This window comes from Diplotaxodon limnothrissa, linkage group LG4 (assembly GCF_057381915.1).
Source record: "Diplotaxodon limnothrissa isolate DT_005_m linkage group LG4, D_limnothrissa_male_GT1.1, whole genome shotgun sequence".
NCBI classification, from domain to species: Eukaryota; Metazoa; Chordata; class Actinopteri; order Cichliformes; family Cichlidae; genus Diplotaxodon; species Diplotaxodon limnothrissa.
Genome location: NC_140599.1, coordinates 24,612,108 through 24,754,245, shown reverse-complemented (window position 1 = coordinate 24,754,245; position 142,138 = coordinate 24,612,108). Strand labels below are relative to the sequence as shown.

Here is a 142,138-nt window from a genome sequence, read left to right as displayed (position 1 = left end):
CACAATAGACACTAGTGCTTAGCAGTGATGGATAAAATCAGAACACCTGTATTCACACTAAAGATATCTACAATATATGTGTAGTACTTGTTATCACTGTTTTCTTTGTGTCAGAACAAACCAAAGAATAGTGCAACTACTTCTAAATACATTTGCATTCATTACACCATATACATGCAGACAAATAGCACGCGGGTGTGTGTGAAAACCATGTTTATATGTTATTGGGAATCTTGCAATTCTTGTGATGCAATCACATTGTTTGCTGTTTGCCTGTAGAGCTGTTCTTCCCTGGAGAATAGAGACAAAGGAAGGAGGCAGGACAGGGAGGGCAGCTCAGCCTATCTCAGACAACACTCACTCTGTCTCTCCATCACACACAAACACACCACTTTTAACAATGCACTGGACTGGACTATCTGTCACAGAAGTGCTCATGTGTTCCTATAAACACAAAAATGAGAACGTGTCTATTGCTTTTACAGCCAATTAGATCCCGCTCTGCACCACTAACTCAAAATGTTCTGAAAGTAGACCAACAGAAAACCATAAGGGATATAAACACAGATGTATTAGAAAATGACCATGCACTAATTAAGTCACTGGTGATTTCAGGAAAATATATCAACTAAGGCTGATTTTTTTTTAAGTACAAAACAAAGCTGACACTCGGTGTGGGTAACGGTTACGGCCATTATAGCATGTCTGCAATGCTCTCATTATAACTCTGATTAAGTCCACAGACACCAAACAGACAACTGGGTCTGTAAATGTTAAACAAGGCAAAATCGCAACAATTTTTTTGGAAACTCAGTCTAGTTTTAGCTAACATGTGCCTCCAGTCAAAGTGACGGTTCTTCTTTTTTCTGCTATAAATTGTTCCAAACAAAAAACAAACAAAACACAGTGATTATGTTATATTGTGTGTTATAGGTATCGTATGCCCGGCCTAGTTCGGCTTCCATTCGCGATGCCAACCTTTATGTTAGTGGACTCCCTAAAACAATGAGCCAGAAGGACATGGAACAGCTGTTCTCCCAATATGGTCGGATCATCACCTCACGGATCTTAGTGGACCAAGTTACAGGTACTGTCAGTCAGTTTTTTGGGATAAACTATATATCAATACAGCCTGTGTCAGACCAGTCACGCTTGCAGGAAGCAACACTGATGCCAAGGTAGTAACACTGTCCTGCTTTGCTATTCGGAGCAGGCATATCACGAGGAGTGGGCTTCATCCGGTTTGACAAGAGAAATGAAGCAGAGGAGGCCATCAAAGGACTGAACGGACAGAAGCCTTTGGGTGCTGCCGAGCCCATCACTGTCAAGTTCGCCAACAACCCCAGCCAGAAGACAGGCCAGGCCTTACTCACTCAGCTGTACCAGACTGCTGCTCGTCGCTACACGGGACCCCTCCACCACCAGACTCAGCGTTTCAGGTACTGAACCTTTACCAACCTCATACCACCCGATGTATGAGTCCCTTACTAACCAACAGATAGTCTGTAAATAAATATAATTTCAAGGTCAAGTCACAGGTTATCCTGCTCTGTCGTTGAGCTTAAGCAAACTCAATAATAGCAAATCCAACTCGTAATATTGCAAGTGTGTCAGCGTTGCATTGTTTTAGTAAGACATGGAATATCATTACTGTGTCAGTAGCCAAGTCAGCAAGTTTTTCTAAACTACATCAGAGAATGGCTAAGAGTAAATGCATCTGAATATTTTTGAAGTGGCACATTCACAAATTAGTAAATGTGATCTAGTTTAACAATACAGAGAATGATTAAAGAATAAATAACAGATTGTCTGTCACTATAATACATATTAAGCTATTTTTTTTACGTTCTAGTAAAGAAGGAAATGGCAATATGGTGTCCCTCCTTCTCAATTTCTTTCTCTGACTTTCTTTTACACTGCAGTGTGATCCCTTCACTGGGAAAGGGACCCGATCCAAATAACAGCTCAAAACCAATGTAAGAAACCAGATTTTTCCCAAATACAACAAAAAAAGCAAAGTTAAATGAATGTCGCCTATACTTAATAGGCATTTAGGCATCATAATGATAGATGTTATCCACATCTATGTGGATAATTATGAATAAAAAGTTTTCCAAGGCTTCCAGCATGAAATATTTTTAAGGGACTTCACAAACTGTAGACACCCCCAGATTTGGAATGCTCACTTGCTCAGTATGAATACTTAATTTGAATAAGTAGATGTAAAATAACATATTACTCTGGAGCTTAAATAAAAACCAGCAGGCCAATTTGACACATCATCAGTTTGTGGTTGGATGGTTTGGGACTACGCTGCAGTGAAGGATGCCCTCTGGAGGCCAGCTGGTGAAGGAGCAACATGTTAACATGAAAGCCCCCCCTTCTTTGTAGATCTCATAACTAACTTCTGCATCCCCTTCATTCTCCCTCTTGCGTTGCAGACTCGACAATTTACTAAACGCCAGCTACGGAGTCAAGAGGTAAATGCCAAAGGTGTACTTTCAAAAGCATCCATGCCAAAATAAAACCTCAAACAAAGTGCCCGGAATACCACCTGCTGACTTCATCTCAAAATCAGATACTAGCCATAATTCTTAATGCCCACAACCCATTTAACCATGCTACAGAAGCAGCTGAGCCAACAAAAGACTATCTGTAATTGCATTAGGCAATGATGCAGCATTCCGACAGCAGGGTATTCTGGCATGGCTTTGTTTAACCTTTTGTTCTTTTGTTTTGATTAATAGAAATAATTTCTATGTATTTATTTATGAACTAACATTGTCAGTTTCAGTTGCTTTAATGTCCCCTTTTTTTCACCAGCATGGACATACCAGATTCCGTTTGCGTCTCCTCTGTTTGCTCCAGTTTTTGTATGATTTGATTCCAATTTGCTTTTCATCCCTCTCTAGGTTTCTGTGTTTTGTTCAATACTGTGATTTCCGTTGAACATCGTGATTCATGTGTTTAATTCTTCCAGAGGCTTTGGTCAGCAGAGAAAATGAGAAAATATGCAGATTGTGTGGGTGTCTTGTCTCAGGGCTCACAGTGTCATTTTGTATGAAAGCAGGTAGTTTGGAGCCACTGTGGTGCCCACACATATTTACCTACAAAACTGTGCAGGAGAGGGGAAGGAGATGGGGTCCCCTGACTCCATGCCTGACTACAAGCGTTAACATTTCTCAAAGATACACGCTCATTAGAGACAGTATAGAGCACTGAATGCTGTGTGGAACTTCAGAATGACACCCATGGTAGTTCTCCCACTCTCTTCCCCAGATTCTCACCCATCACCATTGACAGCATGACCAGTTTGGCCGGCGTCAACCTTACCGGTCCAACTGGAGCCGGCTGGTGCATCTTTGTGTACAACCTGTCCCCTGAGGCGGACGAAAGTGTCCTGTGGCAGCTCTTCGGGCCTTTCGGTGCAGTCACCAATGTCAAGGTCATCCGTGACTTCACCACCAACAAATGTAAGGGCTTTGGCTTTGTCACCATGACCAACTACGATGAAGCTGCCATGGCTATTGCTAGCCTTAACGGCTATCGCCTGGGTGACCGCGTGCTGCAGGTTTCCTTCAAGACCAGTAAGCAGCACAAGGCCTGAGAGAGAGAGAGAGGCTGTTGCCGCCAGCTCCTTCGACCTGCAGGGAGAGCAGCTCCCTGTGCCATCACTCTACATGGGCCTGGACTGAGTCTCTCTCACATAAATTCATAAAAACGGAATCACAGACACAGACACGCAGATACATGCACACATGCACACACACACACGACACAAACATATCCATATGCAAGCATACACAAGTCAGAGTTTCAAGTAAACACACACTAGTGGAGTTTTTCTTTTCTCTTTACACAACATGCTAGTCCTTCCCTGTATTTGCCTGGATTGAATTAGAAGGGGTACGTAGCTGGTTTGTTGGGTAGGGGCAAGAGCGATCTATTTAGGAGACAGTCTAACGAATGTGACGGAGAATGTGTACTGAGTGCTTTGATTGAATTCAGGCAAATAGCGACAACTGATGAACAAAACGATCAAACAATTTAAGCGAACGAAATATGTGCAATTTACCCAAACTCTTACCCCACCATCTCTCCCATTATCTCGCTGGAGAGAATGTAGTCACTTTTTTTACACTTGGGCATTTTGAATCAGCAAGTTTTTTTAGATCAAAGAAAATGAAATTAAAAAACAGTGTTCTCTTATATACGTCTATTAAAATATAACTATATATTCAATATTTAAGGTGGTTATAATAGCCGAGTATGTAAGCATTTTCTAGAAACTTTGACTACTGTTTCCTGACCTGCATTAGGTGGTGCCTAGCGTAAAGGCAGTTTCTCTACCCTATCTGGGCTTGTTCAGCTCAGACCCAATATGATTTAGGTTAACTAATGAATACTGGTCACAGAAAAGAGTAGTTCGAAGGCCATCAGAATCACTTTCCCTCACAGTCTCACAACAAACAACACAATAGTACACTTATGTATCACAGAAACACAGTTCAGTAACTAGAAGATTACACATATTTAGTCCAGTAAAGCTGTATTTTTTCTAATCGGTCCTTAAGATGGATCTAATACAAGCAGACTGTCTGTGAACTTAGAGCAGAGTGGCAGGGCTCCCATGGTGACAGTGTTCATTAGTAAGTCTCCGGTGGCCATGAGAGAGAAGAGCGCGAGATGAAAAGTGTTTCACCATAACACAGCCACGTCGAAGGGAAATACCGGTGTTGTTTTGCTTTTGCATCATTTTCAGATGATTGTATTTTGCTCTGTCAGCCATCATCCGGCATGAGATCCTTTGTCAAAAGGTCAAGAGAAGACAAAGACAATTTGTTTCGATTTTAAATGCTTTTGAAAAAAAAAAAGGGTTACTACTGAAAAATTGTGAACTCAACAACGGCCAAAGCAGGTCTGCTGTGAAACAACACAGATGAGCAAAAACTCAAGAGCACCGGTATTATTCTTGAGTGCATAGATAGAAGCTCCCTGAACAAATGAGGTCAAAGTTTTACATTTCAGTAGAATATATGGGTAAAAATATGAATAGAGCAGATTAAGTAAACTGCAGTTCCTAAAGACTGAGCACTTAAAGTTGACTTAGAGTCATGTCTGCGAGTGATGATATCCAGCAATGTAAAGATTATCACTGATCCAGTGAGGAGAAATATTAACAGCTCCTCCAACTTTGCTAAACGCTCCTCAGTTTTACTTTAAAACCCTTTGATTCTCACAAAAGCTTCACAGAAACTTTGAACTCCTGCCCTATCAAGAGATGACTGCACAAAATCAACCTTGCAGAAAAGAAAGTGTCATAATTATACTTCTGTTTACAACAGAAAAGTATTTATTTATTTGCTTCAGATCTGTTTGGCACAACCACTAAAATAGCATTTCTAAAATATCCCCAACCCAACTGCATGAAGATTATTTATGGCACCCTTGATGAAACATTAAGGCCAACCTGTCTAGTTGAAATGTCTGTTAGAGCCCAGACTGATGATTTACCATGGGGGAGAGCTAATGTCTTTCAATATCAAGACAACTGCACACATTAATAGATTAAATAAGGTCATCTATATTCAAGACATTTTTGCTTTTTGCTTTTCTAAATGACGCTGTGTTAGCCAAAGAGGACGATCTCTTTGAAAGGATTACATTAGAGATAAATCTATTTTTATACATACAAAGGAACAAGACCTTGTGCTGAATTTTTACAGATTCTTAAGCTTGGAAAAATTGGGACATCGCATGGCTTTATTTTAAACCCTCTGATCTTTGCAGAGCAAGGGGGAACAAGCATGCGGTGTATGGGTGGGGATTTGGGGAGGGGGCGAAGGAACAATGTATCTCATACAAACTTAACTGTCTAACCATATCAAGATGATTGAAACCGAACCTAACAAGAACAAATTTAATGGAGAAAAAAATAAAGTTACAGGTAAACAGTTGGGGGTATAGCCAGACAGACATATCTATACTTTTGACTGCTTAGACACACATACACACACATCTCTTGTCCTGAAGTTGTGTACAGTGTTGCTTCAATGATGGTGCAGTGAAATGAAGTTCTTTGACTTGAGAATCCCAGATAAAGCTCCAATGAGCCCAGCTCATCGCCCAGCTGGCAAATTCTATAAGCTGCTTGCAAAATTAAATAAAAAAGTAAAATGCAGATTGAAACAGTGACGCAGATTCACAACTGAGATTGAGCATGAGTCTTTACGATTAGATAGATTTGAGTTTTGCCAAAGAACTGCTTTGCAAGTCAGTACAAGAAGGTTCAATTAAGACCAACTATAATATTCCCTAAGTAATTGCTGTACAAATCGATGTTATTTATTGAATAAGGACCCTCTACAATTTCAGTTATCATTACTTTTTGAATGTTTAAGTTGCGCATATCAGTTTACATTTATAAATCTTTAAATCACTAAACCAAAAGTGACAGATGCAAGCAATCCCATTTGCACATCTTTCATGCAGACACCGAATGATAAGAGGCATATCAAAAATAAATGCGATGAATCAGTCTCTCGACGAAAGAAAAACGCATCCTCCTATAATATTTCCCCCGACATTTAAATCATCCGCTTTGTCTTGTGACTAATTTATCCTTCAAAACCGTTGCACCACTTCAAATACTTACACAGGCATCTTTCAATCTGACTCATGCTGTTTCATCCCCTGAAATACTCTGAATGATTGTTCGTGGCGTGTCCAGAGCTGACCACATAAAGGGACTAATCTAGCTATTTTTGGTCATGCAATTTGAAAGAGATAGCACAGTAGGACTGAGCACTTGGTGAGACCAGTGATAGACGTTAGGAACAACCGAGATAACAGGCCACGTTGAGCTGCAGCTGGAGTTGTTTACCCAGCCATGTCCGATGTAGAACAGTCAACCCAAGAAACCAAACCCACAGTCCAAAACGACCTTTCATACACAGTCTATACGAACACCTACATCTGATGTACAGCAAAGAGCCAAGGACAATGGCAGGAAACAGTACTACACTGCTTGAGCAACAACAATAATCATTTAAAAAGACAAAAAAACTTTCCTATGGAACAGTAAGTGCAATGTGCTTTGTTTTTATATTGACTGAGAACAAATGATATATATTTTTTAAAAAAGAAATTAAATGTCACACTGAAATGGTTTGCGGAATCGTGAAAGGAGCAAAAACGAACAGACTCGTTAAGAAATCAAACAAGCAATGAGAGCTCTGATCTCAAAATTGCCATAATCACTTCCTCAGCCCCTAATTTGTGCTCTGACCATGCTAGCTCAAACTGCATCATTTGGCTGTCTTAATAGAGCAATTCTCAATGACCTTGAAAGGAATACTGTCTAATATATCATCAGTTTTAGCCCATGTCAATTTCAAATATCATTTTTCCTGTAATTTATTGATTTCATTTACATATCAAGACTCACATGTTAAATTAGTGTATTTGTGTTGTTGATGTTTCCATAGAGAACACACATGGGTCAAAGATTATGTTTGGTTGCATTGATTGGGTAAAGTTTGTTATTTTTCTTCCATTATTTAATTAGTTGCAGTTTACAGTGTATGCAGATTTTAGACTTAGTTAGATTTTTTTCTTTCAATCAATCTGTGTTCAATTGTGTTTGTAAAGTCTGTGGTAGCTTTTGTTGCAACATAAAATAATTTAAACAGAAAAAATTCAAAATAGCGCCAACAAACTTGTATTATTTGGGCGACTTTAAGCTTGTAGTTTTAACTTATTGTTAACTTAAAAACTATTTATTATGATTATTATTATTGCCTCGTATAAAGTATGTTTTGTGTATATTTATGGTTTATTTCATTATATTTGCAAGTTTAAAAGATTTTAAGTTTGCCAAAATTGTGGTTACACCATTTCGTTTCTTAAAAGGGGGACAAATAGAAAAACAGCTTTAGAAGTACGATTTGGAAACGTTCTCCATAGTCAAAGAATGCACTGCTATATTTAACTAATTGAAGTGTATAAACATACATGCTTTGTGCTAGATGTTATGCCTTTACTGCCTGTGTTCTGTTTGTCTTGTTAAATGAAAATCTTTTAATTATTTAATCTTATCACAGTCTTGTTTTTTCAACCACTCGGTGAACCCCTGAGACACGGCGCAGCCCCTGTAGCCAGGCTTTGGCCCATCTGAGGGTCCTTCAGCTAGCCAGGAAGGGAGGGATTTGATTTGATATGCTCACAAGAAGCTTTCTTGTTCATGTTGATGGTTTGATTTACAAAATGGGATATCAGGGGTTCAGTTTACATAGCTGCATTGTATACTGAGATCACCTGTATCGATTTCAATATCAATTTGTGCTTCTTGAGCCTCATTACACAATTGGAAACCTAACCAGGAGCTCCAACAAAATAGTGCAGAGCTCAGAAAAGCTACAGGAAGGTTTCCTTGGGAGTCTTTAGGTACTGAAGGGGTGAGTGGTCCTTCTGTTTCTCAACCAACTGTATTTTGTGTCTATTTATTTAGAAGAGGGGACGCAGTAACTTAGTGATGTTTTTCTTACATTTTTCCTGGAATGGTAGAACAAATCAAAAGTGAAAATGATCAAAACATTTCCGTTGACACCAATGGTCTGCGGAAAAAAATATACAAAATCTCATACTTCCAAACATGACCAAATGAACAATGTCAAAATTTAACAAAGAAAAAAAAAAACCTTTCAGTTTAGACTAGGATATTTATTACTGGGATTTCAGCTGAAGACGCTTGAAGACTTTTTCATGGAATTGTTTAATTATTTGTACTTTACATGCCAGAAAAAAAAAAATAAAATAAAAGCTACAAATACAAGCGGCTCGATTTTTACTGATTGTCAAAACACTATTAAAATGTCATTTTACAATCGCATGCACATTCAGTAAGGCTGGTTTGTTGGCTTGAGTGTTTCGATAATTGCAACAATAACGCACACTGAATTATTTTTTTAAATGACACATTTCCACCAGCTCTTCAGTTAAATATTTAATAATCAATAGGATTGGATATATGTAATATATCCATATGTTTTGTGATCATAAGAAAAGTTATTTAGATTTAAAGTTTATTTCTGACAAAAAAAAAAGCACTGGTACACAAAATTTAACAGCACGATAAGAAGTTTATTTCAAAATAATGGAATGACACTACAGTGGATAGAAACAGGCTCAAATAAACAGGTAGCACTGGAAGTTGGAAATTTAGATGATGCTACAGAAGTGAAAGAGAAACTAATCATTGGAATTTATCGTTAATTGTTAACCAACACCAAGGTGATGCTGCTCACAGCATGGCAACTTCATACTGCTGTAGTGACTGTGGTCCCTTGAGAACAACCTGCAAGATGGAGCACATACATGTTTATTTCAATGGCTTGTTTGCCTAAGTCATGTCTTTGTTGTTATTTAAAAAAGGAAGAACAATTTAGTCACTGATCCCTAATGGTTTCATTCCTGAGGACTAAGCATCTGCAGCACAGATGCCTCCTAATTATTGCTTACATTCGAGATGGATGCCATGTTAATGTTAGAGGATGACACATTCAAGTTTTATTTTGCTGTACCAGATCAATTAGAGATGCACCGATGTAACTGGAAATCACCAGCGTTGGCAGATACTCACCTAATTTATAGCCACTAGACAGTCAGTAACATTTATCTATAAATACAAACCAAAACTATTTTAAAAAAACATGAGTATTGGTGCATCTCTAATAAGAATCCCTATTACCATACCATTTTAAAGCACTTTAACATCAGGTATGTAACTATCAACTGTGCATCACCCACAAAATCTAAGACAAATGGCTATAAGAAATCAATTTAATTTAAGATTAACCACGCTTCATAATTTGCAGCATTACATCACTTTGTATTTCAAGAAAAACTGTATTAGATATCTGTTTACCATTTACGACATCTGTGGGCGGCTTGCGGGCAAACTTATAATTTGATATCACTATATCGCTGTGGTATGAAATGTGTGACAGTAACTGCGATTCAACAACAAACCCTAAATTACTTTCTAAAAATAAGAACTCATTTTACAATCTGAGCTGGTAGCAATGTTTAGACCTGTGACATCATTCAAACAGCTGGAAGCTCTAAAGTTCCAACTGTGTGCAGTAAAGGATGTATGCACTATTGTAAGAGTGCTGATGTGGAATACTGTAGTACCGTTTGCATTCATCTTACCCTTACAGGACATCATTAAGTTCTGGCCTTCATTAATTCTAACCCTCTTAATCACTACGATGAATTATTATGAACTTGCCTTTACCTGGATCTTGCTGCTGGCCTGCTCTTCTTCTAAAATGAAGCTTTACCTAATTCTTCCAAAAATTCTGAAATGCTAAACCTTCAGATTGTACAACATTTTCATTTGGTTAAGCAAAGAAAATATGCCAGCTTTAAACAATGCTGGCCATAAGAAACATTTGATATATAAAAGGGATGGACAGGAAGACGTGAAAGGAGGATGATACTGGTTTGCTACAAATACTCAGAAGTTGGGAGTTACTTACTAATCAAAAAGATCTAGAGTTCTTGGTGCTCATGACTCGATATTTCCAGGCTTGGGGGCTCCTGACAGACTGCAGGGCTTGTAAACTCCATCAGGTACTCACAGCGACTAGGCTCTGAGGTAGACATCACAACAGTTTCCTTCCCACATGTTAACTTAACCTAAAAGGGAAAACAACAAATTATATTGTTTCTCTGTAAAATAACAGCAATTATTTAAAGTCAAATTAAGACAGAAAAGATTAAATGATGCCTGGCTGGGTGTCACTCACTGTGGTGGATCTGCTGGGGCCTTGCCAGCAACCTGTTCCATGTTCATACTTCATTACAGAATAGATGCTGTCCTCAGGACCGGCCCATTTCCCCCAGGATCTGCACAAAGAAAATGGTGGCAAACACGGATGAGCAAAGACTCAAGCAAAGCCATGCGAAATAGAAAGAACAGATATTGTCTTACCCTAAGTTAGTTTCTGATCCACCAAACTTGGATTTCTGGGTTACCCTGTTAAATGGACACAGTCTATAGATGTACCTGAAAGAAACAGACAAACTTAGACCTTCAGAAATATATAATATATATAATAAATATTATACAAAGCATTAAAAAAAAATATGTTTTGTTTTTTTTACAATACATACTCGCTTGTAGTCAACTCATAACACTGGCTATAGAAGTAGGCAAATTCAGAACTGGGTCCAAAGTCAAAAGAGATTTCCTTCTCAAGGTTCCTGAAACAAATACCCAATCCAAAATTAAACAGTATTTGTTTACAGGTTTCAATTACAATAACTCGCTGATTGTGTAAAAAAAAAAAAAAAAAAAAAAATACAAATCAATGCAGCTGTTGAAATTTAAACTCTCATTATGTTAACAAAAGCTGATTGCATTACTGGCAAAGAGGCTTCTTCACATTCAGGCTGAGCACTTACCTGATCTGATCATCTACTTCCCGGAGAGCTCTCTCAGCCTCATCAAACTCATCCCTGGCTTTCTGAGCAGCTGGGAATCAGATGCACAGACTTGAAATATACACGTACAACAAACTCACAAAAAACACACACAAACATACAAAAGGTCTGAGCAAATCATGACTTCCTCTTGATGCTTTCATATGTAATGAACTTCGTGTCATATAAAAGATACACAGCTGGGGAATTTAATTCCTTTTCTGTACAATTTATTGCAAAACATAATGAATAATTCATTTCAAATTAGAACATTAAAATGCAAACTGACATGCTTCTACATCTGTGATGAGTCAAATACTTATTGCTCAGGACAGGATGAGTCACTCAGTTTTAAACGCATTCTTACCATCAATGAGGTTCTGCGTTTCTTGGTCATAGGGAGGCATAGCTCCTTCATCATCATCCTTCTTTTCTTCAGTCCTCGCTGTAGGAGGGATCTGCAAATCAAACATAAGTTAACTCCAAAAATAACTCTGACTCATCCAGCAGAAGTTTGATGAAAAATTCAGTGAGCTGACCTTATAGTCATGCTCATCGCGGTCATCATCTTCATCCTCTTCATCATCATCATCTTCATCCTCTGGTATATCATCGTCAGGGTACTGATCAGATTCGTTGTCAGAGACGGGCTCGTTTATTTCCTCCCGTGAAGTTTCCTCTGGTGCTGGGGTGTCTGCGTTGGACTGATGCCAACAATATTTACATAAATTTCTCATGAAATTTACTATTTATTAAAAAAATTAAAAAAATAAAAAGTATAGCATCTTACCTCTGACATGTATTTTTCTTTGACATTACTCCAGATAGATTCAAATGCTACTGTGTCTACTTTATCCACTCCTCCCAATAGTCCCTATGCAAAACAAAGGAAAGGTTCAGATTTTGATGTGTCACAGTTTCTAAAACCCAGTAAACTTTACCAGAAGACAAACAGAATCCGTTTTACCTGCGCCTCTGCTTCTGTGAAGGAACCGTCTGCATCTGGGTCAAGCTCAGAATGAGACAAAAGCTCAGGCACTGACACACTGTGGCGTAAAAAAATATATAAATTACTTGGATAAAGACAAATGCTACAACAAATGCTAAATTACTTCAGGATAATGATCAGCCAAAGTGTATATATTAAATGGCATGTCAACCCTTTGTTTCAAAGAGTTACAATCAGTTCACGGTGTTGCTATTGTTACCAAAGTGGTCTCTATGGCATGTCACCAGCTGTTTAACTAGATATATTTTTCAGTTTGTTACGTGTCCCAACAATTCTGGAGGGTGCCAGTACTCACAAACCATCTGCATCATCATCAAGTTCAAGAAACACCTCAGCCATTCTAGCACTATCTTTTTCTTTTTGAATGAGAGCTTTTTGATCTGGGGAAAAAGAAAAAAAATTATATATGAAAATTTAATTAACAACCTTGCTATGCGTTGCGAATGAGCCATACTTGCAAAACAATCAGGATCAAACAATATTTAATATTTAGCTTAAATGACACTAGAGAACCTGTAATGTCATGCTCATTACAAACAGTAGATGGCGATATACTTTTAAATCTTAGTTTACCTTCCCAGGCCTTCAGATGGCGCTCTTTAGCTTCTCTCTCAGGCTGCTCTGCAGACTCCTTTACTGTTCTTAGAGCCTCCACCTTTGCTTCCATATCATTCTTACTCCCCTGAACATCTCCAAGTTTGGCCTATTGAGAGAAAATTATAAAATATAACAATTTAACCTATACACAATAGCTGTGGAAAATATAAACAAATCACTATAGAAAGCAAACGATACCCTAACATTAAAATCCAGAAAAATATAAGTACTGAATGCAGCCCCAAAACAGGTCACATAGAACGCTAGTCTATTGCACGTGTGGCACTAGTAACTTAGTTAAAACTTAAAAAACAAACAAAACAAAAAAACAACAACATTTTGATACTTGAAATTATTTTGGTTTTGGTTTTTTTGTGCAATTTGTCTAATATTTGGTTTCTGAATGTAAATGTGAGTTTCTAAGAGGTAACTGATGTAAACATTTGCAAGTGTATTTTGTTAGGCACCGGCATCTCTACATCAAAATGATTATGACTAAGGATTCATGTTTCAGAGGCATACTGCAAAAGGACCACAGGTTGTTTTGTCATTCACACCTTCTTATCCTCTAGACCCATTTTGGCTTCGTGGATGAGTTGTTGTTTTAGCAGAAAGCCTTCTTTTGCAATTTCAGCCATCTTCTGCAAGCTCTCTCTCTCTTTTCGCCCAAGCTCTCTGCAAGTTAAACATCATATAAAACATTCTGAATAATAAACATCTACCGAAAACACTGAATATGTATATGCAAGTATAAGCAGTGTTGGGGAGTAATGGAATACATGTATCGCCGTTACGTATTTAAAATACAAAATATGAGTAACTGTATTCCGTTACAGTTACCGTTTAAAAAGGTGGTATTCAGAATACAGTTACTTTGTTGAAATAAATGGATTACATTTCCTGTTTCATATTGTGGCGGGTCAGGACTGTTTGGGTTTGTTTTGACAGCTATGTTTTGTTGTTCCAGGCGGCAGCGTTACGGTTGCCATGGTTACAGGGTGATGCTCTCTCTCTGCGACTGTGTTTCCTGGGTGTTGTTGTTGTTGTGCTAAGCTAATAGGCAGAATGCTACAGGCATAGCCCTAAAGAATGTAGCATCATGGGCAGTGTAGTCCGTGCTGCAGGGAGAATGGACTGCCATACCCGTTATGTGTCTGTGAGCGCGAGGAGGGAGAAAAAGGAGAGTGGAAAAGTACGAGCTGTCATCGAGCAGAAATGGGAGCTGGAAGCATGTAAATATAATAACCACTGCAGCCAAGAATAGTAGGGATGGGTACCGGTGTCCAGTGCCATCTGACATAAACGGTAGTAACCAGACCGAAAAGCAGCGCACATTTCGGTGCTTTATTTCGGTGCTTTTTTTCCTGAGCTGTGATACACTTCTAGCCAATCATTTTACGTTTCCGAGGATAGTAGGCGGGTCCAGGTACGTACGTTCTTTTAGAGCAGAGCTACAGATTAAAAATGTCCAAGGCCAAGCGGTCAAAAGTCTGGCTGTACTTCACAGCAAAATATGCAAACTCAGCAGCCTGCAACAAGTGCTTTAAGCTGATACTGTGATACTGTCAAAGGAGGTAACACCTCAAATCCGATGAAACACCTGGCGACGCATAGCGTTTTTTTAAAAGCTGAGAAATGCGCCGTATTTGATAGCTTGCTGCGAGACCTCACACCGAGCACATCTACTCCGGGTGGGTTGCCTGTTATGCAACATCCCCCAAAAACACGAAGAGGAGAGTCCTGGCCCCTAGCCCTGCCAGTGTAGCAGAAATGATGACGGATGATGATGGCAGCAGCAGCCGTTCTTCTCTGCGTGAGTAGCTTAATGTTGTTCATGTGTAATTTATGTTGAGTAGGCTAACCACGTTATTACATTAATGCATGTAAGGTGAACTAGCAAACATCGTCATAGCTACATGCAGCTGTCCTCTTGTTTGATGGCAGATACTCCCTTCACCCTGGCCAAAAAGGCTAAAATGACCAAAGAAAAAGTGGAAAACAGTTAAACATGAGAGGTTTTGGACAAAGTTTGTGTTTTTTCCATTGTTTAAGCACTGCTTCCAGCCAAGAGTGATACCATATATGCCCCATAGCTGCAGAAAAGGCTAACATTGTTATCTTTTTACAAAAAACAGCTGAACATGAGAGGTTTTTGGACCAATTTTGTGTTCTCCATTCTTTAAGCACCGGTTTGAGCACCGTTTGAGCACCGGCACCGTTTCAAAAGTACCGATTTGGCACCGGTATCGGATAAAACCTAAACGATACCCATCCCTAAAGAAGAGTGCCTGACGAGCCCAGTTGTAAGTAAGCTATTAAGACTCGACTGTACACTGTGTTCATGTTTTCCTCCGAAACAATAAGTTCCGTTGGAGCAGCCTTTCAACGCCTCTCTCTGCCTCAAACTTGACCCAGACAACAAAGTAAAGCTATTTTTCGGCTACGAGCCCAACACGGAACCTGACGTATTAGCCAGAGGTCCCTTTACTACGGTTTGGAGCCGCGGACCTTCAGTAATAGTAATAAATCACACAGCAATAGTACATTCATGTAAAAAGTTGTAAAAAGCATGATAATATATTAAGTAATCCAAAGTATTCAGAATACGTTAGTCTCATTGAGTAACGTAACGGAATACATTACAAAGTACATTTTGCGGCATGTATTCTGTAATCTGTAGTGGAATACATTTTAAAAGCAACCTTCCCAACACTGAGTATAAGTGAAAGCAAAAATAGTTAAGAAAGTTGTATAAATCCCACCTGCATGTGTTCTGACACGTAGCACCACTGTTGTACTCATCAGTTGTGTCACAGCAGTCTGCAAAAAAAAGAATTCAAGGTGTAAACAAAATCATAGCCACACAAAAGAACAGAAATAAAAATGGTCAGCATGATTTAAAAAAATAAATAAATAACTAAATTACCGCAGATCCCATCATTGATGCGAGAAGAGGGGATGAAGGTTGGACGGAAACCTGCATTGGTGCAATGAAAGCTGCCGTTGGGACAAGCAGCAGTGCCTGAAAATAAACAGCACAGGTGCATTTAGCAGCAACTACCTAATTCAAACGTTCTATGAAAAGAGTAATCAGACTCCAGGATATACACACCTGGCTCATCAGATCCATCCTGGCAGTCACAGTAGTCATCATTTACTCTGTCAAACGGAATGGTCCGGGAGCCATCTAGGCACGTAAAGGGTTTGCCCTCTTCATAAAACTGCCGTTCTGTCGAGGTTTCAAGTTTATTTTATTAGTGCCATGAAAGCTCCGCATTACAAGTAGCTGACTACCAGAGGTTCGGTGAACTAATTGATGCGTTTTAGTCTTGTTTAAAGATATAAATGCTTACTTGACAAAGGGACACCGCGAGGACGTTGGACCTCCACCGCGGAGACTCCTACACTCAGCAACAGCAGGAGCAGGAACTGACAGGACATAATGACAGTCCACCGTGCAACGGCACCACGACCTATCGGTCATAAAAAATATACAGGTTAAACGCAGCTTCAATAGGAAGCACACCAGGAGCCATAACTTTATAAACTACAACGTGCCTGAGCTAACTGTATCAATTTTATATCCCGAGCTAACAAATCAATGCTAACTAGCACCTTTAGCTACCGCATTAACATATTACAAAATTAAAATGCTAATATAAAAACACCCTTCGAGTGTATTTCAATATCATAACGTCATATTACCTTTGCAATTCAACTAATGCGCTGAAGCCCAAACAGGACTTTATATTTTTATCTTGTTTTCAAAAGAGCTAATAGCTAAACTCTGCCACCGCCTAGCTCCGTATTGACAAAGCTCTTGCGCATGAACATGTACCCTCCCCTTCCTCTGTCATGTTTCACTCTGATTGGACGACGCTCTTATGTGGCTCCTGTGATTGGCGGAGAACGGGAAGACCCTTTGCGCTTGTCTGAAGTGTAGAGGACTCTGGGGACGCAGCCATCTCGTGTAAGAGAGGTAGTCATCACTGTTTGCACTTTTACCAATATTTAACTATGGGGTAAATAACATTTAAGCATTTATGCATTGATTTTAAACTTTCATAACACATTTATAAATCTATATCAAAAATGTCCCTACGCAATAGCCTCTCTTTAAAACCACAGTACCAGATTTAATACAAATAGGAAATCTTATTTAAATCTAGGTGTATGCATGTACCAACCTACCTGTACTAGACCAAACAGGTCCAAATAGAGGTGCATTCCAAGGTTACAATACTTACCTAAGAGTACGTGAGGGGAAAAGGAACTACTGTAAATCTTTTAAAAACCAAAATGTAAACAAGCTAAGCCACTCTGAAGTTTAACTGAAAATAAACCAAGCTGCAGGCTAAATTAAGTTAAGCACGCCTACTGGTTGACTATGGAAAATGTGAAGAAGTCCAGGGATTTTTAACTTTTAGCTGACCCCACCTCGATTGCCATTAATTGTAAACCAAATGAGTTAAGTAAAAGTTAAACAGTTGAAATTGCAAAAAGGTTCCTGTTCCACTATTAATATAGAAATGTCTATTTTTTTTTCAGTTAATCCACAGCAAACAACATTTTCTGTGGATTAACAAAAACTGCCAAGTCAAAATGGACACGATCAAAGCAAGTCGCAAACACTACTAAAATACTTGTCTCAAAAAGGATGCCACAGTCTGAAGAACAGGGGTGGAGTGGTTCAACAATGTTGGTACTGGCCTTGCTCCTTAAGGCTTTAATGGACCAAGATTATTAAACTGAAATATAAACAAGCCCGACAAGAAAACTTTAGAATTGGGGTGACAGTGAGTTAAAATCATTTTAAACAGATTGGAGGTGATTAATAGATAACAGTCATGAAAATAGTCAAATGCAAGTGAGAGGAGATAAAGACATGGACAAGCAGGTCCAATTCACAAGAAAAATAATGAATGAATCTCCTTATTTATTGTAATAGATGCAATAAATAAGAAATCTGGAGTTCTTAATTCTTTTTCTTTAGCTATATTTCTTAAATGAAAAAAAGCAAAACGAGTGAATCAGACTTGATATGAGCATCAAAAGTCAAAAATGTGATTAAAAAAAATGATGAAAAAATGATAGCTTTTACAATGGGTGAGAAACACCCCAAGCTCTGAGTTGGGCGGTAATGCTCACAAAAGCACAAGTTAGACACTTTTTTGTCCGTGTTAAGCTGCATAGAGTTATTAGAAACCATTAATGCGAAGAAGAAAAACGTAGCAAACAGGAGAGTGGAGTTTGCATTTAATAGAAAAATCTTTCTTTATTTGTATTTTAACACACTTTACAGTACTGAACAGTGAAATAAAAGAAAAATATACTGATATACTATAATATTGTTTTATATATAGATGTTTGCTTATTAAATGCATTTATTCACAAAATGACACCTCAGCTCTGTCAAGAGGAAAAACTCTCATAAAAATAATATAATAAAAAATAACTTGGACACATTTTACACATTACAGCAACATCATTTACAAATATTACAATCATTTCATGTTTTTTTTTTCCCTTGAATAACCTTTCTTACTCATGAACAAACACATGAATTAAAGCCCAGAGAAGTATTCTCAGAGGGAGTCAGTCTGTGACAACAATAACCTGACAGCAAACCCGATGGGAACCAGCTAAGTAAGCCACCACGGGATGGACATTTAGGCTATCAGGCTAGATAGTGATTAAAGTTACTAAGAAACCGAGGTGGTGACGGTGCTAGAAAGGGCCAAGTCACATAAGGACACATTTATCTCCTTTAACTGTATCCTATGTGACTACCTCAACTTCCATTTGATCGCATTGGTCAAATGGGTTCAGTCTCATCTGGACATTTAATCGAGAATGATTGGGTTGTTTGGTTATGCCTGCAGAGAGAGGTGAACGCTAACTGCTTCACAATGAGGGTTTGTGGTTTGGCCCAGTGGAATATAATCAATAAGTGACTGCGAATGACCAAACCAGCAGCACACACTACCTGAAACACACCGTCTGCCTCGAAACCTGATGAAATAAAGTGCTGGTACGAATATATTTGATTTGAACAATAAATGTGAACAACTAAAAAGTGAAAAAATAAAATAAAATAGGACAGCACGAGTGAGGAGAACATATGTTTAAAAAATGGAAATATGAGGATGTGGCCTGCAGTGGTTCACTTAACAACTTTAAGTGGTTATTTGTTAATCATGATGATGCGGATAAATTTATAATTTACAATCCAATATTACATTATATACAAGAGTGGTAATGCTTATAGCTATAGTCATCAACACGTGATTCATTTTCCAGACCATCCACCAGAATGATATAAAAATAAACTGTACACAAACTGTTCAAAGAAAACACTTCCCCTGGTTTTCTTCTCATCATTTAAAAAGAATGGCAGCAATCAATCACTTTAATAATTTCCTTAATAAGAAACAATTGCTACAGTATTGTGTTTGTATGGCAATTAAATATTGATGTTTTTATAGCTTATAACAGAACGAGAAGCCACAAAACAAAGCAACGTGTTGAAAAAAAAGGCCAGTGCATATGGGAATCTTTTATTTGAGTAACTTCCCATTCCACTGGATGAAACAGCCTGTGTGTGGGGGGCCTCGCAGCTGTGCCCATGGGGCTTTTCTTACACCAGTCTGTGGTGGTGTCTTCAGATAAGCTGAGTTACTGACCTGCAGGAACTTGGTCTTACCTTCAAAAGAACCCCACTCGTGTTCTTTTGTTTGTTTATGTATTTAATTCATTTATACCCTGTGAGAAACGAACACCTGGACAAACTGCGGCCGGTTTGAGCTGTTGTCGATCGAATCCTGAACATCCGCTCGACGAGATACGGCAATGCCAGTGAGTGAGCGACGATGAGTGTGACAACATCTTCCTCTTAAACCTACCAAAAACACACACACCTCAACTCCCCCTTTCAATTCTTATTTCCCCCTCAATGCCTTCAGATAGCTATAATAAGATAGTCGTTGTGATTAGAAAACAAAACATTCTTTACGTTGGTCCAAGCACAGCAACAACATAACAGCTAGTCAGCAGCAGTGTCTACCTTTTCCCTCCAAATGCAATGCTGGATACATTGTGTATAGACCCACTGATACTCACAGAAATAAGCATACAGACGTGATATAAATATACTAGGATATCTATTGTATATCTTATAAATCTACATACTAGCAGGCATATATCCTGCATCTGACATTAAGGCAAAAAAGCATCAAACATAACAAGGATGATTAGGGACCGCTAGACCTCCTATTTGGCCACGTCACGCTTCTTTCCCCTGACATTCTGCCTCCCTGATTTTCTTATTCATCTGTCTTCCCTTGAATCACTTCACCCACTGAAGTTTCTCATCCTTTACTTTGGTGAGATTGGTTGTGTATGAGGAGACATGACCACGCAGTGCAAGTGGGCGTGAGATGGCGTTTAAAAAAATTTGTTCTGCTGATGAAATAATCCCGTGTCCCTTCAACGTATTCGGCAACTGTCAAATATAAAATAGGCAAAACGTATGCTTCAAAGCATCACATGGCTTATTCTCAGAAAGTTTAAAAAAAATATTCTAAAAATTAAAAAAAGAAAAGAACATAAGCTGGAAAGAGTCTACTGGTGGTTGTGGTGGTGGTAGTGATTGCTCTGCATTTAGAGTTCTGAGTTATTATATTACCAGAAGAGCAACAAAGGAAGACTTACAGCTGAAAACATATCACCACAGAAACTGTACGTGTGAGATACACACCACGATACCATGAACAGTAAAGAGAGAGAGATCTTCAACAAGAGACAATCAAAAATGATGACAAATTCAGACACTCCTGTCCCACAATGCATTGCTTCACGACAGCTCCGTTCAAGAAGCTGGTGTTTCAGAAAGGCACAGAGCCATCTTGCACCAGTAGCACTCTCCGCGTAAAGGGAAAAAGGGGGATATGGGACCCGATGGCCCCTTCGTCGCAGCATCTTCCTTTCCTTCCGTAGTTTTTCCTTCACCTCCTCCAACTCCGATGGGATTATCTTATTTTTCTTTCCGACAGAAATGGAAAAAAAAAGAAGTTACTCGGACGTGTAGCTTTTCTGAGGAGAACAGTTTCTATTGAGATTCTAACGAACATGAATTACTAATACTGACTGAACACTAGTTAATACTCCATTAAGGGATGGCTTTTTCCAAAGAGATTCAATACTTATCAGTGTCCCTCTAATAAATGCACACATACAAACATACAGTCCAGCGTGTGTTTCTGCCTCCCGAAAAAAGAAAGGACAGGGAATATGCGGAGCACACTTTTACTGCATGACTGCTGCATGCTCGTACACACATTGCATTGGTGGATTTCCTGCTCCTGTTTTTCTTTCTTTCTATAAGTTGTGTGTTACTTCATGTGTGTTTATGTGTGTGCATTCTAGTCCCAGAGTGCTACGCTGTCTTCAGTCGCCCAACATTAATGCTCTCCTAGATTCCTCTTAGTCTAAAGTTCACTGTGGAATCAGTCGAAAGACTTGTTGCCACTCCAAATCTACAGTTGCTGTGTAATTAACTTCTCTTTAAGCAATTTGTATTTATTCCCTTTTTGAAAAATATATTTAAAGGTGTGTATTGTCATTGCAGTCTTATTTGTTCTTGGTTTGGCCATTGAAAGGATGAACAAGATAATGTGTGCAAGTGAGGAGGGAGATACAGGAGCAAAACTCATGTATCGTCAGCTTGTGAAGAAGAATCCTCCTCTTCTTCTACAGGACTTGTGTCAGAAAGTCTGTCCTTGTCAGGCCCCCCACCCAACTGAGATTTCAGCTCCTCCTCCAAGTTCTCTTCTTCCATTGCCACCTCATCTTCTTCTTCTATTATATCCTCATTTTCCTCCTCTGCCATTATGTCTTCTTCTTCATCCTTTTTGCACTCATCCTCCCCGTGACTGCAGTCCTGTGCCACATGGTTTGGCGTGGGCTTGCCATCCTCGTCTTCCTGTTCCCGCTGTAAACTCTCTTCCAGAGTGAGCTGAAACTGAAACTTGTCTATGCACACGTTTAGATCCTTGTCGTCGTCCACAGGAGGTGGTGAGGGGCTTTGGGGAATAGTGCTCTGGTACCAGTCTCTGTTGTCCTCCAGAGTGTCCAAGATTTCCTGGGCATCAGGGTGTACAAGATCCCCCCATGTCTCCCACAGCGGGTGGACAATGTAGTCAATAAAGCCCACCTACGTAAAGGAAAAAAAAGAAAAAGGCAATGACTGACATGACATAAGCTAGCACAGTGGTGTTTCTTCACTGCCTGCAAATCAGCATTAAAAATGTAGGAGGATGACTGCTGCGATCAGAGCTGATAAATCACTCTCTGCACTGTAGTTATCACTCCACCTACAGCATTAACAGTTATCCAGTTGCGTGCTGTTATATTCATACATGTGTGTATTTCACTGCTGCTCATTTACCTGACTTTTTTCCACAGATGCAGTGTGTTTATCGCACATGGGACTGATCTCCATCCCCCGCTCTCTCTCCTTGTCTCCCTGCCTGAAGAATTCCTGCATGATTCTCTCTGTCCATTGTCGATACACAGCCAGAGGCTTTGTGGGATTGCTCAGGTCAGCACAGTGCACCATGTTCCTCAATACCTGCACATATACAAAATCATTTACCTCACATTATATTGTGAACGTACAAAGCTAGAAATACTAGTGTTGGATGAAACTTGTTACTGTAATCACATGACATTTTTTAAGTAATGCAGTACTACTAAATTCAATAATTAAATGACAGTTAAAATTATGTTGTTACTTGTGTTAGAAATAAAAAACAAACAAACAAAGAAACAAGCTTTTTTCTTTCTGTGCACCACAATCAGCTACTTTCAGTTTATGTGCAGGGAGGAACAAACTGGTGTCATGGTCTACGGCTTTTGAAGTGTAGCGATACGGACATTACCTTTATTGTTATTGCATAAATGGACAAGAATGCGATAGTGAAATGAAGACTGCGTCCATGACAGAAACAGTTGCATTATACTGTTAACGCAGCTTCGGCCCTTTGCAAGCATCTGCGCAGACATCATGCAAACACAAAGCTAGGCAAGAACCCAGAATGACATAATAGCTGAGTGTATGCTGACCCCAGCCCTGCAGCCAGAGCCTTAACTTCAACAGGTAACAAAAGCAATAAGCTTGCTGGCCTCTATTTAAACCTATGCAGTTGAATTACGGTGACGATTCCTTTAAAGTCTTTTTGGGCTCTTTATATGCGTGTCCTTGTTAGGGTGGGGATTTCTATTGGTGTGTGGGACTGTAGCTTCAGGTTTATAAGTAATAGAAAAGTAAAGAGTAATGTGCAATACCTCACCTTTTTTGAGTAATGGCCGTAGCATTGATTAACACTATCCTGAAATCTGATAAACATGAAGATTGTTTGCCCATCGTCTACTTTTTCCCTTTAAGTTGTCTGACATTTTAAAGCATTTTAAATTGACAAAGCGACTGAAAAATGTGGTGCAAACCCAATGTTTTTATGACCTTTTTCACATTCATTCTCTTTTCCTTTCCTTTCCTCCACAAGTTGGTACAATTCTCCAAAGTCTCAGTAACTGCTCTTTCCTCCTTATTGATCTTGACAGCTACTAAGCAAAAATGTTCTTCATGTTTAAATCCTCAGAAAACATCCTCCACTGCTTGCAGCTGAATTTAATTAACCTCTGTATCTAACCTCCCAATGAAAGGGTTGTAAAGATGTTATCGCTTAATCCAGATGTCACCTGAGCTCTTCCTTTAACTCCCGCTGTTAATGTCACCTGTTCTTCTGTGACATCTGACTGGAGCAGTGCAAATCACTTAGTTTCTCCAGTGGTGAGAAATTCCAGATTAGCTGTCCTTTCCAAAACTCTTGACACATATAATAATACAATAAGTTGTTAGAATCTAGTCTTTCGTGGATTCAAATACTTTTCGAATCAACACCGTTGTTTCGTCTTTGTTCAAAGACAGCTGATCAGCTGCTTTAGAAACTGTCAGCAACCACCATCACCTTGGCTGAGATAACTGGGGATGTTTCATTTCTGTCCCATTCACCACACTGTCAGTCTGGATTTTAGATCTTGCAGGAGTTTGGTGTGTGAAGTATATTGTTCAACCAAGCAGCAGCTTACAGCTCTGAAAGATGAAGTAATCTTTCAAATGCCAAAAACTGCCACTTGAAAGGCTGGCTTCAAAACTGACAGGTTAAGGCCAATGCAAGCGGCTTTGCTTCTGCCATTTGAAAGTCACCAAACTAAAAGCCTCAACTGCGTCAACACTTTTAGGTGCTTCTTGAAATGGCTTGTTGGTTATTGTACTTAAGAGTCCATTCAGTGCTGTTTGTACCGATTAGTTGACATCTGCGTCTGTGCAATGCACTTTGGTAACCAAGCATGCTAGCATTACATGATGCCCTAGCACTCCACCATTACATTCAGATACTTCCCTTCTGTGCCAAAATAACAAGACTGCAACAGCCGTGGAGTCCAGCCTTGAAAACCAAAGCCCAGAAACGAATGGCTGTCTTTGTGGTGGCTACACCTGTCTTATACATGCACTCTAAGGGTTTAGTTTATTTAAAACAAAATGCCAGCTTCATATTTATTGTGTTTCCAACTTGTCTCCACCTTTAAAAAACATTGTGGTGAGCCACGTTCACGGTCTCATTATCTTTTATAACACTCCTATCTTTTATAAATATTCCTCTCATTGTTTGTTGACTGGAAGTACTTTTAAATTAACTGAATAACTGTAGCTTACCTGTATTCGATCAGTGTAGTGGTCAAGCATCAGCACTCCAGAACTTGTCACTTTCTTAGTTTCCACCATAGTTTTGAGGTCTGCCAGCAAACTCATGTGTTTAGACATGTCTGTTGCCAAAACCTGAGAACAAAGTAGGTATGAGTAGATTAGAGGAAAAAGAGACAAATAAAAAGTAGAAAGGGTCACATGACGACAAGTGAGAAAGGTAGCTATAATTCATAATGAATATGTTGACACTCACCATGTCAATAACAAGCTTCCTAAGGCTCTGTCTTTGCCTCTTGGTAAGGTTCTGGAAGATGTCACAGTTGTCCTCATGAAGCAGCTTAAAACCCACAGCCAAGTGATGGTTCTCCAGCACAGACTCATCATTATACATCAGGGCTAACTCTGAGTCTGAGGAAGGCATCAAGCAACAATCGATATCAGTAAAAGAACAACAAAAACTCCTTTGAGAATTACTATTTTTTAAGGGTAAACTGTTGCATTTACAAAACAAAATGAGAAGTCACACTCTATATATGTATGTATGTATATAAGTGCGTGTTGTATACTACACTATATACATCATAAATACAATTTATATACACAAAACAGTAAAGCATATATAAAAATCCCTGCTTAGTTTTTGCTATCTGAATTATCCCCATTCTTAAATCAGAGACTTTTACAAACACATTGTTATAGACATTATTGTACTGGTTTCTTTATAGCTACCCTCTCTTTGCTAGTAATTTGCTAGTGATGATTGCACATCACACATCAGGCATATTCAACCAATTCACCTTTTTTTTATCACCATTGTTTATGTTGTTTCGTTTTTATTAAAATTACCTGAGCGTGTTTGATGTTTCTCTAGTGCAAAGTAGTGACAGTAACACTGTGGGGGTTCCATGTGTCCTAAGCTACCCAGTTGGTACTCATGCCTAAACCCAATGTAATTCTGGAGTATTCCCATCTATGCACCTGTTTCCAGAACTTATTAAGGGATGCTGGAGCTTATGACAGCTGATTATGAGAGAAAAGTGAGGTCTGGCCTCTCTATTGTGGAGCTAATAAAAACAGACAGGCAACTTCAAATTCACCTCTTCCTGTTCCAAAGAGGAATTTCCCAACCTATCCACTTCTTTCTGACAGGGGACAGTCCTAACCAGTCCACCACCATGCTGCAGAACCCCAGGTTTTAGAGTATGTGAGTGAGTGAGAACATGTTGTACCCAGACTATCTCCTGCTGTGTGATACACTACCAGTCAAAAGTTTGGACACACCTTCTATTTTTTACTGCTTTCTACACTGTAGATACAAACCGAAGACATCAAATATATTACGCAAGATATACGGAATTTTGTAGCAAAGAAAAAAATGATAAATAACTTTTATATTATCTTATAGTTTAGATTCCTCAAAGTAGCCACCCTTTGCTTTGTTGACAGCGCTGCAAACCCTCATTCATTTAATTCATTTGTGGAATTTCTTGCCATCTTTATGCGGTTGGGACCATCAGTTGTGTTGGGCAGAAGTCTGGTTGGTACTCACTTGACAGCCCTATTTGACAACTTAGAATTCATATTATGTCAACAACCAATCAACTAAGGAAAGAGAAACGACAGTCCATTACTTTAAGAACTGAAGGTCAGTCACTCTGGAAAATTGCTAAAACTTTGAATGTGTCCCCAAAAATCATCAAGCACTACAAAGAAACTGGCACACATGAGGACCAGATTAGAGTCCAGATAAATGCCACACAGAGTTCTAGTAGCAGACACATCTCTACATCAACTGTTCAGAGGAGACTAGGCGAATTCAGGCCTTTATGGTCAAAAAGCTGCTAAGAAAACACTACTAAGGAAAAGCAACAAGCAGAAGATATTTGTTTGGGCCAAGAAACACAAGGAATGGACATTAGAACAGTGGAAATCTGTGCTTTGGTCTGATGGGTCCAAATTTGAGATCTTTGGTTCCACCCGCCGTGTCTTTGTGTGACGCAGAAAAGGTGAACGGATGGTCTCTACATGCATGGTTCCCATCGTGAAGCACTGAGGAGGAGGTGTGCTTTTCTGGTGACACTGTTGGGAGTTTTTTTTGTTTCCTTCAGTGAGAATCTACAATGTAAATAGTCACGTGTCCAAAGTTTTGACTGGTAATGTATGTGTGTACAAGTTTAATCTCATTTTGACTCACTGGTGTTTATGAGGAATTGGTTTGACACTCCTGGATGGTCCACATCATGGATGGCGGCAGCAAATAATGCAGCTAGTATCTCTAGATCAGTGAATACAGCCTGTAAGAGAGAAACAAAGAGGGGAACACATAGTTTGCAGTTTGGCTCTTAACTATTGTTTCGTTTTAGAAGCTGTGTGGACTTCTTGTCATTGGCAGTTAAATAGAGATACTTACATCTAAAGCTGGTGTGGACAGCAGTACATGAGTAGACTGAGTGACATCAGCAGCGTGGAGGCTGTTATGGTAGGCCACATTGGCATGGTAGTGGTCCTCCAGGGTCATCACATAGGTGACAAACGTATCCACAGGGATCCGAAAGGTCTTCAGTAGATCTCTTTCCTGCAACAGGCGGAGTCCACAAGAGTCATGATCACAGTCATTCTACATTCTATTAGTTGCTGCACATTCCATTAAGACCGGCCTCTCACCTGGAAGATGGCATACATTATGCAGCTGAGGGGTCGATTATTAGAGAACTCTGCCACACGAAAGATATTAAGGCCCCACTTGTTCAAGTCGTTCAGCTCCTGAGAGCAAAGAGAAACACACATGTCACCAAACTGTCAGTGCTGCCAGTTCTTTAGAAGTTCACAGTAGAAAAGTTTATTTTAACACAATCTACTACGGTCCAGTGTAGACATAATGTGATGATTGCTGTCAGTGTTTTGGAGTGAAATTCTCTTTACATGTTCTCACAGAAGACTACAGAATGCAAACAGGAATTTAGTATTAGAATTAGATAAATAAATACAATGTGCTGAGAAAGTAGGTTTCACTTCCGTTTACCCTGGCTAATGCATCCTCGTGTTCAGTCTTCACTCCGAAGCGAGGCAGGGCGGAGTTGGAAAGGCTGGAGCTGTGCGTGAGCTTCTTCACACCACTGATGTGACACATGGGCTTCTCCCTCTCCCTTATGGTGGGGGACGGGATCTCCACCTCGTTCTGCTTATCTGCAACAAGCAGAAGTCAGAGATCAGCTGCGGGTGAAGCTGCTATAAAAGTTGGCAACAAGTGGGCGGCAGGTTTTCTTTACCTAGAAAGGTAGTGGAGATGTATTCTGACACTTGGTTCCCTGAGCGACTCATCTCTGACAAATGGGACAGCTCCCTGTTCAACATCCTTTTAAACTGAGGGGAGGACAGACATTGACAGAAGTGAGTGACTTGAACAGTAGTTAGGACATAGAAGCATAAGACATGTGTTACTGACATATCCAACTATATATTAACACTGTAATTTAGATTCCATTTGCACTGATATATAACAACAAAACATTCCTGTGATTCAAATATGAAAAAATAAATTATCACCCTCATTTTGCGAGGGAATCAATTATGAATCATGCCTCCTCCTTTTCTCAGATGAGAACAGACTGTTCAATACCCCGACTCAGTGTGCTTGTACTCTGATTTCCAGAGATGTGCTGCAGTAATGTGGCATGTTTCTTTTATGTATTCTTTCCCATACAACTACAGTGTCAGCTGTGAACTACAGACACAAATATGATTAAATGAGTACATTATCCATGCAGACAGACTGAACACTGTTCCTGAATCTTCTCGCTGCGTTTATGTAACGTTTTATTGTCATAGCTCCACACGATGATTTGGGAGACTTAACAGTTCCCTGTCAGACAAGTTATGTGAAAGCACAATGCAAATCGGACAGACCCCTCAGTCTGTGTCCCACTGACTGATCTTTCACACATAACAATCTCCATGGCAACCCGAGCAGTTGCCATGGCAACTGCCTCCTCACAGTCAGTCCTTCAGCTTGATGTGAGAGCGGTGGCTTCTTGGGTGACAATCTGAGGGAGTAGGCAGGTGTCTCTGACCTTTACCAAGGTCAACCCTCTCCTCCTCTGCCTCTGCTCCTCGCTACAGCTCTCTGTTACTTAAAACTGCTCCTCCCTCCCCCTAGAGGTAAACAGCATTCTCCATTACCTCCCTTGAGCTCCCAAATCCTTCTCTGTCACAAGCTCCTCTTTGTTTTCCTTCCGTTTTATTTTGTGCAACACCCCCCCATCTCTCACTCTTATCCCCATAGTTATCTCCCATTTTCCCATCATTTCCTGGCCTGTCACCTCTTACATAATAAGCCAGGCAAATAGCTAATTGTAACAATAAATTGTAGGAGCAATCAGGCAGAATCAGCCATCAGCAGCCAGGAAGGCCAGTGAAGCCCAGTGGCACACTTAGGCAAGCAGGCTCAGCCCAAACCTCCTCTCTCCCGCTCTTTGGTTCTTTCCTTCCCTAATGCTGTAACGCTGAGTCATAGCTGCCAACCAACACTTCTACAGTGCCAGTCCGAGTGCCAGGACAAACAACACTCTTCCTCTGATACAGACTAATGAAGCAAACATGCAAACACTGTTCAGACATGACTGTGGGCTCACACACCTGCATATGTAAGGTATATATCAGGCATATATCTTGTCTAACCGTCATGAATAAAACACGTGGAAGTGCTCCAAAGTATAACCTGTACTTAGTGATACAGAGATATCAAGTAAATCCTATAATCCTTATTCTTTTTCTTTTTATTAAGTGTCGAGATATCCCATCACATACAAGTCTACAAATTTCATTTATTAATAAAAACCTGTGAAAATGTATAAATTTACATAGAGTCAGAGGGTTAAATAACCAAAAGGGGGATTAAGCATCTACACAGAACCAAGACAATAAGCTTCTCCTTCACTGACAGCATGCTTGCCTTCTTTTAGTCTGTATTGAGGCCAGCTTCGGGGTAGCAGGAGAGAGCCAGAGAGAGGGATGTGGGACGCAGGTGTGAAGGATAGAAATGGCCATTATGTGACACTGCATCGTACCTGCAGTAAAAACTGCTGGACTACTTCATAAAGTCCCAAGGCTATTTCTCAGATTATAAGCAGCTCGGTGTACTCTCACAGGACACGGATGTAGACAGGTTATAGGGGGATGAAGAATGAGACTGATATTATTGTCTTTTTGTTTACAGTTCTGCTGCAGTGTAGAAACACTGGGCAGAGTTAATAAATTCTGTTCCCCTATCACTGTTCCTGCTGAGTAGTTTCATGTAAATTATCTACAGGAATATACTGGCCAGCATTCTGACTTACTGTTTGAAATGAAGTCCCTGCCAGACCCAGAAAGTCTTCCAGCACCACATGGAGTCCACATAAAACAAATCTAATGTAGCACCTTTTAAGATTTTCCCTTATAAGCTCAATATATTCACAAGATGACGCAACAACTGGTGAATTTTTAAAAAAGACACATAATGAGGGCTAGCTAACAGATGAGTTGTTAATGCATGCATAACACTTGTAGAGTTCACAGCATCCATCCAAGATGGCCACCGCCAGGCCTTGTTTGTTTTCTGCAAGTTCCCCGAGCCCTACCTGGTCCCACCAACCGATGAGCCAGGGCTTGGAGCAGGTCTCACAGAAGAGGTCCACTAAGGGTGTCCTGCGCTCTGCTGCTGTCCCACCCCCCTCCAGAACTCCTCCAGCAGCTGCATCGAGGTCCAGCTCTGCCCCTGCCCTCCCCTGCAAGGGACTGTAGCTGGAGGAGCGGGGCAGCCTGTAGCCCCCTGGTACAGGCGAGGGGCAGGGGGACGGCGCTGGGTCAATGGCCTCCACCACACCCATGTTGAGGGTGACTGGGGGTTTTGGTCGATGGCACCGGCAGGAGGTTCGGTAGTGGAGTGGGGTAGAGGTGCTGCGAGTCCCCCAGTGGCATGAGGGCGTCGTCAGGGTGTGTGGGGAGAGGCCACAGCCAGTCAAGCCGGGACACTCCAGAGTGACGGCTGCCCCAAGAAGGGGTCAAAGGAACAGGGGAAGGGGGTGAGGGCAGGGGCTGCTGGTGCAGATTGTCCTTGCCTACATGCAATACCCCAAAGCAGGCCACCCAGTCACTCCTGAGTCAGGCTCCAGCCTCAGTGTGGTCCAAAGATGAGGGCAAACCAGGAGCCCCCTGGATCCGGCTGCTGTGGAGACTACATCTCATCCCATTTGCTGAGCAGGCTGACCCAAATATATAGTCAGTGCTGGGTAAAGGTGGATGGGAGCCGAAAGAGTAAAGATGGAGGCAGGGGAGGCGGGAGACAGGGAGCGATGGACCGTCTGAAGGGCAAAGACAGCAGCGAATGGTGGAAATGAGTGGCAATGTAAGAGAAATGTAAAGAAAAAAAAAAACAATGTCACGAGAGCTGGGCTGCTTCACAAACACTAATGAAAAAAAAAAAGGTGAGGGCAATGGAGAGATGATGACGGGAGGAGAGAAAGATGACTGAGGTTTCAAATAGTGGATGCAAAGGGAGCCTGGATAGCAGGAGGACCAGGGAAGGGAGAACGGGCAAACAACTGATGACAGCAAGAGAACAGCAAGACTGGAGAGAAAGAGAGGGGGACAGAATGGGATGCAGGCAGGCCTGTAGCAGACAGTCAGGTTGAAGAATCAAACCAGAGCTGTGGTCTGGAAAAACAGTCTCCCTCTCTGCGTCGGCTGCCCCTCCCCCACAGTACGGATCCAGAGGCCCGGCCCAATCCTACCGGTGCATCAGCCCGTCTGTGCCGTCTCACACCGATCCCAGTAACACACAGTCAGAGCAGAGGCAGTCCGGCTGCCTCCTGATACCTCCGCAGCACAGTCCTCTGCTCCCAGTCAATCCGTGCAGCAGCTGGCCAAAATGCCAGAGGTCTAATCCCGCTGCTTTAGGCTGCCGCTTCTCCTCAAATGCTCTGCCTCTTGCGCCATTTCCCTGGATGCTGTAGACAGCTCTCGCAAGCTAATCAGGCAGTGTGGCTGCAGGCGCGTGCATGTGTGTGAGTGTCTGCGCTCGCCTCTATTCAGATGCCGACAGCGCATGTGCAACAAGACAGCATGTACGTCTGTCGGAAATATGTGTGTGAGTGAGGGTGTGAGTGTGAGTGAGAGACTGTGTGGGAATATTCATGTGTGCACCTCCATGTTGGCAGCGTGGAGGATGTCTTATTTGCACCTTCTAAGACGCCGCGACATATTCACAGAGACTACGTTTTCACCAAGAGTCTTCCTCTCTCTCTCTGTGCATTGTATGTGCACTGACACATAAACTATGTCCCTTCATTCATCACTGTGTTCTTTTTTCCCTCGCTCTTTTCATCACAAGCCTGATTACAAGCACAAAGAACGCTGCTAATTATTAACACAGAGGTGAAGCATGGGAAGAATTTCTGGAATAAAATCAACAAGGCACAGGATGCTGTCTCTTTAAGACAGAGCACTATTAAAGGAGCATTGCCTGTGCTTCATTGGTTGTTGCCTAAGCCACATGGCTTGTGGTCAGAGTGGGAAGCCAATGACAAAAAAGGGAAGGGCAGACCCTGCTGCTGTTCGGTAGCAACCAAGGTTACAGCAGAGACATCAGCATCAGGACCTATCCACCCCCCCCCCCCACCCCCTTCCCTTGTCCTTCCCACCCACAAACCGTCACATCCCACCCTTCTCTACCGCTCTCTCTCTCTTCCTGTGCCCGCACAAACAAAAGTGCATGCATCTGTAAGAATCCTGCCCATGTGCACACATATGAATTATAAACATACTAATGCAAAAATGCACCAAAATTCAATACTGCTTACAACCACACCAACCACTAGAGTTGTTTCCCCCCCAGCTTTTCAGTATACCAACCAAAAAGGAAAGCACTAGCTGAACACAGGACTCCACATCAGTTATTTATGAATACCACAGGACTGCAAATAAACCCAGAATTACTGCAAATGATCACTTTTTTAAGTGGCACATGAATACTCCAGCTGATGAGTCATGTGCTGAGCAATATTGTGTGAATATGTGTGAAGGTCACATGTGACAGGCACTGGAGGAGGCTGGAAAAGCCTTGTGGATCAGTTTATATGTTGCTCATTATCTCAGCAGGGCGCTTACGCCGAGATAGGCGAACAGTGAAGGTGAAGCTGAACATATTTGTGTGCGAACAGGTGCCCACCTTATTGGACGCCATCTCGCTGACTGAGCGGTGGGTCTGAATGGTTTCCAGCTGGTCCAGACACCAGTCCAGCTCCTCCAGAGTTTCCCGAGCCATCTGCTGGTATGTCTCTTCTGGCAGGGGCACACACCACACATAGTCAAAGTATAAATGGGCAGGAAGTGTGAAAAGAGCATGTGTGCATGGAGATCTGGGTCACATTCTAGTGATCGCACTTTCTGTCTTCCACCTTGGCTCAAAGATGACATGCACTGCACAGTACTGAATCATAATTAACCTAAAAAGCTGAGATTAGTGAAAAATAGTCTAGTGAAGCAACATCACTGTGCTGATAATGTCATGTATCATTCTGACATTTTAAATCAGGATTAAGCTTTTTAATACAAAAAGAGAAAATACCAGTTTTATTAATAAAATAAAAACTGCAAAAATAGTATTTGTTGAACACTTATTTTTCATATCTATTTCACAACCCACGGCAATGGCGGTCTTGCAACCTCCTGGCTCCACATTTTTTTCAAAGAATCCTATAAAAACTAAAAGTTTCAGTTTAAATGAAGCTATTCTTACATGCACTTTGTACATCTGCATGCAAGAAGTGATTAAATTCAACATTTTATTAACCCATATAGCCATAATAGCTTAAGCCTTATAATTAAGATCCACCCAATTTCCTAAAGTCTGCGCAGTGCAGTTGATTAAACATTTCCTCAGTAATAGCCACATAATATTATGTGATGTTCTGCGGTCATTAGGGGAGAGTGGGAGCCTTGGCGTGTCCTTAAAGGAAACTCGCTGGACAGAGTTTTAATTAGCTAACAACATACCAGAGAGTGTAGCTTGGGGAACAGTGGGTTGGCTTGTTACTGGTGACCTCCTGTGGACAAAGACAGCATTACATCAGTCTGAGAACTGCCCTCTGCTGCCCCCTGCTGGGGTTCAACACTCATGCAACATGGCAATATATGGTTTTTAAAAAAGGGCTCAGACAGGAGATATAAGAATTTGTATTGATGTTTTTTCGTCTATATGCCCACAAACACTAGACAAGCGGAGGAGTGAATATTAACATTTCATCTGGTACTCAATAACACGGCAAGGTGCTTGTTTTAATAGTGCACACAAAGTCTCTTGTTTCACTTCAAAAATGAAAGAGTCTAAAAATGACTAAAGACAAAGCCTGAGTTCGGCTTTCTTCTCAAAAGGCTTTTGTGGTTTTTGTAATCGTACGGCAAGGGTACACCGCCGTGTAATTATAGATGCTGATAATTCAGTGGCGCATTGCTTTATATATCATATTGACGTGGAACTCAAAGCCTGCCAGCTCGAGCTCCTTCTGTCTACTGCATTACAAGGGAGAATAATTTTAGTGTTATTGACTGTCTCCATCGTCTGGGCACAGAGTCAGGGACATACACCTGAGGCACTGAGCTCTCTGCACTCAGTCTTCAGCTAAAGCTTGCTGGAAATATGCCAAATAATGCACATCACATATTCCTTGAGCATTGTCTGGTCATCATAAACTGGTTAATCATGATGACTAAAGTGTTTCCCCATGGGATCAAGGAAACCGAGACATTTGTGTACACACACTGCAAACGAAGCAGGCAGTCGTGACAAGTTAAGTGGGGGGGGGGAAGGGGTGTTTGACAGCATGATACTGACTTGTTAGTGGGTGTTGTGACATTGGCGAGGATGGTGAAGTTGCTTCTTACAGTTCGTAGGCTGGCCAACACCTGGGGGATGGATGGACAGTGTGGGAGGGAAAGGAGGAGGAGGGAGGAGGAAAGAGGAAGGGAGGAAGCAGGGAGGTGTGGGAGGGGGGGAGGACAAGTTCACTGCACTAATTAGCTGCCTTTTTGAGCCATTTACAGCAATTAAACATGTCAGATGAGGTGCACAGGGAATACGTACCTGAGCGAAAGGGGTGACGATCATGTCTTCTGTATGCCTGCAGGACCAAAGGTGAAAACAAAAAGCAGAGAATGAGAAGAATATGAGTGGTTGTGGCTGCTGCGGTGCTCTGTGTTTGTGTTTATATGAGAGGCTGTATCTGTGAGCTGGATGTTTACAAAGACCTGTGTGGATCTAAACAGGAAAAAAAATCCCTGAAACACATGAAAGGTTTGAGGTTTTTTAAGCTTACTGAAAAACAGACCAGGAAACAGAGCACAACAGTCAATATTATGAGGATTCATCATGATTTCATTAGCATAATGGATGCATAATTACAATCCCATTCCCAATGCTGTGTTGATTGGGATAATGTGTAGTTACTGTGATGTGCGTGAGTGGACACTGTGGGTTTAAAAAAAACATGTTTCCATCCTGTCCTCAACATGATGGATCCAAACGATGGCTCCGTGCTTACCCCTCACTGTTGATGGAGGAGTTGCGTGACATGGTTTTGGGGGACGTGTCGTAGTCTGAGTCTGAGCGGTACAGGAAGGATTCCCTGCGCTGGCTCTGGGGAAAAGAGGGGTGGAGCACCAACCCAGGACTCGCCTGCGAATCCATGGGACTGCGGCCTGGCGAGGGACCATTTTCTGAATCAAAGCTGCAGAGTGAGAGAGAAAAGAGAAAGTACAAGGGTTTTAGATGAGTTCCATTTTTGCAGGTTTCTGTTGCCGCCTTTCTTATTTCACAGTGTGGATAAACATTATCGAGATAACCCTGAATGCCCAGACACGAGTGATGATGCAGCTCAGCCTCTTGCAGTGTTTCTCTCCTTTTTTTTGGAGTGAAAGTTGAAGAAAGCGATGTGACACTTTGCGGCATGAATGCATGCAGCTGTAACTCTGTGGTTCAGCTGGACTGGCAGGCTGCCACAGGGTTTCTCCAAGAATTACACTTTACTGACATGTCACTTCTCAGAGAGCATTGTGTTTAAGTGAGGAAAACGAGCCACATCAACCGCACATTCTCTCTGGGCCAACGCTTTCTCTCTATCTGGAGGCATGACTGATTGAGAATGTTGATTTTGCTACAGATCTGACGTTAAAACAAACTACTGGTCGATTAAGGACACTCAAACTGAAGTCCCCCTGTGGCCTTTAGACATGTAGCAATGCTGGGAAGAAGTTTTTCTGTGACTTTTTCTGCCCCCCTTTTCTTGATTGTTGTGCAACACACATAAGGATGCACATGAGAAAATGCGGGTGAGGCAATACTCTATCCTAACAATGGAATGACCTATATCCACTGATCTGATAATATGTTGCAATAAGTAGAAATGTTCCAACAAAGGCAGGAAAGAAGAAGAAGAAGAGTGAAAGCCAGGAAAAAAATCCTAAATACTTTTTAAATGGGTTTGGAAAAAAAAAAATAGACACATGTGCCGCAACTTCACCTATGGTTTTGTGAAGCCCAATTTTGATGCCTCTGTGTTAGCGTTTTGCCGCTATGTTGGAATTTTTACAACCTGAAGTGCCCATACTCTATGTGGACAAAAGGGGTGGATTGCTAACTTTTTAGCTAATGCTAACAAGCTCCACTCTGACACTGCACCGGTGCACAGCTCAGACACTGCTGCTAATTAGAGCTAACACATAAAATATTGGATTTTGCTGACTAAAAGCACGAGCACAGATATCTTGGATGGTCTGTTGCTCAGTCAACCGCAGAGCAAGCCATAATGTATGACAGATAATTCCATTAAAAACGCTCCAAAAGGTACCAAAACACAAACCTGTTGAAGAGGGCTGGTTCGAATTAGCAGAGGAAAAGTGTGCTGCCAGATACCTCCTGCTGTGTTTCCATCAGCTTGTCAAGTTTAGTGATTAATATATATGAAAAAATCCTCCCCAGCATTCAAATAAAACGCATCAGGTGTGATGTACATAGCACCAATAATAATTGTCCTCAAGCTTTTAAGACACAGCATATCAATACAAATATAGACTCAAACAGTACACCAAATAGCAAAAACAATGGCAACTGCAAACTTGTAAGAGCAAGAGCTAAGAATTACAGGAGACCCATTTCATCAAAAAAAAAAAAAAAAGTTATTTTGTTTAAGCCATAGTTTTATCTTGTGCATTAAAATTTTCAAAGCACTCAATGTCTTTATTTCCAGAATATTCCAAATTTGAGGACCTTTAACTGTGAAAGACGACTGACCAAATGTTGTTTTACATTTCTATGCTGCTGAATTTTAAATCATACATTAACTAAATCGGGGGCGAGACCAATTACGCTTTCAAAAGTCAACCTTTAAAAGGAAAATATTATTAATAAAATTCTCTCTCAAGCTCAGCATTGCTTTCCTGAATTTTACAATGATGCTATTGCATTAGGCCTCTATGGTTGAGATCTTTAAAGCCTGTTTGTGTATTGACATTATAAGTTTTATTTATAGGTTGGTACTTGCTACAGAGAGCAAACCCATTTCATGCCAGGCAGTAAAGATGTTTGATATTTCAATACGGGACTCTGTGGGGATTTTCTCGCTCTAGGAGGCAGCTTTGAGGTGCCCATTGGATAAACTACAGCTTTCGCCATCTTTTGCCAAAGTACCAAATAAATTGATGATAACTTTGTTATTGCCTTTTACAGCTCTGCAAATCAACAATTAATTCCCTTCTCCTCAAAATTCAGAGCGTAACCCAGATGAGCTTAACCCAAGGGGGCACAACAACATACTGCTCAGATTACACTCCCCTCTTTTTCCCCCAAACCACCTTCAGTCACAAACCTTTAGTCTCCAGCAAACGTCAGCAAAATTCCTCTGGCATTTTTTTTTTCTTTTTGAGATGAAAGCAAGATTAGATCTTGCAACACAGAACCAAAGTCAGTATTGATTCAACAGGGTTTCAGAGTTTGGCATTATGTAACAAGAAAAAGATGGACAGGCAGCAGTGCAGACAGACACCAATTTATCTGACAGCATGTGCGAAAGGTATACTGCTGGATTTATTATGTTTGTTACACACCTAAACAGCCACAGGATTCCTCATATATATTTACCTGCGTTTAAATGTTGGGATGACAAGGACAGATATGTAGGCGCATTGCACTGCAGCAACAGCAGCAGACGCAGCATCTATTTTTGATATAGGATCACTTTTATCTCCTCAGCACCTCTCCACGTCTCCTAAACTTCCCAAACTTTTGTTGTCAACACAGTTGTGAACGCCCTTCAGTTCAATTTCTAAAATTAAGCATGAAGTGTGATATTTTTGGAATTTACTTATAAATTGGCCAATTAGGAGGCACTCCTTGCCCCAGAAGGCTTTGAGGATATGGCAGCAGATCAAATTATCATTAAACATGTTTCCTCAGTAATGAAGAAGACATAAGAAATGTCTGCCATGGGGACTCTCTGCAAGCTGCATGTGCTAATGCCTGTTTTTTTTTTTCCTGCAGACTTTCAGAGTAATTATGAGACTTCAGCATTCTGAATTCAGCACTTCTCCAAATCTAATCCATCTGACTAATGGTTTAACAGTGTGTGCATGGAATAATTTGCTCTGAAATCCACTTTAGTGAGCTGCATTACAGTCATATTGGACAAACGTTGAAATGGTCACGCCGCACCTGAACTAAGGCATAACTGTTACACATAACTTCTGCATATTTTTCTCTTTTTCTTTCTTTCTTTTTATTTTTAATGAACAAAGATTGCTTAGTCACGACCAGGACATTAAAAGATCAGTGTCTTGGTGCACAACTGTACCTGTAAACACAGTGAGATGAGCGTCTGCGCTCCTGAATACTGCGGTTTAGTTTCAAGCGCCGAAACAGAGCAGAGCCTCCTCCGTGTCCCCGAGACTGATCCCCTGGCGACACGGGTGAGGTGAGCGGGGGCACCGGAGGTGGACCCTCACTACTCTCCCACAATGTCAGCTGTCGTGTCAGCTTCTTCTGACTCATTGCTGGCCCTGCTGGAGCTGACAGGCGAAGGAAAACTCCCCCAGCCTCCACTTACAACTGGCTGTCTTGCTCTCTGTGGCCGTCTCCCTCCCACGCAGTCCCCCTCATCCACTTTTCAGTGAGTACTCAGGCAGAAAAAAACAAAGCACCTGACGTATGTGCTGCAAACTGTCCTCAATCCAGAGCGAGGTCTAATAACAAGGCCTGATCCTCCCTTTAGTCCTGCTCTTGCACACGTCTCACACTGGAGGAGTCAAATTTCATCAACATGCGTATCCTGTGATGTGCTCCTCATGCCCTGGATACCTTAAATCCAGTTCCCCCTTCTTGCATCCTCAGTTTGTTCCCTGGATTAATTTGGGTCTTTTTAATCCTTGCTTGAGCGGGTTTGTGTGTTCCTCACCCCTGACAGCCTCACAGAGAGCTCTTCTGATGTTTCACCACATCAACTCTGATTCCCATACAGGCTGACCCAAACCGGACCTCCGTCCCCTCCTGGTCTCCACGTTGCTGTTGCTCTCACGTTCACAACTCTTAAGACATCCCTGCCGCTAATGCACCAACTGCTAATTTCCTAATTAGCCAGCCTTTTGCCCTCTCGTCTAAGTTTTTCTCCCCCCTCCCACCTCCCTGATGAAAGCATGTGCTCTCACTATCCTTATCTCTCTGCTCACACTTCCTCTGCAGCAACAGGAAGGCTGATCAGTACGAGTAACAGACCACAGGCGAGAGAATAGAGAAACACGCAGAGCCTGTGTAATGAGGATTTGAAGAGGAGATACAAACAGCCCAAAAAAGAGAGGAGGAGAAAAGAGAGAGAGAGGGGGGGGAGAAAAAATCAGGGGAAAATGGGTTGACTCATACCCCTGTGTAAATGTTTACACGATCTACTAAAAGAGCGTGCAAGGTTTGCGCCCAAAACATTTTGTATTTTGACATCAACAACCTTCACCAGCAGCACTTTCTGTGGCCTTTAGATGGGAACAGACACGGTTCTAGCATAATATTCTCTATGAGCAACAATTAGACCATGAAATAGCTTTCAGACAAGGTGCATAGGTCAACCACATCTAATTCAGTGATGGCATTGTAGATAATAATAGTAGACAGCCCCAAGCTGAATTTTTGTGTGTGAAGAGTGCTGCTCTTTTTTTGTGGTTGTTGGGTTTTTTTTTAACACGCCACTAAAAATGATGAAACAAGTCTCTGTAGTGTTTATTAAAACTAAGTTGGAGCCACTGAAGCACTGCAGGTGTCAGGTTAGCTGTCAGCACTGTTCCTGAGGTGTTATTTGTTACTTTCATACCAGGAGGCATTGATTAATAGCATTGTGACTAACTGATTAACCCTGAAATTACCAAAATGGCATTTGGCAACAACACTGCTGGAAATTTAGCAATTTCCTTTGAATAGAGAAAGAGTGTGTGCAATTTATTTAGATACTGTACCAAAATGTCTTGGTAATAACCACAGTGTTTATTGTTTTACACTGACCAGCGCTGTGTAATACTCCATGATGGCATAGTTACTGAAGTTACAAAAATCAAACTGTGTAAATAACTTGTAGCCGTGTGAAAAAAGTGCACCCCAGGAATAACATGAAGTAATCATTTTCTGTATGACTTTATGAGTCACTCACGTCGTTGTGGAAGAATTTTTTTGCAACTCATCTTTCGCAATGTTGGGCCATATCATTGAGGTTTGTGCGCATTAGTTGGTGCAGAGCTCTCTTAAGGTCTCTCCACAGCTTTCTTAGCATGGTTAATGTCTGGACGTTGACTTGACTATTTCATCACCTTAACTTTTCATTTTTGTTGCCGATTTGCTGCCGTGCACGAGCTCACTGTCCCGCTGCACGATCTAGTTTCCATTAAACATTAGCTGGACAGATGGCCTCACATGGAATTCCAGAATGCTTTGGTGCACAAAGGAGTTTATGGTCGATTTGATGCAAGGTGCCGAGGTCGTGTGGCTGCAAAACAAACTCAGATCATCACCCCTCCACCACTGTGCTGACAGTTGGTACGTGGTGGTTATGCTGACGTACTGTGTTTGGCTTTCTCCAAACATGGTGCTGTGCATCACTTTGGTCTACTCTGTCCAAATGACGTTGCTCCAGAAGGGTTTGGGTTTGTCGAGATGCAGCTTTGCAAATTTAAGTTGCGTTCTTCTGTTCTTTTTTTACAGAAAACAGGATTTCTCCTGGATCCTCCCAATGAGTCATACTTGTTTCTGTCTTTTTCAAAGTGAACTGTCATTAACTTTAACGTTTAGGATGCTGCTGAAATTTGACTGTAGAGTCGTAGTTGTAGGTCTCGGGTGTTTTTGCATCTTCTCTGTGTCGTCTAACCTTGGAGGGAATTTTGTGTGAACTCCACTCCTGGAAGATTAACTACTGCCATGAATGTTTCCCACCAGTGACTTTATATTTTTTTTGGAATTAGTTTATTATATCAACTATCATAAAACAAGAAAAATATTTTAAAAGTCTGTCAAAAACTTAAGGTAACTTTCAGGAAGTTACCAAATTAACTTTTTTATACCCAAATTTGAGGCGGCACACTGTATTCACTGAGAAATTAATGAAGCATAACATTTAACCACTAAAATTAAGTTAAAAATGACAATTAATTTCTGTTCAGGAATGCAATTAATTAACTGTAATTTAGCATCTTAATTAAAAAAAATAGATTTTTTCTGCTTTTTTGCAAATTTGAAATGTCATGGATGACAACAATAATTATATTTAAGCATTAAAAATGACAATTTTAACTGGAAAAAGCTTGAACATCCTGGTGAATTAACCATTGTAGGAACAATTACTGATAAGGTAATTTAAGGCAGCTGTGATAAAACATTGCATTTTGTGGCGGTATATATATATATATTTGGGAACAGTTCACATATTCGTGCGACAGAAACGCCTGTTAATTTTTTATGTCTGTGCTGCAGGTTGTTCTGCTTCTGCAGTATAAAGAATCATTAATACAGTTGATGTTTTAGAGGCTCTCATACTGCTGATTGTTTACTAAATACAATTCTTAATTTCTGCTTGTCTAAGTGGAAAATGTAATCCAAACACTTCCTGTTTTTGGTTGTAGGACTAACCTTTTGTCCCTGTTTGGGATACAAATATTTCAAATTGTAGAAGTCTGTGTGCATGCTGATACAAACCTACATTTGTGTGTGTTTGTGGGTGTGTGTGTTTGATTTTGTGTGTGTCAGCAGTGAGAAGACAAAAAGAAGAAAGCTATTCAAACTCTGTGTCACAATTTGAATATACACTGCGCACATACCGAATGAGAGCATAAATGAGATGACTTGTGAATGGTATCTGTTTTTCCTTCAGCCTTTTTCTGCAACAGCAGCTTCGGGAAAAAAACAAAAAGAGCCCAAGCAAAACCTGCTGCATGAATTCAGTGTTCCACCTTTCAGCAGGCGGCTTAAAGCCTGAGCACGGCGAAAAACACGCCGAAGATAAGATGCCTCGTCGAGCCGTTTCCTTCTCGCCTCTTGCCTTCTGCGTTCATTGGTTTACTTTTTCCTCTGAATCTATCTTTTCCCTCACTTCTCTTCCTGGCGGAGAGAGCAACTACCGTTTGTTTGTGATGCACTCGGCATGGATGGTGGAGCTCATCTTGGAAAGTCACTTATGAAAAGGCCTTGCATACATCCTGTTTGAACAGTGCCTTTCACAGCCAGACTTTGGGAAAATGTCAAGAATTCAAATTCACTTGACAGTTACTGTTGTAATCTCTGGAGAGCTGATGAAGAGACAATTATTCTATCTCCTTTTAAATACCAAGTCCCAGCTCGATAATAGCTGGTGAAACCTCTCAAAGTGACTCATGCACACCCGTGGTTGTTACACACACGCGCGTGAGCACATACTGGCAAAAACACACCCTGATGATATGCTTAAGCACACACACAGAAGAGCGTTAATGCTGAAACTCTTTTGTTTTCAATCAACACTATAAAAAGGCGAACTAGTTGCACGCACATACACACACGGACACGCACACATATGGGTGATTATAAGCCGGGCTGTGGGCAGCTCTCTTGGTTTCATTATGTGAAAGCTGAGTCCCTGGAGTGTATTGCTGCAGACAATGACATGATGATCAGAGGTTTCAGGGGGAAGGGGGGATTTGTGCCAACAGAGTCCCTTCTAATGCCGATAGCAAACCATCTCTGTCGTGATTAAAGCTGCTGTCTCTCATATAGCTACCTGAATGCTTCCCTCTGTGAATGACTGGGGCTCTGTGACGCACGCCTATGGTTATAGATATGTGTTAACAATGCGGTTTGATTTGCATGACTGAGAGATGTAGTCAGTCAGTGACTTGGAAAATAAAGCTAATTTCCTGCATGCTCACTAACCCTATAACATCAAGCTGCATTGTATTTACACTGAGAAGTCTTATGCACAGGTATTAATGCATCTCTATTTGCTTATTAAATTACAGCTGTGCCTTTTCTTACAAAGAGTCCATGTGTGCAGAGAGAACCACGAAAATTGGACTGTGCTGCAGCAGCACTTCATTTAGTCTCTTCACTGCATACATTTCTGCAACAAAAGGGGAAGCCTGGTTTCATGTCATTACTACAGCAGGCTTCAAAGGGCTATGGAGCCCTAAGTCAATACAGCGATTAGTTTAATTAAACCTATAAGTCCATATGAGAGCGTAGAGGAGATTTACATACACTCCCTCCATTGAACGTCGCTTGCTATCGATTATTCATTAACAGTCATCACGAGGAAGCCCCTGGCAGGGGCAGCCTGCTGCCATATCAGCGTTTTCCCAACAGCCTGGTTGGTGTCAGCTCTGCTTTCTCCCCATCACACTGTGCACTGCGGTTAATCAGACCTCTCTGAAGGGATGAAGCAACACTCATCCATTTAAACGACTGTAAAAAAGAAACGATATACTCCAAACCCCGCCCCAACAATCCTTTTTCTTAATTTTCTTCAGCTCAGCGAGTTAATGATTAACCTGTGTGAGTCCGTCAGCCTTTCTCTCTTCAGTCTGTACTCTCAGCCTTAGTGGAGAATGACAGTTATTTCCTGCCCCCGCTTCCTCCTCTCCCAAGCAAGCACAGATGCTTATTTCCACGTGCAATTTCAGCCTCCCCTCCACAACATTCCCCCCTCCACGCACGCACCCACCCACCCATGAGCTGTGCCTCACCCAGGCATTTAGCACCTGGCTGATTGCTACCACTGTGGGGGCGGCAGTCAGGCCAGTTGAAGGGAAGAGGAGTGAGGACTTGCAAATTGGGAAAGGCTGCTACTTTTATAGGCTGACCATGTAATCACAGCTGTACTCTTATTGCTGCTGTTGAATCATCAGCGGATCTATCGAGCACATTAGGCCTTTTTATTACGAAGCAGTCTCAGGCTGGGGCAAAGCTTTTAGGGCAGCGTGCCCGTAACTGACACATCTCAAATGACATGTCCAGAGCAGGCTTGCCATCTCCGCTTGCCTCAGCTTGCCCTTTGTGTTCTCAGGCAAACACCAGATAAGAAGAGAGATAGAGGCACGCTCATGACTCCTTACATTTTAATGCCGACATTTACAGTAGAATGCGCAAGAGGCAAGCGCTCTGAAGGGAAAGTGCTGGAGCCAAGCCACATGGACAACAAAAGGGCATTTGGTCACTGGAGCTTCACAGAGCTGGGGTGAGAGTAATGCAATGGCATAGATGGAAAAGGGAAAAAAAGGGCAGGACACAGTAATAATCAGTTAGACGGAGATGCGAGAAGACTGCTTATGGTGCAGTAACTGTCTGGTCAGGAGGCACCCTCTAAAATCCCCCGAATTTGCTGAAATCTGCTAATGTGTCATCACTAATTCAATAATTAAATCAAGTCTCCCGTTGTTACAATCATAACGATTTCAGAACTTATAATCAGATATTTAAGCGTCTTGATTCGTTGTGACCTGGCAGCTGAACGCTCATTAAACTCATCAAATTATGTTCGTTAAGAAACATTGCCACCTTATTAGCATACCAGCCAGCATCCATTCATGCTGATTTAAATCTTTCCAGAAATCTCATTCCTTATCCAGCTAAAAAAAAACAAAAAACAACCCATCTGCATTCAGAAGGCATTATTGAGTCTTTTCATCCATGCATTAGAGATGAGTCACAGAAATTTTCTACAATAAAAATCAAAACAGTGCTAACCCCTGACGAAAATTCAGATCCACTTCAGCCCCTACCCCCACGCTTTCACTTTTCAAGAGTTCCACATTTCACCAGTAATGCTGGACTCCACATTGTGAGAAAAACCACACTCATTACATGGCGCCCTATGACCAAAAGTAAACCAGATAAGTACATTTCAGCATGACTGAATGGTTGTTTGCTGCTACTTTTCAACAGCTTTGGTTTCTACTTGAAGCTCTTGTTAAAGGTTTTACGTCGGCTGCTGTCACGATCCTGTTGCTTAGGGTTTTTTTTTTCATTGAAGGTTTTTATTACATTACGGTAACTTGTCTGTCACCTTGCACGTTTGCCAGTCATGGTGAAAACGTATGAGCAAGCAAATAAGGGTCAAGTCATACAGGCCTATGCTGGTCAGCCTGGCAACCACTGGTCATGAGGGAAAAAGAAAAAAGATTACTATTTCCCGACTGGTTGCGAGTGGTTGCTGGAAGTTGGCAATGCTATAGCCCCATTTGAAGGCAAATAATCTCCATTTCCAGCTTGCGTGCATTCCAAAGTTACAGCTAGCATACACCTGGAAACGCTGTCAAACAGTCGGGTTTGACAGTGACTGATTGGATGAAGCTGTTAGAGGCAGATAAGTTATACCAGGCAGCCTATTAATCCTATAAAACCTGAGTAATTAGTAATTGTTCTTTCTTTTTACCACTAGTTCATTCATTGTAAGCTAAAATTGACCAAAAATACACACTTTAGCATGCACCATGTTAACTGCCATTTTGCATATCTAAACAAATATAATTTTGCTAGCATTAAAGTAGCAATAAAGCAGTAAATTGTCCAATTTAAGAGACTAGATTAGATAGTTATGCAGAGTGAAGGAGTTCTATATATTGATAACATAATGTTTAGAATTTTTTAAATATATCATACAAATATTTGACATATTATTAGTGGAAAACATAATAATTACCAATTCGAGAATCATTAATTAATCAGCGTGTTTGCAAGATAATAATAGATTAGATTAGACACTGGAGTATTTAAAGCTCTCTTGAGTTTAAATTCACAATAATTTAATATTATCAAACTTCTACTTCTTGTATAATACTCATATTTGATGACTGTTGCATTTCATCTTACCACACGCAGAGTGTTCTGTGCATGAGATTTTACATCAAGTCTGAAATTTTGTGTCTTTTGTGTGTTCTCTGTTTGGGTTTTAGCGTCTGACCGTTTTTGGGTTTTTTTATGCCGACATTCTTGGCTTCGGACATAATGAAAGACAGAAAAAAACCACCTGTGGCCTTTTGATGGGAGATGTTTTGTAAGGGGAGGGAGATAGTTTAAGCTTACAGGTCAGAGTGACCCACTAATGGTGGTAAACAGAGGGCTGGAACGTTTCTATTTCTCTAAGCTGAACACATGCAGAGGATGAGATCATGAGTGGAATTTTACAGAGAAGGATGGGTTAGTAAACCACTTGCTGTAACAGCGAGAGGCCCCAAGAGCCCAAAAGAGATGTAATCTGAAGTTTCGTCTGCAGTAGTTTATGCATATATTAGCAACAGTCTGAGAGATTAGCTTAGTGAGTAAATTTGCATTCAGTTTTTCACACAGAGGCTAAAAGGCTTTGTCCTTTTAAGCAACAATAGCATTACCTAAAATTACCCTAAAGAAAGACAACTAAAGTTCAGTTTTTGATGCCCTAAACCAAGAAAAGGTTCCTCCATGAATTAAATGTTCTGCTAATATTAACCCTACCATACTGGTCACATCAGCTGTATATCTTCCAGAGGCATGTGATGCCTTTGCACAGCTCATATTTTCTAATTGTATTATGTATTTCTGTTCACATTTAAAATTATAGCTCAAATAGCTTTTGGACATAATTTAACAGTGCATAATTTAGCAGCTTTATTTAGACAGAATTAAGTTCAAGCTTAAGGGCTTTGGGAAGCAACATTAGCTAGTAGAAATGTATGGAAGCTGGAACACTGGAAGCCTTGCCGGGTATACTGACTTCTTTGAGACTAGGATTAATGCTTGGAGCGTCCACTGCGATGTGTGAAAATTCATTCTCAGCAGTGAGGAATGTTTTCACTGACAACCATCAGGCACACCATGCACATAATGCGTAATTTATGGTAATGCAGTTGTGTCCATTTGCGTATGTATTTCCCTACAAACAGCATACGGAGAGGTGTTTTCACCCTGTTGTCTAAAATCCCAGCCACACGTTGCTGGATGTGAATGCCACTGTGTGTCACTGGATTGCTGTTAGTGTTGCTAGAGGGGAGTGACAGCAGAGTTCATCAGGATTGGCAGAAGTGCAGATAAATCAAAGATCAAAAAATATGATATGAAAGCCACAGACAGCAGCTGCAGTTGAGTCTTTTTATTGTTTTTAAACAATTTCGCTTCAGCTCTTCGTACGTTGTAACTTTGCTCTTCTTCTTCGACTGGCTGACAGGCGAACAACAACAGAAGGAAGAGTAGCCCACAGACCGGTTTTACCACATACTTTGTACACCACCTCCATCAACAGCAGACACTCTCTGCAGGTAGACAGGTCTTTTATAGACTGCCAGAGGACTTGCAACACACTACCACTGCTGAACTGTAATTTCAGCACAGGGCAGAACATGTTTGAGAAAAACCTCAAATGCAAATGCCTTCTCGGGGCTTGCTGTGCGCCAGGAACAGGACTCACTGAGAACAATGTAAAAATTAAAAAAACTGCTTTATTGCTGAAGACTCACAAAAAATGTAAGAAAACTTAAGCCAGGAACAAACCATCTCTGGAGAAGTATTACCAGGAGAAAACACGAGCAGAAACACACACAGCTAGAGGGGAGACAACGACAACGTGACAGAACAGAGGGAGACTGAAGACATGAATACACACACAGGACAATGAGAGGATCGACAACAGGTGGGACACAGCTGGAACAAATCAGGGGTAACTAGACAAAGGAGATTAAATAGACTGCAACACACAGTGAATGAGAGACCATCAAAATAAGACAGGAAGTAATGAACACAGAGACCCAGACTATGAGACACAAACTTGACACAGAGACGAGAAGCTAGAAGGACGAGGTCCTCGAGTGATCCCACTCTGAGACACATTGCATCCAGAATTTTTAAATGGTGAGTTTAAGAAACTGTTCTGTGATCATTCTAGCTCAAACTGAGGAGTCTGTGGTAAGAATCTTTAGTGTTTTTGGATCAAAACACAAGGGGTTAAGCATCTTAATTGTACTATCAGCAATCTTTTTTTAGTGTTAATGACATTTTTTTATCCTAAAAAGCAGGCAGCAGGTTTCTAACCCTGTTCAAAATCCAGACCCCTTGTTAAAACTGGATGCCCAGGTCTTACAGGGCTGGGTTTGCTTCCTTAGTAACATGTCACTAGCAGTAATTAATGGCAGATTCAGTCCTCTTATGTGAAGTTGGTGCTTTAGGCTTATTATTATTGATGTGCAGGAGTCAATAGAAGCAAGTGGTTAGTGGACTGTGCTAAGCTGGGGAGCTTGTTGCTCCTTGTTGGTGCAGGAGAGAGGCGTTGAGGTACTTGGATTGTCACACTCATTAATATCAATATTGATATTGCAATCCATTAACACATTGTCACTCAAAAGGTGTTTAATGCATGAAAATACTATATACTGAACTTCTAAGCTATAAACAGCATGTTTATTTTTGTGCTTGGTTGGTATCTCTGTTTTGTTTTGGGTTTTTTTACAGTACAGTGGCTCTCATCTCCTTCAACCCTGCCATGTCTGCTGTCCACTCCCTCGGTAGTCTATCCCACCCGTCCAGCTCTATTCTGCTGTGGTCAGATCAGAGAGCCAAAGATTACAGCAGATTATCCTGCCCACAGGATCGCAACCCAACTCCAGGCGGCCGAACACAGAGCTGGCTTCAGCCTCTGAAAGTGCGCACAACACAGGCCTTTCAAGAAGAACCCAGAGGGACTGGCCGCAATCACACACCTGGCAAATGCCACAGGAAAGGGATTTATTTTATGAGCTACACTAGACAGGATAATCAGCATTTATTCCGCAAAGCAACAGGCCCTTCACTTTGTGAAAGGACAGCCACTGCCTGCCCTCTTAATCTATTAATGCACTGTGCAAAATAAATTCCACTGGGATTGAGGGGTTCACGTACAAAGCTTTGAGTATTTTCTTTCACCTGAGGAATCTGGGTTCTGCTGCTCTGTGGGTTGCCTTACACTTTGTATTCTTCGAAACCCACCAGAGGCATCTGTCACTTTACATCATCAGATCTCTGAACTCCTGAAAACTCACAGGAGTCTCTCGTCTCCAGGTGGAGACTAGCCCATTTTGTCGCCTTCCGCTTGAGAATTTGTGATGCAGCCAACAGCACAACACACAAAATCAGAAAACATGCTCCTTTGCTCAGTGTACACATTAATTTGATTTGAAACTATGAAGTTATTCTGCCTCTCTGCTTTAATATCAGGACATTAACATAAACATCAGATTAAAAATATTGGAACTGTATCCTAACTGTATATCAAAATGAAACTCCATATTTCAGGGTACAGGAAGTTATTTAAAGAGTTATAATAGGTTATTATTATATTTGCTATTTGGTTGTGAGTTTTGACGCCATGTGCTGCCAGGCCTGTACTGTGGCCATCTTCATTTCATGCTTGTTTCGTGGCCTTCCTGCCTTCAGTCTGTCATCAGAAACTGAAACACATGCTTGCTTGGACCGGGGTCAGATTAATGACTTAGCCAGTCAGTGGTATTTGCATATTTGTACATCAATATCGCTCCTTCACTTCTCTGTAGGTTTAGATTGAATTTCTGCTCTGATGTCCTGGGGGTCTTTGTATGCAACGAGCTAGACGAAGTCAGCCAAAAGACCATTAAAGCATAACGCTTCGTGCTGACAGTAAAAATAGCAGTCTCTTATGCAGAGTAAAATCAAAGAAAGCAAAAAACAGTGTTCTTACTGCACAATATAGATGACTGCTGTTTTTCTGATGTCTTCAGCATACATTACTGCGTAACTAAGGGCAAGGGGGTTATCACCGATTGACCAAACAGCTCTTTGTTACTTATAAGTGCCTCGTCCTATCGATATCCTTTCTCACTCTGGTTGTGTGCACAATGAATAATTACAACAGAGTTTTGTACACCCAGCTCAACCAGAAACCCCTCCTGTCTCCTGACTTGTCCTCCTTTCTTCACTCCTCATCCTCCGTCCTCCACGGAGATCCCTACGCTTTCATATGCAAATCCCTTCTGAGATCCCAGAGGCTGTTAGGTGTGAAAGGTAAGTATTTTTTGAATCCCACTCTGCAGCTCTGTTTCTAACATTTTAATTTCCGAATATCGGGGCGGGGAACCATAGCGGTTCACTTAATGAGGATTGTTCCGTTTAGCAAGCTCCGTGTATGTTCGTGTAACGAAGCTCCGCTTTACTTCTGCTCCTCTCTGCTGTTGTAGAGACTGAAGCCGAGCTAAACAGATGGATCAGCTGACGAGGAGAACCATCCTGAGAGATGACAGATGGTGAGACGTGTTCATTTGGTGTCCTGTTTAGTTTCCCGCTACTGAAAATCCAGATGAATTGGGAGCTGTGAGAGCAACTCCTCGACAGGAAGAGAAACTGGTGTGTACGCAACAGCGAGAGCAATAAATTGATATTGATTCACTTTTGATGTTTAATGGAGTTTCTCAAAGGAGAGACGTGAGCAGTAGGGGGGGGGGGGTGATTCGCAGAAGGAATGGGGGTCAGCAAGATAAAAGCAGTTTCTAGCAGACTCTGGCGTAATGAACTAGATTTTAATTGCACTGACCAGCGTTCCTCGAAAGTGGAAAAGTGCTTTTACAAGGCGCAATTAGTGAACATTATAGAGCACAGATCAAAAGAAAAGACGAGCTTGAAATGCGATAGGGCTGGACTGTGGAAAGTAGTGATATCACTAGCGTACTATACCACCAAATCCATAAACCTCCCTCCCCATTCTTTTGCCCCCCCTCCTTCCTCCCCAAGAAGCCCACACAAGGAGTGGTATTTTTAGCACATCACCCTATCTCTGAGATGGAGCGCACAACTCCCTCTCTGCAGGCTGGGGCTGCTGGGCCTCTTTTATTTTAATCCAGACTGGAGAGAGATGAAGAGAATGAGAGAAGAGTGTGAGTCATCCAGTGCTACCTTTGTGTCACTCTGTCTATGTTCTTCCCCACCATCTCACTATCCTCCATCTGTGTTTTTGCTCACTTCCACTGATCGCTAATCTATCTATCTATCTATCTGAATTTCATGATCTAAAAATTTCCATATCATTTCTGTAAATTCAAATGCTGTCACCACGAATTCAGTCTCGAAATGAGCTGCACACTCATAACCAGTCTTGGCATCCAATTCGTCATACATATTCCAAAGCACAAAGATGGTTGGCTGTATATTACCCTGGAATGATGGATAATTACCAATATAATTTGGTGCGAAAACAAATGCCGAGCAGGGGTTCAGCTGAGTGTGAAAGCGTACAAGGTTGATTTGAACACCCGGTGAAATGGCCCATTTAGCTTGATGCTCTGAATTGTCCTTTAGTGCATTTGTGGCGTGGCTAAGGAAAAGCGTGCGCACCGAAGAACTGCTTCCCTCTTTCGATGTGTTGCCTTTCATGTTAAATCCAACTGCTGTGCTAAAGGCAGCTGATTTTTAAGAAAATAATCAAAGCACATCATCTCAGATCTTAAAAAACGAAAGTTGAGTGGCAGAAAAATCCCAAACATTGAGCTGACACCGTGCAGACCTTAGCATAACTGTTTGTCATGTGACATCTTTCATAGTCATTTGACCCATTTTAAATATAACAGCATAAAGTCATGCTAGCAGCTCTGAGAAGCGCAGAATTGCTTTGAACTCAAAATGAATGTCACCATGGTAACATGCTCATGACAACACGGGTAGAAAATGTGTTTTTTCCCCCTTTCTAATGTCCACTGCGTTCTCTTAGAGTACAGGGCATGCTAACATTTGGAAATGAGCACAGCTGAGAGTAAATGGGAACGCCATTAGTCTTTTTAAAATGTAAGTTATTTTGTAAAAGCTGAAATTCTGATCTCGCTAGAGCTAAGACGATGAAAAGTTTGGATCGCATAGCCATTACAATTCAACTTCTAGGTATCAAAATGTAATTTATTGTCAAAGTATTGCACTCTAATGAATTCTGTAAACTTCTAGACCAAATTCAACAACCATCCATCAACTAGATGTTGCAACCAACTGATGCATTTCTAGAATAATGCATCTACCATGGTAGAAATATCCAATATTAACCAATGGTGCTTCAAGTTATTCTGATTATACTACATGAAGTCTATTTATATTTTAAGATTATAGCCTCAAAATATAAGTAATATCTCAGCTAAACTACATCCCCATAGATAGAAGACGCTCTATATTTCATGGGGGCAGTAAAAGAAAAGCTGTGAAACAATTATAGTACTTTAATAATTACAATAATAAGAAATAGGCAGTACCTGTGAGAATCATCTTAGTAAGAGAACAATAAGGAAATCAACGTGATTATCCTAAATAGCAGTAAGATATCATTAGTGAGAAGAAGGCAGCCTTATCTGCGTGGATTAATTTGTTCTGAAACTGCATCAGGGCCACTGCCATGCAGCCTGGCAGTGAATGCGACATGCTTGTCTGATGAGTCAATCTGTCTGTCAGTTTTGTTCTGATCTCATTCACTGCCCTCTTGTCCTTTGTTGAAATCTCCCAATTCTTTGAATCTTTGGGCTGAAGGAAGGACAATACTCGGTGTATAAATGCTCAATCAACAATCATTTATTTCCATACAATTCAACAGTCAGAGCATTACAACGTCCGGACGGGAGAGATGCTACCAGAGGGTCAGGCACATGTCTCAAAATGGTGACGGGTTGCTCAGCTTTTTATAGTCTCTAGTGGCCCCCAGCTAGTCGTAAAAGCCAAAACATCACATTTTTTTCTCTGTTACAGCGCCTAAGTTATGACCTCGGCAGTTGTTTCTCTGCTTTCTGTAAGGTGGGGGTGTGGAATGTGGTCTATCTATCTCCCCTGTCTTTAGACACAGAGTCTCCTGCTTACAACCTTCTCTTCATGATTCAACAATTAAGCATGTCAAGAAAACAGTGTAACACATTCCCAGCAGATCAAGGATACAGAGTGATGCACATTTATCTAATGAACTAATATGTGAATATGTTCTGTTAACTCAAAAGTATAATGAGAACTAAACTACATACAGCTCACACACTCTATATTAAAGGGTATAATGTGATCTACAGCAGTATTCTAATTCAACTACTTTGATTACATATATAAGGTAACATATAATAACAGAATAATCTAATACCTTCTTCTTCTCCCTTTTTTTGAGCACAAGCACTGCAGTATTACACTTGTGTTCCCCAATTCAAATGTGCCCTTTCCACTTTTCCTTCTTTTCCCTACATCAAGTCACGCTCAAAGTTTTCATTCTCCGTCTAACTTCGTCCCATCAAGACCTGACCAAAAGTCCTGTCCACTCACCCATAACCCATCTGTTACCTAAATATGGTCATAGATGCCTGACAGGAATACTGCATTGATAATGAAAAATAAAATCTGACAAACAACAATAAAACAGTGTGGGAACATCTCATCTCTCAGGCCTGTTTCTAATGGATGAAGGATGATGCAAATAATCTGACATGTCTTGTCGTAATCCTGAAGCATCAGAGTCGCTGTCACTTTTGCTGGGCAATCGAATCCATCTACGGTAATTCTGCACACTCCCCAGCCACTTTGCTGGCTTTGACCCTCTGCTTGCCTTTAAAACTGCCTTAATTCTTCATGGCATAGATTAAACAAGGTGCTGGAAACATTCCTCAGAGATTGGCATCCTTATTAACATGAGAGAATCACATAGTTGCTGCATACAGCAAACTCTTTGATATGTTCAAGAAATCTTTGGCACATTATCCTGCTGGAAGCTTAGAGGATGTGTACACTGTGCTCATAAAGGGATGGACATGGTCAGCAACAATACTTAGGTAGGCTGTGGTATTTAAACTTACTTGGTAGTAAGGGGCCCAAAGTGTGCCAAGAAAATATCCCCCACATCATAGCACCACCACCATCAGTCTGAACCTTTGATGCAAAGCAGGATGGATCCATGCTTTCATGTTGTTTACACCAAATTCTGACTCTACCAACTAAGTGCTGCTGCAGAAGTTGAGGCTCATCAGATCAGACAGGATTGTTTTCCAGTCTTCTATTGTCCAGTCTTGGCAAGCGAGTGAGAGTTGTTGCTGACAGGAGCAGGACTCTATGTGGTCTTCTGCTGCTGTAACCCATCAGCTCTAAGGTTCTATGTATTGTGCATTCAGAGATCCTCTTCTCCATACTTTGGTTGTAACGAGTGGGTATATTATTCATTAGAAAGTTATTGCTGCCTTCCTATCAGCTCAAAGCTCCTCTGGCCTCTGGCATCAACAAGGCATGTCCTCCAAGAGAACAGGATATAGCTCTTCTGTAAACCCTAGCGATAGCCGTATCCCACTTGATGAGCAGTTAAATGGGTTTATCTAATGTGGCCAGTGGCCAATAAGTATACATTTACTGGTAGTTTTGCTTCTTTTCTTCTAATACAAATTCCAAGTAGCACTGGTAGCTGGTAGGTGGACCAGCTGATATTAATCTCATACAATTTTTAAACAGACTCACTGATTTTGTTGATTATCTTTAACTAGACATCATTTTACTGCTGGAACTCTTGGAAATCCGCCTCACCTCCAACAGGGGACTGGAGCTAGTTATTTGTTTGTTTGTTTTTACTCTGATGCCAGAACCACTGGCTGCAGAAACTTCTAATTTTCCCATGATTTTACATGACAAATGGCGCAGTCACTGAAAATGGGCCATTAGTCTTGTTATTTAGCCTCTGGGGGCAGCTGCCAATGTTCTGGGGTTTACGGTGTAGCCAGTTGATATCAGAATAACTGATATCTGAGCCAGGTTTGCAGTCTCCATATGAATACAGATTAATTTTACAAAATTGTTGTCAGATGAGACTCAGCAGTTTCACGACTATATCGGTGCGTTCCTCTTTTGCTCTCCACTATTTTAAGCAATGAAGAATTTAACCACTCGGACTCGGAGATGGAAACCACGAACCAACCAAATAATCTTGTGAAATACCTTCACATTCTGCATTTTCACACGTACATACACATTTGTAGATGTATTTCAGTTGTGAACATCTCCATATTTACCTCTAATATGAATGCAAAGAAGCATTGCTCCTGCTGTATTTTTTCCCCTATCACCTTCTCCATTTGTCTTTTTCTTTCACCGACCACTGATGAATGGGCCCTTATGATGAGTCTTAAAGGTGCTGAAGATGTTAATAGTGTTATGTTCTCTTCTAATGGGAAAAAAGCAGGAGATGAGTAACATATATTTATCAGCAGAGAAATGAGTGAACCTGGGGAGCCAAGTGCCCCCTGACTGATGGCAAAATGATGGAGGAAGAAGCTGCGACTGGGTAATGAGGCCTGAGTGGCGTGATAGAAAAAGCAGTCACAGACTGGCAGACCGTTCCAAAACGTCAGAGTTGGGGAATATGGGCTGTGAGACTCCGCAGTATGTCCAAACAGAATGGATGTCTCCCACTCTGCGAGTCCCCAGACACTTTCCGTCTCACAAAAGCATTCACACAAGCACATGCTCGCACACAGACTTGTAGCCACAATCGTTGTGCCAGTGTGGCTTTCTGTCTGCCTTTCACAGACCAGGATTCAACAAAAGCAATGCACAGGCCTCATGCGCCACGGTTAAGCATTACTTTTCCACTGGCAGCACCAGACAGGCCTTGCCATGTGGAAACTGCTGGAAAAGGCCGGAAAGCTTGGAAACCAAATCAAAGTTTCGTGACGGCGCGACGTCTTGAACACATCTTTAGGAGATGCACCATGCCCTGCAGGGTGTGAAGTGAGGACATTACACACATACTCACACAAGTCTTTCACATTATCTCTCTGTTTCTGTCCTCCAATACACACACACAATCGCACACTCCACACTGATGCACAACCAGATGCTCTTGGACTAGTGCGCAGAAGCAGCCACATTCAATATCTTCCTTATACATATTGAAAAACAGAATGGAAACTGAAATAAAGTTCAATAAAACACTGGGAGCTCAGGCTGGTCTGGTTTAATCTCATTACACTGACAGCTGGAGGCTTCAATTCCCCCCCCCTCCCCCCCCTTCCCCATTTATATCACCCTGAGAAAGAAAGACCGGCGTTCATGAGCACAGCATCAGTGGCTTGTGAATCTACGCCCGTGAGTAGCAAGGGACACGACCAATCGCAGACAGGTCTTGCATCAAATCTGATGTGACAAAATACACAATTGCCATTGATCTGTGAAGACAGCAGCTCTCTGCCTGTATCCCCTAGACACATGTGCGCCTCCTTGTTTGCCACATTTACCTTCTGTTCCTTTCCAGTCTTCTTATCTTCACACCTTCCCCGTAGCATGGGCTTCTAACGTCCCACCTGTGTGACGCAAAGGAACGGACTGTGGTCTGTGAACACCAGGGCACCCTCCCCTCCCACGCAAAACCAACACATTTCCCTGATTGGATTCAGCTGATTTTAGCTGTCTGTCTGTGACTTCAGACTCTGCTGATGCAAAATATGTGAGGATTAGGTACTCTCGCTAAGGGACACTGGGAAACTTTTAGCCGTGCACTGTCAGTTCTGTGGATTGCACCAGAAATCTTTCAAGCTTTTTTCTGGGGGGAAAAAACCCCCAACAACACAAATGAGAAGCTTAGGGGAGGGAAAACTTGCATTGAATGAGAGAAAACTCAGTTCTGTTCTTCTTTATGGAAACCCTTCATAAGAAAACCCCCAAATCACATAAGTAATCACACAATAATCCCTTGACGCACAAACAAACAGAGAGAGAGGGTGAGACAGGATCGCTGAGGAAGAGAGAGAGAACTCGGACTACACTTCTGCTAATTACTCTGGCTTTGTTAGGGGTAAAATACACGTCCCAGCCTGCATCAGCATCATTAGGAAACACTATTCAGGCACAGTGTACTGTATGATGGATGATATAAGTGAAAAACTGCTCTGGACCCTGCACAAGAAAAAAAATAAAAATTATATATATATATATATATATGCTCTCCATCACGTCACCTTGAACTGAAAAGTAGCATCAGATGAAAATACCCCGAGCCCTCAAGCCATGTGTGTGTGTTTTCTCTCCCGTTCTGCCCTCCAACAACCTGAATGTTGTTGCTTTTTAATGTGCGAACACATTTGCTCACACTTGATCTGGCAGGGGTCAGGAGCTGGAACTGCAGCTCTTTTTCTAACTGAGAAAACCGAGTTGTGCATCTGCCTACCACACCTTCAGTCAGCTATAAATCATAAGCTGCTTCATGCATTATGTAAAATGCACAAGTGTTCCCACAAACCTTGTTGCAGCTCCACAGATGGTTTTTTCCCCCTGTGTACACATATATTCCTCACACAAACCTATTGTATGTGTTTTAATTCTATATGTTGCTGAGTCTTTCCCTGTTAGCAGCAATAAAAGACAGAAAAAAAAACTATTTTACCTTGACCTTGAGAAGAAGCAGCATAACAATGTGTTCTTAAGCCCCAGCTGGCGTTGCCATATCTGCAGTATTGTAAAGTGAAAAGTGCAGGCTATTGTTGATACTCTGGCCAGGCACTGTGAGTCATTATAACATATAATGGGCAGTGACAGTCATTTGGCATTGAGCATTCTGACAAACTAAAGATATTAAATTAAGAGAAATGTAAATTATTAAATGAATCTGAAAATATCCTGCTTTATTTGAGGAATGATTTGTTCATTTGCAGGCTTGGAGCATTCTCTTTCAAAAACCGTCTCGCTGCTTGTTTCTTACTCTGTAATAAGGCTACAGCACAAGGTTATTTTTGTTAGTTCCTCTTCATTTGTAAGCCCTGGTTCAGTGTTCGCTGCGTGTACAGCACTGTGGAAAATGCTTGAGCTGCCCCTCATTTCTTTATATTCTCCTGAGGAAGTTAAAAACATGTGCACATTTATTGAAACATACATGAAAAGACAGTGTATAAGGCAAATGCTGAGTACAATTCTAATAATCTTGAATGTTGATTTTTGGGACCATATTTAGTTTTCCACACAGTCTGGACCCTCTTAGGGGAGCTTTCTTGTCATTTCTTTAAGTAGTCTTCAGGAATAGCTCTCCAGGCTTCGTGAAGTACATTCAAAGCTCTTCTTTGGATGTTGGCTGCCTTTTGTTCTGTTCTCTGGTTTAATAATGTTGAGGTTCGGGCTCTGGGGAGGCCAATCTGTGACTGATTGTGTTCCATTGTGTGTTTTTTCTTTCCAGGTATGCTTTTACTGTGTTGGCAGTTTGTTCCGGATCATTTCATGCTGAAAAATAAAGCCGCTGCCAATCAGATGCTTTCTACATGGTATTGCATGGTGGATCAAAACTTAACGGTACTTTTCGCCATTCATAGTTCCATAAATGTTCTCATGATCCTCAACACCACTGGCTAAAATTCTGACGAGGGTTCAGCAAAAAACAGATGCACCAACTGAAGGTCCAGATCCATCTATCAGGTTTGTTTCACATCTTAGCTGGATTTTTTTCTATTTCTTCTGCCACTTCTTCTTTGGTGTCCTCCACTTGTTACCTCAGATTTTATTAAGGATGCATTGCACACAATGCTGAGATAAGCCACATTTTCAGCTGATACCTACCAGTATACCAAAAATACTGTTTTATGCCTGTCAAATTATGTTATCGTCGGCATCTTTTATAGCTTTAGCTACAGAAATTGGAGCAAAGGATGTATTTTGTGACAGGCTGCTTGGAACAAAGTGCCTAAAGATACAATTTAAAATTGGCTCCTTGCTAAGTTGTCTGTTATGCTGAGAATCAACACTGGTTCATCTCTTGAGTTTAAGGCTTTTTATGCTTGAACAACTCATAGGTTAAAGTTAAATAGTTCAACAAATAAACATAAAAAAATTACATTTCTTTGAAAGTGGTTAGATGGATGAGAACTGGACTGAAAATGAGTAAAAAAGCACCCAATGTGCAAAGAAAAGCTTTGAGAGACCTCTAAAAAGCACTTTAAATACCACTTCACAAGAAAGTCTGGCCCTTGGGAAGCAAAATATGAAGAAATGACAGGTGGCTCAAAACTTTTGCACAATACTTTCAGTTTAAATTTAACGGTGGTTTTGCTTTTTCACATGAAACTACTTTCTTCTGCTCTATATGTTCTTTGACTGTTAAAATAACAAATTATTATTTCACCTTGAAAAAATTGTACGTTTTATATTTAACTACTACCCAAAAACACTCAAATATGTTTTAAAAACTTGATCATTCTTTGAGACTACTGTTAGAAATTATAAAGAAATAATTAGTGGTGGGTGTTTTTTTTTTTGTCAAGTGTCATTCCTGCAGGGGACGACCTAATCAGAGCAATCTTTGTAATCGCCTATTTCCAAGGTGCACATAGAAGAACATCGATATTAAAGAGGTTAAAGCCTTAGTAACACTTGAGTCATGGATCTGGATTATTCTTCTGAATCTGATTTGAATGAGGTGATAGATTTTGTGTATCAGTTACTGTTGCACCTCCTCCCTATGCATGTGGCGTGTGTGGAGTGATGAGGTTGAATCAGCCTTACAATATAAAGAGATGCGATTCATTTCCTTTTTATCTCTTTTTCTCTTTTTATAAAATCTCAAAGACTATTCAAGTTTTTTAAGTACATTTGCTACTTTTTTACTTGATAATTTGTAGCTATAATATTACCACCATCACCACCCACCTCGGCTGTCTAAATTAGCACACTATGAAAGATTTTTACTGGCATATTTAGCAAGCTCTCATGCTGTTATATTTTTCATAGCAACTGGATATTATTTACTGTTGTTTTCAGCATTTTTCCAATCAAGCTCACACAGTAATAGTACTGCTGAGTCAGACTGGGAATGGGCAAAAAACAATCTATTTCCTGCTGTATTTCTGTCCCAGGCGCTCTATATCTGTCAATAATAATAATGATATACAGTCAACACCTACGAGTATGATTTATGCCGTAAACAGAATAAAAAATGAGAGTCTGAACAAAGCGTTGGTTGTATTTGTTGCCTTAGTGTACAAGTCTGTGACACGTTAAGCCAGCATTAAAGCCATCTGTTACTCTAAACACGTATGACAGTCTTCCGTAGTCATCCATATAGCTGAAACTGAGCCAGTAGTTTTGGGCGGGAGCTCTGTCCTGGGGCACGAGGCCTGGAAGCGATATTTCAGATGAGATGTTGGCATCAGCGGGCAGCTGAACACAAGCGTGAGCATCCCCCCCGACGAGTGCGGCCTCTAGGTGCACACCTTCATCTGCTCCAGCCGTAATTTGCTGTGAGTTCTTAATTTAAACTCGGCACTCTTTGAGCATTCCTGACATGCCTCACATTAGTCCGACACGGTGCTCTGCTCAACAGGTGGCTACGGTTTTGTGCGCTCTGCTTCACTGAACGCGTGCTGCGCTGACACGCCGCTGACAGAGGGGTTGTCAGACTCAACTCATTCAGACAGCTCTGCACTGAGACAGCAGCCTAAAGCGCTTTTCAAGGGGGTTGCCCCCTTTGCGACATCATCAGAGACCGCCAGCTGATTCTGATTGATGGTGTATCACCTGCTTGAGCACCACATGGACACAATATTCTTATTCGTCGCTCTATCTTATAGGGAATCTCACACACGGGCATCATGTTGCCGTTTTCTATCAAGCTGAACTGTTTGCTGAGAGGTGAAAGACTAGCACTTATTGTGAAATGGAATACGCTGCACATTTTGACATTTAAATACTCCCAAGTCTCAGCAATAAAGACCTTTTTCTTGGTATGAAGTGGGCGATTTGATTACACTAAAAGGTTTTTCCTTTTAGTTCCCCTTAGTGCCTTTGGGCTCGAAGAATAAATTACTATTACTACTAAAAAAGAAACGCTTTATTTATTTATTTTGTATCAGACGAAAACTAAATCCAAGGAAATGGGTGATTGTAAATCCATACAGGAAGCTTTACAGAGTACTGTGTGTATTTTAATCTCACAGCATGATTAGGATGCTGTTTTTCCCAACTTCTCTTTGATGCAAAGGCTGTTTGAACTCCTTTTTTTTAGTGGCAGCTGATTTCCAGCCATGTGATGAAGGTGTTTGTGTCTGCCATGCCCTTGAAGTCTGTGATTTTTCAAGAAGCGACTGGAGCATGAAGAACTAAAAATCACATCAGTATAAAAACCTCGTTTTATGGGGAAGAATATAGGAAGAGATGAGGCGCTGCACACTGTTGGCGGTGGGCAGTTCATTTCACTGCCAGGATGTGAAGGTTTGAGATTCAGATATGGCTTTGAGGAGGTGGGGGGGTGAAATAATAGATTTATGATAGTGTGCTTAATGCCGCTGTAAGCAAGAAGAAGGCTATCAGAAAGCATCTTGACGCTACTGGGAACCAGCGAGACGGGCCACACAATGGAAAGACAAAGCAGAGAGCAGAAATAGAGATGGAATCAATACTCTCCATTTACTCTGAGGTGAAAGGAAGCACTGAGAGGATAGGGGATCAAAAAGAGAGACATGCAGCAATCAAAGACTGTTATTTTAATGGACAAAAGACTGATTCAAGCAGTATAATTAGATAAGAAAAGGAAAAAAATAGCCATTATGAGGCTTATCATCATCATAGTGGGCATGTTGAAAGAGGTAAAAGAAAGTATTGCATAATCAACTGTGTCAGAAAGTTCCAAAAAGGCGATTTAATGAGCATGAGCGTGAAAAGGAATAGGGACTAAGTGTCATGGTCCTGGGTCGTGCGACCCAGTGTTTTGTGTTTTAGCCTATTTTGATGTTTATTCTTTGTTTAGGGTCACTAAGGCAGTCCAGCCATTTGTACATATTACCCGTGTATTAAGTCTCCCTTGCCCTTCGTGTGTTTATGTCTGCGTGTCTTATATTGTCAAGTCCATGCTGTCGGTTATGTCATCTCCCCTGTACTACGTCTCCCCGGTTCATGTGTCTTGTCTAATCTCCATGTTTCCTGTTTTACTTTGAAAGTCTGTATTCACGGTCAGTGTATTCAGTTTCACTCCTTCTGTCCTGTCGTTAAGTTCATGTGTGTCAGCTGTGTTCCCATGTGTGGCCACTTCCCCTGATCATCCCTCATGTGTATTTAGTCTCTGTGTTTCATACAGTCTGTCTCGCGTCGTCTGTGTTACCACCTCCTGTGTTCTGTACCTCCAGCCATAGTCTTTCCTTAGTTTTGTCCAGTTTAGGTTTTCTGTTGAGTACTACACGTATGCTGCCCTCATTCTGTTTTTGTTCTTTTCATCAGCCATAATAAAAGGCTCGTTTTGTTGGAATCCACTCCTGCATCCTCGTTTGTGTTCGCACCTGGGTCCACCACACACCTTTCCGCACGGTCTGCCTCCGCAGACCGTGACACTAAGGGGCTGTTACAGACTAAATGTAAGCAGCTGCAGCAAACACGGAGATAATCGTGGATAACAGGTGGACTTGTTGTGCAACTTGGATTTTTGATGCCGATGCTCACTTTGTTTCCTCTTACTGGGATCTCTGCCCATCCGCACTTGTTAAAAAGCACGCACGCACACACACACACAAAAACAACAAATGACTGGTGTATCACAACTCTGAGAAGATTCAGTGTGAAATCAATTAAAATGCAAAGATGCCAAGGTTTCCAGTCGATTCTTGAAGCTTAGCTGACGCCACTAAACGTGGTTACAGGAGGCCCGAGTGTCTGTGGGAGAGTCTGCAGGCAAACAAAGCGACGAGCAGAGAACAAACACAAAGAGGGACCTTGAATGAGGGGACCTATACATTCCCTTTGAGCAGACATCTGTTCGGTGTCATTGCTGAGGAAGGTTTTACCTGGGGTATCCGCCTGAGCCAACTAAAGCACAGTGAGCACGGTTCCAGTCCATGTACTGCCTCCAGATACTAATTAGTGCTGAGAGCAGCGAGAAAGCACGATGTATTCACAGAAGAGCGCAATCTGTAGCCTAAACAGATGCTTGCACTACCTAAATGAGATAAGAGGTCTATTACTTAACGCTATTAAAACGCTTTTGGTGGGGAAGTTCCTGAATGCTCTCTGTATGAGACTTGGATCTCCTGTGTTAGAAATGCAAATGTATGATCAACAGCAAAATACTGCTGTTGTGGTAATTAACTGGAGCTGTACCTCATTATGAGCTAAATTATTATGGCAGCCGGCCAGTCATGCAGGGAAAAGAGCAGCTACAGCTTACAAATCAGCACTAGATCCCTCGGTTGGAGGGAGGAGGGGGGAAGGGGGGGGGGGGGGGGTGTAAAGAATGCATATGTGGTAGGTGAGGAAGTGAGCAAGCCTTTGGTTTGAAATTGTCGCAGAGGTTGCTGTGATCAAACTTCAATCTGAAGCCCTCAGTTCTTCAGCTGAGATGCATTAATATTCCCTTTTTCACCTTATGAACATACAAGTCATGATGCATATCCAGCGGGATCTGCTACGTACTGACAAATTATACAGTCGAGCCCATCAAGTGCCTTAGGCTTTGCCTTTTTTGGGTAAATGAAATCTATTCTACAAATGCACAAAACAAGTAACCATAGCAACTGAATTGCGGGAAGAGCTGTTACTCGTTCAGTGTCAGTCATTCATTTCATGTCGGAACTTCCCAGAGCGCATTGGGCATGGGACCTGATGGCTGATACGTTCATATTAACGTCCTCTGACAAAAGGCATGACAAGGCGGTTGAACAAAAGACATCGGGGAAATGCAGAGGAGGCAGACTGACACTCTTTGGGGGGGAAGCTGATTGCCACTAAGACTGCCATTTTGTAGGATAGAAGTAGAAAAGCTGCAGACTGGGATTCTTCAAACAGTTATGCAAAATCCCTTTTGTGTATCCCCCATCCGCTAGACTGGCGACTGTTGGGAGTGCTTTTTTATCAATAGTGAGGGTTTCTATTACAGTTCCCTGAACCCTGTCCAAAACAATTTCACCAGAAGCTCTCAGGCTCATTGATCTCTTGAAACCTCCTCCAGATGAGGCGCTGACCGACTCCTTAAGGTCTTCCACCGGGTCAGTCAGCACGCAACAAATCAAAGACCAATTATTCTTCCACTCTTCTGGAAAAAGAATCCTTATCTGGTACAGTTGGTCTTATTGTGTTTGCACAAAGCTAAAAACATTGAATTCGCATACATTAAAACTTAGAACCATCTAACCTGTCACCGATTCATGTTTGCTAAATTTGCGATGCCTTCAGAACATTTAAATCTAAGCAGATTTTAGGCTCTAACTGTTGGTCACTTCCTTGCCATATGATGGGGCTTGGAGCAGGGGCCTCAAATATACAGCGAGCAAGAGCCGGTCCAATCCGCCTCACTGGATGGCTATATTAAGTGTGAAAATTACAGGGGGGAGGGGGTCTAATTTGTTGCTGTATTTTGCTGCAAGGCACATTGTGTTGCAAGTCCCAAAGAAAGGATCAGATCATGAGAGTGATTGTCCAAAATGTCATTTAATCTTAGCAAGAGGTCAGATTTACAGCCTTCCTATTTCTCCTGGCCTTCTACTGAGACATATTGTGAAAATATACTTAGTTATCTCAGACTGTTCACCTTCTGATTTGTGAATGGATGGCTCCTTAAATGAGAGCTTGTTTAAAATGTACTTTGAGGAAAATTTCCAGACATCTGCATGTAAATAAGAGCATTCAGAGTGGTGAAAGCAGATGTGCATGAAGCTGCCTTCCATAGGCCACACTCAATGCAAGTTAGCCTTGAGCGAAAGAGCACAGCGCTGCTGGATCAACATAGATGTTTATAAATACAGTGAAGCGATGAGGCATCTGCTTGAAGCATCCATTATGTGGACATAAGCAAAGAGGCAGAATTTACAGTCGCTGCAGTATGTGAAAATAATAAAAATAGCTCCAGCACAGTGGAAATACCTCTGACCTCCCATTGATGTGAAAAGAGGTAAAACAAGGCCTGTTGGAAACCATATGGGCTACAGGTCAGACACTAACCTGTGCACAGCCCACACATAAATACCTCCACACACATTTCACCACCATCCGTGACACACAACATTCAACTAGCAGCCTCCATTCCTCCGTGCACCCTCCTTCCTGACCAGTGTGTAGCACAAACACCCACTGATCGCACACATCACTTTACGAATGTGCTAAGGAACATACACGCACACATGAACACGCACACACAGTTGGAGCCAGCTCCGTGTGCCCTCAAAACTGAGCTTGTTGGAATCGAATTATCTCTCTTTCTCTGCCCTCTCATGGTTTGCCGCCCACAGAAGGAGAAGGGCAGGCAGAGTCAGTCCCAATGCACTAAAGATTGGACTGCCTCAGAGCGTGTCCTGGGGACTAAAATACAAATCAGTCCTTCCTCCAGTCAGCTGGAGTTGGCCTTTCTCCCAGGGGCCTGCCGGGAAGGCCGTCTGTGGCATTGAAAAGAAAAAAACTGGAAAGACAACGAGTAAAAGAAAAAAAATGCTAGACCCCCACATTTCCATTGGGACCCACCACACAGCCATCAATGTGTCATCAGTGTGACAATCCTCTTGTTTAATGTGGTAGAGGCATGTTTGTGCTTCATGAGTGCATGGGAAAAGTTTAGGAGGATAATAAGGCAGTTCTAAGCAGTCCAACATGTAAACTAACGCCTTGACTTGGAGGAACATCAGGGGACTTCAGGTCATACTGAGAAAAGAAGGGAAGAGGGAGCAAACTAAAAACCAGCATAAGCACGAAAGCCCTCGTCTTTCTCTCCATGACAATCACTCTTTCACAGACAAGAATAAAAAAGAAAAAGAGTCACAACCAAGACTTTACTGCCTATGTTACCAGGCAGTAAATTATTTGCTGTTATAAGTTAAAAAAAGGCGACAACACTGGACAAAACATCCTTATGCTGCACTCTCAGTGTCTCCTTAAGAGGATAAATGGAGCGTTTGTTGAGTGAGGACAAAGTAATCGTATCATAATCATGCAGTTCCACGACTCACTTAATGAAATGCCTTTAATCAAATATGTTTGATTAACATCCGTTGCTTAATTTGATTTAAGTGCTAGTGCAGGTGTGCTGTGTCCTCTCGTTATGAGGCAGTGAATTTTTTACTGTCATGTCTGATCACAGAGCAGCAGTGTGTGCCAGCTAGATGCTTCCTGAAGCCATCTGTGTGACATTTCTGTGACACAAGTCCAGGTAACACTGCATCTTATTTTTTAGCCCACCAATTCACCACAAAAAGAGGGTCAAAGGTCAGGGAGACCTACATTTGAATTTAGAGACTGTCTTGATAAGGAGTTCATCAGCAGGGCACTTTTTTTTTTGCTCCAACGCCCACCTAGCCCCAAACCGCCCTCTGAGAACAAACTGATGCAGTCCCGGAGTGCGCACGCCGGCGATATCTCTGTCTTGCACGCACGAACGCACACACCAGACCTTTGATGCCATTAAAACCACCGAGCTTCATGTTACTTATCAACTAGTATGCTGACGCTCTTAACATTGTTAAGGTGCTCCTGCGTTTCGAGTGGGCGGCCTGGTTTGCGCTTCATACCCATCTGACAGAGTCTATCCAAAGACGCATAACGCATCTGTACCGAAAACCCACGCGTCCCGCCTCTCGATAGAAAGCGCTTCATATCAGTTAACCCTTCAGGCGCACTGCGTTATTACGCACTCATTAAAATGCCCCCACCCCTCCCCCGTTTACGCATATGCCTTGTGGGCTGTCATGGGCTATTATTGGGATGTTTGGAATGCATCTCTTTCTCGCCTACCGTTTGTTCCCGACACAATTTCCGATGGATGTGTTTGTGGTCCCGTGGAAGGAGGATGGCCAGGACATCCGAGACTTTTTCAGTCCCGGTCTGTCGCTCGTATCCACGGCGTCGGAGCGCTCCATGTGCCGGTGGTGATGCCGGTCTGTGTCGGAGTACCCCCGGTGTTTGATTTTGATCGGGGTCCGGGGTTGCCTCCAAAGATGCTGCGGAGGTTTCAGAGTCGCCTGTCCTTCCCGGGGAACCGGGAGCGACAGGGACAGGCTCTTCTTCGAACATGGTGGTGGTTCCATCATAGTGCAACAAAAAAAAAAAAAGAAAAAAAAAAGAAAAAAAATCTTTTTAACTTCTTGATTAAATAATATGGCTGTATTCGCTTATTTCAAGCACAAAACAAAACATGTCATGTCCCTCTCTGCCATTTGATCTCTGAGAGAACAAACCAAAGTGACCAAGTCCAGCGCAGCACCGGTCTCTATGCTGCTTTCTGAATAACATCAAAAAACTGCCACAGTGGTAACCTGACAAGTCATCCAAAAATCAATAATCTCATTGTTCTCGGTGGAGATCAGTTTTAGTTTATCCCCAAATCTCCAGTCTTCCGTGATCCTCACCAGTTCGGGGTTTTGGTGATGAGACACCGGTCCTCCTGCTTCTCCTGAAGTTTGACGCCTCATCGCCCATGGCGCACAACCAGATGACTGTATTTATTTTAGAGAATTTATTGCTTTTTATTAGCCACTTATTGCAGAGACACACAGATCGCCGGCGCTGGCTCTCCCCGCTTTCTTTCTCTGTCTCTCGCACTCTCTCTCTCTCTTTCTGTGTGTGGTATTATTGCTGTCCGTATGTTTTTTCAGCAGAGCTCAAATTTCCAAGCAATTTCCATTAAAGTACTCAGTCTATCGTGGTTCGTGTAGAGCTACAGCATCTCTGTGCGCACACCAAGCGCAGAAGTCTTCAGCAATTCCTCGGTGGAGATATTTTTCTTCTTCTTCTTCTTCTTCTTCTTCTTCTTCTTCTTCTTCTTCTTCTTCTTCTTCTTCTTAACTAAAAGGCTTAACAGGACTCAGAAGCTTATCTTTAATAGATCAGGATGCTGAAGAAAGGTTGGACATATCCAAAAGGCATAAGCGATCCTTTGCTGTCCAGATTTTCTCTGCTTCAGTTTTTCTTTCTTTCTTTTTTGTTTCTTTTTTCAGTCAGAATGCATCGTAAAAGGAGAGAATTCATAGTTGCGGTGGTTCAGTCATCCTGTGCAGTGTGGGCCATTATCTCCCCATCCTCATATTTGCTGGAGTTCGACGGCAAACACTGGCTTCACCACGGCACTCTCTCTCTTCTCTTTCTCTTTCTCTCCCCCCCTCCCTCTGTTCTGGTCCATCCAGTCTCTATATGGTGGATGGGTGGTTGCTCTCCTCAGTGAGCACTGTCAGCACTGGGGGGGATTTAAACCATTTATTTGCACATCCATTATGCTTTGCCCCCTGTCTGCTCACTTGGCATTTCCGTGAGAGAAAACAAAAGCAACAAATTGGCCAAATCATGTCAGCTGAGAAAGAGTCTTATAACATCTGATATGCCATCTAAAACACCACTCTTTATCATTTTTACCTATCTGAGGCTGATAGTTGTTGCTTTGAGTTACCATCTCAAGCTTGAGGAGTACGTGTTCATGTCCAGACATCACTGAGAGCTTGGAGCTGTCCCCATAGAGCTCTTGCGTACAGTCTGTTGGGTTATTTTTAGAGAAGAAACAAAAGTAAAGACTATCTTGTTGCTCTGGAAAATGGAGAAGGCGCTCACGTTAAAGGGTAAAAGGTTTTATTCCCATCAGAGCTGCCACTGATAATGGTAATGTATAACACTATCCATAAAAGCAAGAGACAAGCGCTTTTTGGGAAAATCTGCTGACCTCCATCAATCGAAGATCAATATTTATACCAGTGTATGTAAGCAGTGCATTTAAATGCAAAATCTGATTCCACATTTGATAAGTTGGTTATTATAGAGCTGCAGGTGCTATTGATTTGAGTAGAAATAAAATGAACATGCTCTAAAGGATTACACGGCTCATCTTCTTCCTTACAGTAATTCATGCAAATTCAATTTCAGGGCAGCCACTGTTTAGTGTTTATGTAACATACTATAAAAAATTGCCCTGTACACTGTAAAACATTATTCAGTCATTGGAAATGTCTCTTTTTGTTCAGTTTAAAATAAATAATTTGTAGCACTAAAAAGTCTTTTTGTAGTTTGGAGAAAATAGACAGGAAGAGAACCTGCTGTTGCATATTTAGCGAGGCTCATCGTGACCTTTCACCTTTCTATATACTGTATCTGACCTCTAAAGTACCATATGAGCCTGTACTTAGCTGACATCTTCTGACAGGAGCTTTTTATTTGTTCCCGAGGTGCAGCCGCTATCTAGAGGTGACGTTTGCAATCATAGCCCCGAAGCTATGGATCGAGCTGCCTGAGGAAATCAGGTCAGCAGAGTCAGTGACCTCTTTTAAATCTCTTTTAATGATATACAGTTATCGGACAGGCTTTCCTGATTTAAAATGAATTATTGATCAGATGTTCCTTTTTCCAACCTCAATGCTTTATTAATTGTATATTGTCTTTGCTTTGCTAACTATTATTTTGTTTGTGTATCAAGTAATTTTAGATAGCTGCTCTCTTATATATTTTATACCATTGTTTAATGTTTATTTTCATTGTAAGGACAATGCTAACCTGGATTCACATTGGTGAAATTAGCAATTTATGCCATTTCAATTTTATGTCTTTTTTCTGTCTATTGGAGTGGCTGCAACAGGAAAATTACCATATTTAAGTCTGATATGTAAGTGTTGTTTGCAGATAGTTTCAAAAACAGAGAGATTTGCCAACACAATCAGCTAAGCAGGTTTCTCCTCTGTATGTGTCCAAATCTTCTCGGACTTGCTTTTCTAACACATCTAATCACTGTTTGACTTAAAGGTGACGTGTTCTGCTCATTTTCAGCTCCATATTTTTATTCTTGCATTCTGCCAGAGTATCTCTGTGTGACTCATAGTTCAAAATAGTCCTATTTTGTCTTTTAATGGGCCTTGGAGAAGCCTGTCATTTCTTCCACAGTTTAAAACAAACTGTTTTAGCTCCCTTACCCATCCCTTTAATCCATATTTTTTCTCATTGGCTGTCTCTGCAGACAGAAGGTTTGAGCTGCAGGTGGGTGGGGCTTCTTTTGCTCACAACCAGATCCATGTGCCTGAGGTGGGCCTGTTAGGGATGCCCGCTCTTTGATATACAGAGCCAAGAGCAGAAACTGCAAAATTACCTGAAACTGAGCACTTAGAACAGTTTGACGTCTGAGCTTTTGGTTCACAGGCGGTTATTTGAACACGCGCCGATCTCATTATTTGAAACTTTGGCCATGATTGATATGGGCTTTCACCAGTGCAACAGCACTATATATCTTACAGAAATCAGGAAAGAGCACTGTCAGGTAACTCTTTCATGCATATTTAAAGTCGAGGGGAATACAAACAAGAATGTAACTACCAAATAAGGACAGACGTGATGTTTACTGCAAATCATGTGATTCGTCATGTAGTTGATTAGGCCGACTGGTTAGTTGACTTTTACGCTTGTTGAAGTGATTGTGAATAAATCTTACATTTACACGGGGCGATGTCGTCTCTAGTATTATTGCCTGGTATTGTTCAATGTTACTTTGACATACGCTATTGAACTGTAATCAAATACCCCTTGATTACAGGTATCAGGCATCTGAGCTGAACTGTAATCAAGTCCCTGCAGTGGCCTGCGCAGTGTTTAGCTCGGTGGCAGTAAAGTGCATTTTTGGCGTCTGCACATGTGTCAGACGCTTGTCCTCTCTGTATTGGAGATGCGTGTTTCTTTTTAAATCACTTTTCCATTTTTTAGATATAAAATTCAAGCTAAGCTTCACGCTTGTGATGCTGCTCTTTCACAGGAACCACTTGTTATAAAAATCAGACAGTTCTGTTCCCCTTAGATATTTCCTATTAGTGATGCAGACCACCAGGAAGCATTCGTGCAGGCTGGAATTTGCGCTTCAGCTGACCCTGAAGGGCCTCCAGATTCCCCAAATAGAGCTGTGGGATGCTGCTGGGATCTGGGCTGCTCTGCTTGTTGCCACGACCCTGACACAGATAAGAAGCTATTAAAAAAATAGATGAATGTTTGGAAGCATTTGCAAGCTTCTAAAAAGGTGCAGCTGCTCCTTTTTGTCTGCCAATGAAGTCTGAATGCTCCCAGGAGTCTCTGAAGGGTTATGGAGAGTCTTGGTGGAGGTCTTCTGCTATTCTGCCCACACCTGTTGTCCTCCCTGTGAGCATGAGAGGAGACGATCAATACTGGGGATTTGATAGTCGCTAAGAATCACCTAAACATCCAGTTTTCCCTCTGAAACGTTCTCCCATTCTCCCCAAAAAGCAATCCAACCTCTTTAATATGCTGAAAAAGGCATCAGGAGCAGATTTCCAATAAACACAGCTTTTTCATCATTTTCTATCTCCTGCTCTCTCACCTTCTCACAGTTAATCTAAACTGTTGTAAAGTCACTACACATAAATCTTGTGGTTTTTGTAGAACAAGTGCACGGCCATAAAAAGAACCACCAAACCAGCAATTTTGCTTTCGGTAACGAGCATCTCAGCCTCACAGGGCAGCCAGCAGAGGAATAGACTTCTAGTCTAGTTTCTGTCTATACTGTAATTACCGGCTTTAGAAATAGACTGACACTCTAAGGAGTTGTTTTCCTCTTATACACGTGCCTCTTCACTCTCCCTTTCTGCCTCGACCTAAATATAATCATTATTTTTTTACTTATGTTTCAGCGCATGTAGGAAAAAACATGTAGCATTTTCTTGTGGCATAATATCACTTTGAGCTATGATATTAAACTTCAATATATTGCAGGTAAACAGACAGAACAGGGATACAGTCCATAGTATGAGAAATGAATCACAGATAACATTCGATGGCACTGATTAAACACTGATTAAAGCTGTTTCAGAAGCTCTGACTGAAGTGACTGAAAGGGTGCAGATGTAAGAAATATCGAGAAATATTGATATCTAAGAATTTGTCACATGCTCAAATGGTTAGTTAGATATTTATGCAGTCTCACAAGCCGTTAAACCTGAATCTCACCACCAACTTTTTATATTCTTTATTAAAAGAGACATTTCTCCCCCAAATCAAATGTATGTACTTCAGTTCTGGCCTGTAATGTTATTTAATTATTTATTTTTGGTGTGTCTTACTCAATTTTTCTTCAAAGTAAAGCAACCAAATGACACTTACCTCGCGATGCTCAAAGTGAGCGCAGCAATAATGTCTTTCCAGAAATCATGACCCAGTTACTCAAAATTCTGCAAACCTTGTCGTAAGCACTTGGTTTTGGAACTATTTTTTCTCCTCTCGAAAGAAGTTGAAGGGTGGACAATTAATACTGACATGCAGTCACAAGCGGCCTTTTGTCTTGGGTAGACGGACGATTTCTAATGTGGGGTTAAATCTTTGGCGAGTGTAGTCCAATAAAGAGAAAAGGGTTCCTGCATGACACACTCACAATAAGGTTTGTGGATTTCTTTTGGAGTAACTGGGTCATGATTTCTGAGATGAGACACTGCTGCTGAGTTTTTCGAATACACGGTACAGTGCAAAAATGTTGTGCCACCCCTGATTTCTTTATATTTTGCTAGGAAATGGGAAAGAGGTACAGCTGTTGTAGAGCTATCTTGCAATTTCTTTAACTAGTCTTCGGGAATAGTTCTCCAGGCTTCTGAAGGACATTCAAAGTCAATGTCAACTTTATTTATATAGCACAGTTAAATGAGTGGCTGTTGAACAAAGTGCTGTACATCTAAAATAATCTATTTAAAGCTCTTCTTTTAATGTTGACTGCCTTTAGTTCTGTTCTCTGTCAAAAGGATCCCACACTGCTTCAGTGATGTTAAGATTTAGTGAAGGCCAATCAATGACTAAACATGTTCCATTGTGTGTTTTTCTCTCCAGGTATGCTTTTACTGCATTGGCAGTGTGTTTGGGATCATTGTCCTGCTGAAAAATGAAGCCACTGATGCTTTTAAGATGATATTGTGTGGTGCATCAAAATCTGATGGTAGATAACAATAATTTAAATATTGCCATCAATTTTGATTAAACAAAACCCCCAAAACCACTGGCTGAAATGTAGCACTAAGCCGTGACAGAGTCTTCACCATGTTTTTCTCATGACCTCCTGGCGACAGTTGTAGTTGGATAAACTAAAGGACTCAGGTCCTGAGTCATTTGCTGGATTTTTCTACTTCTTAAGGACATGGCTTTCATTTGTTTTTCATCTGTTGCTTTTTTAGGTTTGATCCTTTTTTTGTCTTCTATTTATCCAGTTACCTCATTTTTCAAAACCACACAAAGGATAGCATGCAGAGGTATGCCATACATATATATACATCCCTCCATCCATTTTCTTCCACTTATCCAGGGCCGGGTCACGGGGGCAGCAGCCCAAGCAGAGAAGCCCAGACCTCCCTCTCCCCAGCCACCTCCTCCAGCTTGTCCGGGGGAACATCAAGGCGTTTCCAGGCCAGCCGAGAGATGTAATCTCTCCAGCGTGTCCTGAGTCTGCCCTGGGGCCTCCTCCCGGTGGGACATGCCCAGAAAACCTCACCCAGGAGGCGCCCAGGGGGCATCCTTGTCAGATGCCCAAACCACCTCAACTGGCTCCTTTCAATGTGGAGGAGCAGCGGCTTTACTCTGAGCCCCTCCCGAATGGCCGAACTTCTCACCCAATCTCTAAGGGAGAGGCCAGCCACCCTTCGGAGAAAACTCATTTCCGCCGCTTGTATCCGCGATCTCGTTCTTTCAGTCACTACCCACAGCTCTTGACCATAGGTGAGGGTAGGGGGGTAGATCGACCGGTAAATTGAGAGCTTCGCTTCTACACTCAGCTCTCTCATACAAGAAAAGTACAAGAAAGCCTGGGTCCTTGGAAGCAAAATATATAGAAATGAGGGGTGGGTTATGCACAGTGCTGCATAATGTTTGGCCCTCTGAGAACCATAGATCAGTTATATTCAAGAGGAGGGTGACACCTCTACTGCTGATATCTCCAAAACTGGGCAACACACAACAAAATAAGCACCAAGAGTAAAATAAAACAAAAAAACGTAGGAAAAGTCAAATGTAGAGCCTACTACAGAGTAATATGATTAGATTTATCTTTATACAGCATGTAATGGTGCATTAAATAGTTAACACCCATAGTAAGTATGTAGCCTTTGTTCAAGAACTAATCCTCGAATATCATAATCCCTGGATATTTCCTGACTGACTCTGGATCACAAATTAAGTACCACTGAAGCCGTTTGCTTTAGCTTGATCGTGGGAAGAACAAATGTGTAAAGCTTTCACACACTGACTCTGGTGCATGATGATAAAAATCCTTTCCAAAGTAATTTTTCCAAATTTGGAAAAAATGTAGTTGTTAAATCTGGAGCTGCAGATCCTCGTGAAGGAACGTTCAGAAGCACGGCAGTAGTTCAGGCTGAAAGGGAAAAAAATGGAAAAGCATTAATCACATTGTCTCTGACTTTAAAAGCCAGGGCAGGCCTAAATTTAGAAGTGTTTTCTCAGTTGAGTAAAAAAAAAAAAATAATGAAAGAGTACTATTACACTGAATCCGCCTGCACTTTTAAAACAGGCAAAATCTGAAAATGTCACGTTGTTGATGGTCTGCCTTATGCAAATGTTGATATTGATATGTACTGTATGTCTGTATGTGCAGGTCAAACACATGCGACCTGTGAGATTCGGCAGCACGCCTGTTGAATACGATAATAAGCCTTTATTGTGGGTTTATGGACAAAAGAAATGTCAGCAGTGTAAAAATGAATCATTCAGCCAGTTTTGCTACAGAGTCCACAAACTAGCGCTCACATTTCTACATTATTCACAACCTGCAGAGCTTCAAATTGAAAATCCTTTGACCTTATATCTAATATAGCATCTTTGTATTTTACACACCCCTTTATTAGAGGTCTGATCTTATTCTTTCTGTCTTCCCTGCTAAAACTACAAGATATGTATTTCAAAACTGATTACTGATAAAAGACTGATTGCTTTCTCTAAGGGCAGCTGCACTAAAGTACACTCGGTGCTGTTTCCTTGAAAGAAAACAATCGGCTGTAGTCTATGTCCTTAAAGATGAATAGATAGGGGGTAGAAAAGGAAGAAAAAAGAAGGATGATCTGGTTGTAACTGGATCCAGAAATATTATGTGAAAAAACATGTGCCGGAAAATGGTAATTAAAATGTTGTTTGTCAGGAAGGGTTCAGAAAAGATCAACATCAGACTGTTTATCAGAATCAGAGATTAGAGTATTGTTTATCTGGCAAACACCTTTCAAAATAAAATTAGAATTTTTGCAGTCGAGTTGAAATACCCATTTCGGAATTCCTCCCTGAAAAACAAGTTTCAGCACAATTTAACGTGTGATTCAGTCGCTTCATCAGAATGCAAATGAGCACGCAGAGGACTCCAGGAGTCCTGATTTAAATTCCTGCATGCTGACAAAAGAAACTCTCTTTAATTTAATCTTGAAGGCCTTGGCCAAATATGAAGGAAAAACACAGTTCTTTTTACTTTTAATACATTCGTAGGACTTTAGCTGCATGACCTTCATCTGTCCAGCGCTCTGAGAAGAAAATAAATACATACATTTTGAAAAAGACAGGCACTCCATGGAAATATGGCCAAGTTTATATTTTTCATTGGGTTGCTGGCATATTTTCATTGCATCCCTTGAGAATGACATTTCAGACGCCAGTAATATTTGAATACAAAATAAAGTAAAAAGAAACTAAAGAGCCTAAAAATGGAACTACTGTGTCAGATCATTAAGTTCTCAAAATTTAAAAAAGTCATGAGAGGGGGATAAATTGGATCACACGATGACCACAGACCACAGTGCAGCCTGGAGCTCTCCATTGTGGCGTGGAGAAAAGAATTCTCCTCTTGCTTGCGTCAGCTGCACACTTCATTTAGCGCCCATCTGATTTAATATGACCAGCCTCGCCAAATGGCTGTCCATGTTATATATATATTCAGATTGTGAGGAATAATTGAAATGCCATGCACTCTTATTTAGTCAGTGCGTCGGCTGGTTGTGCAGTCTGTGGGAATGTAGAGCGCGTAATGCATTTCTTCTGTTTTGATTTTAATGTTGGTGCATGTGCACAGTGTAGGCATGTGCTTAAAATGAACTTGAGGGCAGTTTATCGGTTTTGGGACAATTAGAGGAAGCAATGAATCCTGTGCGTCCAGGAGAAAGACCATCTTCGGTCTGTTTGACACATCGAGCATATGGGAATGCTGGGAAATGGATTGACTTTCTGCCAGCGGAGGGCCATGAAATATTAATTCACACCTCTTTTCTGACAGTGAGCAATACTCTGACTGCAAATATGCGTGTGCCTGCATGTGTGTGTCTGGGTTTGTGTTTACACATATGTAGGCTGATGGAAAGCAAGCGGAACGTGCTGGAATGCAGTTGTGTGTAAGAAAGAGATCAGCATGAATGGGATGAAAGGTAGCTCAGACCTGGTCTACCTGCAGTGATATGTAACAGTGTTTCAGAACACTGTCGGGCCATTTACACCAAGTGTTGAAATGATTCCTGAAATAACTTGAGGTTGTCTTTTTCTGTGGAGGTGCAGCGGCGGAGGCAGATTGTCCTCTTGTCCATGCTGCATTCATTTGTGTAAAGGCTCGCACGCTCATGCTGATTCAAAGCTAACGTTGGAGTAGAGCTGCAACAATCCTCCGCACTTTAAACAACATAAAAAAAGCACAGTCATTCATAAGTGAGAGATGTGCACAAAAGCAGCAGCAGACGCATAAGACAAAACTTCTCACTTCATTTTCACTTAGCAAGTGGGGGTTTTTTTTTCACTCCGAATCAATGAGATCTGACTGAAATGTCCATCCAGCTGAATGCAAAGGAGGGAAAGATTTAATGCTGTGTGAGGGAGGAGAGGCAGTGTCTCACTTTAGGGACAAGCTGGGGACTACTGAGACCTCGAATGACGTGATAACTAGATTTTAGAGCTACTAAGAGCTCCTGCTAATGACATTCAGGCTCGTTAGTGGTGACTGGAGCGTCAGAAAGACCATGCTTCATACTGGTGTGGAAATCTTGTGAGAGCAGGTTTACTCATGAACAGATGTCCTACACAGAAAAGCCTATTGCAGCTAACTAACCTGTGGAGAGTAGCCTGCAGCAATAAAGCCACATCCCATGCTGAAAGTCCTTCATGTGTATCCCACATTAGTCTGCGTACATGTTACAAGGATGCCATTTTTGTATGAGTATTTGAACTAATAGGCAAGTCAAGTCATCTTTATTTATATAGCACATTTAAAAGACATCAAGTGTCGGCCAAAGTGCTGAACAGAGGGATAATATAATAAAAATAATTAAAATAGGATGGACAACAATGAAAATGTTCCTCTTTTTCTAAAGTGAATGGAGGGGATGATGGGATGCAATTACAGCATCTTTAAATTTGGGGTGATTAAAAGATTTTAATTGGACTGTGAAGGGTAGCATTTGCTGTTTACTTTAACATTGCCACACATGCAAGTTGCAAGTTACCCAACCGAGGTGCATGTCAACTTAAATGTCTGACACAGTTGGTCTGGATTTTATCCCGCTGCTTGTGTGAATGGTGAAGCTAATATTCTGGCAAAACTGCCAGAGATATTATACAGATGGATAGAGATATGGCACTCATACACTCAAAAGTCTGTGGGGGAATTCTGCAGGAGCAAAAAATAATGGTAGGAGTGTAACTTCTAGGGGAGGGGCCTTCTGAAAACTAACTTTCGGGGCAACATCAACAAAGTTTTTATCAGCTTTGACTAAATCGATATTCTGTTTGTAGCAATTGGAATCATATGTAGTTTGCTTTCCCAATAAATGAAAGACATTGAGCTCTTCTCTGTATTAGCATCTGTATAATGACATTTTTTTTTTTTTACCATGTAGGCCTCATTTCAGCAAAGATTTACCAAAAGAAAAATAATGACAATGTTTACTGTACAACAGAGAAAACATTAAAAAAAACCTTCTTAAACTGTGTTAAGTTTTGTGCCTGATATATAATAATCTAAACAAACTAGTTAAAGTAAAGTAGCACAACTCACCACGTGAAGACCTTGGACAGAGAAGAGGACGCTAGAGGTGGCCAATTGATCCAAACATCGACAGTATTGATGCCAGCACTGGTATTGGATCAATACATTGTTTCTGTCTTTTAAGTTTAGTATGCAGTCCAATGACTGTGTTAACACGCACTATGAATAATGTCTGAACCTTTTTGTGTTGAGTGTCACGGAGCATAAATCTACTTGCTAATTTATTTCAGTAGGTGTACATTCTGATGTGTTTATGCACCACGACTTTAAACCGGTGCTATTTACTTTACAGTTTCATCTCATAATGATCCATGTTGAATTCTGTCATATTTACATTGCACTAGTTACACTAAACTATCACAAAGTCACTTCATACTAAAATCTAACAGCTGCTGGTTCTATTACTGTGGGAGTTTTTTCTGCTATGTTGTATTTATTGTCACATTAAGGTTGCACTTCTACATGTTGCATCATTTCTTTTTGGGTTTAAAAGAAATGTAAAGTCTTATTGAATAATTTTATTTGTGGGGCTGAGTAAAAAGTTGAATTTTGGGAGGTATTTCTAGGTGGCTTTTGTAAATCAATATGTTATTGATCTACAGACTTTCAGCTTTAATTTAAGTTATTATACTAAACTTTTGAATTAATTGTTCAGGAATTACAGCAAAGGATCAATTGGGGGAAAAAATGAAAGTGATTTATTGAAAAACGGATTTCAATTAAGCTATTTGGTGATTAGACTTTGATGATCCATCACAGCATTATGTGATCTCTGCAGCGATCGGTGTTAGGGCAGATCCGCCCAGAGTCTAGACATTAGTGGTGCCAGAAGAGCACTGAGATTTAAAATACACAGATTGGAGGCAGGTTGGCTCCTGTGAGTCCAACAAGAAAATGATTGGACTAGAGTAATGATGTCAGAATTGAGTTTGATAGCATGGGAAAACAAAATTAAAGCTTTATACTGGCAGACAAACGCCCAGGAAGCAGGTAGATGAATGATTACAAATCATCCATAGTTTAGCTTCATTTTTATACACAGTCCCCCATTTTTAGAGGCTTTAAATTAATTAGACAGCTGACTGGCAAGCAGTTTCATGACTGAGTGAAGCTTGTTCCCTTGTTATTTCTTTGTAAATGAAGACGGTAAAAGATCTGGAGCCATGTTCAAGTGTTGAATTAAAATTTTATAGCTTTCATTTTGATTTTAAATATGAAGCCCAATGAGATGCAGTGTAAGTGAGGCAGTGCATCATACACTGAACCCCACCCACCCCCACCCCAGGAAGGCACTGGCCAGCTGAACAACAACGCTAAAAGTCCTGAAACAGAACAGAAGACAACTAAAATTAATAATGACAGAAATATTTCCATGGTCAATAAAAACAATTTAACAACATCTAACAAAGTCAAGAACACTCTCGAAGAGGCAGGGACATCATTGTCAGCAGTGCTGGGTGTAATGCACTGTAATGACATTACATTTTTCAGTAACCCAGTAATGTAATAAATTCAGTAATTGCATTACAGTAAGAATTATACCATTTATTGGGCTTAAAAGGTTCTTCGGTTATCTACAAATCACACAAGCATGTTTGCACTTGCGCTACAATGAGCTGATTTCAGTTCATGTGTGGCAGAAGGAAAAGGTTGGAGCTGTTGAGGAGTTATTTTGCATTGCTCAAAAGGACAGGAGTGCAATGATGAAGTGAAAACTGCATGTAGGACAGAAACAACTGCATTATGCTAACACAACTTCAGCTCTTTGCAAGCATCCGGACAGACAGCATGCTAACATACTAGCACAAATCTAACCCAGGACCCAGAGTGATGGTAAATCTGAGTGTATGATGACCTCAGCCCAGCACTTAGACCCTCAATTTGAACAGGTAACAAACACCATCACGCTTGTAGCCCTCGTTTCTACCTGTTGATGTTTCTAAAATAGAATCACTGTAGAGATTTTAAGGTGTCGCGGATAAATACAACAAAATAAAACCAGGACAGGTACCAAAAAAAAAGAAGATCTATTCATAACACATGGAAAAATATCCAGGGAAACTGAGTTAACGATAAAAACGATTAAAAAAATAACAATAAAAATCGATATAACCCCTGAAAACCTTAAATTTCACACCTAGTACCAAACGGTCCGTGGCCCAGGGGTTGGGGACCGCTGATTTAAACTGTAGCTTCAGGTTCATATTGTTAACTGGTTACACACTCTGCTCAGATGCAGACAAAGGGTGCACAATTGATTGGATAGAGCTTCACAGTGCAAATGGATAATGACCCCAAAGCATATTGCAAAAGCAACCCAAGAATTTCTCAAGGAAAGAAATGGGATGTTCTTCAGTGGACAAGTCTGTTACAAGTCAATCTCAGTTCAACAGAATATGCTTTCCAGTCATTGAATACAAAAATGAATGCAGAAAGATCCACAAACAAGCAGGAAGGCAAAAAACACAGCGTTTAGTGACTTTTCTGAGTTCTAGACATCAGGCAATCTTTGCAGAAGATTTCCAAATATTGAAAAACAGTCCTTAAATTTAAAATGATGTTGGTTTGCCCATTCAATTTGGAGTCTCTTAAAATGGGGGAGTCTGTAATTTAAAATCCACTGTGGTGATGTGCAGACGTAAAACTAAAAAGAAAATTCTGTCATTTTCCAGCAAATTACTGATCTAGCTGTTGGTAGGAGAGCTTACCGGGTAAAGAAGGCACGCTAACTATGCAAAGTCTTTCTCCTGTGATTAAATAAACTGGAGCTCTGTCTACCTGTGATGTCTCCAGACAGGCACCGAATCATTACGTCCTTACACATATGCCCTGACAGTAAGTCATCACCAGTCAGTGACCTCCGAGAGACCCCTCTCTCAAAGTGACCCCTTGTGGCGCTACCATAGAAAAAAAAATTCTTCACACATACATGTTCCTTGAATGCACTTTCCCGGTCACTGCTGTCCAATATATTATTCATGGTTACCAAGGAAAAGGTGCAAATTATGTTTTTATAAGCACATAAATTATTCATGCACACAAAGATAAGGGCAGGAAAGAAAAATGGTTTTTAAGTAGCCAAAAAAAAGCATTTAAAAGCACCAGTAAACACTAGCAGCATGCGTCTAGTCATTATCTGGTGTCAGTCATTATAAGATGTTAAAAAAATGTCAAACAGTCCTGTGTTTTAAATTTTAGATTAAGCCTTTAAAGACATGCTGCTTTTGAATTAGGAAATGATGAATAATTTCAATGGTGTTAATGGGTTGAATGGAAAAATACACTTCGGCTGTAGAGAAATGGAGACGGCAGCGGTCAGAGATACAGTGTTCTAACAATATCTCACAGTTCAGGTGTGAAAATGTAAGAGACTAATGGCGGCTTGAAAAAAATAAGATAAAGGAAAGCTGTGCTTGAGATAAAAGCGTAAGCCATTAATGTTGAGGAGCACGTTACGGGACATGGTATATGATTCAACGAGAGGAGAGAGGACAGGCAATACTTCTTGAATAAATGAGTTTTTAACCAATGTCTGAATCACTTTTATGCAGTGGAGAAGTTTAATAAAAGCAATCTGAAGTATCTCTGGACCAAAAAATGAGCCTGACTACTTATAAGTCCAAGAAAAATAGAAATGAAGCGTTTCTGTTTTGGAGTAACTGTTCTTTTTCTTTTTTTTAATCAAGTGTGTTGTTTCTAGACAATAACACAGCACTGGAACACAGCTTTTATTTCCCATAACCTGAAGTGGTTATCTAATTGTGTAGTGCTGCGATAATATAGAGTTACATAGAGGACAGAATGGGGAAGATGAAAATGAAGAGCATAACAATACCTGGGCTTATGTCAGAGGGGATAAGGATGCGTGTTTGCACTTTAAAACATCTTCTATATGGTAATCTTGTTTGGCTGTATAAGCACGAGCAGCATTCAAACTGAATGGGTTTCCCCCTGTTCTAGTCGCTTTCTGCTGGTGTACTGATGTGTTCTTGTGCTTTATAGACTGAATGTTGTGGGGGGGTGGGGGGAGTGGGCTGCTTTCTATGACTAATCCTGCTATAAACAGCTCCTGTGACAGACCCTATTTTATTACACTTTGCTGCTGGTATCTTGAATAAAGCAGGAAAAAAAAGACACTGTAAATATGAATTTAATGCATTTTTTTAATGCACAAGTAGATTACAATGTACATTTAAATGCAATCACTGAAAAACCCTTATTTAATGGACACTGGCAATATAATGAGACAGCAGATACATTTTTGGTTCTACAGCAGTCGTATATAACTTTTTCATTATTTTCATCTTTGCATCTTTGTTAGGAATGATGCTGCTTTTTGGTCTGTCTTCAGAGCTCTCTCTCCTTCTTGTATGTATTTGGGAAAATCGCAGGTTTCACCAGCATTCACCAGCATTCACCAGCAACTGTGCAGGGTAGCTGTGTGGGTGGAAATATGAAAGGCAGAAATCTAAATGTGTCTGACACAGCGTCCACTGAGCCTCAGCAGATCCCTCTGAGAACTCCGGGTAGACTGGCTGCAGGTATGAGAAACGCAATTCAGCGGCGCCAGAAGCATTACAGATAAATATCGCAGAAATAAACCCAGAGGCTGGAGGAGGGGAGCACAATAGTGGTGGAAAACTACCCATCTTTCTTTCACAATATTCTCATTTCGATTGTCCCTTACAGATTGATGATAAAAACAGCAGTATTTCTTCCTCAGTCTTATTTAAGTGACATGCCATGACAGATCCAATGTCTACAAAAAAAACCCCCTCTCTCTGGGAAGTGTCATGAACAATATCATTGGTAAAAGGGAAAAAAAGAGTTTTATGGCTAACTGTGTTTTTACCCGTCAGAGGAGCGCTCCATCAACAGCTCCACTCCTCCAGGCTCAGTGGGACCACCAGAAAAACAGCTAATCAAAACCTTTCATGCTGATGGCTGCTGAGAGAAAAAGAACTACCTCTTGCCTCTTAGCACCTCAGTCTGAAGGGTGAGGGACTTCAATGCAAAGGGCTTTTGCAGCACCACACAACCAATCAACTAGGTGGACGACTTCGAGCTTTTCATTTCTGCCTGATAAGATTTATATTGACCTGCCATCACTTCCTGAGTATTCTGAGGAAACCGGGCCTACAAAACACATCTGACATTTCAAGTTGTTCCTTTATGCATCACCTGCTTTTCCTGACGTCTGTTACATGCACACTCACTGTCCACCTTGTTAATGCAAAATATCTAATCAACCAATCATATGACAGCAACTCAGTGCATTCGGGCATATAGACATGGTCAAAACAACCTACAGAAGTTCAAATTGTGCAAAAAAAGCCCTATGATTTCAGTGACCTTGAATGCAGCATGGTTTTCGGAGCCAGACAGGCAGGTCTGAGTGTTTCAGAAACTGCTGATCTCCTGGAATTTTCCTGCACATCCATCTCCAGGGTTTACAGAGAATGGTTTGAAAAAGAGAAAATATACAGCAGCAGCTCGCTTGGTGAAAATGCCTGTTTGGTATCAGAGGTTAGGGGAGAATAACTGGCAGCTTCGAGCTGATAAGAAGGCAAAAGTTATTCAAACAATCACACATTATAACCAAGGTAGAAGAGCATCTCTGAATGCACGACATGTTAAACTACAGCCAAGGCTTCAGTTTAAATAGACTCATTATAATAGGACAACAGAAGATTGGAACAGCATTGCCTGGTCTGATGACTCTCGGACTGTAGTGTCATAATTTGGTATAAAAAACATGAAAGCATGGAATTAAGGCAGCTGTGGGAAGCAAACTGCTACTAGGAAGGTGTCCAATGAGCTATATTGTTACACAGCATTGGATGTTCATATTAGAAAATGGCCAGTTTCAAATAATGAGGTCAGTGTATGTACAGGTAACTCCTGAGTGCTAAAAAGCACTGAATTTGGCTGTCTTTGGTTTGCTACTTTTGGTTCTCTGTGATGTTTCTTTATGTGTCATCTTCCTGCTGTTCAAACCCCCTGTGCGAGGAGCAACCAATCACACAAAATTTAGCTTGAAGAGTGCTAAACCAGCTTGTTTCAGACAGCAGATGAAATTAGAGGAGCTGCACCAAGGCCCAGTATGAGATGAATAAGGATTATATTGGACTGTGATTCATGCCAGCCTAATCTAATAGAGTTTAACTATAAGACTATGGTGTTGGAAATGAGCATAATAGGTCCCCTTTTAGTATGAAGCTGTCTAATCAGATCTCAGTTTGACACATTTCTTCAGTTGTTTTTAGTTTTTGACAACCTGTCTGTTGTTCAGTAATTATCCATCCAGGGAGCACAAATTATCCTCCTGGCAGCAACCTGCTTAACATTCATACAGGTCACATTCACAGCAATACAGCACTGATAGAGCACATTAGAAGCGGCTCTGTATCTCCCCGTTAACAAGATGTAAATGAGATTCACGGCAAAGGGCAAAGGCACCTCAGTGATAACAGCTGAGGCGGGTTTGGTTATCAGTTATTAAGGATTGTATACATCATAAGATACGAGTTAAGGTTAAAAGCCTTGTTTTTTCCCATGTGAGAGAAGACAACAAAGAAAGAGAGGTTTTGTTGAAGGTTTACAGATGCTTTGAAGCATGTTTCCTTTTGTTTGCTCCGGGTTTTCTGTCTACCACACCCATTCCTCAAAATCTGTGTGCAGACACGTAGTCTTTACGGTTGATTACTGAGCCAATGAAGCAAAACATCAGCTGGCTGTGTGTGTAATCACTGCTGATTGAAACGACGCACTTCTAGGTTCTGGTTCATTACTTAAATATAACTGGGATGAAATATAACCAGTATGTCAATTCATGCTGCTTAGAACTGTGAAGGAGTTCTTAACCTTTTATCTCGGGCATGTAAGTTGGCTTATGAGATTTTTAGTAATGTAAATGCTCATATGTCAAAGTCAAAATGTTAAATTTCTAACTCTGAACTAATCTAATTCACTGGCAAACTCAGACTGTAAATAGAAGTTGGACATAGCCAATGTGATGTCACCCATTGGTTAGTGAGGTATGTTTATGAAGGCTCAAGCTGTCGCTATCTTGCCATTTTGGAATTGGATATGACGATAGAGAGGTGGATCTGACTGAGAAACGGATATAAAGGCGACCGTATGAGGCGACCGTGGCTCAGGGGGTTGGGAATCGCATCTGTAACCGGAAGGTCGCAGGTTCGATCCCTGGGCTCTCTGTCCTGGTCGTTGTGTCCTTGGGCAAGACACTTTACCCTACTTGCCTACTGGTGTTGGCCAGAGGGGCCGATGGCGCGATATGGCAGCCTCGCTTCTGTCAGTCTGCCCCAGGGCAGCTGTGGCTACAACTGTAGCTGCCTCCACCAGTGTATGAATGTGAGAGTGAATGAATAGTGGTATTGTTAAGCGCTTTGGGTGCCTTGAAAAGTGCTATATAAATCCAATCCATTATTATTATTATTATTATAATAAAGGAGGATAATCACTGTGTAGACCTGCCCTAAACTAAACCCTTTTTAAAAACATATCCTCCTTTTTCATTCGAATGCTCAGTGACCAAAATTTACAAAATGAATATCATGTTAAATTCAATAATACTTCAATAAGACTGGCAACTGACACCACTCGGTTACTTATGTCTTGTTCTGCAATTTTACCGGATGATTATGTTCACTCGTGATGACCTCAGGTTACTCATGCAAATATAGTTCCTAGTGTCAATATGACTTTTTGCATAGACACCGTATGCAATCAAGTGGCGCGAAATACAATTTTGCTTTGGCATGTGTCTCTTAATGCTGTGTTTGGCATGAATAAACCATAAAGCTGCGTGCACACTGGCAGCGATTCGCTCATCGCTTTTAAGCTGATAGCTGTAAACTTGTGGACATTCCAAACTCCGGTCGCCTAGGTGACCCTCTAACAAATAAACTTAGTAGTGTTCTTCACTCATCGTCTCTTTAGTCACTTGCCTGAAAGTTTACAGTAGGTCCTGCTCAGTTGACGTCACCAGCAGTTATTTTGCACGTAGTTGCTTGAAGTTGCCAAATATGATGGACTTTCTATGGTCGCCGTGAATCACTTTCAGTGTGTCCGCAGCTCAAGAGAGAAAGGGCACTCAAACAATGCTGGAGTGCAGTCAAATAGTTTAGCTTAGGAGCGTTCCAGAGTGAAGTGACACGGAAGTATCTGCATAACAGTCATAATAAGAGCTAGTTGAATTCTCTAAATACAAAAGAAAGCTTATTCACTCCACTTAACAGGATATAGTGGACCGTTCTTTATGAAAGAATAACTAGACCATCCAATTCACAGCAATGCACCATCCATGAAAATGATCAACAAACCTGGCAACATGACTGTGAGGGCCTGAGACAGTTACGCATGAGGACAATTTTGAGAAAAAACGGGTTTTAATGATCCAAAAATGCAAAGAATAAGTTATACAAAAGTCATCTAATACTACCGGGCCCTTTTGAACAGAACTAAAATAATAAAGTCAACAGGAAAAGAAACCTAACCACTCAACAGATCCAAAAACTAAGCTGACAAAAGGGACTAAACTACTGGCTTATCAAACCAGTTTTACACACAAGAGGGAGCAAATACTAACAAATGATTTAATATTGAAGAAACAAAACCAATAGTCAGTTTAATAATTACTTTAAATGAATAATAACCAAATCCAAACATAACCAAATACTAACTCGAGAGTTAAAACAGACAACATATTTAAGATGAATGACTTAATCATGCCTCTGACTATGAGCAGTGTTTGGCATGGCCCAGTTGGCACTTCCTGTATGTAAAGCTGCCTTCAAGAGCACATCTTTTGCTCCCCGTGATGCCAGCAGGCCTCAGCAGCCAAACGGACGCTCCAGCACTGGCAAAACCAGAGAAAGAAATTAATAATGAATAAAATAAGAGAATTTAACAGAGCTGAACATATGAAACTGAACTAAATCTACGTATTTGTATTGCGCACAATGTACTTCAACAGTGCCAAATAAATCTTGCCATGACATGCAAACTAGAGAATTTTGTTGATTTATGTGTCTGTGTGTGATATTTATGGAATTACACAGCAATTTTAGAGTAATTGTAAGTGTTGGCTCATGGGGTTACCGATTTGTTAGCTGCGTGTCTGCAGGTGCAGCCATCACAAGGGTGCAAATGTGGATTTCTATTTTCCATTTCGTGTGAATGACCTGCTGATGTGTTCTGAAGTGTCAATGACTCTGAACATCACGCCGCTGTAATAAAATCTCCTTGTTTTGATGAAGAATGTAGATTTATAGAAACTGAATCCAGATTATTTAACACGTCAATGTGTTTAAGGTTCGCCATGATTCACTTTGCATTACTTATATTTGTTGTTGCATTTTTTCTTTTTTAAAGTAGACTTCTGAAGAAACAATTTTTTGTATTTAAAAAACCAAAATAAAATAGAAATGTAGAGGAAAGATTGTTAGTTTTAATATCTGTTAGTTTGGTGACAACTTGCCTGATGAGTCATTAATAGACGTGTTTATTTAGACTCTGGATATCTACAAAGCTCAGTCAACCGCTTTCAAAAAGTCTAACAAAAACTAAACTGAAATAAAATCTTGTCTGGAAATAATGAAACTAAACTGAATTCAAAACTTTTTTCCAAAAGTTTTTTTTTTTTTTTAAATTTCAAAATGAAATACAAAAACTTATCAGAAGAAGAGGTTGATTTGATTGATGAGAGTTTTGTTTTTTGTTAAATTCCAACCTTTATAACAACATTTTTAATCAGAGGTTTAGATGACCTCTCTGCACACAATGCTTCCCTTTTCTTGAGTCCTTAAATTGTCTTCACACCTTTCCTTGACCTTGTGATATTTTTCACTGAGCTTGAGGGGAGAGAGAGGGAAGAAGAGAAAAAAAAAAAAAAAGCATGAGGCAAAAGAGGCACGTCGTCATTTTTGGACTATTCAACCGCAGCTCCAGAACTGAAATCTAAGGAACAGTCCAACAACGGTAGAAGAAAAACTTCCAAGGGAGAGAAGCTTTTCTTAGAGACTCCTTTTAGGTCATCATTTTTATGAAATTTGACTGGTCGTTTCTACACATGCACTTTTTATGGCTTTAAGATGAGAAAATAACTGCCCACAGGTGTTTGAAGATAGTCCTGTCAGGAGTCTCTTACCATACGGGAGCTGAGCGTATGCGTTTGGGTGACAGATGGATGTATTAGATGTCCGTGGGGCACCTTTGACCTTTTAGTACAACTAACGCAAACAGTAAGAAAGCCCAAATACCTCATGGGGGAAGAACTCATTTTAAAAACCCATCTTTGCTGTCCCTCTTGTCACCAAATGCTGTACCTCTTTTCAAAATTTTCAATATTCAGCAAAAGCCCCAAGATTTCTTAGGTGACACGTCTGTTTATGAAAGCCTAAATAAAAATCGTATTCTAATAGTAAATTTATATTAACAGCCTCTACACAACAATTATCAGGTGCATTCTATAATCAAGATTTCTGGATTATAGGGTAGAAGTTTCATTTAAAAAAAAAAAAAAAAAAAAAGCTCTAAAAGTAAGCTGTGAATGACAGCCACATTAAGACGCTGAAGTTGAACTAATTGAGGTCTAGCCTATGAGGTTAAATGTAAGAGCAAAACAGACAGCCATTCGATCCAAGTAAGGCTTCACATTTAGACACAATTTAAAAAGAGTTCAGAGAAAGTGGTGAGTTTAAATAACATTTACTTGCGCACATCACACACACACACACACGCGCATACAGAGACAATCATGGTGGTACAGATGAGAGGACAGCAGTTAAAAAAAAAAAAAAAAAAAATCCAATCAAAATAAGTGATGATCATACAGTACAGCTGCATCTCTTGGTCCATACACAACATGAGCAGTCTGCTGTGTTGCCACTCTTCACTTCCAAAAAAAAGAAAAAAAAAAACGAGCAGCAAATATTCAAAAAACACCAGAACCAGAGGCAGGTGTCATTAAGGAAAACAAATGTTTTTAGACTCAAGAAAAGGGAGGAGGGGAATCTTTAACTATTTACACAGCAAATAAACACAAATTGTAAATGTAGATGGAAGCCAACACAGGGCAGGATGAGATCACAGAAAACACAGTTAAGACTCAAGTGTAGCTGCATTTCCTAGCAGAAGTCAGAGGTAATGGGTTTTCACAATCAAACCGTCAACCAGATAATTATTCTTTTTAAAAAAAAAAAAATTAAATAAAAATAATACAAGGACAATCATGTCACTGACCAATCACCTGCCACAAGCTTCCAGCAGTATCTCCAAAGACATACTGAACCCCCAATATCATCTGAAAACTAAACAGAGGCTGTCCATCGTTCCAGCTGCCGTGTGCTCGTCGGGAGAAGCCGGTTCAACTCACAGTTGAGCCCCTCACTGAGAACACCGAACCGCTCCTGTATTCATGCACGATCTGCTGGCAGCTGGAGAGATGGCATGCAGCGCTATCTGCACCTGCCCGCACCCTTCAAGGGGTGGGGCAGCGTTCACGGTTTTATAAAACATTCAAAAATGTAAACATGGCAACACAGAACTCACATAAACACAGAAAATACGTCGACTCCTGGACATACATGAGTGAGAGGGGGACTTGAGATGGCATTTTTATACAGGTGAGAACACATGACCGGTGCCCTCCAAGTGCATCACTCAACAACCAGTGTAGAGAACAGACTCCATGAACAGGCTGGAGGGTGTGGTTAGAAAGACAAAACAACGTGGAAAAGTTCAGGCTCAGGAAACATCCCAGGTTTGTAAAAAGCTTCGCCTCATAACACCACACAACCATCACTGGTGGATGGAAAGCTGCAGGTTAACAATTAGGAAATGTTTGAAACCAGAAATGTTCTAAAGCAAAATTTACAACCGTGTGGTAGGAAGGGGGAAAACAAGACACCATAACACCATCTCATTATACAAACTCATGAACTTTTTACATGGAATACGGTGGGCTTTTTTTTTTTCTTTTCTCCCACAAAGTAAGAGCCTTCAAAGCTTGTTCTTACACTATGCAAGTCCCTTTGCCTGAAACTGTGGACAGCGTCACTTTGGTGAGATGTTAAATCACTTTTATTTTTATTTTTTTTTAAAAGCAGCCGCTAGTTACCATTGAAACTGGCCAAACTGCAGATCTGCTGATATACCTCACTCACAGGAATTCCCAAAAAAAAAAAAGAAAAAAAAAAGAAAAAAAAAAAGATTGCATTTACTAATGAACCACTTTTTCTCCTTAATTTACAAGGTTTTCAACAGGAAGTTCAGGCAAATAAAAATTTAAAACTGAAATGTACAAAACACAGTAAAATCATATATACAAAAAAAAAAAAAAAAAAAAATTTGAAGGTTTTTCCACAGAGTGACAAACAGGCTGCACTACTCTGCAGCCTCCAGAGGTCACTCACACGTGCATATGGGACAATAAATCCGAGGACCACCAAATTACTGAGTCCATTGGAGAATATGGGAGAGGAGATGCTACTCCATCCTGGCTGCTGAATGGCTACTCGTTACAGCTGTACTCAGAATATACGCTTACGCTTAAGATAGGAGTCTGCGTAGTGACCGCCGAGGCCTTGGGAGTGCTGGCCCACATAACCGCCTTCAGGGCTCGGCTCGGGAGACGGGATCAGCCGGGAGAACGTGCGCTTTTGGCTACCGATGGGAGTCTATAATTACAAGAAAAAGAGGAGGGGGTGGGGTTAAAATCAAAACAGAAACTTCAAAAAGAAAAATATGAAACAATAACATTGAAGCCTATAAATTACCTTCATAACATTCTCCACACCTGCAGGGTAGTTGGTGTGGCTCACAGGAGGCATTCCCACAGCCTAAAGACAAACAACCACTCATCATTTGACTTCAACTCAAGCGCTCACAGTGCAACATTAATTATTGAACACAGACTTATTCTTGGCACCTAGCCCTCCACTATTTTATTTTTATTTTATTTATTTATTTTAATCCTTCTAGTGCTATCCTCAGTATTCTTGCACTGACAAATAATCAATCCTTCATATATATCAAAAAAAAAAAAAAATCAATGCAAAGCTTTTGCTTACCCTGTTGAGCTTGGGGGTGGGAAGGCTCCCATTACAGGAGCTCTCAGACCCTGAGCTGAAATATGAGGACAGAGGTGGGCTTGGAGGGTAACTGTAGGGGGGGAACCGCTCACTGTATTCAGCGCAATGAGAGGCCTGCAGAGACAGACAAGTTCACAGCTATGTTACTACAGGGAGGCGTGCATTTAATTTACTGACACTACAAATGTCCTCAAGTCAGCTTTGAAACAGTTGACAAAGCACTACCTGCTGACCGAATCCTGCCAAGGCCCCGGCATCAAGATTCTCCTGCTGTTCATACAAGTGGGCAAGGGGATCCTGAGGAAAGACACCAGATGGCATCGGACCAGATTGTGTCATAAAACCACTAAATGAGCAGCCAAGCGCTATACAGTAAATTCAACAGGTCACAATGACTAGAGCAGTAAGGAAGACAAGGAAAAACAAAAAACACACAACCCATCGATGCAGAAATACACATTTAAAAAAAATAATCAGGAGTCTGAGCAGCAATGATTCATAGTTACCCGATGGAGTGGGGGGTACTCAGGGCTGTAGGAATCCTGGTAACGCAGGTTGTAATTCGGTTGCATGCTCTGGTTGGACACGTTACTCAGTGTAGGCCGCCTTCTGTAAGGGTGAGGTCTGCAGCTTCCTCCTGGAGGAGATGCACGGTATACAAATATATCCTTGATGCATCCAACATCATCTCTCAGTTGAAGCAGCAAACAAGAACAGACTGTAAAAGTAGATAAAATCTTTACCGCTCATGCGAGCACAGCAAAAAAGCAGCACCTCACCTGAGGAAAACGCGTTGCTGACATTGAGGAAGGGACTCTGGGGAAGGTTTGCATCTTTTGCAGGATCTCCTAGTATGGAAACCTGACATGAAGTTTAAAAAGAAAAAAAAGATGGCTTATTTTTACATTTCCTGCACAGAATGAGGAATGAGAACGAAGAGGGAAAAAAAGGCAGTTGAAGGACTGAAGGCATTTTAAAAAGGCAATTACTTGGGAACTCACCCCTTGTGCTGTGAGGCCATCTGCCCCGATCATGCCACCCAGCAGGGGTATAGAGATCCCCGGCAGGGTCGGAGAGGAGGTCTGGGGGAAGGGACAAGCCGACGTGGGGGACTCCTGATCCCTTGAAAGAGTTCTGCCACGTGGCATTGGCTTCAAGGGGGGTAGAGGATCTGTCTGAAGAGCCAGTCCAGGGACAATACCACCTATGGTGATTAGAGACTTCAGCGTAAATGACAATCACACATTTCATTTTTAATCTTCTCCTTCAAGCTTTTCAGAGGAAATTAGATATGCATTCTGTTTTAATTTGGGTAACATAAGTAATGTAAGGAGTAAGACGCCTGATGGACAGGCTAATGGCAATGCAGATGTTTATCATCAAAAGCAGACATGCAGTCTGTGGCTGAAGGAGCCACGGCTGGAGTGGACTGATGCCAAACCTTGGGGCAGGTCTCCGAGCAGATGGACTCCCTGCTGGACAGGCAGAGAGGCCAGAGGATTCTCCCCAATAAGTCCCGGCTGCTGACCAAGAGGGAGGAAAAAAAAAAAAAGAAAAAAAGTTCAGTCACAACAGGGTCACTCAGCCACACTGCAACATCAAGGTAACTAAACTTAACACATGCATTCAGCAAGTTTACTTACTGTATATGCAATTATGTCCTTACAGGATGTACCTTTACAATTCTGGCATACAGCATAATAGTACATCTACCGCATTACTCAGCACCACTCGAAGGAACACTCCACACATACACGCACAAAAAAAAACCCCTCACTTTCCTAGCAAGAGCTTACCCACCCAGGCAATAGGTTTTCTATCAGCATTCACATAAAAAGAAGAAAGGGCCAGAATCCATCTAACTTCAGCTCCAACTCACACACACACTGATGGCCAACCATAAAAACCGTTATCACTCACACAAGGCACTAGAGGGTTTTCTTTATTGTGTAGCACCTGAGCCCACAGAAGAGGATTTCCCAGAAGGGCTTGCTAATGGTAAAGAGGGACAGAACAGAGTGGGGAACAAAGTCTGTGAGTAGGAGAGGATGAATCAAAAACGGGCAGGAAGCAAAAGCAGGGAAGAACATGACGGAGCAAAGATGGAAAAGGCAGCGGTACCTGCTGAGCCTTGGCCTGGTTCTGAAGGAGCAGTTGGAGCAGGGCGGCCGTGAGAGCGGGGTTGGCAAGCAGTGGCGGTATGGCGGGGGCCGCACCGAGGAGGCCTGCGCATAGACAAAGATTAAGATCCACCGCAGGAGAACGAATAATAGCAATAAAACAGATTAAAAGCAGCTCACGGCTCCTCACCTTGTTTATGTCCCTGTGTCAGTGGGTTGAGCAGCATCTTGAGGGCGGCGGGGTTGCTGAGGCCTGTGAGTATCTGCATGGCTGTCGGATCAGGGAGGAGTCCTTTACCCCTGTTTACAGCCTTGAGAGGAAGGAAACAAAGCAAAGACTCAGAACAAGACCAACAAATAACCAAAATTTTTTCCATTAATCTGAAATCACGTGATGAGCCAGCTCCTCTGTGAGAGTTATATAACGGCAATGCTTCCAAGTCGTGTCCAGTAACGTAATTTTAACTACAGCACGAACTCAAAGGCAGCAATGTTATGCCTTAAGGGCTCAAGCAAAGACTGTAGATTGGAATACAGTACCATGGTTTGTGCAGCAATCAGAGCAGCCAACATGCTTCTTCCAGGAGGACCCGGGGCACAGAAGGACACCCTGATATGTGTCCCACCCAGCAGTCTGCCATCTGTGAGTCGCTGTGCTTCCTCGGCCATCTCTGCAGTGGCAAACTCCAGCACTGCAAAACGCCGGAAACTTCCATCTTGTCCCTGAGCCAACTGTGGAGAGAAAAATTGAGGCAGCAATTTTTCAAGCATATAGAGAAAAACAAAAAACCCAAAAAACCCTGCAGCCAATGAATAAGATGCACGCACACACACACAGAGAGTGGAAGCCAAGTGGTTTTCACTTACACCCTCAGTGTTCACATATTTTAGCACAAATTTGGAGAAAGATGGGGGAAAAAAAAATCTCATGGAATTTTTAGTTAATAAAAACTCAGGATTACCACAGAGAGAAACAGCACTCACTCAGAATTCTGCAACAGTAGTATAAGCTCTTTAAAACCTAATTATCAGGAAAAGTTGACAGAATTTAAATGTTCGAGGTTGCAGTGGTGACTCTACATATGCAACTTTTACATCCTGGTGACCGCTGAAACTCACTTGTTTAAAAATAAATAAATAACTGCCTGGTGGTGTTGGAGGCCGCTACCGAGGGGCAAGACTTGCTTCACAAAACACCCATCGCAGCATTTGGTGAATTCTGAGCTCAGATTTACATGAGAAGTGCTACATGCTAAACATGCAACCATGTAGTGGCAGATATCGCTACTCTGTTTTGTTTGTTATTGTAGCAAAAACGTCAAGATTGCGTGTCCAACTGTTTCCATGCAGTGAATTAGAATGGCAAATCTTGAACATGTTCATATAAATAATAATGAAAAAAAAAAAAGCAGCAATTTTATATATACCTGGTGAGCACTCAACCAAAAGTTATGGATCTTTCCCCATTCATTAAGATAGGAGCTTCAAATAACTGTCAAGATGGCTACAGCACCAAAATTGTGTCTCAGGCTGCTGCTGAGCTGAAACAATCTACATAATTTCCCCAGGCCTGGATGGAAAATATCATTAGGTCAAGGACAGATCAAGGTGAATTGATAAAGAAAAATAGAAGCAACACAAACTGAATTGGGGTGAAGCTTCTACACAGCTCACGATTATTATTTTAACATGACCCTCAATCCTGATTTATATAGCCTTTTTAAAATCTATATACGCGAGTTTTATCATAGCAGTGTGATGTTTGTAGTTCACCTGCTGGTTTAAGAGTCTCTTAGTTAGGAACAAATTAGCACGATATGACACGAAATGGAAAACCCTTTTCTAATTAACATTTTATAGTATCTGCACCAGGTGACACTCCTGTTGATTGTTTTCATCAAAGTTCTCATTGGGGGATGGTGTTGCCTCCTTTCTTTTCATAAAGGAAGTTTCAGTGTATCCTATTCTAAAAGGTGGCAAGAAAAGACATAAGAAGGAAGCACTCTGGAAATTTTTGGAGTACTAAGACTCTTCAAAAAGCACTTACTATGGCTGCCACCTGGATACTTATGGGTCACTTCACTCAGTGAATTTTGATTAGGAATGCTACTATTTGTCAGCACCCTTTGCTTTCATTTATGGTTTGGCAAATTTCAAATAACCCACTGAAATTTGCATCTCTAAAGTCCCAGATCAAAATCTGTTTTACCTTTTAAGGCCCTTTAATCACCACATCAACCACTATATATGGCTTTGTGTTGTTTTTAGTGGTACTCTGCTCTTACCATGATGCAACCGTCTGGTTTTATGAATTTGATAAAGCTGCAGTGATATCACAGTTTCCTATTAAAACCATCATATGGCTCCTAATTATTATGACTGTTCAGTCTGGAAACAACAGAAAACTACGACTGTGTCCTGCTCAAAAGGACACAGCTCTCTCCCATTCCAGAAAAAACCTGCTGAATGACACCACCTGGGGGTGTCAGGTGGTCATCACCATAGAAACCAACAGTTGCTATTGCTATAGTAACTTTGAGTGGCCACAGGAAAACTGGGGTAAAGGTGAAAGATCAAATATGGATTGCAGTTTCACAGTGACTCAGTAGTGCAGTCATTTTGCACACCTTCAGGGACAATTTTACAACTTTGTGATGGATTTTAGCAGCTTTTAAAGCACTCAACTTTTATTAATGTGGGCATTTGCTGTATAAAACAATAGCCACACAAAGAAATGACAAAAAAGTTAATGATCGCTGCTGTGTGCAATCAGTATGCTGTAGACTTCTGAAATCATTCACTTGAAGTATTGGGCTTGTGTGCAGTAAAAATCTGACCTGGCAGAAAACTGGTGTGTGGGTGTCAGCCAGGGCACTGCGGAGGTCTTGGGCTGTCAGCAGGCTCTGAGGCAGGCGGTCCACGCACAGGCATTTGGAGTGCAGCAGTGGATATGTGAGGGAGCCCACCTCAGTCCAGTGGACGTAAAGCATACGGGAGCCCAGCTGCTTCCCCAGGAGCTCCGATTTGGCCCTGGCCGCAGAGTCCTTCTTCATGTACTCCACAAAACCGTAGCCCTTGGAATGCCCCGAGGTGGCACTGTACACCAGGAAGCAACGCTCCAGGTTGCCGAAGGGGCGCACCAGTTCCTCAAACTGCTGCTGCGTGAATGCGCGGGGCAGGTTGGCGATGCACAGCAGAGCATCTGTCGGCTGCAGCTGCACAGAGATCTCCCGGTCCCGCAACACATGCTGGTGGAACTCTTTGATGGCACTTTGTGCTTGTTCACCATTAAGTAGGGTCACAAATGCTTTGAGTAACACGGGAAAGGAAACAGAAGAGAGAAACAAATTGGTGTAAGGCAAGGGAATGACATTGTTCAGGTGGCATAAAGTCAGATTTATTTGTACTCAGCAGGTGTCAGGGAGCAAACCCTGCCTGTGACGTTTTTGCCTCTAGCAAGGCTGTTAAAACAGTTCTGGTGGCACAATATCAGCACACAGAATCCTTTGTGTTGGTGTAACTTTACCCCTTGTTTAAACTACAATGCCTGTCAGTCCAGCAAGAATGAAATCAACATCTTGTTACCCATGTTATGAAAAAGAAAGAAGGTGTGAAAAAGTTTTCCAGTTTTGTCTGAAAGCCATGAGAAGGGGAGGAAAATAAAAAATAAAAAAAGTAAGAAGTTAGTTTGGCAGCCAACTCTATATTGTTAAAAAAAAAAAGCGCCATCTAAATGTCACTGGTTTTCTTCCATATCAGCTTGCTGGATACCAGGCATACCCTGAAAATACCATCTGCCTCACACAATTTTCTGGCCTATTATCATGATCATCACCCATTTTCTAGTGAAATATTACTGCAAGAATGCATAGATATTTAATTATTTATATTCTAATCTGATATTTTACATTTTATACATTTAAAAACAAGCAACTCTAGCTGGACAAGATGGCAGATCACACCGAGGGGCATGTGAGGTAACGCATACACAGATACACAGAGAGCCCATCGATCTTATCGCACTTGAACTGACAATGTAACGTGACACCACGACAAGCGAGCATCAACAGTCGCCAAAAAGAGAGATCTGCAACTGTGTGATAATGATAAGTGCAAGAGAAGGCACACCGTGAAAACAAAGTCTTTAATTGAGGTCTGGCTGCTTTCTCCCGAACCCCTTTTCATGTTCAGTATGTCCATTGAAAGTCATTAACTAAGCATGCTCCAAATCTGGAGAGCCCGATTTACTTTTGTTTGCTACAGAGTTCACTGTCAGATTAAATTTTAAAGGGGCGTAATAGAGCAGATCCATCCTGATCCCCACCTCCTCCAACTTGCAGACGCCAAACTTGCCAAATTGCCTTGCTCAGTCCAACATGGTTGAGCAGTTAGACCTACCTGTGCCTTTGTACTTGTCAACAAAGCAGTACTTCAGATCATAGCTGCCCAAGAGCTCATGGACCTCCTGTAAAAAGAAAGAGACAATGATTAACTGCAGATGTTTAAATGTGTAAATAACATTTGACTTTAGGAGGTCGTTGGTTAATTGAAGATTTCAATCAACCCCCTCTCAGCCAATTAGCTCGTTGATATACACTGGGGGGTGGGGGATCAGTGCACCTGCTGGGGGGGGGGGGGGGGGGGGGGGATGAGAGGTGAATGACTCCCTCATTGTTGTAGGAAAAATTGTTCTGCCCAGCTTTTGCCTATTCACACAAATGGCGATGCTGCCTAGCATTTTCTGAAACGTTTTGTCCCCACGCCTTCCACCTTTTGTTATAGAGAAACTCACATCTCGAACTCCCACTACTGCCCCAGCCCCCCCTCTGTGAACAATGGTACCGCCCGCAGGCCCACCGCTCCCCATGAGTCAGGCACGTTCCAAAAAAGAAAAAAAAAGTAGCATCAAGAGTTAATTACAGACAGAGTTAATAACAAATGGACTTATGACCCACCTTCACTGCATATGTAACCCGCATAAACCGGTTATGAACCACAGTTTGGCTCGGCGGGCCAAATGGTAAAATTCAACCACGAATGCAAAGCGGCCTGGTGGGTCACACAGGCCACAAATGACCATGATTGATTATTTGACCACTTGTCAGTAAACGCGAGCCATGTTAGCTAACAAACAAACTCAAACCAGTTATAGAACTGTTTGCATCGTTTTTAATTACCAATAATCTGTGCGTTTTGACTTTTAAACCACTAGCAGATGTAGTACACAGAAAACTAAATAAAAGGTGAAGCTAATAAGTTAAATGCCTGTGAAGCTAACATTGATAGCATGGCAGGTATAACGGAGCTAGGCTAGCGTTAGCCACAGGGTAGCATCAATCAATCAACCAACCAACAATTAAACCCTCACCCCCTAAAACTTTCTACTCATACCTGATTGCTAACGTCAGAGGGCAAGTTTTTTATAATAATTTTCCTCCTGTTGTAAAACTCCCGTCGAGTTCTCTCCAAGCGGCTCTCTATCTCTTCGGGGTTCAGTGATGTCAAGTCCTCGTCGACCTTTCGCTGACACTCGCGTCCGGGCGTCGCGTCCTCTTCGTTCTGCACGAGTTCGGGGTACCGGCGATCCCCGGGAATCCAGTTTTCTTGGTCCACGGCGGGGTCGTATTTTTCATTAAGCGGACGAGAAGCCAAACTGTTTCCCGAGTCTGTGTTTTCATCTTTGGCAGCTGTATTAACTGACACTGTGGCCGCCATGACTCGGTGCTGGAAGTTTTTTCGGTCTGAAAACTCTGGCTGATTTGAGCAGTTTAAACAATACACACATGGCCCCAGCGCTGCTTCTGATTGGACGACAAGGGAACGCATTCTCCATGACTACAACGTAAATCGGAAGGGTGGGGCGGAGCAACGAGTGTCCCTGCTCCTCAGCATGAGGTGCATAATGGATGTTTTTTGGTAATTAATCTAATTAAAATGTAGTATTAAATATCTAGATTTTTAAAAGACAACAGACAATTTAAGAGTCTAATTTATGCATGTACATTTTCTCAAAAATATCCCAACAAAATATGTCTGAAAGATAAACTAGTGAAATATGGTTTATAATTTAAATATGCTCATTTTTGTTAGAACTACCAGTTCATAAAGCAAGGAGGCTTGAGAATATGTCCACATGATTGTGAGCTACTTGGCTTTACAAAGTGTCTCAAATAACAAATAAAAAAAGGGAAACAAAAACTAATACTGAAATAAATAAAAAGTCAAACTTGACACTTGAAACAACAAAAGCTGAACTGAGACAAACAAATCCACACTGGAAACTGAAATATAACAAAACTGAAAACAAAAGCATTAAAAATTCAAACAAAACATAAAAATCCGTAACGTTTTATTCTTGGAAATCATTGTGGTTGGTTTGTTTACTTAAATTCCATTATCTTCGTAATAGGCTATTGTTAGCATGTTGATTGATTATGTATTATTTTATGAATACCACTCTTTAAAAACTCAGCAGTTAATTTTTGACACATGGTAATTTATTCAGACTTTTCTACCACGAACAAAGCATTCATAAAGCCCTTTTTAGCTATGCAGAGAGTGTATAGGAAAACAGCATTTTTTCGCAGTAGATATAGAGAAGAAGATACAGGTTTTGTTTTGGTAATTTGAATTTGGTCTCTAGTATAGGCTGCGTCAGCTGAGAATATATCCAACACTGTAATGATGGATAAAGGGAATCAGTTTCATTTGGCTACGAAAAATGCCTGTGCCTCCAGGGGGCTTCACAGTCCAGACAAGCACCAGAAGGACCAATCATGTCATGTCCAGAAGTCAGCAGTGGAGTTTCTCTCCAAGATTATGAGTCAGAACAATATGCTTCACTATTCAGCATTTTTCTATGTTCCCAAGGGGAACAGCAGTAGTATTTAACCCTTGTATGGTGTTCGGGTCTGTGAGACCCGTGTTCAGTTTTTTTCAAAAGAAAAATTAAACAATTAATTATTTTTTCACGTGTAAATGTGTTGTGTCTTTCCACTCACTCCACTTGATTATAACTGATTTATTTATAACATTTTATATAAAAGAAAAACGAGAAGCACATTAATTCATAAATGTGATCTAACAAAGGTAAAGGGAAAAAATTAACCATGTTTGCTGTTCATATGTCTTGTAATTGGGATGAAGTAAACATCTGTTGAGTAATTTAACATAAAATTGTTTGATAGTGTTAATTTGGAAAGCCAAAACTCTAGCGGGTCCACCAGACCCATGAACACTGGCTGAGTAACAAAAATACGAACACCACACAAGGGTTAAGCATTTGGTGACTCAGCTGGTGGTGGTATCACTCTGGACTAATGCTTAGTACTAGACATGACTCATGGTAGATTCCTCATTCTCCATTAGCCTGCAGTCCTTGCAGTACTTTCCTTCAAATACATGTTGAGAGCTCTCAGCAGGGAAAGCTCCCATTTAAGCAGACACGTCTGATGCTGACAGTTTGTAATACACATAACTGTGGCAGGACAGATGTCTTGGAGCTCATGCTTCAGCTTCCACTTGCTGTATGCGTCTTACTCAAAGCGTATGCAGAACAGAAACACGAACACCTGCTGAATATAAATAAATGCTGAATTTGGCAGATTGTTCTTTTTCAGTTCTACGCTTTAGGCAATGCGAGGCAAATTTTTATTTGTATTGTATATGTCGTACATAAAGGCAGTTAAAAGTGATTTGCACAATGCAATGAAACAACAGACCATATAAAAACAGCATAATAATAATAAAATGCAAATTAAAAGAATATAACCCTATTTAAATGCAAAGCACAAGAAAGTGAAATAAAATAACTCCACACCAGTTCAATAAAAGCGAGTGTAAATCAGAACTTATAGCATGAGTAAAAGTGTCATCATTACTTTAAAGCTGTGGCCTCAGTTGGAGCAAAGCTCAGAGTGAAACTTGCAGAATTTTAGCAGTGAGAAGCATAAAGGCTAAAAGACATTTCACCATGTTTAGTCTGAACTCTGTAAACCACAAGTTGACCAGTTCCTGCAGATCTAACACTATGATATGACCCTGAGTTAAAGTGCATATTCAGCTGAAAGCAAGTACTATGATCTAAGAATCTAAGTAATACTCTCATCTTGGGGTTTGTCAGTAGCAACAGCTTTGTCAACTGCATATGTTTAACGTCTCATGGTCTTATCGTGGAGGTCAGTAATTATCACTGCTTTACTGCAAGACAAAAAGCATGAATGGGCTTTTCTAAATGTAACAGTGTCCAACTTCAGCTATGATTTAAATGCCAGAATTATGATTTAGCTATGGTTTTCATCTGTCCAGTTAAAATTACATCATCAGTGATTCAGAGGAGGTCCTTTCAGATTCATAATTGGATAGACTATCTACACATCCCCACTTTAGTGTGATCCAAGCCATGTGGGCCCTGTTTTGGCTAGACAGAAACAATTTTCCAGCATATGTAGAAGTCTCCTGTGCGGCACCAAGAAGCAATAACATCAGGCTATTAAGACTCAATCAAAAATCAGGTGGTATGTCATTAAAAATTTTCTGAGAGCTGAGTCAGTGCTATAATGTGAGCTGAAAGCTGCCAGAGATGCCATTCGCAGAAAATGAATGGTTAGCTTTGAAAGTATTTTCTCAGTAACGTCAAAAAGAGTTTGCTTTTTGTTTTGTTTTTTAGAAAGGCTACTTGGAATTGACTCATCCTTGTTTCTGTTTTCATTTGGAGCCTGACAGTTGTAGTTTTCAGGAAGAAAAATAAGGAGCCATGTTTACTATATGCAACAAAATCTACCGCCAAGTGGGATTTGTTTCTTTTTTTTAAAAGTATCAACTAGCATGTTTCCATTAAAGATACTGGACAGAGTCAAGTGCCAAGTTGTAGAGACTGTTTCTCTTTGTAGATGTCATAGCCAATCTGAAGTTTACTTCCCTGTGACTTTACACATTGTCTCTTCTGATCTCTTGTAGCATATCCCCATTGTGTTTGCAGTTAACAGCTCTATACTTAAGAGGTGCCATTTTGAAAGCCCTAAGAGTTTTTATAAATTCAAAATAAGATTGGACTTTGTGTTTAATGATTCTGAAAAAGCTTTAATGAGTAAAGCTCTGGTATGATCATTTATGCATTTGTGTTTTGACAGTTTTAAGAGTAACGGCAAATAACAGGCAGTCATGCACCAAAGAGAAAGCAGATGTGTGGAAACAAAGAGGCATGAGTGTTTTGGAAGGAAAGCCCCTGTGACCATGAGCGTGAGCCCTGAGACTGGTATCAATGAAATTCTCCATATGAATTTCAAAAGCAACCCCTTAAAATAAAAGCATTACAAGTACATATCACTGATAGTGTTGTGGAATAGTAAAAAATGAGTGAAAACCAGGTAACACGTAGACCCACTGATGGAGTCATCAGTCTATTTCAGGCTTTAATAAAAGAGCTTGTGGAAAATTGTTTATTAGATTCTGAATTATTCATTTAAAGTTTATAAAATTAAACAGTCAAAAATGTACAATAACTAAACAAAATGAAATACAGTATCCCTCAACCGTACACAAACTGTTAATACTCACTGTGATATATGCAAACCATTAACTCTTGACAAACATGAAGTTTTTGCCCATAAAATTCATTACTGTGTTAACATCACATATAAGAGGATAGCAGTGTGCTTTTATTATGAAAAGGTTGCAAATATATCTCTTAATAGAGGCAAGAAACACATTACTGGCTCCCCTTAATATATGGTTGCCATTGTAGCAAAGCGATGACTTGTAGTCAAATGGATTTCCACATAGTCCCCGTCAGCAAATCAGCATATCTGAGACTATGAAAAGGACTGCCAGTATGCTTGGCGTAGGCTCTGAAACTTTTTAATTAGGGACTCAAAATCTGGCCGTTCTGAAGGATCTGCACTCCAACACCGCTCCATTAATATCTTCACCTGTTCAAAAAACAAGTAATCATGAAAAAAACCTATACCATTCATAATGCCAAAAAGTACTGAACTTGATTTATGGGCTTCTGAGCTTACCTCATGTGGGCTGTCCTTAGGGCAAGGCAATCGCAACCCTTGTTCCAACAGTTTTATCAGTATCACCACAGTCATCTGTCCTTGAGCTTCCTTCATCATTTCAAAGAACTTCTGCAAAAGATACATAAGAACAGATTGTGTAATTCACACAGAGATTGATCGATAAGGCCGGTTCAGTAAAGAAATACTTGAAAAAGAGGCCGGTGATGACATACATCTGGAGGGCTTTGGCGACGGTCACAGCGGGTCAGGATCTCATACAGTGTAACTCCAAAGGACCAAACATCAGAGGAGAAGGAAAATTTACTCTCTTTCAAGCACTCGATGGCATACCTACAAAATTTTTAAAAATGTAATTTAGAGGACAAAGTCACACAACAACACAATGAGTGACAAGTCTAAGTGCGTAAACTGACCAGAACACTGGACTGTCTCCATCCTCACGGACACGGTAGTAGATCTCACCCTCAGGGATGTACTTCGTCAGGCCAAAGTCTCCAATCTTTACCAGACTGTCATTTTCCACCAAGACATTACGGGCAGCCAGATCGCGATGGACGTATCGCTTTGAGTGCAAGTAATTCATCCCCTTAAAAGAAAATAACAGGAATAAAAAGATGGATGCCATTTTTATTTCAAAAACAGCTGCTATTTTAACCACGGTAAAAAGCAAAAAAACGTGTCCCTACGGAGAGTAACTCCTTCATGCCTGTCAATCAGTCTGCAACAGCAATTCAGATAAAAACAGGTCAGAAAAGCTATTTTTACAGATCTGTGTGTGGTGATCACTGAAATCTTCTTCTAGCAATATTAAGGATTAAATTTATGGCTCTGAGCAAGCAATCTAATTATCTATTAAATATGCTGCCATTAAAATTGAGCATGTGCATTACTCCTGTGGTAAAGAATCATTAGATGAATATTTTCCATTAAACACCATCACCAGGTCTAAATGTCAGTTTATCCAATACTTTCATCTACAACCAGAAACCTGCAAAGCAAATTGCATTCCCCGCAGACTCAACTGTATCTTTGTTTGCTGACAACTTTGCATGCCATAACAGAGACCATTAATGTGATAACTATGCCTCCACACCCATCTACACCCTAGAACCGTCGCTGAAACATGTTAGATCAAAATAATTTCACAAAAGAGCCTCGCAGAGCCCTGTTCTTAATCTTCTGCAATATTTTACACTTTTTAAAAAATCAAGCTTCCCATCAAGAGCCCTTAATCAAAACTAATATTACTTTATTATCAACAATAAATTCAATCAGAAATTGGCTATTTTTTCCAAGGCTGCTATGAAATTATGGTTCTGGGTGTTGAATGATTATTTCCTGGAGGACATTTCCCAGGTTACTGAGAGAAAACACAGCATAACATAATGCCAATGCAATCAAACTACTTATTTCAGACAGAATGAATTAATGACAAAACACACACACAAAAACAGAGTGCTGTAAAATGGAATTAAAGCTTAATGTGATGGATTATCTCCTTCAGGCTGTTACACTGTATGCTGCACAAAAGCAAACAGAAAAACAGAGACTCTCTTCAGAACAGAGAAGAATACAAGCTGACATCTCAGCAGTTTTCACACCAGAAAATATGAAAGTTTAGCTGAAGCTAGGAGCGGAAGTCACGACCACTCAAGTAAAAGCAGACCAGCTCAGATTCAAGGCCAAAAGGGTCTAGACATTAAAAAAAAAAAAAAAAAACAGTAACAAGTGTAATAATAAAAAAAAAGTCATGTTAATTTATGAAAAAAGAAGTATGTACAGTAACTCATTCAAATGTTGGGCTGTACGGATAGACACATATGGTGTTTACAAGTAATACAGCGCTAGCACAAAATATTAAACCACCACAACTCACCTGACAGATCTGCTGAGCAAACATGAGACAATGAGACGGCGGAAGGTTACGTTTGGGGAGGTAGTCTTTCAGACTCCCCAGAGGAAGGTACTCCATTATTAGTTGGACGACTTGCCCTCCTGTCAATGGACAATGCAAAAGTGAATTTCTCTTCCTGACAAGAAAACCTGTTCTTATTCTGGTGCTTTGCTGTGCTGCTCAGCATGCTGTGTGTTAAAAGCTCAAAATATTGACATACAACACAAACAGTGGTGCACTTCAAATGGATTTCCAATATTTACAGAAGAACAGCAGGGACCAAAAATCAATTTGCTGAATGATCCACTGAGCCCCGCAGGTTACAAGAGCTGTACTGCACACTCATTTACACATGCAGACTCTGTTGACATATGGCTCAAACAGATATTTAAGCAGACAGAAAGGAAAGCGAGGACTCACCCAGTTCTGTGCAACAGCCCTTGTATTTCACAATGTTGCTGTGATAAAGAGATTTCAGGATTTCAATCTCCTTCATCCAGCCGTCAGAAATTTTGTCGTTTTCTTGCTTCAAAGACTTCACAGCCACCTGCTCTCCCTTCCCGTCATTGGCTGGGTCATACAAGTACAGAGTCACCTTTCCAAAGTGACCCTATAAACAGAAGAATGAGGAGATGATTACTCCAGCTAATACAACGAAAAGCAAACTACTGCTGTGTGGTACTAACCTCTCCTAAGATCCGCACTTGCTTCAGGTAGCGTTTATGGAACACAGTGGGGTCTGTGTTAGCTGAAGCTTCACTGGAAGGCATAACAGACTGAATGACAAAACCTGGATGAAGAAACACACACTTGTTTATTGAATGAACTGCAACAGAGTTTTAAAAAAGGAGATAAAGTAATCGAGCAAACACTGACCTTTCCTCATGAGTTCTATGAGTTCTCTGTGCACCTTGCGGAATGACGGCCTCTCCTCAGGCTCATAGGTCAAACACATGTTGATGAACCTGGCCAACTCTGGGGAAGATGGTTCAGCTAAGTGGCCCTTTTGCTGATAAAAGCGCTCTTTCTGGTTGGGGTGGGGAGACTCAAGTGTTAAGATTACAATTCAGAAGAATAATATGTGATGTGATACTTTGGGTTGTTGAAAGAGGAGTAAAAGCCCGAGCTGTAGTACATGCCTACCTCGGACAATGTGTTGAAGTTGAAGGGAAGATCACCGTTGTTGTAGATCTCAAGCATCGTTATGCCAAAGCTCCACTGGTCAGCATGGCTGCCTATGTTTGAACCACTGTCAATGCACTCAGGGGCAATCCATGGGATACGTTCCAGGCGCTCTGCATGGCACAAAATAATAACACAAGTTAGTGTAGGATATTTATTCTGGCTTATCTGAAGGAGAACTCCTCCTAACTGAACTAAATAGATGGTGACAAACACAGAAGCATCTATAAAGTTGGTATTCAACATCAGCAAGTGCAAAACAAATAACGAAGAGTTTTGTTTTACTTTCGTGCAACTCTCATCTCGACTTTTTATTTTTGACACACTTGAACAACATATTTTAAACCAAACCTGCAAGACAGCAGGAAATGGTTCACGAGAAGAGATTAGAGATTTCCTGTTTCTAAATCTGATTGCAAAGTACATAAATTAGAACACTCTTGAAGCTGACCGTGTATAGAGACACATAACACATAAACTGAAGCGAGGTGGTGGTACGGACCTTCCCGTGAAAGAACACTCAGAGCAATTCCTGGGTCACTCAGCTTGATGAAAGGAGTAGTGTTAGGTTCTAGACCATTTTTCACCAAAAGGATGTTCTTGGCACAGACATTTCCATGAACCAACCCGTTGGTTTCCTAGAATAAGGAAAATAGCACCGTTGGTCAAGCAGAGTGTTCTTAAAAATAACACAAACTGTTACTGCTATTAGTCAATAGGCAAAAAAATTACTTGGAGCACTTATCTTACACTTTGCTGTGATATGACATTTACTTCACTTCCTGCCTGATAGCAGCATCTCAAAATCAAAACATGGCATGCAGTAAGAAAGAACTACTACTTGTTTCTTTTGTTCAATCATTTTACACATGGGTCTGCAGCAGCTTATTTCTTAGAGTAACACTGGATAAAAAACTTCACTGAAATCAATTAGATTTACTGAAATATAATCAGTGTCAAAAATAAGGATTAGAACGCACAAGATAGTCGAGGGCACTGGCAAGCTGTTTTGCAACAATGAATTTCCACCCAGCAGACACATTCTTTTCTCTGCGAAGGAAGACATCCAAAGGCCCGAAATCCACAAATTCCTCCACCATGATGTCTGCAAAGACAGGAACAAGTCTGAGAGGTTTGGTTCATGATATACGCACGAGCAAAACGTAAAAATAGAACATGGTTAGGGTGATTTTGCATATGCAACATGGTTTTCTTAGTACTAAAATCAGAAATTTGACTGTATACACTGATGTGTGTGATGGGGAAATAACAATGAGGAAGTGAGGATGAACAGTGCTACGTCTCTTACTTTCAGATCCTTTGACAGACACGCCATATACAAACACCAGGTGACGGTGGGATACCTGGCACATGAGACTTGCGGTTTCGAAAAACAACTAAGAGGAGTGAAAACGTAAACGTCAGAACAGACAAGATCATAACAACCGTTTACATTCAGCATAGTAAAGTGTCATTTTTTGAGTGAGTTTCAAACAGCTTACCAGAGCAATATCTTCATGGGTTTGGTCCAGAATCTTAAGAACGACTCTGTGGCCTCGGTGAGAGTTGTTGTTGAACTCGTCATTATCACTTTCCTCTCTTTCCTGCGTTAACAGCCGTCCTGAGTAGATGTTAGTTCTGGTGCCGCGACCCAAATGCTGCTCCTGCTCCAAAATAAAACACCCGTACAGTCAGCTACAGGACAGAGGACAACTAATCCTCTATGACTATGAAGGTGGCGAGTGGACATTGTCACCTGTTTGATATCTTTGTCCTTGATTTGGGGGAACATTAGACGGGTCTTGTAGGTTTGGGATAAGGGCTCGGCGTGAACATCGCATTCATTGTGTCTCCTCACCAGAAGGTTGGATAGCTCTGCACCACACACAGCAGAACAGACACAGTCAATTCTGATTAAAAACCTAAATATCACCTAAATTCCTAAACAGGGATACGAGTACCCCAATTAGTAAGTAGGAACATTAGCGCAACTATTACAGTTAATTTTAAAAACTGAGTAGAGGTGAACAAGGCTGAATTCAAAGGGGGCTTCAACAGGACTCTAGAGGCATAATATTGGATACATGAGCAAAACAAGGAACACAAACCTCCTGATTTTGGCGAACAGCATTTTTTGACAGTAAAGCTGTCCGAACCAGACTTGAGGACAAACGACTTGAGGCTATCGGTGAGCTCCTTCATGCTGGGGAACTGTCGTTCCAAGCCCTCCAGACAGAGCATTGAATCCTTTACGTGAACACGAAACTGCTTGTGGCTTCGCGTTACACCATCCTGTATGCACAAAACACAGGTGCAGGGAAAGTATCGGGTTTATTTTTCGACCATCATTACACTGCAACTACTTCCATATAAGAGGGTGGGTGTTGACTCACCTGATTCTTGATTAGAACAGCTAGGATGATGCAGTTATAGTCAACAACACTCCAACGAGCGAGGAATGTTCCCTCATCCTCTGCCTCCTTTTTCAGCTTAGACAGCACAAACTCATCACTGGAAAAACACACAGGAGTTATGACATAACACACCATGTTTCTTTATAGCCTTTTCTGTGTCTGAATGTGCATGTATATAAGGGTAGAAAACTCACTGCATAGGTCCATGCAGTAGATTTGCTTCACTCCACACTACCCTTGGGGGAGCCACTTCATGACAAAGATAGTGGTGGGCGTCTGCAGTCAGTCGGTAGTATCCATCTAGGAGGGAGACGAAGGAATGGGCCTCCTGGCTGGAGATCATCTGAACCTCCTACATACATATACAGAAACACCACTACCTTACAATCAGAGCTCCCACCTACTGACACATACAAATTCAAAACAGGATAAATTGCCCAAAGCAAAGTCAAAAACGAGAGGCTTTATAGTCAAACACATATAGAATCTAGGCAGAAATGTATAGTGTGTTGTCTATAAAAACATCCTCAAAAGACTGAGCAATTAGTTGAATGACTAAAAACACTTTATCCACTGGACTAATGCATTACAAAGACATTTACCAATTAAGTGAATGCATTGCAGCTTTTACATTAAAAAACAAACAAGTGGTCTCACCATACAGAGATTGTCTCGAGTGCTGATGCACACATTAGAATCAGTAATGGCTATGTGAGTTATTTCAGGGAACTCGCTGAAGAAGGTCCAGTCATTGGGTGTGTCTGCATCTGGTTGGCTGGAGTGCTGTTTTGGTTTTCTCATGTAGTTTATGTAGCCATTCCCCATGTAATTATTTGCCTGTGCCTGGGTAAAGAGATTGAACAAATTAAAAAAAAACCCCAAAAGGCCACTCAACCAACATATACAATATGCCAGCATCAGTGTCTATACAGACCCTTTGAGCAGACACCTTCCTCCACTGAATCCCTTCAGTACCGGACACCGATATTTCATGTGATATTGGGCCGCAGAAGTTGTCTTTTGAACCACACTGGGCGTGGGTGGTGCTGGAACACGAGCCACTTCGGTCATCTTCGTCCCTCAGATCCAGGCGGGTTACGGGGAAAGTCTCAGTGCCAAAACGCGGTGCCAAGTGCTCGAGTGTAGCGATGTACTTGTACATGATTTCCTCAGTGCACAGGTTGCCCCGATCCACTGTGTGCTGCTGGAAGGACCGCACAAAGTCTTTAAACACTCGCTGGATCCTGAGTTTAGTCAGGAAGTTGTCTCTGGAAATGTGTTTGGCGAAAGATCTTGGAACGCAGTCTAGAAAGCTGAAAAAAAAAGAGGTATAGTGATATTATCTGAACTTACTGATTAGATTGGATTAAAAAGACATTTGTTACAGTAGCAGAAAATAACATTAACAGTACAAGATATAAACATATTATAAGCCATTTAAGAATGAAAGCTTAAAACACTATTTGGAAGGAGGGATTGCGGTGTGATCAAGCCAAAGTATATACCTGACTTTTGAAGCTACATCTTGCAAAGTTGATTCCGTTTTAATTGCCTGGTATGAGAGGTGAAGCACAGCCATTCCCAAACTCTCATTTTTGAAGCGAGTCTGCTCCTCCTCTGTCTTGACGTATTCCATTTGTACCACTTCATTCACAAATTCATACTTAGCCTGATTTGGAAAAGATACTATATTATTGTCAAGACAGGAACATTATGAGTGTAAAAGCATGCCATTAAAAAAAAACCCCAAAACAACCTGGGAAAATAAATACTCCAGTGAAGTTGTGTCAAGTAAAGGGAAACCCCGTTTTGAACCAGATTTGGGAGGATAGCGGCACATCATGGGCTCGTTTTCATTCAGTCCATGCCAGTTCCGAAAGTAATACCTAAATACAAAAAGACTATATCAACATCCTCGCTGTATGTTATCTGTGTCACAAGTACAGTGTTAAACAAACACAGACTCACCTCATACAGTAGCGAAGTACAAGGCTCGGGTTTTCCTCTGCCTTAAATATGTGGTTTGGGCTGTACCAAAAGTGTCTTTCTGGGTTGTACAGCGCAAACAGTGAATGGCACAGAGCCGTTATCCCTGAGGAGGAAACACTGATGTTACACACTGTTGCCACTAGCAGGCTCAAATACCACATGAAAAGAGAAAACACTTTCATTTCTGGACTGTGCATTTGGTGGAGCCTTTTCCTCTTACCGATGGTCTCTGCTGCAGAGATACACAGCTGCTCCGCTGTGACCTCTCCTGTGGTGTGAGACAAATATTTCTTCCCATCTTTTGTCCAGAAAAGGTAGACATGGATGCCCTGATCCTTCGGAGGCTCACTCAGGCCTGAAAACGATCCTGAAGATCTGGACCTCCCTCCCATTACTGACACACACAGACAAACGGGAGTTTGACCACAGCTTTAAGAAAATCAGCTACATAAACGTGCTGTGGTATACATAAATACTAAACAAGAGTAAGTTTAAAGCTTCTTTAAAATAAAATGTATTGCTTTTATTATACATTTCTGTCTTTAAAAAAACAAAACAAACAAACCTCATAGCTTACCAAATAACAAAAAGAAATGAAGAAAAATATGCTTTAACAAATATGACGTCAGAAAACCCGATCAATATGTCGATAGGCCTATCAGGGATTACACCTTATAACGTATTGTTTACATCACGTCAAGCTACTAACTATTCGAGGGCACCGATTAAACTATACGGAGACGCACAGTACAACAAAAGTTTGCTTTTTTCCCTTCTATCTGACGTTATATAAAAGCAAACTGACCGCGTTATCGCGAGGCCTAAATCAAGCCTCGTATGCACTTAACAGCGTACGCGACACCACAACAAGGAAATATATCAACAGCAAGTCGGAGCTGTAAACTTAGCAACCTGTGCGACAGTAAAATATCTTACCGTTTGACGAGCGTCTTCTAAAAGTTTCGCATTAAAAATAAAAAACATAAAAAAGACACCTCAGCACGTCAATATGATTGACAGTTAAAGCTTCATAGTTCTGCGAGCGTATTTCCCCCACCGCCGCCTACACTCTCGGGTTCTCGCGAACTGTGAGCAACGACGGCAACGCGCTGCTTCCCGAAACCAAGACGCAGGGCCACTCCTTCCGTCGCTAGCGTGCGGGTGCGTATTAGCACGTACCTTTCAAAATAAAACGTTAAACTGTTCCGCTTAATGTAAATCAAAGACAAAGAAAGGAACAGACTAACAAAGTAGAGGAAAGACTCTTAATAGATATATGCTTGTAATAATATCTGTCCTATGATATTATTACAAGCATACATCTATTATCTTACTTCTCCTTCCGCACAGCCAAAAATGTAAAGTAATAAATCTTTCTCCCAGACTCATAGTCCATAGATTAAGTCAATATTGTATTTTCTACCTGATTTCATTTGGGGTTTTTTTTTTGTTTTGTTTTTTTTAAGCAGGGGCGTTTACAGGATTTGTTTTTTTCATTAGGGTGTCCCACAATGCAGGGAATTTCCATCTTTCTCAGTTCATTACACTTTAAATAAGATATAGAAAACTGTGTGTGTTGAAAGTGGTACTGCAATAAAATAGTTATTATTAGCTATTGTTATTACACCCACACCAATGACCAGGAGCTTTGGGTAGTGACTTAAAGGATGACATCACGGGGCCAAAATGAGCTTACTCTGCAGGGTGTCTGGGCTCTATGTCAGAGGTAGGCCCAGTCATTCAGGAGGGACTCTGAGTAAAGCTGTTGCTCCTCCACACCGCAAGGGGCCAGGTGTTCTGGACCTGCAAAAATATTATCACTCTATACCGGGCTTCAGTTTTACAGATGTTAACCTAAAAATGATTCCTATAACAATATTAAACAAACTCTTGTGCCACTTTTATACCATTAAAACATCCAATAACAACTCTGCATACCTTTTGGTGGCATAACCTATGCCTAACCATGTCTCATTTTTCCAAGTGCAATATCCTAATTGTTGATTTATGTTCTCATTAGACACACTTTGTTGATATGTTTAAGTCACTTGTTTTGCATTTTAACATGGGAACAATGTATATTTTAAAGTTTAATGTTTTGGAAAATCTTTCCCTGGAAACCTGGGATGAATATTTCCTTCACTGGCATCTCTGTAAGACTGAATCAAAAACATCCAAATAAACAAATCAACTTGTGCTTGCTAAAAGTATTGGTTTAGACCTAATTAGTCAGCTCTCATGTTTTGAAGGTGAAAATCACACATCAGATCATTTAGGATGCAGGTGTCAAACTCCAGGCCTTAAGGATCGCTGTCCTGCTTGTTTTCCAGCTAACCTGCCCTTGTAGCTTCTTATTGGCAAAACACACCTGATCCAGGTAATAGCAGCAGGTAGGGCAGGGATATCTCAAAAACAAGCAGGATGCTGGCCTTCGAGGACTGAAGTTTGACACCCACGATTTAGGAACATCATAATGGCATGCCTAAACTTCTTGATGTGGCATTAAAGCTTTCTTTGAAAGCTTGAAATACAGCTCTACACAAGACCTCAAAACACAACTGAAATAAAAGTCTATTAACTGATTTATTAAGTGTTTTAAGTTGAAAAACACTGTGCAACTATCTACCCATGTGTCTTGCGCAAAGTAAACATCTGCCAAAATAATTAACTTCTTTGTGATGGCCCCCCAGTCCTCCTGTGGCCATTACATCTGCTGCTCATCTGCTCATCAGAGGGGATCGACCCAAGTACCATAGTATTCATGCCAATGCTGGTATTAGCATCAGATCAAAACATACTGAATTTATCCACTAACTTCAGTATTTTTTGTTTTTTTGGAAATAAAAAATATCCCTCCAACATACAGTATGAAATGTTTTATTTAAAGAACACATTTATAACAAGAAGCCGACATCTTAAATCACAGTGATTTAGTGGTCATTAAAATATGTTGAGAATTTGTGAACTGATGATGAGTCATCTAATAAGTCATAAGATATGACAAACTTCCCCCCACCATATAAGTTGCATTTATAAGTTAAAGGTTTCAGTATTGGTATTGTTATAGGAAACCCTGTATTTACTTGGTATTGGATACCAAAATTTGCTGTATTGCACAGCACTTGTCATCACTGCCTTGGTTTCCTGCGTCGGGCTGCTGGGCTGAGGTCGGCACAAACTGAACTCACACACAAACTGAAATCAGCAGATTGTGCAGGAAGGAAAAAGCAAGTTTGTTTGATGTTTTTTTCTTTCAAGAATGCTGGATTTTTATTTTTATTTTGTTTTTCATATGTGATTTTAGTAAATAGGCTATAGTCAACAGGATTTATGATGGGGTTGTATATAAAATAAAGAACTGACTCATTTTGCAGGTATCTTTATGGCTCTCTCTTATTGGACCTATATTATAATCAATTCAGCCCTTTTTGCCCACTTTAACTATCTTTATAGAACTGTTATACCTGTGACAATTTCTGCTGCCTTCTTGGGCCGATCCTTTAGAAAAAGATATTATTAATGCAACTGAGGCTTTTTATTTGGATAAATAAAGGATATGTAAAGGTCACTTTACCAAAAACTAATTGCAGATTCTACTTTTTGACTGATGTAATTACATCATTATATACACCTGATGTAGTTACACCAGATGTAAATCAATACAAGCCTTCCAAGATGTTTGACTTCTGTTTAATCAGTCCAAAAAATATGGAAAAAAACCTACAAAACATTTTTATCATAAACTTTGATCTTCGCTGAGACAAGAGAGGCCTGCACTTCTTTGTGGGAACTTCTTTGTGGGTTTGTGGGAATGACTATCACTGTTGTTCGCTGGAGTCCCAAAGCCTTATGGTTTTGTAACCCTTTCCAGATTGATATGTGTCAATGACTTCTTCTTCTTATCTGTTCTCAAGTTTCTTCACATCGTGGTATGACGTGTTGCTGTTTGTCAGATAGGTTCTATATAAGGGAGCTCTCAATTCAACAGGTCAGGGAGTAATGAAACTCAGCCCCCCCCCAAAAATGCAGTTAATCACAATCAACTCATCATTTAACAAGAGCAGGCAATTTCGCTTTCACAGGGCCTGGTAGGTTTTTCCCTTAAAAAATGAAATCATTGTTTAAGAAATGCATTCTGTATTCATTCAAGTTATTTTTGCCCAAGCTTAAAATTAGCTTTCAATGAAAAATAAATATTTGTTGGGGTTAATAGTTTGCTCATATATCCATTGAGCAGTTTCATTTATTAATGTCCAAGACAGTCAAAAATGCCTTTTATAAGCCATTGCAATTAGTTTATTTGTAAAACAAGTTCTGACATCATGCAAAAGCCCAAGTACTAATCACCTTCAAAATGACAGCACAGAAAGTGAATGTAGATTCCAAACACGCCTAACTGGCACGCACTACTGTGCAAATTTCACTATTAGAACATATGATCTGTCAATTGCCCCCATAACGAAATGCTAAACCTGAGGAACTTTTAACTCCTTTTCGTCAGGCTGTAAATTAGTTACAGTATGTGCAGCCAGTGTGTCCTGAAATGAAAAGCTTTGTTTTTTAAAGTCGTGATTGTTGTAGTCATCGTCTTCATGTTTGTGACGTACTAAAAATGACAACAAAGTCATCAGGGTTAACACCACTACAGGTCTCATCTGCTTTTGTTTGCCCTCTCTGATCTCACCCATACATTCAAAACAACCACAAACGCTTTGTCTCAAGGAGTGAACGTTTAGATTAGTAAGTTTGTAGAAAATGCAGTTTGGGAAAATAATACACTGGCTGCTCAAGCCAAAAATCTCAAAGAAAAATTGGAATTTGAAAAGTACAAAATCATCATGACCAACACAAACAAAGCAGCCAACGCATGTCTGCGCTACGAATAACTCAAAGAACAAAACTTCAGTGAGATCCAAACAAATAAGACACACACACACACACAAGCGGCAGTTTCTTTTCCAGGCAACAGTTGTTCACGTAATGTTGCTGTGGAGTTAGGTGAACACTAATCCCTTAAATGTCAGCTAAATATTTTTGAGAAGTTGTGTCATTGGTTGGCAAACTAAACATACACATAGTGAAGTTGAAATACAGTGGGGTAACATTTGCCAAAAAAATAAAAACAAATCACAATTCAGATGTGGTCATTCCTTTTTGGCTTCTTCCTTCTCGTGTTGGATCTCTTCGTAGGTGGGCTCGTCGTCTTTTTCGTCCCCTTTTTCTTCCCCGTCGTCTCCCTTGGCGTTGGGTACCCAGAGCCCAGAGTCTATGCACCTCTTCATGTGAGCCTTTGCCACCTAAATCATGTAGAACGAATCACATTTATGAACCGAGTAAAGCTAGGATGTTTAAAAAAAGATATACATACATTTTTACATTTAAACAGACTCCGATGAGAAAAACTATAATCTAATCAAATCAATTTATTTATATAGCACTTTTCACATTATAAAAAAAGTGCTTCACAGTAATAAACCTGCACGACAACACCAAACAACCTACCGTTGGATCCATTTTGCTAATAACCTCTTGCAGCATTTGGATGTCCTTCTCATCAAAGCATTTCTGCATCTCCTGCAATTACCAATGCAATCTGTGAAACACGCCATTCAAGAGAATGAAAACAAAGGAATGTGCTCAATTATGCTGAAAACTTACAGTTGGAAGTGACTCATACACTTCAACGGGATCGAGCCCTCCAGGTCCAATGCGCTTCTGTCGTTCCTCTTCCTCATATTCCTTCATAGCCTTTTCTATCCGGATCTTCGCCCTTCCCCGAACGCGCTCCTTGAATGACTCCAGTTCATCATTGAAAGCTTCCTGGTACTGCTGATCTGCTGTCTGATAAGGCACATGTATGCACACGTATGCACACAATTAGTACGAGGGTTTCCCCATGTCAGAGACCGTTTACGGAAACTGTGCACTGTACACTGAGGACTAAATTTAGTTCCTGTACAACAGGTCTAGATGCAAAAAAACAAAAACAAAAAACCCCAAAATAAAACCACTCCACAATCCCCTGGTGCACCAGACCGAAATTATTATTATGAACTAAAAAAAACAGCAACGAAAAAAACGGTTTAGTTAAGTAAACCTGCATTTGCATACATCTGTCAAGCTTTCAAAACAGAAGGATTATAGGTTAGACTGTGTTTCTGAAAACAAGGGAGATAACGACAGATCGGGATTCAACATTGTGAACTCAGAGGAATCTGTCAAAGGTTAGGAACCGGTTCTCTACATTTGCAGAGTTCAGGTGATGATCAATGTTACTGTTCTCCACTTCTTTTAATACAAAAATTTAGACAGAAAGAATTTTTTTGACTGGATTTTTTAATACATCTTCGACAATAAGCAAATCCCAGAAAGCTGAATCTGTTCATCTGGATGCAACTTTGCCAGCGGAAGAAATGTTTCATCACTAATAGACAAATTAACCACTCAGATGACCGATGAAGCGTTTGTCCCACAGAAAACTTTGAATCAAGATGAACAGAATCAACCTAAATCCATCCCTCTGTAAAACTTTAGTGAACAGTGAATACCTAACCTAGGCAAAGATAAACTAAAGCTAGTCGTCTGAGAACTTGCATTTTTCTGCCAAGTCTTTTTGGATATGTGGTTGTGACCATTGCCAGGTAAATCTCCAGTAAAGTGTAACCAAACTTTTTAACCTTAACTTCTCTAAGCTCCTGCCATAAGAACAGGAGCTTGGCTTGCATGCCACTGCAAAGTGTGGAAGAAAGAGCTCTCTGCCTGACTTGCTAACAAACTCAGAAAGACAAATAAAACAGACGTGGTGAGGTAAAACGTTCACGGAAACATTTATGCAAATAGGAAACAGTTTTCTTAAATACCTTGGAACCAAACCATGCCAATGCCATCATCTTTAATAATTTAGCCTTGAGCTCAATTTAATACCAGGTCTCTGAACTCCACCCCATATTTAGGTCACTGAATAAGTTATAAGATCCAAATCCAAATTGCAATGCCTGTACTGATGCTCCCAAACCTTTACTCTGACATTTACTTTCCATACAATAATAATTAAAAAGACCAAAACTAATAGAAGCTAAACTAAAACTAGTTACCTTAATCTTTGCAAAAAACTGGCGAAAGCATCCACGGGGGTCAACTTTGAGGCTTTTGGCAAGCTCCAGAATGAACTGCATGACGATGGTCTGATGAGCCACTTGCTCCATCAATGCGTGTTTCTGCAGGAGGAAGAAGCGTTTTTACAGCTTAATATTTAGATGGAGTATGGTCACGTGCAGAAGGAATTCATGACAAACAAGCTCTGTTTGTATTACTTACCTCCTCAACTTCAAGGTCGATGCACATGATCACCAGGTAGTTGGCGGTCTCTTCGCATACCAGATGAGGATGGTCAGAGAGGTACTTCTGGCTGTCATCCCAACGTCGCAACATGCCTGCAGTAATGAGAGTAATGAAGAAGCATCTCTACTCTCACCAGTACCTTGTAACGAGAGTAAATACTGATGCATGCGAGTGCTTACCGAAATGTTTGATCTCTTTCTCATATTTCTCCACGAATGTTTTGTGCTTTTGCTCCTTCTCTTCTTCGGTCTCTTCAGTTTCAGGTTTGACATTAACAATACTCTATGAAAAGGACAGTGGAAGAATGGACTCGTTAACGACAATGTCTCTGAGTTCTACAGAAAGAATGTCATTGCATACAAGTTAGAGATGTCAATATTAATAAACCCATATCTGAAAATTGCAAGAAAAGACTTCAATGTGTTACAAAGTCAAAGAATGAGAGTAGATGTAGACTTCTACATTGAATCTATACTGTAGGTATGTCGTAACAACAACAGTTGTATTGGCCTGTTTAGTACTGTCAATTCCTCCTCTGCATTTCTGGCTACTTTTTTTTAATACTTGCTCAATCTATCAGCAACTGTTTCACGGTTTTATTTGTTTCCATCATGGCTAACTCTGCATATAAAACACTGAGACAGGACCAGGTAATTAACACTACGCACAAGCATGAATGCTGGCGAGAGTATTGGATCCTTGTGGAGGTTACTTTGTAGGATCTGCAAAGATTCAACACAGAACTCTAAATCAACTGTAAATGTTGAAACAGAAAAGTCGACTCTGTATGTGTGCCCTTTCCCTATTTCCTTCAGTCTAATGTCTTCTCTTAAGTAACTGGTGATACTTCCAGCTTTGAGCCAAGGATCAGTGCAGGTGATGGCAGCTGATGCCACATCTGAAGTACCATGTCCTTTCACACATTTTATTCTAAAGCAGGACAGATGGGCACAGTGGCATACGAGTTGAATGGATGATAAAGCAAGGTGAACAAGGTGTTGAACTTTTGAGGGGATCTAATGGCTCTGTTGTGGGGGACATGTGGTGATCATGTTTTCGGCCAATTTTTCCCTTGGATGTCAGGCTCAAACAAACAATTGCAGAAGTTAAAAGATGAAATATGGAGAAAAGACAACAGTTTTGTTAGCGTTTGTTTTCCTGAAAATACTTTAGAAAAAAAAGAGTGTAATAAATGATGTGCGATGTAAAACCTGTAGTGCTTTTTAAGCTCCACTTACTCTACCTCACCTTGCTGAACCCATCCTTGCTGAGCGTGTCTACATTCCACGGCATCTTCTTCTCCTCCCGTTGGTAGTCTCCCACCTTTCTCTCCCAATCCCGTTCCTCTTTTTTCATTTTCTTCTCCTCAGCCTGGACTTTGCTCAACTCTGCTTTGGCATCCTCTGATGTTGAAATGGTTAGCTCCTTGATTTTCTTCTGTGTGTCTGCCAGCTTGCGTCTGCACTCGGACAGTCCCTTGTTTAGTTCTTCACCTTTCTTCTGAAATTCCTCCATCCGCTCCACACGAGCCTGAGGTCAAAATATAAAATCTTTACTACTTGTTTTATTCTTTTTTCCAAATGTGGATTTAGTTGCAAAAAGTTAAACATTCCTATATTCATGTTAAAAGTGAACACAGAACCAAAGTAAACACACGAGGTCAGCTAACAGTTCAGGTCAAATATGCATCACTTTTACTTCATGTGTAGCATCTTAACTATAACCATGCGTGGCTTGTTGGTATACCTGGTGTCTCCATCTGAAGAGACTGGGTGTGTCGATGTTTGGATGGATGTCATCCTCATCGTCCGACACCTCAATGTGGTCCCACACGCTGTAATCTATCCTGGACATCCTGACACCAAGACCCCAAAGCTAACACCGTTAGCTTACAATAGGCTTCAGCTAAGTTCGCGAGCTATGAGAAGCTAACAAGTTTGATTGAAACAAGGACAGACCGCAAGATCGCCGCACAGCGCAGAAATACGTATTTGTTTCTTTAGAAGAGCTTCTTGCTGTATTAGATGTAGACAAACTCAGATGAACATCCCTGAAGACAGCGGGCTAGAGAGTGCTACAGAATTCTAGAAAGAATTGGAGCTACAGATTTCCGTTTGACGTCATCGCGTCATTGCGTCAACAGGACGACGCCGGAAACACAGGAGTGCTGTTCCTTTCCTTGTACTTCGACTAGATAAATAAAATAAAATAAAGTAAAATAAAATAAATGACTCGCTGTAACTTCTCTTCAAAACATCATCTTTTTAAATTTGTCGGAACAAAAATGAAGTGTAAAGGTAAAGAATAATTATGTATTTGTTTAGTCTTAATATGTTATAATACCTAAAGTATAGAGACTTAAATAATTTAATTTAAAATGACTTCAATTAATGAAAAATAGGAACCCCACATCTTCTGATTGCCACAGGGAATCATCTGTCTCCATCTCATCCTATCCCTAACATCATCATCATCCATCTGCGTGTCCTTCTTCACTACATCTATTAAACTTCTATGTAGTCTTCCTCTTTCCTTCCTGCCCACTAGGTCCATCTTCAACATTACGTGTTCTCTATATCATTATTCCTCCTCTAATCATGCCCATCTATTTTCACCTTCATCTATTGTAGGCACTGCGATTCTGCACACCATCTTCACTCTTGAATATTGGTGCAGGTAAACAATCTGGGTAAAAAGTCCACTGCTCATCTCCAACAGGTATAGAGAAACCATCTATACTAGCCACTTTTCACTCTTCCTCACCACACCTGCCCTCACTTTCTCCTTCCGAATCCCTTGCACTTCCTGATTCACCAACTGTCCTCCTGTCCTTCATGCATCCTCCCTCACCCACTCATTTTTCACATTAATCAGCTCCTCAAAGTACTCCTTCCACCTTCCAAGCCCCCTTTACTTGTTAGTACATTTCTGTCTTTATCATTAATCACCCTGAACTGCTGCACATCCTTTCAAGGTTGAGGGCTCTGCCTAGCTGATAGAAGAAGTCTTTTTCTCCTTTCTCAATGTCCATTCTCAGATGCATCTCACTATAAGCCTTTTCCTTTGCTGTAGACCTTGCTTAACAGTACTCATATCTACATTCTTTATTTCCCTTACTATATTACCTTGTCTTTGCTAACTTCCTTTGAATGCTTTCCCGTATTTTTTCATTTCGACATTAAGTATGAAATATGTTCTTGTCAGTTTCCCTCACCACTACAGCTGTACTTTCCCAGTCATCTGATGACTCCTCACTATTACCATGAGCTGGCCTCAACTCTTCCCTGAACTCTGCACAGCATTCTTCCTTCCTCAACCTCCACCATTCAGTAATTATCTCTGCCTTCAATTGCTTCCTCTTTTTGATGTCCAGACTCATCTTACAGACTACCATCTAATACTGCCCAGTTCCATTCTCCCCTGAAACCACTGAGCAGGTTCCTGTCTCTTTCAGATTACACCTTCAACATGTTTGCTTGCTCCATTCTTATGCCACCCTCTTCTCGACCCACTACCATCAGTGCTTTCACATTTCTTTCCTTAACCCAAAACCTCTGACCAACTTTTAACCTACATATCCATTGAACGCTGCTTCAGTTGCCACTCTCCACCACTTCATCCAACTTAATCCAGGATTCCTCATTCTTTTCTAACTGGCATCCAACCTGTTGAACATATGAACTGAAAACATTCAACATCGCTATATCAAAAGATCGAAAGCCTGCATTTCTTGATTTTTTTCTTATTTTATTGCCGTATATATGTCTTTGGCTATACATTTGATTGGTCTGAATGTATAAACCTTTATCAACACTCTTTACTTTTACATGTATAATTCTATTAAAGCTATAAGTTAAGAGACTAAAGCTTAAAGCCTTAAGAAACTAATTTCTGCACAGTGATTCACTTGCATTCGTACGTCAAGAACCGCAAGCAGACATTAATCACAATTACAGCACAGATGTCATTTCTTAAAATCTAGATATAAGATATAAAGCCACTTTGGCCTGCTAAGATGGCTCAAAGGGTGGTGGAAATTATGTGAGGCACAGGAGGAAGAATAAGATGAAGAACAGTCATTCCCAAAAAATATTCAAGCATTTATATTATCATATTTTTGTGCACGAATTGATAACCCATATAAAAAGAAACAGCAGAAGTGTGAAGTAGGTGATTTTCTTTTCTCACAATTATGTACTCATTAAAGTGTTTCACATTTTTCCCAGACTCCAGTTTTATGGTTTCTAATTTTTTATAATTATGTTAGATGAGAATAAAACTGGTTTCTCAGCAGATCCTCTGTTGCCACAATGATGTCTTGGTAAATAAAAGGGAAGCTGAGGAGTGGATGGCAGTATGTGTGTGCGTGTGTGTTAGGAGGGATCTATTTTTTATTCAAATTTTTTTTTTTACATGCAAGATGGCCACACGAGGCCGGAAAGACTTGAGTTACATGTTTTGAAAGCTGTTTACATTTTTCGTCCTAGGCGTATTGTGCAATGTACCATGTGTGGTGTGATTATTCTCAATGGTTCCCTGTGTGATCTGACAACACTCCGTGGTTTTGAGAACGTGCAAAACTGTGTTGATGAGTTAGTAAGATTTGCCAGAAGTTGTGTGAATTTACTTGTTTAGAGTTTTGACAAAAGGAGGCAAGGTTTCAAAGTGTAAAATGAGCCTGAGCAACCGTTTACAGCTGCTCAAGATGGCAATGACTCCCATGCAGAGAATGTGGAGCTCATGTACTAAGGAAATCCTTAACAATGTAGTTTGTCTGGGTCTAACAGGTACAACCAGGGTGTCAGTATTAAAATAATCCAAGGCCTGGATTCACAAATATTCAGACCACGCCTAAAAAATATTAGGCATGAGTTACATCTTCAGAGACATTTAGGTACATTTATCCTATACATTGTGTGCACATTTGCACTTACACTTTAAAAACAGAGGGTAAAATAAGATGCATAGCTAAAAATAAAAGGTTAAAGGTATATTTAAAATGTTACAGAAAGAGGGAGTCCCGTATAATAATAACCTATACACTCCATAGTGTAGAGTTTTACACATTCACCCAACAAGCAAAAGGTCCCTGTTTCAACCCATCTGATGTTGTGTCAAGAAGGGCCTGACAAATCAGAAATCTGGTGCTACTCGCTGTAATGACCCCTTGCAAATATGGGGGCAGCTGGGCCACCTTTAAAAGTACACAACAAATTCAAGAACAAACAAGCAACTTTAAACCACAAGAATATCCACACCACCTATAACAAACTACACAAGTCGAAAAAATGACATTTTTTTTGTTCCAAAGAGTCATATGGGGGCTCTTCCCATTGTTTGACTTGCACAGGCCCATTCGCTCCAAAAATCAGTGTCCTCCTGAGTCACACTACTGAGATTACTTCCTAGTCACTAAGCTACTATTAATCAAATAAGTAACATGAGCTTGGTTTTTACTGTAATAGCTTATCAATGATTTAGATCTCCTTCATTACCAAACTGAAGGATTTAATTTTACTAAAATTATTCTTTTTGCTTCTCTCTTTATGAGTTGCCACAGTGCCTGCCTCCAAAACTATGCCAGTAGAATTCAGCTGAGGGGGTGCACTGACCTTTTTGGATGGGCCTGGACCCCTGGGGCCCATAACACCAGGGACTAAAAGTTTTAAGTCATTGAGGAGGTGTGGCTGACCCAGTTCTGGCCCGAGGGCCAGAATCGACCCAGCAGAATGGAAGGTGAAAACAACACACCTAGGAATAAAATCTACCCAGGGCATTATGTAGTTCTAATTACAATTATGTAGTCAATAAGGTTGTTGAATTAACTGAAAGCCACAAATCTACCAGAGTATTATTAATTTCACACCTCCACTTTTACCTGCTTCCATAAAGAAAATGTTTGACAACATGAATCAATCAACAAATCTTAAATTGTAATGACTTTCTTGTCCTAATCATTGCATGAGTGGTGAATGATGCTCCTAATTTAAAAAGTATAACCCAATTGTTTCATTCAAAGTGCAAACATTTTATTTCTTTACCAGAAGGAAAAAACAATTGTTAGAGCCTCATCCTTGTCTACCCAGCTAGCATTAAACTTTGTCTTTCTGCCATGTTCTCCTCTACACCCCTAAAAGCTATCCACTGTACGATGTTTGCTGTAGGCTGAGATATGAATAACAAGTTAGTCTCGATTTCCAGGGAAATTCTTAATTTAAAAAAATCTTTATTACTATAATTAGAATAAAACTCCTTGCCACACACATACTTGAAATTTCATACTAGGCATGAGAAATACATTGGGTGTGGACAGAACCACACGATATAATATTTAAATACATTAGACAGCTTGCATTGTTCAGCTTTGTGAGGCTGCCAGATGTGTGCCATTTAGCCCCAGGGGGATGAGTGATTATGAGGCTCTCTGCAATCTCAAAATGTCTGCTGTGAGAAAACACTATTTAAATTTACAAACGGATGGTAGCAGACAGACAAATACATATGCAACAACTCAGCAAACTCCACTGTCATGTTATACTAATACAATGCAGAATTATGACTTGCATGAATACATGTAACATGGAACTATTCGCTACTTTTGCTCTCTGCGGGTTTTGAGTCTTTGAACCCGGAGCAGCAAATGGAGTTTCCCGCATGCACTTGACAGCACCGCCGCATCTCCGCGATCTCCTTCTCGCACATTCTTTCCACGTACTTATTAGCTGCAGGGGGGAGATAGAGTTAGGCAACAGTTCAGGTTCACTTCACCAACATATAATTGCGTCAAAGTGAGCGCTTAAAGCACCTTGTAAACACTTCTGAATTGCACATGCTTGCTTTTGGCACGGATCCTTCTGTGGCATTTCTGAAAGAGAACACGACATTCTTTGTTGTGAGCAAATGCAAAGAGGACTTAACATAAGAAAGAACCCAAGAAATGACTCCCACCTTTATCACTTTTAAGTAGTTGTCATGGACCTAATAATTAGTCTCAAAAAGCTAACTAATGTTAGCTGCTCATGCTAGTCCCCCCTTGCTAAGCAGTGTTTTGAACATGTGACTCTTCAACAGCCAATCACCTCTTAGGAAGTACAGCAGCGTCATCTCGTGGTCAGAAGCCGCAGTGACCGCGTGACAGGGGTCCAAATGATAAAATCCACACACAGATGGCACTAAATTTTTAAAATCAACACTCATATACTAGTTCTCTATATATTTAAAAATCCTCTTACGAGGCAGTGTTTTGATCATGTGAGTCTTCAACAACCAATCACCTCCTAAGATCAATGACTGTAGAAGTATAACCACGCCATCTCGCGGTGAGAAGTCGTAGTGACCCAGTGACAGAGGGAAAATGATGCAATGGCAGCTGTTTGAATATTGTGAAAAGTTGTGTTTTTTTGGTATAGCTTTAAAAAGGTAAACACGTATGTATTCTGCATTAATTTCAAACACAGTGAAATAAACTTTTTTTTTAGGTTAATTTAGAGTGTTTTATAGCTTGTGAAAATCAGTGTCTCAGATATTAGATTATTTTCACAAGTTTGATTAAATTAATGTTATTACAGCATGAATACTGTTCATCTCCTGGGCATGCCACGTGCAATCGCAATTATGGGGGAAGGCTGCTGACTTGGCACTTGTCCAGACAGCGATCAATGACGCTGTTCACAAAGGGAGAAAGGCAGAGAAAGTCATTGGTGAAAAGGAATGGGCTGAGCGTGGTGCCAGTGCATCAAGAGCAAACACTGACTTTTCCTAAATCAGAGATGAACCAGATTTACTTTTTAGTTTTGGAAATCAAAGTCCTAGAGCGTGGAGGAAGAGTGGAGAGGCACAGAATCCAAGGTCTGTGATGTGGTTGGTTCACCATGTTTTATAAAGTGCAATGTCAGTGCAGCTGTCTACCAAGAGCTTATAGAACACTTCATACTTCCACCTGCTGATAAACCTTATTTCCTTTTTCAGCAGGACTTAGATCCTGCCCAGAGTCTCAAAACTACTACCAGATTTGCTGCCTGGGTTATTAATGTGCTTAATTGGCCAGTCAACTTGCCAGAACTGAATCCGGTAGAGTGGGGGTGGGTAATTGCCCAGCCCTGCCACAGAGAGGCTGTGCAGGGTATTGTCAAGCTGAGAAACACCCAACACAAAAATAAACACGAGCTGAAGGTGGCTATTAAAGCAATGGCTTAAATAACTCCTCAGGAGTGCTGCAGGCTGATCGGCTGCATCACGCTGCTCTGCAATCATGCAGCAGTTCACGGTAAAGGAGCCCAGACTAAGTATTGAGTGTACAGATGAACATACTTTTGATAAGTTGGATATTTCTGTATTGTAAATCTTTGTTTCATTAATATAAGACAATATCTCAAATAAGAATTTGAGAAATTGGCTTCTGATTTCCATGAGCTCCAAGTCATAATCTTTAAAATTAGAACAAAATAGAATATGTAATTTTACTTAAAATGAATATAGGAAATTATAAAGGTTACCTTTAATATGAATTCTATCTATATGTTCTAAGTTCTGCATGATTCATTTAAGCTTCATCTGGATTGGACAGACTACTGTAAATTATGTGTTAGTATTCTTAGTATTTTTTTCCTTTGGAAAGATGTTTGATTAAAGGTGGCTTGTTGGTCCATGAAAGAAGTTTATTACAATTCATTTATTAAAGATGAGAAAACAAAGACGTCATATTTACAGCCATGTCCTGGTGCTAGTCATACTGCTATGATGAGTAGCTACACTTCTGTAGTGTTACAAGATAGTTTCATTAATAGGAAAAAAGAGCCTATCCAAATATAAATTAGACACAGAATGTCTCATAAAATGTGAACTACATCCTAAAACAACACTGACAAATTAAATGGTAATTACCAAGCACAGCATATTCAGGTCTGTTTCTCTGTGTGAACTAATTCTGGATGATAAGAAGATCGTCTCATAAATATGCACCTCCATCGCCAGAGTAGCAAATGTGAAAGTAAAAAAACAAAAACACCAGAAATAAAAACTGTAAAAAAGATAAACTTCTCGCTGTGTTTCTGATGTGGTCGTCCAACCCCCTCTCCACAGTGGTTGTTTCAAACGCCTAGGTGAAAGCAAAAGAAGATACAAGTTAGGCTGCAGCATGCACAGACAGGTTGCGCATGTGCCTCATTTCTCTCTTCTACCTTTGGTCTTTGCCTTGACAATGAACTGCTTGCTTTTCTTTTCCAGTGTATTGGATGCAGTGCAGGTGTAGGTCCCTGGGAGCAGCGAGGAGGAGGTAACAGTTGCTTCATTCTCCACCCTCTCCTGCATGGGAACGGAAGATTGCCAGCTGTATATTGGGGTGGGGTTTCCTGTTGCAGTGCAGTTTAATATGATCTCACCCCCCAGTATAGAATCCAAAATCTCTGGTTCAGGACTCAGGAATGTCGGGGGAACTAAAGAGAAAGTTACACATATCATTTCTCACTGTATCGAGCATGCAGGAACTTGCTTTAAGAATGAGAAGAGCTTAGTGACTCACAATAAACAGAAGCATTGAGAGGTTCTGAGGAAACAGTGGGAGGTGGCTGTGGTCCCTCTGGCCCAAGCTCCAGCTCTGCAACACACTTATACTGCACTCCGTTCTCAGCTTTAGTTGGTGTGATAACAAGGATAGAGGATACTTGGACAGGTGAGGAAGAGGTGAGATCAGAGAAGGAGTGGTTATAAACCTCAGTCTGCCCTCTGTACCACCTCAGGCTGAGATACTGAACGGGAGCAATATTCTGAACTTCGCAGAGCAGCTGGTACTCTTTCCCTGCCACCATGGGGCCGGTGTGGTTCACCTGTCTGATGGAGACACTGTCTGGAGTTTCTAAATGAATAACACACAGGGTTCAGGTCAATCAAAAAAGGGCTCGGTTGAGAAATCAATCTTAACAACAGCTTTTAAACAACTCACTGTAGAGCACGAGGTTGAGCTTCTCCTCGCATTGTTTCGGAGCTGTGAAAAACACCCCATAACAGATGGGCTCCTCTATCCAGTCAATGAGACTGTCCACCTTCCACTGGACAGACCGGTCCTCTTGTGTATGTGAAGCACTGATGGCTGACTCCCAGCCCAGGACACGGACAGGGCGTGCAGCCTCGCAGCTGACAGACACTGACTCCCCAAAGCCCACCACGACCCTGGACGGCTTGAGGATTAGGGAGCAGCCTTCACCTGACACTAAGATACACAGCAGTGATATCTCTCACTGTTTTTCTGTCATCATCATCACAATGCATATTCATATTTACATGAAAAAGCCGTAACTACTTGCACATTATGTAACCCTGTTACAACACACTCACAAGTAATCAAGCAGGAATTGTCTAATACTTTCAAAGTTTACAAGTGTGCATTGCTAATAGGGGATTTATAGCTATACTACTAATAAGTCACATGTGCTATGACAGCAGAATTAAACTGACCTACTTACAGGGCGTCACCCACATTATATCTTGGCTGCAACCTAATAAGCATCCAGCATGCAACCACACATCTTATTCTTTAGGGCCTTTCATCACTTGAGTAAATAACAGTCTTGGCATGAAGACAAATATTTTTGTCAGCACAAAACTGGCTGCTCTAATTCTTCGAGCTCGCCTTTAGATTTATTTCACAGAAGTTACTGATCATTCCAACCCGGATTTACTTACTAGCATTTCCATAAGACCAAACGTCATCTACAACCCAAAGAAGTGAAAAGAAACACCTCTGCGACAAAATCTTACCTGAACAAAATGTGCAAAGCAAAAGAATCCATGTGAGAAAGTTGTTTCCCATGTTATTTTCTGCACCGAGCCGTGGATTAACAGACTAGAGAAAGAGAACTCCAACTTGAAAGACCTTGGCAACCCTGCAGGGAATTATGTTGGAACAAAAGTTCCCTCCCAGCTGACTTTGGGGGGCGATGGAGGGGGTGAAAGGGAAAGAGGGAAATGTAACAGGTTGCAGGCCTCTGAAAAACAGCATAACACTTACTGCACTGCAGTAATCTTAGAAGCAAGTATGCAGGATATTAAAAGCCTGCAGAGACATCGAAGTATATGCAGAACTAAAATGCCACTAATATAGGATGAATACATCTGTCTAGTTCCTCCGCCCCCTACCCCTATTTTCCAACATCCAGCTTGAAATCTGAGTAGAATAAAATGTAAACACCAAACTTTCATTCCTTAATTTTTGAGTCATGTGAGTCTCCTAGAACACAGAGGTGAAAGCATATCAACCTGACCCACATTTTCTCTTTCCTTTCAGTGTCACTCTCTGTGAAGAAACGCTTGCCTCCTATTGCTCCTGACCTCCATGCTTTGTGAAATCCCAGCAGGCAGCAGTGCTGGTCTTGTGCAGGATGTAGCTTGTAAGACTCCCAACTGTGACCAGAATGCTACGCAGCCTATCAGCTTTGACCACAACTGCAGTGCAAGGGAGCGAGTAATCGAACGCTTTATGGTGTATTTATGGACAGCACAGCTGGGAATCTCAACTTACACATTGCAGTATGAGCTCAGTTCACTTGCAGCTTTGAATATGCTCTTCCCTCTAAAAGTTCTCTATCGAAACACGTTAATGTTGTGCGTTTGCTCATTTGAAAAATCTTGTTTTTTTTTCTTTAAGTCCATGACTAATTGAGCACTGGTGGCTGTGCCAGGTTGTTAGGGCAACACAGAGCATACAGAAACAGTATTTGAACAGTGACAGAGAAGGAAAAAAACATGGTTTCATAAGAAATATGTTTATATTGGCAACAGTAGTCTGGATCACAAATGATCTTCTTTACATTCACTTTTTAAAGAACTAATTAGTATGGCAGAGTAAACATTGTAAAATGTAGCCAGACTCAAAGACAGAGAGTGAGAAAGAAAACTGGTTTGACTTTGCCTCGTCTCCTGAATTGTTTAATTCAGGATTTACAATCACACACATGTAGTTTCTTAAAAACATGTCACTGGTACAATTAGACAAACTCTGGTAAAATGCAGACTCAGTAAAACAACTGTTGTGTCATGTGAAAAGTTGGCGCAATACTTGATAAACTCTATCAGTCTATTCAGTGCAAAAATTATGAAGCGATCCGAAAGACTTACCAGTGCATACAGAAATCGAATTTTACAAAAAAGGAGAAAGAAATATGAATAATTTATGCATATCCTAAAAATGAATACTTAAAAAAAGTAATTACTACATTGTGCTCTCAAGTAATTCCATAAAAAGTACCTCCAAAGCATTTACATGTTTAGATGAGTAGAAACAAAATGAATATATAAAATGCTGACATAGAATTGCTAATTTTGCTTTAAAAAAATGAGTTTTATGCAAATATTTAATGTACTTCTTGATGAATTGTTATTTTTTTTAAAGACACAAGAGGTCTACAATTCAGATGAGGCAACAATTGCTGTTAAATAGTACCTAATTATCAAGTCATATGAACAATAAAAACAATATTTTTTAACACAATTACTAGATGAGAAATATAACCCAAAAGCACAACCGCACAAAAAGCTGAGAAATCCACTCTGACCATATATAGCTGTATCAACGTATTACAGCAATTGTGTCCAAAATATATGCTCTGTTTAATTCCTCTGATACGACCTTTGTCTTCATTTGTAGTTTTGCATGGACAGGATATAGTGGCTTCATCGGAGCTTTGCTGCAGCACGAAGCTGATAATCAGCACAGAACAAACCATACAGTATGTGTGAAAGCCATAAAACCAAAATGATGAGCTAGAAAAAGAGCACCTGTTAGGTGTTAATTCCCCTGAGTCCAACATCAGCTTGATTCATTAAATGAGTTTATGTGCATTCAAGTAACCATCTCGACATCAGCTACAGACTTGTGAAAATGTGCAGGAGAGAGGAAAACATCACATCCATATGCAAAAAGGTTTGAATTATCCTGATTAAAACTGAAACAGGAAGTATTTGTGTAGTAAAGATTTCCAAATAAGGCCAGCAAGCACATCATGCTTCCAAAATAAGACTGTAGTGGGGATGAAATCTAATTATTTATCTGTTGCATTTTTATACACAGACTTGTAAAGGTTACTGCAGTGCATTTAAACGCATTTCCTGTATTATATATCTTTGTTAGGGCAGCAATCTTGATTAGTGGAGCTTTAGAGATAGCTGACAAGATAATGCATTTTTAAAGCTACAGCTTTGAGCAGAAGAACACCCACAGAGCATGCAGAGCAGACATGTCCTTTGTCCATTAAGAGACATGTTACAGAATTTTTGGGTCCAAGCACCAAATAAGATCATTAACAAAAATAAAAATAATAGCCATGCAAATCTGAATTTAAAAAAAAAGTCTGCCTTATACTGGTCTTGAGGGAGTTCCTGGTTGATAGCCGCCTTTGTTGAAAGAGAACGTTCCATTAGGTGTCACAAAATATGCACCAACAATGAGGAGCAAAACTCCGACGGCCACACCCACTCCCACCATGACTCCAAAGGTTGTTCGAGACCCTGTGGGAGATGGGAAATGTTGTTACATTGTTGCCCTCAACTTATCTGCTCAGACTTTCTGCTCTGTCTGTAATAAACCCCACATCCCAAAATAAAAATGAAAACAAAGAACAAAGCGATTAAAATCCCAGCAGTGGTCCCAGGACGACTACCTAATGGAGAATCACAGCACAAAATATTATAGACAATAAGAACGTATAACGAGATACAAAATGTCATGAAGTAACTGATGAGAACTTACTTGGAGCTTCGCTGATATTGAAATATTTGGTCACATTGCCTTGGTTACTATAGGCTGTGCATGTATAGACCCCTGGAAGCTCAAACGGTAGGGTCAGAATTGGCTTAATCACTTCTTCTTTGTCATGCCATTCTTTTGTGAATTTTGGGAATTCCCAGTGGTATGATGGTGGAGGGTTTCCTTTAGCGTTACAATTTAAAGTCATATTATCACCAACTGTCATTTCCAGAGTCTCATTTCCAGCCTTGGTGTAGGTTGGTGGGTCTGAGGACATACATGCAAATAAAATACAGACAAATGTGAAATAAATTAGAAAATAAAATACAAGGAAAATCTTCTGATGTTTGATTAAGATCAAGTTAAAAGCTCACAGAGTACAGTCACTCTATGCGACATTGAGCGCATCATGGCAGGACCTTGTTCTCCTGGCCACAAGTTTAGTTTTGCTTCACACCAGATCTCAGCTCCATCATCATCTCTATGAGCAGTCAGAGTGAGGACAGATGACTTACTGACGGGAGATGGACTGGACTCAATAAATGTCTCAGAATTTAAGATCTTATTTCCTTTGTGCCAAAGCACAGAGAGATTTCTTGCTGGTGCAACATTAACAATGTCACACTGTATGGCAAACTTTTCACCTTCTTTCACTGTAGTTGAATTCTGTCTCAATGACACACTGTCTGGCATTTCTGCAAGTAGAAGAAATAAAATGAATTAATGTCATTCACTGTTCAAATACTAAAACACCTTTTCTGGAAATATATGAGACAGTTAAGGCTACTTACTATAAATAGTGACTGGTAAAATCTCTGTACACTGATCACCATCACGGAGATTTACAAAACACATTGGCTCTAACTCCCACACTGGCACAGAGTCAATTTTAAAGTCAAGAAAAGTGACACCCTTGGTATTGTCCCTTCCGCCATATGGAGACTCCCAGCCCATTCCATCAGTCTGGTTAGATAGTGAAGTGCACTTGGCTGATAAGGCGTCTCCAAATTTCACCACAACTCTAGAGGGACTCATTTGTAATGGACAGGAGGCACTTGCAGGGTTTCCTAGAGAAGAAGAAGAACACTTAAGTTCATGGCAACATTTACTCTGATGTTCTACTAAGCATTACGGTCCTGGTAGTACTCTGGCCTGGTTCAGAGGACTTAAGACTCCGTGCTGAAAAGATGAGCCATTCAATATCTGAACACAAACACTAAACAACTCTCGCCCAATTAGTATTTGAAAGTCAAGCTACTCCAGGATAGCCAGAAAGATTATTGTATTAAAAAATTATCAATTTCATACTCTTCAGCTCTCCAGATGAAAGTTTATTGAGGACCTTTTTTTTTTAAATTTCATAAAGATTTGATATTTTGATTTAAAGACTTCTAATCTCTCCTCCATGCCTGCTTCATGCCCTGGGGGACAGGGCTATGGCTCTCTACATCCTCTAGCACACCATTACATGGGGAAATCTTTTGAATACAAGCGCGCTGATCCACACAGGTGTGCACACGGGTGTCCACTGTTAATAGACATAAACTACACCTTTATTGGCTGCTATTTCCAAGCACATTGTGCTCTGTCGGTCCTACGTGCTGCACAACAACATTCAATATTTAGTATTTACTGCTGTTTACACTTAGCTAGATTAAAGTGATGGTGTTGTGTTTAGTATGTTGCTCTGTTTTTTTTTGCTTGTTTTCTCTTTTTTTTCTCTCAACAGGTGATCCAGGAGATTTTTTTTTCTCTTCTTTCTCTTTTTAAGTGCCCTTTCTCACTGTCCCTCTTCCCTTCTGTTTTTCTTTTCCTTCATCTTTCTTTCTCCCTTTCCTATCCCTCAGTCATGTCTGTCCCGTCTGTAACAACTGAAAATAAAATAAATAATAACAACAAAGGTTGATCAAACGGACCAATACGGCAAGGCCGTGATTATCCATTTCGCAAAGTAAATCCATTGGGTATCCTTGTTGGTCTTCAGACAACAATTCTGATGGCTAAAGAACCAAATGGGACAGGCAAAAAAAAGACTTCTAATCTAAAAGGCATATCCCCCCAAGAAAGGAGATCAGGCAGTATCTAAAGCATAACTGGTACCACAAGTTTGTTGCAGAGTTACTTCATCTTACATCATTATACCTCCAGCCGATAAATGAATCCATTTCAGAAGCAAAATATCCACTGGAAACTTTATTCAAGTAATTTAAAGTATTGTCTGGGATCAGTATCAGAGACTAAGATTTAACCAGCCTTACTCAGTGACATGACTCATATTTCTCTTGCAAAGAAGTTGATGTCTGATAATAATTCATTGCTTTGTTATGGAAACTGCAAATTTTCCTCCTTGTTCCTTAAAGAAATCTCCTCATAAAATTAGCAAGAAATCTGCCCCTTCTGTAAAGAAACAGATCTCTGAGAAAAGCTGGTCTGTCTAGTAGCGCCATAAATCATGTTTCAAAGTTGTTGTTTTTTTCTGGGTTCCCACAAGATAATGAAATATGGAGATGCAAGTTTATGTAGACACATAGAGTACAATTTCTATTCATATCTATTTTTGCTTCACTGAATGTAACCCCCCTCCCTACTTTTGTTTCTGGTAGCACTTTCTTTTCATTTTGTTGGTGGTGACGGGGGTCGGACTTGATTGGATTTGAGGGGTTCTAACTTTTTTGTTGTTTAGTTTACAGTGGTTGATACAAATGTTACTATATTTCTTCTTGGTCATTTAGTTTCTCTTTCATACATCTCCAGGAATAACAGCTCAGACACTGACCTGATAAAATACACAAACTTGGGTCAATGATTTACAAGCTGTGTTTAGTCGAGAAGATCTAACAACACAGAGATTAAAACTGAAATTCACGATTATAAGAAAGAAAACAAATACAAACCCGGTCACGGACAGTAGGACAGCATGTTTATACAGTCCACGAACAGAGCTGATATGTATCAAACAATGGGCGTAGGCTTTCTCCCGAAGATGAGCTCGAAGCTGCAGCGATCAATTCATAAAGACACAATATGGTAGCTTTATGTAACAAAGAAAGAAAACAAGCTCACCTGTACACGCGATTAATAAACCGAAGAAGAAGAAGGACCACACCATGGTTTCAGCAAACAGGGAAACACGCTCACAAAGAAAAGAAAAATAAATTAGATCCGGCTGAATAAACTTAGTCAAGCACCCGTGTCCCTCCTCCTGCTGCTCCTGTACCCACAAGCTGTGACCAAACCCTAAACCTGTAAAGGAAAAAAAATCCGAAACCAAAAGTAGTCAGGCAGCAACTATCCCGACAGTCACACGATTACCTCACCAAGCGTCCCGTCTTCTGCTCGCTCTGAAGCGACATTGTGAGTTAAAGGAACAGTTCGAAGTTATTGTTCAACCTCTTACTTAATAAATTAAACATTTGATTTACTTTTGAAGAAAACCTTCAAAAGTTTGCAGTATAGCAACTAGTTTCATTTAACCTTAGCTCAACCTTTAGTTTCAGCTAATTACTCAATTAAACCCCCCTCCTCCAAGACTTCAGCATTTAATCGTCAATTTTAAAGCATGTAAATGATAAATGTGTATGCAGTTTTTATACAACCAAGTCGCAAGGCTTAAAACTTCGTCTTTTCATACTGGGTAGAAATGTCTAATAGCAATATTCCCGACTGCACTTGAAGGCGTCCATACCTGTAAACCTGTTGGATTCTCCCACAGCACCCTCCCGAGGACAGACTCCAACAAAACACTGAGAATTCAGGTGCCTTTGTTTCATGTGCGCCAAATGTTCCCGAAATAAGCAAACAGTTTATGCCTTTTATAGAGATATCAAATCTGTGTGCAGGACAGAGCAGAGTTTTTCCATATGCCTTGTATCTGTGCAGCAGGCTGAGACAAAACTATATTGTGCTCCTACTGATTTAAATACAATGGTATGCTTATATGGTTAGGTTACTGAGTTTGTATCTAAGCCTACAATTTTCCTTTCGATTTTAATTTTGCTCATAACAACAACCAAAGAAAACAGCTATTCTGAATTACTGGCAAAGAGGTTTACAACCTTGTATATTTTATGTTCCTTTATTACACTAATAACTGCTGTTTACATGCATATGAATAGCAACAAGATGTTTAATAAGAAAATACACTTTTGCCTAAGTGACAAATATTTACAGCACATACAAACAAATACAAATATGTTATAAAGTTCTCCTCAGCCTTCACACGAAGAACTTGAACTCCATTAACCCTTCAATAATTCGGATTATTAACACATCAGTGTGCGGTTTATTTTCAACAATAAGTTATTCAGGCTTTACTGTTTCTCATAAATAAATATAAACTTTTGGATTTACATCAAATATTAAACTGAATATACAGAGACATTCAATACGACATATATGGAAGACTGAAGTTAAATAATAAAACTGCGGTGCGCACTGCTGGCAGGACAGGTGATAAGGAAAGGCAGTTTATAAATGCTTTGCATTTCCTGTGAGTTTAACAGTGCTGTAATTTATTATTGTATTTTTTTCTGTACCGATTCAGAGGTGCACATGCTGGTCTGTTCTGGATTTGCTGCACAATCCAATCATGCTTGAGGTTCAGGGCTGCATATTCTCTTTCAGGATTTTCTGTTAGAGAGCAGAATTCATTGTTCAGTAAATTGTAAGTTGTGCACGTCTTTAAGCAGCAAAGCAGCCCCAGATTATTACACTACCACCACCATGTTTGACTGGTGCTATGATGTCCTTTAAATGGACTGCTGCGATGGATGTAACGGGACGCAAGTTCAACTTTTGTCTAGCTAGTCCACAGAAGACGGGCCTTTGTGTTCTTTTTGGTCAGCAGTGATTTTTACACTTGGAACTTTCCAATGAAGCTATTTTTTGCCCACTCTTTTTCTTATTATTGAATCGTGAACTCTGACCTCAACTGAGACAAGTGAGACCTGCAGTTCTTTAGATGCTTCTCTGGGTTATTTTATGACCTCTGGATGAGATTTTGATGTTGATGCACTCTTGGAGTAATTTTGGTAGGTTCAACAATTTCTGGGAAGGTTCGCCACTATTCCAAGTTTTCTCCATTTGTGGCTCTCTCTGTGGTTGACTGGATCCCATACCATCATATATACCATAATTTAAAAATAGCATTTTTCATTTACTCAGGTTATCTTTGTCTAATGTTAACATTTATTTTATGATCTGAAACATTCAAGTGTAACAAAAATACAAAAAGCTAAGAATTCAAGAAAAGGGTAAATACCTTTTCACTACACTGTATTTAACAAAAACTAAATCAAAATGGATAAGCAAATTAGTGAAAACAACGGGAAAAAAGCCATGTGATTCAATGGGTAGTAGAACCACCTTCAGTAGCAACAAGACCAGTTCACTCAAATAACCATCCTGACATCAGCTACAGACATGCAAATACAATGGAAAACTTTGCCTAAAACTGAAACAGAAAATAACTGCGTGGAAAAGGTGTCCAAAAAAAGTCCAGGAAGCAGTGAGTCATGCCTCCATAATAAGCCTGACACATTTTCTGTACCACAAATATGTGTTAGGGCAGCAGTCTTGATTAGTGGAGCTTTAGAGATAGCTGACAAGATAATGCATTTTTTTTTTTTTGGCCTGTCCCGTTTGGCTCTTTTGCCCTCAGAATTGTTGTCTAAAGGCAAAGAAAGATGCCCAACGGATTTACTTTACCAAACTGACCATCCCAGCCTTGCCGTAATGGTCCATTTGATTCACCTTTTATTGTTTATTTTATTTTCACTTACTGAATACGGGACAGACTTGACTGGGGGAAAGAAGGGGAGAAAGAAAGAGGGAAAGAGAAACAGCTGAGAAGAGGGACGGGGGAGAAGGGCAAAAGACAAAAACCAACAGAACGGGCAGAGAAAAAAAATGCATATATCAATCACCTGGGTCACCTGCTGAGAAAGAAAAAAGAAAGCAAGCAGAAGAGAACAAGAGTAATAGAATAAACAACATCACAATGATATATGGGAATATGACAGTAAATACTAAATGTTAAACATTATTGTGCAGCACATAAGATCAACAGAACACAGTGTGCTTTGAGGTAGGAGCCAAAAAGGGTGTAGTTTGTGGGTGTGATCACCCGTGTGTACACCTGTGAGCATGGACGCGCTTGTTTTTTGTTTTTTAAAAGGTTCCTTCATGTAATAATCTGCTAGAGGGTGTGGGGGGGCCACAGCCCCGTCCTCCAGGGCATGAAGCAGGTGTGGAGGAGATCAAAACTCCAGACATCCAGAGGCCCCCAGAACACAAGAGACCAAGGAAGACCAACAGAGGGGCAGCTGCGCCACTGTCCCGGAAAGAGCTGAGGAGAGTCCCAGATGAGGGCTCACTCAGCAGCCGCGGAGCAGAAGCCAGGGGGAGTTGCAGTGACGCGCCCGTGAGCTCCGCCGGCAGCCAGCTGCGCCTGAGTGACCGAGCCCCAGGCCGAGAGGCCGGGGGCACCCCACCTCCGAAGTGGCCCGAGCGAGCCCCAGGCTCCAGGCCCCGATAAGCGGCCGCCAAGGAGTGAGCTGGTGTGTACCTGGACGCCCATCCCCGGACACAAAGAACCACCAACGCACCGATATCTGAGGGGGTCCGCCACTGGCAGGGGAAGTGGTGGTGGGGGGAGATAGGCCTCCAAACCTTGGAGGGCCTGAGATGTCCCCAGAGAGGTGGCGCCTGACACCCAATCTGACATATAGACACAGACATACAGGCACACACAGATACAAACATCCATTCCCACCCTCATGCTCTCATATGCACTTACTCCACACTCAACCAACGTGGAGACAGACATAAAGAGACGCTGTACACACGATCACACTCCCCAAGCGTACTCTACAAACCGGGTCTAGGTGCCCCCGCCCCTGGAGGGGGGAACTGCACCCAGACCCAGGTGGTGTTTCCCTTTTCCCTGCGGTGGGGGGAGGCAGACCGCCCCGACTCCGCAGCAGCAGGAAGGCTCCATACTCCAGACCGCAGTTGGACGGCCAACTCCTCCTCCTAGCCCCCCTGCTCCAGCAGGTCGCAGAGAATGGGGGTGAGAGAAGACTCCAAACCTCCCTCCACCCGCTCATTGTAGTGTTGATGCATGTGTGTTTTAAGGTGCATTTTTAAAGCTACAGCTTTGAACAGAAGAACACCCACAGAGCACGCAGAGCAGACATGTCCGTCGGCCATCAACAGACATGTTACAGATGTTTTCTCCAAACACCAAATAAAATAATTAGAAATAATAATAATAGCAGAGATGTGCATTTTTATAAGAAGATAAAGGTTTACCTTATACTCATCCTGAGGGAGTTCCTGGTTGATAGCCACAATTGTGGAAAGAGATTGTGCCATTGGGTGTCACATAATATGCAACAGCAATGAGGAGCAAAACTCCAATGGCCACACCTATTGCCAGCATGACTCCAAAGGTTGTTCGAGCCCCTGTGGGAGATGGGAAATGTGTTAACATTGTCGCTCTCAGCTCATCTTCTCAGTCTTTCTGCTCTGTCTGTAATAAACTATCTTGTGTGGACTGAATCTGGGTGTTGTGTGCTCTGTGGTTGCCATCACTCCTTTGGGCCAAAGGTGCTACTGTGTAACGGGTACAATGAGGAGGAGAGAGAAGAAGTGAAGTGAGTGTGATGTAAACAGTTTGATGGACATTAAAGTGTGCCTAAAAACGAGCCATTGTCTCCAGTGTTATATACAAACACAACAAACTACACATCCCTAAAACAAACACCAAAACAATTAAAATCCCAGCACTGGTCCCATGACGACTACTCAATGGAGAATCACAGCACAAAATATTATGACAATAAAAAAAGTATAACGAAATAAGAAATGTTATGAATGTATCAGAATACAGAGATGAACAGAGAAAAACTTCAAGAAATGAAAATACAATTACAAGTGATGAAAACTCACTGAGTACAGTCACACTATGTGACTTTGAGCGCATCATGGCAGGACCTTGTTCTCCTGGCCACAAGTTTAGTTTTGCTTCACACCAGATCTCAGCTCCATCATCATCTCCATGAGCAGTCAGAGTGAGGACAGATGACTTACTCACGGGAGATGGACTGGAGTCATCAAATGTCTCAGAATTTAAGATCTTATTTCCTTTGTGCCAAAGCATAGAGAGATTTCTTGCTGGTGCAACATTAACAATGTCACACTGTATGGCAAACTGTTCACCTTCTTTCACTGTAGTTGAATTTTGTCTCAATGACACACTGTCTGGCATTTCTGCAAGTAGAAGAAATAAAATGAATTAATGTCATTCAGTGTTCTAATATTAAAACACCTTTCTAGGAAATATATGAGAAAGTTAAGGCTACTTACTATAAACAGTGACTGGTAACAGTTTTACACACTGATCACCATCATGGAGATTTACAAAACACATTGGCTCTAACTCCCACACTGGCACAGAGTCAATTGAAAAGAGAAGAGAAGTGACACCCTGGGTAAGGTCCAATCCTCCATATGGAGACTCCCAGCCCATTCCATCAATCTGGTCAGATAGTGAGGTGCAGTTGGCTGAAAAGGAGCCTTCAAGTCTCACCACAACTCTAGGGGGACTAATTTGTAATGGACAGGAGGCACTTGCAGGGTTTCCTAGAGAAGAAGTAGACTTAAGTTTGGCATATGGCACAAACAGCGATGTATACATGGCTGGTACTCAGTTCAGGGGACTGAAGAATCTCCACTTAAAGGATGAGCCACTCAATATTTTAAAACAAAAAACTGATATTTCAACACCTTTTCCCAAATCACAACATACCCAACACTACTTTCTTTCCTCTCACTTGACTTTGTGCATTAACACTTGAACCTGTTGTCATTCTAGTAAAAAAAAAAACCATTAGACAACTAAAACTACAGTCATCCTCTTTAACGCCCCAGACAGAAAGTTTTAAAGGAGTCTTTTTTCATTTTCATGAAAACAGAATATGTTGGTTTTAAAAACCTCTTAAAAAGACACTAAGCATCAAACTACACTGGAATACTAGATTTTCCTTAGGACTGTGGATCAGACAGTATCTACAGCATAACAGGTGCCACAAACAGAGGCTATTTTTTTTTACACCAAAATACATCAATTTTAGAAGCTTAAAACTATCTACTCATGACATCAGAAATATGCCCAATCTAATGAACAACATTAGATGAATTAGATGAACAATAATGAAAGCTGGTCTAATTAGTATAGCCCCATAAATCAAGTTTTAAGATGCTTTGTGGGACCATGCTTTGTTTCTCCTGTAGATGATAATGTGGTTTATAGGAAGGAGAAAAAAAGCCGTTTAGTAGAAAAGAAAATATTTTATGAACAGAAAATTCTTGTTTGTCACTTGGTAACTCTGTCATACCTTTCAAGGAATTACAAGTTTAACAGGTTTCACAAGTATGCTGTATCATTTACAAGTTTCGCTTAACCTACAGAATCACATAAAACTGAAACTAAACCCATCAAGCTAAATAAAGCAAATATCAAATATAAAAATATAAGGTCATAGACAGTATGGCAGTATTTTTATATGGTACATTAACAGAGCTGATATGAATTATAAATTAACGGAGACATAATATTGTAACTTTATATCACAAAGAAACAAACACGACAGATAACAAACTCACGTGTACACGCGATTAAGAAGCCAAAGAAGAAGAAGAACCACATCATGGTTTCAGCATAGAGGACAACACGCTCTCAAAGAAATGACAAATAAATTAGGCCCGGCTGAATACAGCTAGTCACACACCTGTGTCGCCCCTGCTGCTCTGCCCACAAGCTGTGACCAAAACTGAAACCAAAATTGAAGGTAGTAACACAGTATATTTTTTTTAATGTTTATTTTTTATGATGTATTACCTTCAATTAAAAATGATATGACTAAAATCTTTTTATTTTATTTAGTTGGTTAGTTATTTAGGAAAGAGCAAAACAAAAAAGGGAGAAAAGGTGGAGAGAAGATAACTGAGATGAC

General features: G+C 40.7%; 10 protein-coding genes across 16 annotated transcripts in view; 1 reads left to right on the top strand and 9 right to left on the bottom strand.

The window, feature by feature from the left end:
* elavl3 (ELAV like neuron-specific RNA binding protein 3) overlaps positions 1–3,607 on the top strand; it is an 11,662-nt gene extending 8,055 nt beyond the window's left edge. Inside the window, exons 4-8 of one of the 3 annotated variants that reach the window (XM_085352641.1) lie at positions 934–1,087; positions 1,211–1,439; positions 1,923–1,976; positions 2,442–2,480; positions 3,259–3,607. In XM_085352641.1, coding sequence (XP_085208767.1) covers positions 934–1,087; positions 1,211–1,439; positions 1,923–1,976; positions 2,442–2,480; positions 3,259–3,607 — 825 coding nt within the window. Of the gene's footprint in view, positions 1–933; positions 1,088–1,210; positions 1,440–1,922; positions 1,977–2,441; positions 2,481–3,067; positions 3,071–3,258 lie in introns of all 3 variants that reach the window. The other 2 variants (XM_085352643.1, XM_085352642.1) reach the window with 2 other exon arrangements.
* A 5,524-nt stretch (positions 3,608–9,131) lies between these two features.
* Positions 9,132–16,913, bottom strand: prkcsh (PRKCSH beta subunit of glucosidase II). Its single transcript, XM_085352640.1, has 18 exons — positions 16,799–16,913; positions 16,447–16,566; positions 16,206–16,322; positions 16,020–16,115; positions 15,856–15,913; positions 13,651–13,768; positions 13,070–13,199; positions 12,792–12,876; positions 12,455–12,533; positions 12,278–12,361; positions 12,027–12,191; positions 11,855–11,945; positions 11,470–11,539; positions 11,179–11,268; positions 10,997–11,071; positions 10,812–10,911; positions 10,542–10,701; positions 9,132–9,355 (listed from the first exon to the last, which is right to left on the bottom strand). The coding sequence occupies exons 2-17, from the start codon at positions 16,532–16,534 to the stop codon at positions 10,555–10,557; spliced, it is 1,593 nt and encodes a 530-aa protein (XP_085208766.1). The 5' UTR covers positions 16,535–16,566; positions 16,799–16,913; the 3' UTR covers positions 9,132–9,355; positions 10,542–10,554.
* A 4,887-nt stretch (positions 16,914–21,800) lies between these two features.
* On the bottom strand, positions 21,801–67,370 carry pde4a (phosphodiesterase 4A, cAMP-specific). Of its 2 annotated transcripts, none has more exons than XM_085352638.1 (15): positions 67,075–67,370; positions 35,438–35,623; positions 34,981–35,017; positions 34,732–34,802; positions 33,894–33,943; positions 33,067–33,179; positions 28,130–28,223; positions 27,883–28,046; positions 27,525–27,623; positions 27,271–27,435; positions 27,055–27,154; positions 25,114–25,268; positions 24,870–24,992; positions 22,539–22,721; positions 21,801–22,304 (listed from the first exon to the last, which is right to left on the bottom strand). In XM_085352638.1, the coding sequence occupies exons 1-15, from the start codon at positions 67,368–67,370 to the stop codon at positions 21,801–21,803; spliced, it is 2,340 nt and encodes a 779-aa protein (XP_085208764.1). The 2 variants fall into 2 exon arrangements, with proteins under 2 accessions (XP_085208764.1, XP_085208765.1); XM_085352639.1 differs by lacking the exon at positions 67,075–67,370 and adding an exon at positions 38,741–38,937.
* A 19,792-nt stretch (positions 67,371–87,162) lies between these two features.
* On the bottom strand, positions 87,163–99,257 carry raver1 (ribonucleoprotein, PTB-binding 1). 4 transcript variants are annotated; one of them, XM_085352634.1, is made up of 17 exons: positions 98,934–99,257; positions 97,941–98,007; positions 96,380–96,849; positions 94,083–94,274; positions 93,733–93,853; positions 93,544–93,647; positions 93,379–93,414; positions 92,864–92,942; positions 92,424–92,626; positions 92,202–92,283; positions 91,929–92,059; positions 91,648–91,719; positions 91,402–91,536; positions 91,108–91,170; positions 90,879–91,008; positions 89,622–89,633; positions 89,158–89,225 (listed from the first exon to the last, which is right to left on the bottom strand). In XM_085352634.1, the coding sequence occupies exons 1-17, from the start codon at positions 99,255–99,257 to the stop codon at positions 89,158–89,160; spliced, it is 2,289 nt and encodes a 762-aa protein (XP_085208760.1). The 4 variants fall into 4 exon arrangements, with proteins under 4 accessions (XP_085208759.1, XP_085208760.1, XP_085208761.1 ...); XM_085352633.1 differs by lacking the exons at positions 89,158–89,225; positions 89,622–89,633 and adding an exon at positions 87,163–87,188 and having other exon boundaries at positions 93,343–93,414; XM_085352635.1 differs by lacking the exons at positions 89,158–89,225; positions 89,622–89,633; positions 93,379–93,414 and having other exon boundaries at positions 90,862–91,008; positions 92,864–92,945.
* A 3,697-nt stretch (positions 99,258–102,954) lies between these two features.
* On the bottom strand, positions 102,955–112,119 carry tyk2 (tyrosine kinase 2). Its single transcript, XM_085351712.1, has 24 exons — positions 111,980–112,119; positions 111,264–111,437; positions 111,023–111,146; positions 110,811–110,940; positions 110,560–110,723; positions 109,989–110,367; positions 109,712–109,897; positions 109,249–109,406; positions 109,034–109,151; positions 108,749–108,932; positions 108,397–108,515; positions 108,143–108,304; positions 107,950–108,037; positions 107,621–107,745; positions 107,143–107,278; positions 106,602–106,753; positions 106,335–106,485; positions 106,145–106,248; positions 105,879–106,068; positions 105,441–105,559; positions 103,978–104,150; positions 103,777–103,894; positions 103,562–103,672; positions 102,955–103,471 (listed from the first exon to the last, which is right to left on the bottom strand). Exons 2-24 carry the CDS (start codon positions 111,433–111,435, stop codon positions 103,355–103,357), a joined length of 3,480 nt encoding a protein of 1,159 aa, XP_085207838.1. The 5' UTR covers positions 111,436–111,437; positions 111,980–112,119; the 3' UTR covers positions 102,955–103,354.
* A 2,682-nt stretch (positions 112,120–114,801) lies between these two features.
* Positions 114,802–120,469, bottom strand: LOC146633919 (hsp90 co-chaperone Cdc37-like). Its single transcript, XM_085352632.1, has 8 exons — positions 120,131–120,469; positions 119,633–119,914; positions 118,564–118,666; positions 118,361–118,476; positions 118,138–118,260; positions 116,702–116,884; positions 116,546–116,617; positions 114,802–116,340 (listed from the first exon to the last, which is right to left on the bottom strand). Exons 1-8 carry the CDS (start codon positions 120,236–120,238, stop codon positions 116,188–116,190), a joined length of 1,140 nt encoding a protein of 379 aa, XP_085208758.1. The 5' UTR covers positions 120,239–120,469; the 3' UTR covers positions 114,802–116,187.
* Positions 120,470–124,454: 3,985 nt separating this feature from the next.
* Positions 124,455–125,581, bottom strand: cmc4 (C-x(9)-C motif containing 4 homolog (S. cerevisiae)). Its single transcript, XM_085352631.1, has 3 exons — positions 125,464–125,581; positions 125,190–125,249; positions 124,455–125,106 (listed from the first exon to the last, which is right to left on the bottom strand). The coding sequence occupies exons 1-3, from the start codon at positions 125,579–125,581 to the stop codon at positions 124,970–124,972; spliced, it is 315 nt and encodes a 104-aa protein (XP_085208757.1). The 3' UTR covers positions 124,455–124,969.
* Positions 125,582–127,546: 1,965 nt separating this feature from the next.
* On the bottom strand, positions 127,547–129,191 carry LOC146633917 (vascular cell adhesion protein 1-like). The gene is made up of 4 exons (XM_085351894.1): positions 129,140–129,191; positions 128,325–128,591; positions 127,905–128,237; positions 127,547–127,818 (listed from the first exon to the last, which is right to left on the bottom strand). Exons 1-4 carry the CDS (start codon positions 129,189–129,191, stop codon positions 127,547–127,549), a joined length of 924 nt encoding a protein of 307 aa, XP_085208020.1.
* A 2,178-nt stretch (positions 129,192–131,369) lies between these two features.
* On the bottom strand, positions 131,370–135,466 carry LOC146633916 (cell adhesion molecule 3-like). Its single transcript, XM_085352629.1, has 5 exons — positions 135,186–135,466; positions 132,914–133,189; positions 132,497–132,817; positions 132,126–132,389; positions 131,370–131,884 (listed from the first exon to the last, which is right to left on the bottom strand). The coding sequence occupies exons 1-5, from the start codon at positions 135,229–135,231 to the stop codon at positions 131,733–131,735; spliced, it is 1,059 nt and encodes a 352-aa protein (XP_085208755.1). The 5' UTR covers positions 135,232–135,466; the 3' UTR covers positions 131,370–131,732.
* Positions 135,467–139,431: 3,965 nt separating this feature from the next.
* On the bottom strand, positions 139,432–141,834 carry LOC146633915 (intercellular adhesion molecule 1-like). The gene is made up of 4 exons (XM_085352630.1): positions 141,789–141,834; positions 140,490–140,765; positions 140,073–140,393; positions 139,432–139,586 (listed from the first exon to the last, which is right to left on the bottom strand). Exons 1-4 carry the CDS (start codon positions 141,832–141,834, stop codon positions 139,441–139,443), a joined length of 789 nt encoding a protein of 262 aa, XP_085208756.1. The 3' UTR covers positions 139,432–139,440.
* Positions 141,835–142,138: the final 304 nt, after the last annotated feature.

Coding starts and splice junctions, on each gene's coding strand:
- prkcsh (XM_085352640.1), bottom strand. CDS start 16,534: ATGTCCTGTCAGTTCCTGCTCCTGCTGTTGCTGAGTGTAGGAGTCTCC. Junction 12,877..13,069: donor CCATCTGAAGGCCTGGGAAG/GTAAACTAAGAT, acceptor CTTTTTCCCCAG/ATCAAAAAGCTCTCATTCAA. Junction 12,534..12,791: donor GATGATGATGCAGATGGTTT/GTGAGTACTGGC, acceptor TTTACGCCACAG/TGTGTCAGTGCCTGAGCTTT.
- pde4a (XM_085352638.1), bottom strand. CDS start 67,370: ATGATGGAACCACCACCATGTTCGAAGAAGAGCCTGTCCCTGTCGCTC. Junction 35,624..67,074: donor AATTGTGTCGGGAACAAACG/GTAGGCGAGAAA, acceptor CTCACTCTGCAG/CTTTGATTCAGAAAATGGTC. Junction 27,436..27,524: donor TAATGTATGCCATCTTCCAG/GTGAGAGGCCGG, acceptor CGCCTGTTGCAG/GAAAGAGATCTACTGAAGAC.
- raver1 (XM_085352634.1), bottom strand. CDS start 99,257: ATGGCGGCCACAGTGTCAGTTAATACAGCTGCCAAAGATGAAAACACA. Junction 93,648..93,732: donor GACACAGGGACATAAACAAG/GTGAGGAGCCGT, acceptor GTCTATGCGCAG/GCCTCCTCGGTGCGGCCCCC. Junction 91,720..91,928: donor AGTACCCCCCACTCCATCGG/GTAACTATGAAT, acceptor GTCTTTCCTCAG/GATCCCCTTGCCCACTTGTA.
- tyk2 (XM_085351712.1), bottom strand. CDS start 111,435: ATGGGAGGGAGGTCCAGATCTTCAGGATCGTTTTCAGGCCTGAGTGAG. Junction 104,151..105,440: donor TTGCTCAGCAGATCTGTCAG/GTGAGTTGTGGT, acceptor TTTTCTTTTAAG/GGGATGAATTACTTGCACTC. Junction 103,895..103,977: donor GGAGACAGTCCAGTGTTCTG/GTCAGTTTACGC, acceptor AAAATTTTGTAG/GTATGCCATCGAGTGCTTGA.
- LOC146633919 (XM_085352632.1), bottom strand. CDS start 120,238: ATGTCCAGGATAGATTACAGCGTGTGGGACCACATTGAGGTGTCGGAC. Junction 119,915..120,130: donor TCTTCAGATGGAGACACCAG/GTATACCAACAA, acceptor TTTTGACCTCAG/GCTCGTGTGGAGCGGATGGA. Junction 116,885..118,137: donor AGTTTTTTGCAAAGATTAAG/GTAACTAGTTTT, acceptor GTGCCTTATCAG/ACAGCAGATCAGCAGTACCA.
- cmc4 (XM_085352631.1), bottom strand. CDS start 125,581: ATGAGTGTTGATTTTAAAAATTTAGTGCCATCTGTGTGTGGATTTTAT. Junction 125,250..125,463: donor GCTGCTGTACTTCCTAAGAG/GTGATTGGCTGT, acceptor GTTCTCTTTCAG/AAATGCCACAGAAGGATCCG. Junction 125,107..125,189: donor AATTCAGAAGTGTTTACAAG/GTGCTTTAAGCG, acceptor TCCCCCCTGCAG/CTAATAAGTACGTGGAAAGA.
- LOC146633917 (XM_085351894.1), bottom strand. CDS start 129,191: ATGGGAAACAACTTTCTCACATGGATTCTTTTGCTTTGCACATTTTGT. Junction 128,592..129,139: donor GCTTTGCACATTTTGTTCAG/GTAAGATTTTGT, acceptor TGTGTATCTTAG/TGTCAGGTGAAGGCTGCTCC. Junction 127,819..127,904: donor TCTCAATGCTTCTGTTTATT/GTGAGTCACTAA, acceptor CTTTCTCTTTAG/TTCCCCCGACATTCCTGAGT.
- LOC146633916 (XM_085352629.1), bottom strand. CDS start 135,231: ATGGTGTGGTCCTTCTTCTTCTTCGGTTTATTAATCGCGTGTACAG. Junction 132,390..132,496: donor GCATAGAGTGACTGTACTCT/GTGAGCTTTTAA, acceptor GTATGTCCTCAG/ACCCACCAACCTACACCAAG. Junction 131,885..132,125: donor CAATATCAGCGAAGCTCCAA/GTAAGTTCTCAT, acceptor CATCTCCCACAG/GGTCTCGAACAACCTTTGGA.
- LOC146633915 (XM_085352630.1), bottom strand. CDS start 141,834: ATGATGTGGTTCTTCTTCTTCTTTGGCTTCTTAATCGCGTGTACAC. Junction 140,394..140,489: donor GTTACCAGTCACTGTTTATA/GTAAGTAGCCTT, acceptor TTCTACTTGCAG/AAATGCCAGACAGTGTGTCA. Junction 139,587..140,072: donor ACATAGTGTGACTGTACTCA/GTGAGTTTTCAT, acceptor CATCTCCCACAG/GGGCTCGAACAACCTTTGGA.